Source organism: Phoenix dactylifera, chromosome 12, assembly GCF_051530095.1.
Source record: "Phoenix dactylifera cultivar Ajwa chromosome 12, Ajwa_hap1_PhDact_Kaust_v1.1, whole genome shotgun sequence".
Classification (NCBI taxonomy): Eukaryota; Viridiplantae; Streptophyta; class Magnoliopsida; order Arecales; family Arecaceae; genus Phoenix; species Phoenix dactylifera.
The window spans coordinates 1724106-1865468 of record NC_143201.1 but is presented as its reverse complement, the minus strand read 5'-3'; the positions used below and the strand labels follow the sequence as shown (position 1 = coordinate 1865468).

Here is a 141363-nt window from a genome sequence, read left to right as displayed (position 1 = left end):
ATTGGTATCTGCTCTAATTTCAGCCTTACATAGTTCCAACGTCTGATGAATATAGAACAGTTTTTAAGAAAAGGCACCATCATTCAAATCAAAGAGAGAAGTGGGTATATCCTGAATATTATTGAATGAATAGAAGAAATGTGCACATCCTCAACCTTTTTGAATGAATCCAACGATGTTCAAGGCATTCTACTAACATCTCAAACTCGTCAAGATAGGAATACCGTTTATGTTCTAATGGATCCGAGATGAAAGAGATATGTCCGTTTTTCCTTCTCCCTTGACCATGACGTTAGCAAAAATATTTTTTTGGATGTGGTTTAACACCAAAAAATGGATGTGCTTTGGTAACAAATTTTTTTGGCTCGCTCAATAAATATAATTAAAAACAAATCTTCTCATCACGAAAGAACAAGCCATATCACTTTCCCCTTTGTAAAACATAAACAATCCACTTCTTTCTTGAGAAAAGTTACTCTTTCTTTTTTATCTTTTTTTGGTACTATCGATGTTTACAGCCGGGGATCCGTAAATCGAGGGCGAGATTAGAGCGGCAGAGTTAAGGTTTCTTATGATTTCTTCTCATTTTAATGCCTCAAGATCACATACATCTATTTGTTCTCTTTCTAGTAGAGTTTTCGCTCGCATTACTGTGGATGTTATAAAGTTTCATCTCTAACCTTTCTTCTTTCTTATGTAATTTTATTGTTTAGCTTGAATTATTTCATCTTTAAATGGTGATACCATATTTGCCTTACAAGATACACAAATTAAATGATATATTCAAGGTGGACATGTTTGGATTGCACTTCACAAGATGTTGAGTTCGAACCATAAGAAATTTTTAATGATAAACAAGGAAGAAACGTGTTCTAGGAGTTGCACAAATGGAGGAAAAACAATAGGTGAAATTATGTCAAGTATCTAAGATATGCAAATTCTCGTTACAAAAGAGTAGATCCAAACACCGAAGATATGAATATTTTTCGCTTGAGCATCTTCATTGGAGTACGCTAGTAGTTGTCGTTGCCTTAACAGCTTATAAAGATGGCAAGTATATTTATTAGGCTGGACATTTAGCTATTTCATCCTTTGCAAATATTAGTTTCTTTATTTATTGGAGGGATAAGTACCCTATTAAAGTTTCAATTTTGGATGATGGATGATGTAGATATCCATTTTATAATGGTTACGATGTATATGAGTAGCCTTTTCCTTCTCCCTTGGCTACAAAAGAGAACGAGATGCAGCCTGATGACAAATTCATGAGCACGATAAACCAACTAAGAGGATGAGCATACTCTTCTTTTGGTTGAGCAAATCATACCATTTCCTGTAAACATCTACTTGGACAGCTTATATATACAACATTGCAAGATTGAGAAATCATAATTTTTGTTCTCGAGAGAGCCATGGAGAGGATTATCCTAGATAAGAAAATCATAATATATATGACCTGCTATCCCTTAGCTGTATCACATCTATATCATTTGAGGCAGAATATCGTATCTGTATTACAATATTCATTACCTCTAATTCCTCAGTTCAGAGTCCATAACATTCATTAATTATGAACATCCAACACGGGCAATATGAGATATTACACTCATTGTTATTTATTTTTTTATTATTATTTTTGAGCTTCATCATTGAATCAGTTCTAGGCATAACTACGAAAATCACTGTCATGGTAAAGTATCTATTTGATCAGTGATATAATCAAAATTTATACTAACTTGAAGCAATCTTGCTCAAACCCAACCTAAATAATGTTTCGGTTTAAGAATTTCAGTGTGGGCTATAGGGAACATAAGGGCACAGGGGGCCTCTTCTCAGGCCCTCATTTCATAGGGCCTTATTGCATGGACTCCTCTTGTAGATATGCTTATATGTACACTTTCATCCATTTTGAGTGATCATCACTTTGTCTTTAGGATTTTCAGAGTACCGGCAAACTAAGAGGATTCATATTGGGAGTTCTATATATATATATATATAATGTATGCATGCATGCATATTGATTTTTGTAGTTATGCACTAAGATGCAAGCTTGATGAATGAGGCCCATATTAACCATCGCTGTTATGATTAGTTGGGTGCACGGCTATGTGATGTGGATAGTGTAGGCAATAAGTTCTTCCTTGAATGGGACATGAAGTTGGTGGAATAAAAAAGCAAAAATATTTGCTACTAATCACGTGATATTCAATTTAGAGTTAATCATCTAATGACTTTGTCTTCTCTATAGCGTCAACATTTGTAACCGAACCGACCAACTTTATTTTTTTAAGTTGAACTTATTCCTCCATCCCTAAAAGAATTATAAACAACTCTTTTTTTCTTTTTTTTCTTCCCTAACAGATGACCAACCGATGACTAACATTGTTATTGCAATCACAAATGATAGGTTATGACACTGCTGCTCTTCGCCAGCACGTAACAGGCATTGAAAACTATTGGATTTGACCTAAGAGCCACTGTTGGCAATTCGGCCAACCACTCCTTGGTGCATGCTTTTTTTCTTGCACTTGTGAAGAGTCAGGAAGAAGTGGGGCTCCGGCGTGAAGTCCTCGCTTCCATGAGGCTGTCAAAGTTGGCGGAGGTGGAGACCGAGCAATAGTATCAAGTTGATCTTTTTCATGAAAAAAATCATTTCATAAGACGGGCTGAGAGAAGGGAGGAGCGCTAAGACGGGCTCCTACGAGTTGATTTATTGGATCAGAAAAGAAAGGTATTTACAAAGATCAGAAAACACATAAAGCTAGAAGAAGAAAAGAATAGAACAGCACAGAAAAAAAATGATAGCTTAGGAAACTAAGAAACCTCGAAGCCAATATTCAACGAGGAAACAGACATGGAACTTACTAATTTATATGAGTGTTCCGAACGTTTCAAAGTGTTGGTATTCCAATATGTTTTAATTGCTGCCCAGTTGGAATATAGTCAACAAGAGTTGTTAACATGTGGAATTGAGGATCCAAACGAATCCTTTTTTTTTTTGATGGTGGAAACGGAGGTTGAAAGCAACCATCCTGCAATTTATGAATACTTACAATGGGAGTGTAAAGGTGTAATGCCTCTTGCTTGATGAGAGAGGCCGCGTTGAAACTTTTCACATGGTATCTCCACACCAATCCGGAGGGGAAGTTAGTTTAAGTTCAGATCTCAAGGACCTTTGTGAATTTATTAAAGTCAAACAATAAAGAACATAAAAGTCCATATTCAAGGCTAAAGTAACCATGGACATCCTATATACAGACCAATCTGCATCCCTTGGCATCTTGGAGATCAAGAGAACCCCCGACCTCCATCCCAGTCATTTGTGGTGCCATGAAGGTAAGCATACTTGCACTCTCTTGCCCTGCTCATCTAATTTCCTAAAGACCGATGCTCATTTAACCCAACACATTCTATGCGTTTTATCTCTAACCTTGTCCTTAATTTGGCTTTAAATAAATTGCAGAAGATTGTGCTAAAGATCAGCATCGCATGCCTCAAGTGCAAGGCTTGTGCCATGAAAGCTGTCGCCAAGGTTGAAGGTTAGTTTGCTTGAATCAGAAGGGCTCCAAGTTTAGAGAAGTGGGATATATTTTTCTCCAGCTTCTCAGCCTAATGGCCAAAGAGCTGGCGTTCCTCGAAAACAAAAGCTAAATTAATCAAAATTTTGACAGGGATAAATGAGATAACGATAGACGCAGAGAAGGGTTTGCTGACGGTGATAGGAGATGTTGATCCGGTCATCGTTGTGAAGGAGCTGAGGAAGATCAAGAAGTGGGTGAAAATCGAGAGTGTTGGTCCTTACAAGAAGGAAGAGCCCAAAAAAGAACCACCACCCAAACCCAAGGAGCCAGAACCATGCAAGCCCTTGCCATCATACTGCGACGCATGCCGGCCAGTTGTGGTCGGATACGTAACCTATGATGACCCGGCCATTTGTACCATCCTCTGAAAAGGATCGGATGCATATTGATTTCTTCTAAATTTTGTTGAAATACAATAAGCATCGCAATGGTGGTAGCCATGCATGCATTCGTGATCAAGTAGCCTTTGATCAGCTTTTCTTGTTGATAGATGTAGAAGCTCTGCAACTTGAGCCGGTTTATGCAGCTGAACATATATAGGTTTCAAGCTAGGGCCTGTTTGGATGCCACACAGGATCCCCCGGGAACAAATATTTCTCCGAACCAACTCGAAGAGAAGCAACACCATGAAGAAAGAAATAATATCCCGAGAGAATATAGGGACCACATCACCCATTTCAAAAGGTGATTTTTTATCTTATATATGTAAGAATAAATAAGTTTTTTTACCTTAGTATTTTGTTGGATCTAGGTCCAGATCCAATCTCGAAGATCACGAACTTTAGAGACTTGCAGTCTTGCCAATTATATCATGACTCTTGTATTGATGGAATAAAAAGAAAGAGAAGATCAAGATCAAGGAATAGAGAAGAAGAACTGGATGAAAAAGGAAGTGAGATGGATATGTACAGTCCACTCATTCGACTAAACATTCATGTCAATACGTCATCAAGCTAGCGATCTGCAGGAAGCTTAATTTATAACAGCAAAAATTCCCTCAACTAATGGTCCGGCTCAATATAAGCACATAAAAGAACAGGTCACATAAAAGAACAGGTCTTTCCTAACCAAAGTCTACAAATAGACATTGGACACTCCTCCTGTAGCTGGAGCACAGATGCCACTCATGCCCAGCTTGGAAGACTTGATCTGAAACTTATAGCACCCAAGAGCTTTTGAAAAAAATCTCCCAACTAGTTCTGGGACTTCATTTATGTTGTCATCATAATCTTCTTGGTCATAGCAGTTCACAAATGAAATGATAGTCAACTTCTATGTACTTTCTTCTTTCTATGGAACATTGGATTATTGGCAATGAAAATTGCTATTTTTTTTGTTGCAGAACATCCTCATGGGATGGCTTACATGAGGGCCTAACTCATGTAATAGGTTCTTTATCCATATCAATTCAAATGCAGTATGAGCCATTGCCCTATATTCGGCTTCAGCTCCCGTCCTTGAATTTCTCCAACATATGTGCGACATCCGGTCACAGATCTTCGATCAAAAATTGATTCTACGTACCGAATCTGCAACTAAATACTCATTGCAAACCAATCCTTTTCCAGAAGCACATTTAAGATCATGTACAAATTGACATATAACTTCTTGAAGTTCTAAGAGCCAGCACAGTTTGGCTAACCGCATCCCATCATATATTATACTTACAAGTTACCATGTGATCTCCAAAATTACTCTAACAAGATTATGTTAATGAAAAAAACTAATATAGGTTGACACAAAATCACGCTGATAAAGAAAGTTATCATATGGTGCAGATTGTTACGTGATTCTAAAATTATTCTAACAGTACTTATATCTCATTATAATTTTTATTTTAATTGATCTTTTTATTCTTTTTGATTTTTTGTCGGTCTATAGTTTTCTCAACAAATGGACGGATCCCAAATAACAAAGTCGTGACTAGGAAGGATTCCACTGCCATTCATGGAGGTTCTTGGAGTTTTCCTCTTTCTTTTGCCTTCAACGCGGAAAGCCATTTCTTATGTCTCGTATTCCCGTAATCAGAAAATACAAAATATTACTGCAGAAAAGGCTCTGGTGTACAGCAATATGAGATTTGGAAGGAAGTGGCGAATGCATCCAACGCTTTGGTTCTCGAAATGTCCCAAACCTGGGGTTGTCTACGGACTCTCTATATTTTGGCCCCTTCTCCGATTGGTTCCAAGTGCATGGTGTAAAGAAAGCGTGAAAGGAATGAACCCAGTGAAACAATCCCTTTTTTTTTTATTGGATAGTAAATTAAAAATGGAACAATCCATGAGGTGATGACGAAAAAATACATGTCCTGCACTTTTCAAGTGGGACTGCAGCCAGGGTGTTTGCTTTTTTTTCTTCAAAAAAAAAAGAAAGAAAGTCAAAATTTAGGTAACCGCGTCCAGCTGCATGCACATCTTGTAACTAGCAATCTCTATAGGGAAACGTAGTAAACACTCTTTAATGATCGGAGGCAATGGAATAGAGGGGCAGCTTTTATGTTATGCTCAAGAGTAGCAAAAGCTAGTGCCAGGTGAATTTGTATGGCATTAAGGGTACATTTGGTTCACGATCGGAATAAAAATTAAAATTGATTAGAATGAAAATTAGAAAAATCATATTCCCTGATGCATGTGATTCTTAATTGGAATCAGAATTGAAATTAAATACTACCGGAGAGTCGGGATTAGATTTAGAAGGATTGAGCCAGTCCCATCCCTCTTAAAATCGGAATGAAAATGAAACTTTTTCCAACTAAATAGCTAAAACGAGAGTTGCTCATTTTCATTCTTATTTCAAAGCTCAATATCTCCAAACCAAATATATCGTAATTTCTGTCTCACTCTCTGGAAAATAAAATAATTGGCCTTTGTTCGCAAGGGTTACTCCAAGTGTTTAGTTGGCCTCCGGATATTACAAAGATGTTGAAAAGTTGTTTTTATCAATAGCAGTTATTTCATTTTCACACATCTTTTTGGAAGGAGAATAAGGTAATAGCTGAGAGAGAATTTTATGTTTTTTTTATCATCAAAAATAAAAAAAAAATTTCATTTTTTTTTTAAATATAACGGCGGCTCATGCTACTCTGGCGTGCGCGCAGCCAATATAGTCAAAAGAAAGAAAATAACAGAGTATTGGAGGGCGACCCCCAGCTGTAGCCAGAAGGCCTTTCCGGAGTGCTGGGATGCATATGCGGCGACCCAGTCTGCGACTCTCTTTACTTTCCGGTACACATGCACGGCTCGAAAGGTGCTACAGTCTGCTGCCGGCCATCGGATATCACAGAGCAGAGGATTTCCATCCTCCTCTGCCCCTTACTCCGTATCCAGTCAATCACTATTGCTGAGTCTTCCTTTAGGAGAATGCGTTTAGCTCACAGGACCCGCCTCGCGTATATTTCATGTTTTAGTTTAAAAGACAATTGCATGAAGAGATTGATTCGGGCCCTTTTCTTTAATTTATATTTCGGACGGCTGAGGGCAGCGTTCCTGTCGCGTTGCAGTGAAGGTGTCTCTCTGTATAAATGGGACCTCACTTCTTAGAGACAGGAAGAGATACCACTTTTTTAACCTTTTGATCGTTTAGAGCAGCAAGTCCTTCTGGACAGTATCAGGATAGCTTTTAAAACAAAAATGGGGCCTCTTTCTTGAGAGCAAGAGGTGGTCCATAAAAGAGTGTGAGGGGAGGTGGAAAGCCTTGTCGTCAAAAGGCAAGATGCTCAAAAGGTTACCTTGCTTTGCTTGTTTAGTAAGGCATGTACCATTAAGCTGAGCTGTATATATTGGTGGGTCACACATCATTTGTACAAGCTTATGCCACTATGGCAATGCAGCTTTTAAATGCTAACCATGTGTTCACTGCAGCCAAATGGAAGGAATCTGCCTCATTCCCATCCATACGCTTACATCCATATCCCTAGGAAATTAAGACTATGATATGTGGTTACTAATGGCACACAATTTTGCCATCCTAGCCAACTGGAGGCTCATTTGTGTCATCATCCACTGCCATGGAAGCCATAGTTATCTTGGTAGAATATCCTTAATTAATTAGGAAACTAGTTTTAGAAGCAAAGATATATAGCACTTGTGGTACAAATAGAAAACCATCTAGCTTATTGGTTGCTCGGGCTCTATTAGGATACTAATTACCTTACTTAATAGATGGAAAGGAGAATTGTCCACCGAAGGGGAGGAAAAGAAAGGTATATGTTACTGGTTTGAGCACAAAGCTTGATGAGCTTCTCTCAGGTTGAAGAGTTTGGGTCCTAAGAGATCAGTTGCGTAGGCGCAACCAAAATTGTCGCTCAATATATTGACTCCATTTGTAAAATTTGCACTTATCTTGTACACAATGCATGGGGAATTTTTCATTTTGTAATAGAAATCAAGCCAAGTAGTGGGCTTCTAGTGCATACATAGCATCAAAACTAATTAACCTAACCCTTGTCCTAGGAAAAAGATGCGGATAAGGTACACCTTGATTGGATGTATGATCGCACACCGGTTCCCATCGTGGAAGACCAACTCAACATGTGATTGCCCATATGGGTCCACGCATCATGATCCTGATAAATCAGATGGCAGATGTAAGTGTCTTGGAAGGTTGTTATGTATGTACGTTAACTGGCGCCTTGCCATGGAAGCTCTTTGTATTTAAGAAATTATTAGGCGAATCAGTTCCACCGTAGATCTAGAGTGAAATAAATTCTATTGTATGGAGCCACCAATATTGAGATTTATTAGAGATGTGTGAGTTTCTAGTTGTCCTAAGCAACGGATGCTGCCTTGTATTGCACTCGATCATGTTCCTTTTGTCTCCAAGAATCTCTCTCCATCTCCAGGTCACAAGAAGAGTTACTCTTACTTTGGTATCCAAGTCTCAAATGGAAGAATTCTCTGTAAGTGGATCAAACTCATGAACAATTCAAAGGAAACAAACTAACGACAAAGAAAACCCATATGAAGAAAAAGCAGCTTCCACCCTTGAGATCAAACGCGTGTAAGAGACTTGTGGATCACACCCGTGGCCAAATTTAAAACTAAACCAGCTGATTGCAAGGAAACACCGGTAAATAAAGAAAGGTGTTGGGATGAAACCAATAAGCAAATTTACATGAACATCTTTTTTTCACCATCAAAAGCTTGAGATAGAGGACTGCTTTAGAAGATACGAGCAGTTTGCCTTCTTTGGCTCATACCCATAAGAAAATCACAAATTATAGCTAATAACTAAGAGAATTTTGGATCACATTAATTACTAGGAGAATTTACCTATCATGAGATAATTTACACAGAAAGATGAAAAAAAAGAAACAGCTAATTTGTAGAAATAAAGTACGCTGCCTTCATCAGTGACAAAACCATGAAAAATTTACAGAAAGAAACTAATTAAACCAGGTAGATATAGCGTTATCTCAGTTAGTTCTCTCGGAATCCATTCTCTATAGAAACTAAACAAGGTTGTACAAAAGCATTTTAGTGTAATCCTCCCAATAATCTTTTACGTCATTTCCAGAAAGAAAAATAAAAAATGAAGTCATTTACCATGCACGTGGAAAAGAGTAGAAAAAGAAGGAAATTACAGCGAGACATTATCACGAAACCAAGATTAACCTACTCGGATTCTCTTCTGAGGGGAGCTGGCGAGAGCAAGGAAGACTGAGGTGAGATCGGAGGGCACAGCGTAGAAGGCTCGCGACGGAGGCCCCGATTTCCTCTTCGCCGGCCGGGGCTTCTTCGGTGCCGGCGGACAGGCAAGCACTGGCTTGAGCATGTGCTCTTCCGACTTCGGTGTCACGCACTCCTCCTCCTCCACGCCATTGCTGGCTTCTGGAGGACCTTCGACGGGATCGTCTCGGACCGCAATCGTCCTTATGGGTGCAAGCGAGGGTAATTCCCCTGCGATGATCTCGGAACCCATCGAGACTGGTATTCGCCTCCAAGGCCACGCCGGGTGATCCCAAACAAATGAATGCAGCGAAGTACTTAGGCCACAAGGACCTCGGGAGAGGAAGGAGAAAGCTTGCAGAGGATTGGAATCGTGGTGACGGTGGATCTTTGAGAGGAGAGAGGAAGGAGAAAAGAGAGGAACAGAATTATGAAGAGAAGCAGCGCCAAAGGAGTTAAATAGTGACGGAAGAAAGAGAGGAAGGGGATGAGAGTGATTGTGTGAGGAATGAGAGGAGGAGGAAGGTTCAGAAGGGTACGACTTGTAAAAAGGACAGAAGGCCAGACCCTAAGAGAATAGCTAAATAAGAGCTAAGGCTGCCTTACCTCTGGCCTTAGCTGTTCACGCGGGGAAAGCACCGATTCCCCCGCGTGTTCGGTAAGAAAGCATCGAGACGAGTACTTGATGAATAGAGCCTATAAGAATCAGCAATTGTGATTAAAAGTATGTACGGATACATGATATATAGAATATAATTTTTCATTAGAGAGATAAATCGGTAAGATTTTAACCGTTCAATCGGTGAGCGCAAATTGTGACTGTGGGTCCTTAGGGCCATTTGAATGGAGCGAACAATTTTGTAGAAAACAAAATTGCCAAAGGGTATATTTGTCAATTTGTCAGTAAAACATCTGCGATCCCAAAAGGAAGAATTTTCAATAATAGAGCTGGGAAAAGGACTGCGTTACCTGATAACACTGCACATAGAACAGCCCCTCAATTTTCAGAAAACTACTAAAATGCCACTCTCTTTCGGCAGCTACATGTTCCTTGCCCAGATCTCTCGCCGGGGTGGTAGGCAAAAGCTGCTCGAGCCACATGGCGTTTGCTGGGTTGGAAGGAGTTAGGCTTTCCATTCAGGTTTAGTTTAACTAATACGCCATTTCTTTAATCTATTAAAGGGTGGGGAAAAAGAAGAAGAAAACATGGTAATAGCATCCATATACATCGAATGATTGCGATGTGATGATGTGATGCTCCAAGAGGTGGCCATGGCCATCTGCTTTCCTCAAATGAAAGGATTCACAATCTTCTAAGTTTGCATTAATTGATGTCTGATTTGATCTCCCGACCAAATTAGCCCAGTGGGGTGCAACCTTTCATTCAATTTGGATGCATGGCTTGCTTGCAGGAGGATCATAGATTTCAGGACCACCTGGTGAAGATTGTACGTTACTACTAGCTTTCTCTATCCTTTTCCATCACTGGGTCTTACTAATTCGATGAAATCTGCCATGTGCTGCAACTATTCATGAGGATGTTCCAGTGGAGAGACAGAGGCAGTCCTTAGCAGCTCAATTAATCTCTGCAATGGAAATCTTGTTCTAGTGGTTTTGTTGTGGGACAGGAGCAGTTTTTATGCTAGATTGGGTGTTGGCAATTGGTTTCTGCCCTAGAATAGCCATCACAAAACTTTCAAAGACTCTTTTGATGGTAAATTCCCAAAAAGAAGATATGTTGGGTAGGTGGTCAGTCTGTTGGGGCCTAGCTAGTCCTGTCTTGCTTGGTGAACTATTCAGCTCAGAAAGCTTCCTCCATGGTAGAACTGTTTGTGTGCATCTTCTTTCTTTGGATGCGTCGAAGTATGGCTTCTTTCCAGTTGTGATCAGCACCAAGCAAAAGACAACACAATCGACAATTCCAGTGCAGGGGCATGTTCAAAACCTTTTAGTGATCGATTCCAATCCTCGCAGAAGAACTAATGTCTCCATTATAGTTTGTCATGTTCCAATGATAGCATTCTTGTTCTTCTGCATGGATTTTCACTTTTGTTATACCTTTTTTTTCATCGATTGCTTACTGCTTCCAACTGATTCGTTACTGAGTTTACTTTCTGAAGAAATAAGATACTTCACTATGTCTTATTTGTTGATTGGTGATATTACTTTGGTATCTAAAACATAGGAAGAGATAGAAGCAGGCAGCAGTGGCCAGAAGCCTAATATAGAGCCATTTGCTATACAGCAGTGGATAAAAGCGCAACGAAGGGCTAGGCTTTTCTTGCACAAACAAGATCTTCTGAAATGTTGCGGTAATATAAAAGTGCCATGCATAGAGCGTCCAATCCAATTTTCCTATTCAACATAAATTGCAATATATTCCATGTTGACTTTATTGACTAATTTTATTTAGAATATTTTGTGATGTAGTGGACTAAGGCATGTTCTGAGGAATGCCACTACACTTGGTTTGGTCAGGAAGGTGGGTATAGTAATTATATGAGATAAGGAAGGTTGCTTTAGTAAAACTAATCACGACATAAATAAAATTTGGAGACAAGGAGAGGAATCATTAGAGGAATACACAGCAAGAAAAGAAGCAAGTGGAGGAGACTTAAAAAGAAAGTGCTTCAGATCCGTGAGAGATCGCAAGGTTCACAAGAAACAGTGTAAGTGGCCGAAACGGGCTTTGGGATTATATTATTTTCTTCTTGTGAAAAGCTTTTTGTCCGAAAACAAACACCTTGTGGGCTAGAGGAAAGAAGGAAGAGGGTCCCCTCCCTCTTTTTCTAAGATGCAGCCTAAATACTCTTGGATATTTGTGCGTCCACCTAAGATGGCAGGACTGATAAGGTGAAGCCTCTTCACGTGTTCTAGACGTCACCATGCACAGCAGCACATGGAATGAGGGGAAGAAAAAATTGAAGGAAAGATTCTCCCCCCACGCTTCCAAAAAAAAAAAAAAAAATGGCATTTATTCCCATCACATTATTAACTGTAATTTATTGTTTTAAAATAAATAATAAAAAACATACCTAAAACTTAGCAACTAGGTCCACAAGGGCCACAACCTCGTCCTCCCATGCATGGGCTCCATTAAATGGAGGATTTTTTTCTTGAAAAAAAATTCCCTGCAGGTGCCTGCAGAAATGGAGTGTTAAAGAGAATGTGTTTGTGTGGTATTGTGCATTTTCCCTTGTTTTTATGGTAGTGCAAATTAATTAGGTTTGTTGATCAGTGGAAACTTATCTCAATTAAGGAATCAATGGTAATGTATGGAGAACATGCATGGGCACTTCTAACATGAGTGAGCAAAACTCTATTAATTGCATTTGATCCTATAGAATAGTTTGAGAATAAACATTACTAAAAATCTGTCTGGATGATCAGACTGAAAATTTTGAAGAATTCATCAGTTGGATCAGTACAATTAACAAAATCATAAGATTACAAACTAGATTAGGCCTATATTCATATATATATATATATATATGGGAGTAGCATTGAAGTAGGTCGGCCTGAATTCCATAGAAAGAAAAAACTTTTGGATATTTATGAATATAGGTCTTGTCCAGCATGTAATACTATAATTTTGCTGGTTGTATTGGTCTAATCCATAAATTTCTTAGAATTTTCGACCCAATTATCTGACCAGACTCTAAGATTGCAAAACCTCTCTCACCTGTGCCCTTTGTATCTAAGAGATACATAGAGGGTTTTAGCATACATTTCAATGAGAGTGGCAAGGTTTTGGATTCGCCATAAATATACACACAATAACATGAAAAGGTCTTCTCCGCAGGAGACTAATTGCACATTCTAGGCCAGGGTACAATAGAAACGTAGCTAAATGGACCAGATTTCAGTGTTGTCGAACATATATGAAGTGCTAACCAAGTTTTGCTAATGGGTCTCTCAAATTGTTGAGCCACAAGCACAGATCTAATGACATGATCTAGCATGAGAAGGTACAGTAACAAATATGCATGCAACAAGAAGGAAATGAAAGATGGAGACATCCACTTGGTTGGGACACCCTTGGAGCGTATTGCTTGGCTTGCCACCTGGATTTCTTTCTTTTAATTTCCTACATTCCTTTAACTATGCATGCATATAACCAAAAAAAAAAAAAAGGGTGTGGAAAGCGTAGAAGGAGAGGAAGCTAGGTGACGTGTCACCGATCACATCTGATGAACACAAATATACAGACCGTTTACTTTGGAAATATATAAATTGCGTATAGATTCGTTGCCAATCCCAAGAAGATTACGATGGGATGGTAGATTCCTTTGTCTTCTTGCTCGGGTCCTCTCACGACATGAAATAAAGTAGGGAAAAGGAGCGAGCCCCCTGCCGATTGAATTCGTGGACTGGGGGAATATTTGCATTGGATACCCTTCCATTCCGCCGTGGTGCTAGATCTTGGGGTTAAGCTAATCTCTTGTTTAAATTAATCATTACTGCTCGAACAAGTAGCATCGCCATTAATAATCTACTACTAAGATAAGCTTTCGCTAACTGATATTTCTTCAATGCCGGCACATGCTAAGTATATTTAATTAATTACTTCCTTCAACATAGTTAATTTTATATATATATATATATGTGTGTATAAAAAGATAGTAACATTTGGTTACACTCAAGTGGATCTCCGTTCAAATATAGTGAGATCTATATTAGATAGTGGGATTCTAAATTAAATACTTATACGTCAAAAATTATGTAATTTGAAGATTCCTAACTTATTCTTCAAATAGTTAAAAAATTAGACAATCTAAATAAAATTAAATTATATATTTTTTTATTACTTGATGCATAAGCTAGAGGACTCCAATCATATAATTTTTTGTGAATAAGTAATTTAAAGATAAATCATATCTAATCGCTTAGATCAACGATATTGAACTTTCGTTGTTTAATTTAGACTTGACCAAATTTGAGTGAGATCCACTTGAGTGTAACCAGGTTCAGCTCTCTTTCTCTCTGTATATATACACATATGTATGTATGTGTGTATGTAGATGAGAGAGAGAAAGAGACTTGGATGCTTGTGAGATTATTTGATTCCAAATACTTCTTAGTTAACAATAATAAACGACTTTCAAAATGAAAATCAATATCATTAACCATGATCTAAAAAATATAAAATACTTAGAAATTGATTCTTTTATTTTAAAAAAATGGTGGAAATATAGCTAGTGAACAAAAACATAAAATAAACTATATAATTTGCAATTCAAAATGTTGATTTTAGTTCAAATATTTTAAAATATATACTGATCAAATTTTTACTAATTTAGATATTTCTAAACTATAGATCAAATTGAAACGTGGAGGACAATTTTGTTTTCAGCTGTTGCATGGATAAAAAATATCAAAAATGCATGATTTTGATTTCTAACCAATTTTAATGTTACAAATCATGGTTAATGATTCTAGAGTTCACAATTAATTATACAAATAAATACTTGATTGTTTGCAATGTAGCCACTTTGCACATGTGAAATAATCATACTGTTAGAATAATATGATTGATTAGGACTTTAATTGATTTGTGATTGATTGTGCCAAACTTGATCAGTCTTCTCGTACTATATAAAGGCTGATTCTATACATTGTAAAAGACAGATAGAAATATAATTCTCAACACTTACTCTTTTATTTTCAACTATACCGATGCCTAGAGTTGTTAGTATTTCTTTAATAGCCTGATATATATTTACACTAACAAATTTGGAAAAACGCTCAAATAAATTATTTGGATATAAAATATTGTTGGCAAAGTTAATATGAGACAACCAAATCGATCCCAAACATCAGTCTCTCTGAATGCATCACCCAAGATCTTGCAAACCTAATTTAGAAACGTAGGAGCCACCTTTCATGTAGAAGTAATAAGATTATTACAATCTTCGGATCCTCCCACATGTCTCTTTAGTGATGGCCTCCTGGATTTTTGCCACCCTGCTAAGAGACTCGATGGGTTATCAACATAGTGGGTCACACTGTTATTACTGGTTTCAAGCCAAGCATGCCATGGCGTAAGGGAGCACACAGTGCTTTTGGTTTAGACTCCCAAGAATTTTTTTTTTTTTTTTTTTGGCAAAGATAATAGAGAGATAACAAAGAACTTTGTTTATTCCTTTTGCTTATACAAAGATGACAGAGATATTGGTTGCCAGTAAGTGTCACCTCCTTGCTGCCTGTAACCCACATTATCAGGCAGTCCTCCCACAGTAAGAGTGAGTGATCCGTGCTGTCAGAATATCCAAGGAAGTGACATGAGTGAATTTTCCCTCAAAAAAAATATTTATTTGAGCTTCAGAGTTTTGTTAGTATGAAGGTTAAAATAACTCACAGTATCACTAAAACCAGCAAGACATGGACGAAAGAATTCACGCGAGATTTTGCAGCATAGTTCTACGCATCTACACCCATTATAAAAAAAATCGGACAGTACCGATGCTTTTTATTGCGTATACCGACGCTTTATAAAGCATCGCAAAAGTATTAGCAATGTTAGCATTGTAAAAAAATTTACCGACATTTGGAGAAAGCGTCGCTAACTGCCAACACTACATTTAGAGACGCTTATAAGCACCGCTAATTAGCAACGCTTCTAATAGTAATGCTTTAAGGCATCGTTATAATTATTTTTAAAAAAAAATAATTTAAAAGATGCATGATTAGTATAAACTGTTTACAATTTGGCCAAACTCTCCTCTCCTTCCCCTAAAACCAAACAGCCAGAGGCCCAGACACTGCCTTCAATATGCTATTGCAAAAGACAACACAGTATAAGACAGTTTTACTAAAGGCTATTAAAATCTCCTCTAACCTCGATAAACCATGTATAGAACCTAGCAGCATTATCCGTTGGCTCACCCAAAATTGGTAAATAAAAGAATAATTGTAGGGGAAACTGGAAAGAAAGAATAACATACAAATTACAACTCACATTGCCAAAGAAGAACAACTTCAATATCTTTTTCTTCATCTTCTCCTCGTATCCATCATCAACAGCTGAGTAATCATCCTATGAATAGTGGAGCAAACAAAAACGAGCCAATGATCAAGATCAAACCACAAATAATCAATCAAACGAGTCGGAATTCTCGACTCATCTAATAATATTCCAAGAAAAGACAAGGAAGTAGAAAAAGTCATACAAGATCAACAACTTTGAAGATGACCTTCTCATATCACACCCTTGCCTCCTTAGCGGAGATTGGTCAAGGCATGGATTTTTCAAGTTAGGGAAAAGAAATTGAAAAAAAGAAAATAAAAATAAAAGAAACATTTTTTTGAGAGGGAATAATTTCCAAGATAAAAAGTGCGGCGTAATCAAATCGAAGATCTTGACCTTAGCAAAGCCTTCTGCGGCGCCGGTCTAGGTGCCAAAGAAGATGGTGACCTTCTTTCTCCCACCATCAAGCTCGTACTCTGGCTCCTCCTCGACTGCCAGCGGCCGCGGGGGATTGATTGCCAGGTGGCCTTCTCGCCACCCGACCTCTACCAGAGAAGCAAGAGCACATAGTTGAATCCATCCTTTAAATTTCTCCAGAAACATGTAATAAAAAAGTAAAGGAGCTCTCGAAAGGTTTCTTCACCTGATACAGAGGAGGTGGAGGAGGGTTTCCTCACGAGAATATCCGTCAAGGAGCTCTCGGAAGGAGGCAGAGATTTCAACAATGGCGTGGTCTGCAACGATCCATCGAAGAAGAGAATAAAATGAGAAGCGAACCAGAAAGAGGCTATTTTCTGGAGTTGAGGAAAGAGAGGGGGAGAGAGCTCTTGATCTTAAGGGCTTGGATGCATTCGAGGAGGGGATCGATGCCCTCGATCCTCTCAGAGACGGTGGTGATCTCATCGGTCGGCTTAGAAGAGAAAGGATTTAGCAATAGTAGCAAAATTCACGAGAACAACAGAGAAAAAGAGGCGAAGCAAGAGGAAAGCACTTGTTGTTGTTGTTGCCGTTGTTCTGAGAGAAGGGATTCGGAGGTGCCAGAGAGAAGGTAAAGGGGGCTAGGGTTGGAGAAAGCAGAAAAGTTTGATGGGTTCTTCTAAAAAGGGGTTTGTTGTGTTGGCGTTTTAGGTCCTAGGCTGTTGTGTTGGCGTCTTAGGTCCTAGGCTTTCGTCGACGCTTACGAGTGTCATCTTAGGTCCTAGGCTTCCAACGATGTTTATAAGCATCGTCTTAGGTTAGTGTTTAGGCAGTGTTTAGTAGAAGTTAGTGTTAAAAGGAGGGGGTTAGTGCTTAGGAGTTCGACGACGCTTTTAAGCGCTGTCTGGTGCTTCCCCTCTTGGCCAACGATGACGCTTATAAGTATCGTCTCAAGTTAGTGTTTAAGCGGAGTTTAGTGAAAGTTAGTGTTAAGAGGAGGGGGTTAGTGCATAGGAGTCCGACAACGCTTTTAAGCATCGTCAACTCCTTTCTCTCCCTCCTTAGCCTCTGACGATGCTTATAAGTTTCGTCTAACAATTTGCTTTCCATGACCCCTGCCGATACTACTTAGAAGCGTCAGCAAATTTTGGCGTCGGAGTCAAAATTATCGATATTTCTATCTAGCGTCAGTATGTATATGTCGGCATTTTTTTTTTTGAAGATTGTTTAGGCCACGATGTGCAAATCCTTCAAAAAATAATCATGTCATCAGCTCGGGCTCGGTCCATTATCCCATTATGAGGTCCCCCCATAAACAGATCGGAGGAGCCCATTGGGACCACCTGGGACCTTGGAAATTATATTAAAAAAAAAAAATCCAGCATCCCACTGGTTTGAAAAATGACAAAGAAGAGAAGAAAAATAACAAAATAAGATAGGGTATGTCTAAAATATTGTGTGATTGTTATATCCAGGACTATCTGCGCACTTGGTATCATGAATTAATCTAGAGATCAAAAAAATTGACCTTTTTGCTTACCCTCCAATAATTTTACTAGACATATCAACCATATGCAATAGTTTTCGCAAAAAGTTGCCATGACAAATTTTAAAAAATAATCCAATGTTGCACCGCAATGATTTCAAACATCAGAAGGAGGAGAAGGATATGCCTTTGAAATTATCTCTTTTGTTGGGCAAAATCAGACACTATACTAATCAAGTCGTCCAATTTCTATGAGCCAATTATCGAGATGAGCATATAATAAATGCAGCTTTTAGGAACTAGACAATCTGATTGCCATGGTGCATGAGAGATGTATTTTTTTTTCTTTCGAGGATATATATATATGAAGTTCTATCGAACAAGGGCATAAATGAACTCTTGGCGTTCATGATCAAGTGCGAGATAGTTCTCTCCAATTTCGGGGCTGCAGTTTTAATTCTGGATCACAATCTGCATGTCACATTCGATTTAAAGATCTCTATTGAGTGCTACGCAAATAAGGTTGCCATGCGAACATGTGTTTGGATGCAATGGATACCTTGTGAATTCCACCAATCTCTCATCTGCCGCAGAAAATTCCATCATGCCTTGTGGAATTAATATTATGGCGAGCAATTCCAGGCCGTTCACAGTCCATGGAACTGTCAAGATTGAGTGAGACCTTCCAAAATGTAGTTATTTATAAAACAAATATAACAAATAAATAAATAAATGCTGTCATAATTTTATGGCCCATTATAAGGATCCAGATTCCAGAATTCATAAAATAGCCATTACAGGCTTGGACCAGTAGGAAACGTCACCTGCACCTGGCCCATATTACCCTGGCAACAAGGTCCATTACTTAAGCCCATGTTCCTCACATTTGTCATGACGGTAAGCAATTTGTTTGATGGGCTTAAGTCCAAAGAGACAGAATTCTAGACCCAGTAGCCCATGATACAGTATACTATAGTTCCTACGAATAATAGGGCTAAAAATAAATCGGCTTGGATCGGATATTGATATATCTATATATTTTAATCAATATGGATACAGATACGAATATTAAACGGATATCAAAATTAATATCCATATTTATTTTAAATAGACGTGGATACAAATCGGATGTTAAGCATATCCATATTTATTATAAATGGATACCAAAATGAACTGGATATTGAACATATCCATATTTTTTATTTAAATAGGATATAAATTGGATACTTTTTTGGATATTAATCAAATTTGAGTAAAATTCAATCATGAAAATTAACAATAAAGATATGATCATAAAGAAAATATTCAATTTTAAAAAATATAATTCTAATAAGCATTTATCAATAATAAAAACTGACAATTTATAAAGGATATACCACTAAAGGTTGCTTGTCGCCAAAATAAACCGGATCTATGAAACCTCTAAGGCATCTCATGGTTGTGGCCGGTTGCAATCACTGAGTGGCAACTAGGAAATGGAAAGAACCTTTGAAACTTTAGTTGTTTGAAGATGACGAAGAAGAAAGAAGGATGAAATTAATAGACGAATGAGAGGTTTGAGCCTTTCAAGCATGCGAAGTGATTCAAAGAATTTTATTCAAATCAAGTATTCTGTATTTGGATTATTATTTTAAATGACGATCATCCGATATTTAGATTTTTTTAGTTTACATTTAGTTAATCACTTAATTGGTTCTTTGATTTAACTTAACTTAAACTTCTTCTTTTTACTTACTCTTATTATATAGATATTCAGATCCAGATCCGAATCTGAAAAAATCATATTGTATCCATATCTGAAATTTTTTTGAATAGACTATTCAAATTTGTATCTAGACCCGATCGAACCAAAAAACTAGTATCTGAATCCGATCCAAATTATATAGGGAAACAAATACAGTCAGATATAATCCGACCCACTTTCAGCCCCAACGAATATAGATAGGTATAATATTTTTACAAAAGAAATGCATGACATCTAATAAGAATATTGCTTTATCCTTTATTTTTTTTGTTTGGCATACAAAATCTACTGCAGCTGCTAAGAGTGAAGGAGACCAAGATAGTTTTTGACCCAAAATGTTGGTACCTCTCCTCTATTCAAAAGAATGCATGGATACAATATAGATTTGTTGATAAGGAAATTTTTTAATATTAGTTCATTTTCTAAATGCATAATAAATTTTCATTTCAAAAAATATTGTTTTTGATGCAAGCTTACAAGAGAGTACAATATATCAAACATGTTTGTTAAACGGCATTATCATGAACACTAACAAATGGGGATTTATTCGCTATTAGCTTTACTAATGCAACAAATAGAAACATTGCAACATAAAACTCGAAATCAATAAAATAATTGTGAAAGAGGCAAAGCAGCTATAAAGAAGGCAAAGAATAAATTGTGATATTCTTAAAACCAGAGCAATATTGTAAGCATGGACGAAAGAGAGGGAAAACTAGAAACATCAATATAATCGGGCCTTATGGGCCAATGTGTATGTCAAAGCCCATCCAATAAGCATACGTGGGCGCTTGAACCAGCTAATGCATGCATTCATGCATGCATGCATCCATCCATATATATAATATATATGCGCTTCCACGATTTTCGTCCCCTACAATGACGCCAGTTATCCTCATCACCACGGATGCTAAACGCCACGTGTCTACAATCGCTAGCTCGAGACACACTTTAATTATTCGTATGCTCTCCTTTCCTGGTCAAACTTACCGTTTCGCCTACACCCATCCGGCTAAGCGAGCCGACGGCTGAGATGGCTCACCGTCTACTCCCGGTCACCCAAGCGGTGCCGGTCAGTCAACTGTTTCGCTCCAGAAGCAAATGCCCGGGTCCCCACGTTAGTCAGCAACGGTCTCGGTTTTCCTTTTAATAAGGAGCAAAGCCTGACTTACCCTTCCAGAAAAGAAAACCACGTGCATGCAAAAAACGATACCGGGCCAGAAACCAGCCCATGTCCTTCGCTCTCCAATCAAAGGTTAAAATAACTCAAAATCATTTATCTACAGTATTATACAGTGATAGGCACTGTTTGGTTGGTATTCCCAATTTTTGCCCAATAACTGCACCAACTAGATAAAATAGAATTTTTTATTTAATAAATAGTAATATGGTTATGTGTATTGTGATAATTAATATTTTACTCTTTAATAATTTTTAATTGCACGGAATATGAGCAATGATGTTGGTCATATTTGTTGTATCTATGTAGATAGATGTTGCTGCTGGAATTCGAATTGAAAAATTGAAGTTGGTTGATAATTGAGGTGAAGAGTTGAAGTTTGTAACGAAGCTCCAAGCGTGATACTTGCTGGAGAGTTGGTAGAAGCCGATATTGGTAAATAAACTTGAGCTCAAGTTGAACAATGGCTCGCCGATTTGAAAATAAGAAGAAGAAACAGGTTGGTTGTCGGAGTTTGTCCAACAAGAGATCTTTTGATGATTAACTTAACTGGATTCTAGGGACATAGGAAGAGTTTGAGAGAGAGACAAAAATTTTGAAGAGAAATATTATTTACAAGATGGTCCCCAGGTTGCCTATATATAAAAGAGGGTTCAGTAATGACTACCAAGTCATGCATATGGGTAGAAATTAACTACAGGTTCTAAAAGATTGTAATCATTGCTTGATGGCATTAACAATCCTTAAATAGACTTCAATGAGAGACAAATGACATTTTTCCACTGCTAAGTTCCACCCATCCAACACCTCGTCCAAGACTAAAGGGAAATTTATTTCGGTACTAGCACAGTTAGGATGATGCCGACCTACACACCAAGCTCAGGTCAAATGTTAACCACATCAGTGGACAATATAAAGTTAAATAATAACCATTATTTCTAGTATCTAAATTGTTGTTATTTTATTATTATTATTATTTTTTTTATGAAAACGGCAATTCATATAGCTCTAATGTACATCTTGCTAAGTTAAAAGAAAGTAAAGAGTACAATGGGGACGGGGATGTCCATAAGAACTCTTCGAAATATCGTGCAACATAGAAGGCGATCCAGTCTATAGTCCTGTTCGCTTTCCGAAAAGCATGCGCAACCTGATGCTTGCCCAGTTCAACAACCAGTCTGCATGTATCGCGTATAAGTGGATGACCATCCTCATATTGGTCTGCACCCTATATTCACTCGATCACCGTCGACGAGTCTTTCTTGATGTATATCTGCCCAGTACCGAGCATCCGTTTCGTGTATGATGTCCTCCCTTAGATTGCTCGAAGCTCAACCCCTTTTTCCCTGTACCATGTGATTGATCCCATACGAAAACAGCTATGACGGCCGTTAGTTTGTACCCGCTCTTCGTGGGACCCGAAGCTGCTTAGCATTAGTCTTTTCTTGACGATTTTCTCGCAGTATATTTGGTGCTTTTCTCGTGACTCATCCGTCACCACCGCACAACCACTCAAATAATCTAGAAGTCCACCATCCGCTACGTGTGAGTCCACCACCACCAAAACCACGTTATACTAACCAAACCAAGCCCCTAGTCGCACACCCCCCAAGCGGTCACCTCACCGGCCAATACATCGAGTTCCAGTGTACGAACGGGCGATGATCTTCTTAGAGCAACAAAAAAATCGTGCATTGGATTCCTTCAAGGTACGCATCATTTGATTAATACCTCATCCAGAGGCCTGATTTGATTGATTACTATTATTTTTCCAAATTTTTGCAGGTTGACTCCTGACCAGATGTAGTCCCTATGACCGGAGCGACAAAGTCCACTCATCAGAGGGTGTGGAGGGCCCGATATGCCGAGATTAGAAAATAAGAACATAATCTCGCGATACATGTACCTGGACTACCGCTTTTTTCTAAAATATTTTTTTTCCGAAAGACGCCATTGGTCCAACTTACGACTGAAGCTTCCCTCCACCGGCTCTATGCCCGTATAAAAAGTTTTAATTTTTTTTTTTGTCTTCATAAAATAGAGTTTAGAGGGGGGGGGGAAAAAAACTAAATAAGATCACAGCCGCGTGATGGAAACGCTCCTTTGACTCGTATCTCCGTTTCCCGTTTGGCCCGCTCCACTTTATATAATCCTCTTCCGGCTCCTTTCATTTACTCCTCGTTTCATCCTCCCCCTCCGTTGGCCTGGTACTTTCTTCTCGACGGAGGGAGAGAGATTGAGGTCGGGATCTCTTTATTTTATTTTTTTTACCGGCGACTGCGTTCGCCTCCGATCAAGATGGCTGTTGATATGATGGGCTACTCGAAGATGGATGACCAGATCGCGATCCAGGAGGCGACCGCCGCGGGGCTCCGGAGCCTGGAGCACCTCATCTTCCAGATCTCCCACCGCAAGTCCCAGCAGCTCGACTGCCGCGAGATCACCGATCTCACCGTCTCCAAGTTCAAGAAGGTCATCTCCATCCTCAACCGCACCGGCCACGCCCGCTTCCGCCGTGGCACAACGGCAGCGCCTCCCCCGCCCCCCTCGCCGGCGACTCAGACCCTGACCCTATCCCCGATTCCCCTCCAGGCGCAGCCACCCCAGCCGGCGGTTCCGCCTCCGCCTCCCCAGACCCTGACGCTGGACTTCACCAAGCCGAAGCCGGGCCCGTGCTCCGTCGTCGTTGGAGGCGGCGACATCGCCACCAGCCAGTACACCAAGGAGAGCTTCAGCATCTCGACCCCGATGTCTTCGACGAACTCTTCGTTCTTGTCGTCCATCACCGGCGACGGCAGCGTCTCCAACGGCAAGCAGGGATCGTCCCTCCTCCTCCCCCCAGTCGCCCCCTCTGCCGCCGTCTCCGCCGGCAAGCCGCCCCTCTCGTCCTCCTACAAGAAGAAGTGCCACGAGCACGCCCACCCCGAGCTCGTCTCCGGCAAGTACGCCGTCACCGGCGGCCGCTGCCACTGCTCCAAGAGAAGGTAACCATAAATCAACAAACCCCCCACCCAGCACTTCACAGCTTGGACGCTTTTTATTCTCCTTTTTTTCCACTAAATTAATTTTTAATTAAAAAAATGAAGGAAATCTCGGGTGAAGAAGACGATCAGAGTGCCGGCGATAAGCTCGAAGATGGCCGACATCCCTCCCGACGAGTACTCGTGGCGCAAATACGGGCAGAAGCCCATCAAGGGCTCCCCTTACCCGCGGTAAGCATCCATCTTCTGCCATTCCGTTTGATCGAGATCGAACGGCCTGCAGTCGATCTAATGGGTCTCTCTCTCTCTCAGGGGCTATTACAAGTGCAGCAGCCTGAGGGGTTGCCCTGCGAGGAAGCACGTCGAGCGGGCGCCGGACGACCCTTCGATGCTGATCGTAACGTACGAAGGGGAGCATCGCCACACCCAGAACCCTGTACCCGATCCCACCGATGCTCTCATGTTCGCCTCCTCCCGCGAGATCTGATCCGATCTGATCGAGCGGTTGCTGCGATGTCGTCCGTCCATCCGATGGTCCTTCCAATCTCGTGCGATGTCGGACGCGCTCCATGTTTTTTTTTTTTTTTGTTTAAATCCTTTTTTCGTCTCCGAGTTTAGAACTTCGGAGAGGTTTGATATTATGTAAAAAGGAATCGGGAAGTTTGAAAAGAAAAATCGTGGAAATTTGGCCAAAACGAGCGGATCACTGGAGTGGGAGCAAAGGCCACGGAATTGAAGCCGTTGTCGCGGAGTGCCATTTCCTGAAGCGGATTTGAGAGTGGTTTCGAGTCCGGGGATCGCGTTCCCTTGTCCGGCGTGCCGGGTGGTGGTCAAAAGGCGTGGCTATCCGCCAGGTGGGGCCCATGAGCTGTAAGACTGTAACCGTATTTTGGGTGGGAATCGGTCAATCGGGGTGGTGGGGGCCGTGCGAGTGGTGGTGCTGGTGGTGGGGGCGGTGGTCCCCGCTGTCTCTCTTTTGTCTTCGTTGACTGGCGTCAGCTTTAATGAACTGTGAATAATATGCCGTTTTTCCAAAATTACAATTTGACCCCTCAGCTTTGCCCAAATTCTACAGAGTTATATTATATTTTGTTGATACTCTTTTTTCCCCATGCATGATGCATGTGATGGGTTGGATTCCATGCCATTGTCGCGAACCCTCTGTCCGCTCCCTTTTGTTAATACTCTACCCCCAGGGGAAGAGAGAAGAAGAAAAGAGATCACAACAGTAAACGTTTTTGTGGCGTTGGAGCTTGCTAGTGTTGCCTAATGCAACACTCATACGGTAATGGATATGTCTAAGAAACCGGAAAGGACTACTTGCTGTGTGTGAAAGCCCCATCGGCGAATCCTTAAACAAAAAAAAAAAAAAAAAAAAAAAAGAAAAAGAAGAAAGCCTTATACATGGTCTTATCATTAGATGGACTTACCTTTTATATTTAAACAATTCAAAACCAAATACTTTTTATACTTAAACAATTCAAGATCAAATGAAGGGTACTGTTATCCAGAGTCCTTGTGCTCTGAGATGAAATTTGGTGCTTCGATAAGGATGGCTTTTTCTTGGGTGTTCGATCTCTTCTCTTTGTTCAGCCGTCACGCTTGTCTTTTATTTTTTATTAAAGATATTAAGTGACAATTGCTTATTTAATAACTTATTTAATATATTAAGTAAGTTAATAATTTATTTAATATATTTGGAGGAAATATTTTTTTGATTTATATATATATATAAAATAAGATCAGAAAATAATAAATTTTGAAGAATCCAACAATTTTTTTGCAGTCTTATTTATTTTTTCGAAAATATGTTTGACTTCAAAAACCATCTTGTTGTGCCCATCAACTTTTAATATTTTGAAAGAGTGGCCGAGGAAATGGTTTCTTGAGATGGCAATTGCTTCTAGGGAACGGAGACTCGGAGGAAGCGGTGGGAACTTTTAGAAAAATCCTATTTCCATTGCTTGCCCATAAATTCTGCACACCTTAGGGGAAGATAGAATCCAGGGAAACTAGGTAAGATTTGGCAAATGCAGAATGGAAACTTTACAATATGGAAGGGCACTTGGGTAGAGACTAAAGAATGGTTGGCTTTGTATTAGAATATAGTTGGGTGTACCATCTTCTAGTGACATCTGATTTGACTAATTTGCCGTAGTGGGAGACGTTCGTACCCACCTTCCCCTTTCCATGCGCCACCGAATCTAAACCGAACCAATTGGCTTTGATTTGCTACCCGTTGGAACCTGTTGACTTAAAGCTCGGGCTAATCAACTGACGACACCGGAAAGCGTAGAAAAAGTATTATGCTCCCATTGTTGAAGTTTATCCCATATTTTATCGTACTCTCGTATAATTCGATGTCACTTTCTTGTATGGAGCCATTTATTAATCCTAGTGGGTGGAAGTTAGCAAATATAGTACTAATATGGGGTTAGTGGGATGAGTCAATGCCCACTTTGCATGCCCTTTGGTGGAATATGACAACAAGAACATCAACGGGCATCGTATCTCCCTTAATTAAAGTCTCCCCAATACCGCTATGGCATGTCGATGACCGAATTATTTCCAGATAACCTTTCTAGATTATCATATTTCAAGGATTAAAATATCCAGGTATTAGAATTCTATGCAGCGCACCAGGCGTACAGCAAAGTATCGTGCAGTTCTTCATGACTGCTATCAAAAAATGGATGACCATCAAATATGATGTATACTTATGGATCATTTTACTTGAAAGTCATCCTGTCTTATGTTAGCAATTATTAAGAGCTACATAGCATTCTATGCTGCGGTCATTAAGCTAACCAATACAAACCTCTTGTCAAAACTCATAATTAGGTCGGCCGGCGAACAAAGTTAGCCGGGCTCAATTGACAGCTCAGCCAATAGCAGGTTCGAGCCCGACTAGACCTCAAGCCAAGCTTGGCCATAGTTATGGCAGAACGGCTCATGAGTTGTATGAATTTGCTGTATTGCCGATGCCATAGCAGTGGAATCTGAAGACTTTCAGCCTCTTCTGACCTATAAGCCAAGCCACAAGATTCTACTGCTTGAGCTCGGCTCATGTATTAAACAAATGAGATGGAACGATCACAGGAATACAAGCCAAGCTGCAGTTGTTCATGGATGGCTTGGCTCATTCATGGCCGTAACTATAACCAGCACATATGTCTTTTAGAGCCACTCGACAATTACAAATGGCCATGAAGATAATTTTATAGAGAAGGTTACAATAACAACAGTTCCTACTCATCGCATGGTCAACTAAAGGGGCAAAAAAAAAAAAAACAATAGTCCAGAGAACATAATCTTAGGTCAGGATTGCCTACTTGTCTTCAATTGGGATTCCATGACCGGCAGCAAAGTTAACCATGGTTAGGGGATGTTCGAGGGGGCAAGAGTCCATGAGCCACGGTGACCTCGAGATGTGGGTGGGCCCACCTGGTCATAACTAGCGACAGCATTGCCAGCTAGGCCCTTTGACATAGGTTGTGGCCTTGTGGAGAAAGATCGCACGCCATTAATGTCTTCTGGGTCCCACCACCCACTGCGGTAGGACATGGAACATCTCTCAGTTATAGCTTTCAACGCCGTTGGTTGGGCCTGAGAAGGTCCGCTTCTCTTTCGTCCTTTCCTTTTCCACTTGATGGCAACTCGTTCCTAATTCTAGGTTAAGCGGCGAAGGTTGCCAAGGTCCCAGCCGAGTCATGAAACCCCACAGAAACACTCAGTAATAGCCGGCACGAAAGAAAATTCTATTCTGTGTCCTATTACTTATGTTAGCAAATTTTGATGCCTAAATAGATTTGGTATATTGCCGTTCCAGACACGACAATTTGGCGAGCAGTTTGAAAGATTCTTCGATGTTTAAATCAGATGGCGCTCTAATAAAATAAAATAAAAAATAAAATCTCAAATTAGTCGTACATGATGAATTTTACTTTGCAGCTTTTGACAAACTTTAGCCGTTTGATGGGTCCTTTTCAATAAAAGCCTCGTCCCATATTTTTATCGGACCGGACTAAAATTTCTATAGATTTTATGAATTGAGCCGCTCATTTATTTAAGCATGATGGTATATTAACCAAAAATTAGGATGTGGACTGAGTTTGAATAGATTCTTAAAAAATACAAGTCAGGTCGGATAACAAATTGGATTCACACAAAATTTTTAACCTAATTTGATAGAAATATTCGCATGGTATGTTAGTGTAGTGATTATTAATCATGGCCATTGATTTGATGGACTTTTCTTACATTGGACTTTGGAATTCAACAACATAAGCTAGCGTAAGCAGCTGATTAAGACTTATATGGGAGCCGGGGGAGGAGACAAACGTGAGGTAGAAGAACCTTCGGCTCAAGAATAGTCAAAAAAGCGTGAAAACTTAACATTGACTTGGTGCCGGGAAAGAAAAATAAAAGTCCTACGACTTCATTTAGATCAGGCGTGTAGGGCACCGCTTATACCTTCAAAAAAAAGTCACAAATTACATGGTAGCAGATTTTAACTATGATGAATGCTGATGGTCACGTTCCTTGAAGAGAGAAAAGATCAGCAACCAAGCTTTCAAGCAAGAAAAGGAAAGAGGCTTATAGCTTTTTGCCACGACTCATTGCCTCGGTAATGTCGAACTTGACCTACGACTGATTTGTTCTTACTTTGATTTGGACCCTGCTTTATTTGGATAAAAGTCAAAAGCTTTGGCTCTAGATTTTAGAAACCGGAACTTTGGATAACAGTCCTTTGTAGATTACCAGACCATTGACCAGGTAATAAAAACGTTTTCTTCGGGCTCAAGGGCTTAGTAACTAAAAAATAACCTCGTGGATCGTATAATATCCATTGGAATTAATTTTTATATCAAAATTTAAGGTATGAATAAAAATTTGAACATCCAACTAATATCATACCTATATCCATATCAATTAAAGAAAAATGGAAATGGATGTAAATCGACAACTATTCGATCTGTATTTGAATATCAGATTCCATTTATAATCCTATTTAATTTTATATATCACTAATAATTTTTTTTAAAAAAATAAACGAGTACATTAACATACTATTAACTTGATTTATCAATCATTTAGCATTATCTTTAATTATGTAGTCGTAAAGTTTAATTATTCGATTTATATCCATATTTATATTCATACTTTTGATATCTGATTTATATTTGTTTCCTTCTAAAGCAAATATAGATATGAATTTCTACATCCAATTAATATTCCTATCCGTATGTGTATTCGTCAAATAAAACGAATATGGATATCGATATGCTAGTATTCAATCTGATTTCAGCCTAATATAAGAGAGAACAGATGGAAAATCTCGTAAAACGATATTTCGATTATTTCATGAATGAGGACTTGGATTAATTCACAAATTTGAAAAGACAAAATTACTTCCCGATTGTATTATAAATAAATTGTAATTTAGCATGCACATGTGAGGCAGTTGACAAATTCAGGGGATTGGATTTTGGATTTCTAGTAGGCCATTGTCATCTCTCTCTCTCTCTCTCTCTCTCTCTCTCTCTCTCTCCAATCCTATTTGGTTCAAATTTATTTTCTTGACCATATATATTGTAAAAGTCAAATGTACACGAAAGATCCTGGACAAGTGTGCTACCCTTCAAAATTTGTACCATACTATCATGGAGAGTTGCGAGAAGTTGGTCGATTTGATGAGTGAAAAAACACTATAATTTATCCAAGGATCCACCTATCAATTAGGTTTAGATCATGTGGCATCTCATGGTTGATGTCCCCAACTCCCAACAACGAAATTGCAAGTACCGGAGACATTCTATTTCAACTCACAGGCTCGCAGCCCTGGCTACTTTCAGCTTTTATGTTGCAATTTGAGTGTATGAATGGGTAATCTCTCCAACTTTTCCTGAAGTTCTCAAAGAAACACAAATCTAAGTCTACAAAGTTAAGGAGGCATCGTAATTTTGTTGATATATCTCTTTTCCAAATCAATCTTCCTGATGCATCAAGATCTTAAGGCGTGCATTCGCTTGACTTGATTTTTTTTCAAAAACAAACAAACAAAACTTAAAGATGTATATAAAAAAGTAGCGAGTTGTTACCGTGAAGTCTTATATGATTGAAAACAGAACGAGCAAAAAATATTAGGGAATCACTACTAGTTATTTTCTCTTTTAGAAAGGAAAATAGATAGCTTTAGGACCTTGCTCAGAGGGCAAGCTGCACATGATTTATATACAAGAAAGAAGTATTATGATCACTGACGCACACTTATAGTACATACTGATACTTCTAATTAATATTAAGAGGAAGTGATTTGCTTCCTCTGTTCCACTCATAACACACACACACACACACATATTATATATATATATAGCAAGAAGTTAGGTGTCTAGAATAGAGATTTCGAACATGATGGGATTTCTATTTGTGTTAATATGAGATTATAATTATCAAAATTCAGATGCATGAACATGTATTCTGTATTAATTATTTTAAGTACATATTTATGAGATGAAATTATTTTGAGCTTACAGTCATCATGACATGGCCATGTTTTGATTGCATAGTCAATTAAGTAGATTAAAACTTTGCGCCGATACCATTTATGTGATGCTCTCCATCACTAGGCTTGGCATATGACATGGCTATACCTTTCATAGAGTATTACTCTACGAAACATGCATGGCCTTCTAGATGAACAACAATTTGGAATCAACCCTTGTGTCTCTCCATGGGCTTTCTCCCATGGTCTATATGTACTTCTCCGAGAATTTAAAAAAAAAAAAAACGTTCTACTTTCTAGTATTTTAGACTAAATTTTTTTGCTCTTCGATACTAAATCAAATCCTCTGAAACGAATGAAGAGCTCGTCGCATTTGCCGGGGTTTGAAACATAGTGCAGAACAGGGTGTTAGTGTAAGTTTAAATATTTCCCAGTTCGGCCCAGCAACATTAATTGGGCTTGAACTTGACACGGTCTTCAATGCGCTCGCCTTCATGGGCTATCCTTACATGGGCCGGTCCTTGAAAGTACCGTGCCAGAGTCCCGAGAAACGGCGGGCGGTAGCTCAAAACGGCTCATGGTGCTTTAAATAAAGAAAATGGCCTACTCAGAAACGACCACACCTAAAAATATTACAACCTATGCATTTGTTTATATGATAAGTTGCACGATCCATGGAAAAGAACAAATGCTTTCATAGAAAATGATGGATAGCAGTCTATCTAAGTTATTGCAACATGCAAGAACAAGAAACATCTTTTTGATTTATATTAGTTATACATGTTGACTTGTAGAATTGAAGTGCTTTCTTCAAATTGATAGATGATTCTTGCTCTTTATGCTTATTTTATGTCATAGTTGTAGCTTGTCAATGAATTGACATAACATGGGTTGATGTTCTCCTCATATTTTGATATATGATCATGATGTTTGTTCTTCGTGGATTACTTGATTAATATAATAATTGTCATTCCCTTTCAATATTCGCTAAGCATTCATAAAGTTAGAATGTTTCTAGTTGGTTTGTTCATATCCGACAATTGCTAGCCAGCTGCAGACTGCAGCCGTTGGTAGATTCTGCACTCTTCATTCGCCAATTAGTAGACAGACCTCCATAGACTCCATGAGGAGAGGGAAATGAGAAACATGTACAGGTTATCCGAGCTGGTGCCAAACGCACATAAGCCCGGAGGCCTCTCGGCCCAAAGCTAAGACAATGTTTTGTTTACATAAATAAGAGCAATTCGGTGAACGTCTATTTTTGTATTTTGAATTCATGATATCCAGGTTTCAATGGAGTAATCTTATTATTTTGTCAAGATCCGACTTCATTCTCTTTGTCTATGTAGACGAGAAAAAACTCTACTTCTTTTGTGTCTAGTTAGCCCTATCAATTTAAATCAACAACCACCGTAAATCATGCGCATGCAACATGTGGGCTTTGCTATATGATCACAAGTTTTCAACCATATCCACATGCCAAACTCCTCTAATGATTTTTTCCTTCTCATAATAGAAGAAGGAATGGTTGATAGATTGGCTAAATCCAACAGGCACTATTACCAAGTTGGGAATGTCTTGGCTGGTGGGCTAACCTAGTCTTTGTTATCTTGGAGCCTAACAATGAAGATCTTGGTTTGGGTTTTGATTTGCTCAAGCCTAACTAACAATAAACAATAACAATTCATCTTATTTTTACCTCTTTAGGACCTATTAGGATATTTCCATAAAATTAGGCTGAAAATTCTGCAGAAATCAAGCTTGTTGATCCATCCAATTTACATTTTCTAAGGTCGTACCTAAATCCTAGCTTTTAGGCCATAGGGAAAAAAAAAATCCATGCAAATCTTTTTTTCACTTCTCATAAGATTAAGGCCAAGAAGATGTTTGGTTGATAGAGCCACACTTAAATGGGTGGTCTAATTCAATCTTATAGAAATATCCAAACATCATTATACTTTTGAGTTGAGCTCTGATGCTTGAACGCCATCTAAAGAGAGCATTTTCCTTCCCCTTTCAAAGGGAGCCTCAATAAACCTCGAAATATTTACAAAAGCAAGAGGTCTTGGTCGACAAATTATCTCATCCTTTTTGCCGGTTTACCATATAGGTGGCAGCAACCTTGTACGTAGCATGACACTTCATCAAGGGATTTTAGACATCTACGTTCACGACTAATAAAAATGCTATAGTTACTCCAACAAATATCACCAAGAAAGTCACATAGCTGGTGTGGTGTATTCTTATTGGCTCCCTATTTGGCATCCGCACTAAAATGAAGCGGAGTCTTTAGTGAATTAGACCTGAGTGACTTTTCTGAGTCATTTCCGGAGTCGCCGTAGCATTGCTCTCCTAACTAATATCCCGACTTATATTCATGTCGTAATGTCTCATGTTGGGTTTTTTTTCTTCTTTAATCATATTTGACAGAGCAAACTACTTCGGCATTCCTCTTTTTAAGGCTCCATCACCTGCTCGTAAACGTAGCATGACTTCATAGAGTAAGAAATTGCTTTGGCAAATCTTATCACTAGGTGGACCTGCAAGGCCAAGACAACTTCAACCGCTTATATTATTCCATCTACCATGGATACTTGTAGTACGTTTGTTCCCTGGACAACTTCCATGACTCAGCATGCACAGGATCCAACACTGACATATGTCACATCAAACAGCCAGCTGTCCCTCTGGACAAATCTTGGATTGATATTTTGCAACCCTAACTGCCTTCAAGATGCGACCGGCATTTAGGGACACATATGTTTGAGTGCTAGAAGTTCTACCACGAGGTCATCCCTATTCTCCAATCTCCTAACACTAAGAAGTTGAATCCGAACGAAGAAGTTAAGTTTCGGTCCGAAATCAAGATGGATAGATAAGATCGATTATCTAGGGTTCAAGTTTGAAAATTGAGCTTAAGAGTTGATAAAAATATTTGATGACAACTCGAGCTGAATGGATCACTTGGTACCATTTTGCCGACCTAAATATAGAACAAAAAGTTCATTTGTCGGAATTCATCCGCCCGAAGACCCTCTAACTATTAAGTCAATTGGATTTTAGGAAAACAGCAGAAAGCTTAGAAGTTGTAGAGTTTCGAGATGATTATTGATCCCATAGTTGGGCCAATACTAAGATAAAATTGATTTCGAGTTTTACCGAAATCAGAATGGTATCCATACTAAGGTCAGGATGATAAATATACACCACATCCGACGTCATCTGACGTGTCCCAACCGTGGAATCCCGGTGCCTCACGTGAATTGCATGTGAAATTTCTGGGCCGGCAGAGGTTTTTTAAATAAAAAATCGAGAAACTAACGCTTTTATGGATTTGAGGACGGGAGCCCATTCCTTTCAAGACAAGTTCGTGGGGTCCACGGATCCAACCATTTCGCCTTCGGGGCCTCTCGGAGATCCGACGGTCGCGCTCGACCAAACTGTCCGGATAGAGACGCGAAGCCCGTCTTGGACGGTGCGAGATAAGATATTCCACCGCCTCCCCCTCCTCTTGTCCCTCTCGTCCCAGAGGAACAGCATAAGTGGGATAGCCCCCACGGCTTAAAGACAACGGCTATTTTTGTTACTTTGTATTATTTGAACCATGGCAAATTGGTAAAGGACCAGTCCCCTCTCTTCTACAACTCCTTCCTCTTTTAAACTGCGAGGGAAGTGAAACTGAACACAGAGCCAATTGGGGTTTGCAGTTTATTGGGATTCAGCACTTAGGATCTGGAAGTCCGGATTTCTTGGGAGCTTATCACTAAAATCATGTTAGGCACAAATATGCAACGCACAAGATAAAAAATCATGGTTAATATAATCATATATAAGATGAAACATATTTTAATACACTCTCATCTTTGTTTGGGGAACCTTATCCCCTCGAAACAAAATTTATGTGCAATGTAGCACATAGTTAGTTGTTTCATTATGGCATATTCTATGTAATAGGAATGTCGATTATCATGCAATAGCTTCAAAAGATGATTCAGATAATATTTTTTAAGATACTAGTTTCTATATCAACTAAGAGCATCAAGGCGATGCTCGATCTAGGCATAGAAATGGATAAGATGTTGAATAATTCTTATATTTGCAAAACAATCCCTGGAAAGCAAGTATAGGTGAGAAAGGGCTATAACGATCAAACTTGTTTATGACAAGCATAATTATTTTATTAGAGTAATATTATAAGCTATCTGTAATACAAAAACATCATAGTTTTTCTAGTTATTTATTCACAAATTATATCAAAACAATGTAACTAGAAGAGAAAATTGAAATAAAACTATCTTGAAGAAGTCATTATGCTATTCTCACATAAATGCTTCCAAGGATGAACAGTGCAGATAACGGAAATTATTTTCATTTTAATGATAACTATTGTTCTCATGGGGGATATATCCATTGGGTTTCCATCGTTAATGAAGCCTTGGCATTCATTAGACGTATTCGAGTACTGTTGGAATTGGTAATCCTGTTTATCTTATCTAAAATATCATGTATGGGTGGATAGCCTAACTATGCGGTCCAATCACCGGTCCATTTTTCCCTCCACCTGATGCATGATGCGGATAGTCCAGTTGCTCATAGATCGTGGAATTTTTCTCCTGAATTCTAGCATTGTGTTGTATGATATCATAATCCGGTATAACAGTTAATTCCCCACGCCGCTTATTCCCAAATGCGAAAAGGAGGAAGGGAAAACTTAGACAACCCGCTGCTTCTTACCCGTCCGATTTCGATGGTTTTGCAAGATGCGAAAGCACTGTGGGGCGCATCGCACAGGGGAGGTAGCGGTAGACGAGATCCAGATTCCAATTCCTATACTATTCCATTCTTCTTCGATCATTTAAATGTGTGTTTTCGAGGTGGCAGGAATGGTGCCGATATTTTAATTTCTGAGACAGAGCTGAAGGCAGCTTAGATTAATTTGTGTCTGCTTTGTGTGTGCTACTGGCTGACGCATCCTGTTTGAAAGTAACTTGGCTACTAAAAATGTAGTGGTGATAGCCACCGGTGGCATTGGTAGCTGTTACCTTCTACTTTGGAATATCTAGAGCATAGTAAGCCGTGATATTACCTTCCGGATTAAAGTCTTGTTTGGGAGAGCTGTTAGTAGTAGAGCTTTTGGAAGTAGAACTGTTGGAAGTAGAGCGTTTATAAAAAGCTGTTTGCTATTTGGTAACTACATTTCTAAAGTGCTGTAGCACTTTAACATGTATTTGGTAAACAAACTGAGAAAGTACTTTTGTGTGACAAAATGACCATAAAGGATATTACCAGTATTAGAGAGGGAGAGGAGGCGGCATTGAGAGGAAGAAGAAGATAGAGAGGGAGAGGGAGAGGGAGAGGATGGATGAGAGAGGAAGAGGTGGGATGAGGGTTTTGGAGAAAAAATGAGATTTAAATGGGAGTATTTTGGTCCAAAAAACAGCTTCCCGACAAAGCTCAAAACAACATTTTCGGAAAGCTCCAAATTGTAGCTTCTTCCCAAAAACAGTTTTCAATTTCCTGCAAAAGCTAAAACAATTTTTCGAAAAATTTACCAAACACCTTTTTTTATCTAAAAGTACTTTTGGAGCGCCAGAAAGTACTTTTTGGCCCTCCAAAAGCTCCCCAAACAGGGTCTAAGTTCATCTATAAATAGGCTAATGAAGCTGCGGATTGATGTTTTTTTGTTTTAGCTAATCATTTGGGAAGTTTTCTGAACGGATGAAAAAAAGTTGCTTATAGTGCTCCGTAATTTATTATATTTTAATATTTTTAGATATATTTGTACTAAATACGCATGAGTGTTTAGAAAATAATAAAAAAGGAAGAGAGTTGATGCAGTATCCGTACTGAGACGTCCGAGATTCGGCCGGGTTTGTCAATCGCTTCCGTTATTCCTTGGTGCCAAAGAAATGCCAGCGCGTACTATATCTGACTTCGCCCAGCTGGAAAGTAATAATTCTTTTTTTGAAAGCTGGCATCAATGCAATTACAGGGCGGTTTTGGTCTGCCGCTTGCGTTCCACCTTCTTTATCCGCATAATATTTTTTTTAACAATTTTTTTTTTCGAGTTAATGGACGAGTGGCTCTTCATGGACTGAATTGAAATTAATTCTTTCTTTTCCTTGCATCTTTTGCCTCGTTGCTTCTGAACATTGCTCTATTATTTGACAGTCTTCGAGGATAGAGATTCCTATTTCCACTTGCCATGCATGAGATCTTCTCATCTCTAAAGGTTTTGGCCACACTTATTTTATCATAGGCTGCAAATGGGTCTTGCTGAGATCCAGGAATGAATTGAATTAAATCAACTGCAAAGCCTTATAGATAGGACAACGCTCATCCTTGAAGAAGATATCGTATGTTGGAAATGGAACATCCCCAAAATCTTCTTTTGAGCCATGGAGGAATGACATCGCACTTCGCAACCCTCAACTGGAAGCCCCCGCTCCTAGAAAAAATTAAAATCTTCAGTTGGTAATAAGAAGAAAGTAGGATGGGACTGCGTGTCCTCCACAACGTGTTGGTGTATATGGAAAGAGAGAAACAAAAGGGTTTTTGAATTTCAAGCTATATCTCAGGGACTTCTGAGTTAGAAGGCAATATCTTCGATATATCGGTTTCGGGTGCCGAGCTATGAGCCGTTTATACGGGCTTTCGTCATGCTCGGTGTGTTTTACGAGCCAGTTGAATTCTAAAATTAAATCCGTTTCATTTTTGGAGTCAGGTCTGAATTTTTTGAATTCTGACTCAATCCGACCAAGCCCAATCTATTTAAAATTTGGGCAATTTTGGATTTTCAACCTTACGACACGACCCGACCCGTACCTAATAAACTATTTGGGCTCACAAACCATTTATGTAATTAGACTTTACTCTAAAATTATATTTTTTTTTGCTACTTTAGTTAATTATATATATATATATATATAATGTATATAAGTTTGAATGCAATCTTTTATTTTATCTGTGCAAGAATTTTATACATTTCCCATCCCAACCTTTTAGCGTGGTAACTGATATTGATAAGTCATGCTTCTTCCCTGAGTGATCCTTGTACCTATTCTTTTGACTCCGTCATTTAGGTCCACTTGTTGCTTTAATCATATATAAATAATGAAAAAGACTATTCTGCTATGTTATGTTTAATAATTTGCAAATTATTTAGATAGCAAATTACATCTTTCAACGTGATTCTTGGCCTCCTATCATTTTCAGTGAAGCTTACCAGAGAACCATCAATTTGCATAACAGATAATCAAACATCTAACTAGTAAAAAAATGATCTTTTTTTTCTTTCCGACAGTATGTCTTGGAAGAACTTGCCTATGAGATAGTATTATTTAGTTTCCCTAATTCTCATTACTGTTAGAAGAAAAAGAAGCATAGTCACTCTAATTATCTATTTCATGATATCTATTTCATGAGTTGGGCTTTTTTCTTTTTATGAAAGAATAAGAGGTCAAGCCTTCGAGATGCAATCTATGAGAGTATTATTATTAAAGTGCTTGACCCGGAAGAGTTTCTGACAGCATCAATGCACTTGTCGACGAAGAACAAGGTCCTTGACCTTAAAAATCGGATTGAAGCATCCATTGTAATTTAAAAGAGAAAGATGCACAAGAAGGATGACAAGTCATTTTGAGGTTCCACAGTTAGCTTAGAGAAGAAGGACCAACTTGCAGAGAGAGCAGAAACTTAAACTCATCTCGGATCCAAATTTTTTGCGTTTGGATCGGGTTATACAAAAACTTGCCCCGATCCGACTGACATGTTGAGTTAGATCTGATCCGATCTTCCATTGAGTTAGATCTGGATCCAAGTCCAACATTAGGACTTGAACGAGGAACTGAGTTGGATCAGGATCACTCATGATCCGATCCAACCAGACCCATATGCACTCCTAATTTTAATCTACGGTAATAGATTATATCACACCCAAAAGCAGTAACCAATAATGTAATTCATGCATGTATTATTGACCACATTCTAAATGATGCTATTGAGGAGATGGATTAAAGGTGCACTAAGACACGATTTGGAAGATTCAATTAAAAAATTTAAAATGAAAAAAGGTTTAAAAGATAATTTTTCCTTCAGAAGCTAAACAAAAAAAAAAAATCACAAGAAAGGCACGACCAAACCCGTCCTCGTTGCGGCCAAATCCCCATCCGAACTCGACGGACAACCAAAGCCCCGCAGGACCAGTGGACCACGAAAGAAGCGAACAAAAACCAAAGCCCAAGCTCCTCTGGAACCGGACACCTCCGAGTCATCCCCACGAGATAAAATAAACCCCCCCATCCTTCTCCATCCCCTTCTCACCAACCTCATCATCTCAGAAAGCTCCCTTCCTGTCTCTCACTTTCCACCATAGCTTTCATTTTTCCCTCAACTTTTTTTATAAGTGGATTTATATATCCTTCCCTCAGCAGCCTTAGCTTCAGCTTTCCACCATCCGCCCATCTCCATCCTTCCTTTGTGCAACGTTCAACTCCTCCCCTCTTTCTCCTCTCACAAACCCATCTCCCCTTCTATTTTTCCTACCAAAACCCCTCCTCTGAAGGCACCTGTAAACCACAAAAACACCTCCTATCTCCAATCCGGTCAACATTAGTTTGTCCACCGCGTCTCAACCCCCAAACTCCCCTTCATCAATCCCCATCATCCTAATCTCTTCCAACGTTATAATAAGAATGCCATTCCTTCTCTTCTCCATCCTCTCTCCAGGCTAGACTCGGAGGGTATCAATCGAGTCCAGTTCCACGCGCCGCTTCTCAAGTCCCGGTTGATTTGTAAAGGGTTTCGGGGTGATGATGACGACGGATCCGGCGGATGAGGGGGGCATCGCCAGCCTCGTGGCTGCCCGGCGGTCGCTGCGGGCGAGCCTGGACAAGTCGCAGGCGCTCTCGGCGGCGCTGGCACGCGCTGGACCCCGCCTCGACGAGATCCAGCAGCGCCTCCCCACACTCGAGGCCGCCGTCCGCCCGATCTGCGCCCACCGCGACGCCCTCGCCGCCGTCGGCGGCCACATCGACCGTGCCGTCGGTCCCGCGGCCGCCGTCCTCAAGGTGTTCGACGCCGTCCACGGCCTCGAGCTGCCCCTCCTTTCCGACCCCCAAGCCGACCTTCCCGGCTACCTCTCCGTCCTCAAGCGCCTCGAGGAGGCCCTCCGCTTCCTCTCCGACAACTGCAGCCTCGCCATCCAGTGGCTCGACGACATCGTCGACTACCTCGACGACCACTCGGTGGCCGACCCCCGCTTCTTATCTGCTCTGAAAACCTCCCTCGCAGCCCTCAAGACCTCCTCCTCCCCCCTCGACGGCGGCCTCCTCGACGCCGCCCTCGACAAGCTCGAGGCCGAGTTCCGCCGCCTCCTCGCCGACCATAGCACCCCCCTCCCCATGCCCTCCTCCTCCTCCTCCCCCGCCGATGACGGCGGTGGCGTCGCTATCGCCCCCTCCCCTCTTCCGGTTCCGGTCATCCACAAGCTGCTCGCCATCCTCGAGCGCATGACCGCGAGCAACCGCCTCGACCGCTGCGTCGCCGCGTACATCGACGTCCGGGGCTCCAACGTCCGCGCCAGCCTTCGCGCCCTCAATCTCGACTACCTCGAGATCACCTCCGCCGGATTCGACGACGTCCAGAGCATCGAGCCCTACATCGACCGCTGGGGCCGCCACCTCGAGTTCGCCGTCAAGCACCTCTTTGAGGCCGAGTACAAGCTCTGCGGCGAGGTCTTCGAACGCGCCGGTCCCCCTGAAGTCTGGGCCGCCTGCTTCGCCGAGATCGCCGCCCAGGCCGGCATGCTTGCCTTCCTCCGCTTCGGGAAGACCGTCACCGAGGCCAAGAAGGACCCTATCAAGCTCCTCAAGCTTTTGGACATCTTCAACTCCTTGAACAAGCTGAGGCTGGACTTCAATCGCCTCTTCGGCGGGAAGGCCTGCGTCGAGATCCAGAACCTCACCAGAGATCTCATCAGGCGGGTGATTGATGGAGCCTGCGACATCTTCTGGGAGCTTCTGGTTCAGGTGGAGCTACAGAGGCAGACTCCGCCGCCCTCGGATGGCGCCGTCCCGAGGCTGGTGAGCTTCATCACGGATTATTGCAACAAGCTTCTCGGCGAGGACTACCACCCGGTTCTCACACAGGTTCTGATCATTCATCGGAGTTGGAAGCAGGAGAAGTTCCAGGAGAGGCTTCTGACCGATGCCATTCTCAATATAATCAAGGCCCTGGAGGCAAATTTCGAGACTTGGTCCAAGGGATACGAGGACACGACCCTCTCCTACCTCTTCATGATGAACACGCACTGGCATTTCTACAAGCACTTGAAAGGTACCAAGCTGGGCGAGTTGTTAGGGGATGCATGGCTGAGGGAGCACGAGCAGTACAAAGAGTACTCTGCTGCGATGTTCTTGAAGGAGAGCTGGGGAAAGCTCCCCTCTTTGTTGAGTAGGGAGGGCCTGATTTTGTTTTCCGGGGGAAGGGCCACGGCTCGGGATTTGGTGAAGAAGAGGTTGAAGGCATTCAATGAGACATTCGATGAGATGTATCAGAGGCAGTCAAATTGGGTCATATCGGACAAGGACTTGAGGGAGAAGACTTGCCATCTTGTGGTGCAAGCGATCGTTCCCGTGTATCGCAGCTATATGCAGAACTATGGTCCTCTAGTGGAGCAGGATGCGAGTGCGAGCAAGTATGCCAAGTACACGGCCCCGACATTGGAGAAGATGCTCACATCTCTCTTTCAGCATAAGCCTGGGAAGTCTGCAAGCTTTAGGGTTAGGCACTCCAATGGAAAAGTTAACAGTGTCATGGCCAGCCAATTTTGCTCCGCTTCGGTTGTAATGTGATCAAAGCCTTTTCCATTGGCTAAGTTGAAGGAAAAGGGATATGCTTTTATTTGTTTGCCCATCAGTCCAAAAGTTTAGAAATGGATTGCACGGCAATTGGTGTCTCGGCACTGGTTGTGTTTGTGCATATGCTGATACTTGCAGACGTGGCATGCGTTGGCGGATTTACATGAAATTTTTTCAAATGATTTGTGATAGATTAGCAGGGATGCAAAGACTAGCCACAGTTGAAGTATGAAAAAAACCGGTTCCCTGCATGGCCTGTTTGGTGCTGAGAGCAGTCGCATGACCATAAGCTTCGGAAGAGCAAATTCTGTAGATGGTGATGATGGGATTGGTTCCTCGGCACATTGCTGGTAGAAATTATGATCCTCTCCTTTAAATTCCATGTTTTGACTTCTACTTTCCTCTCTTCATGTAATACTTTTTCCTTAGGTTGTAATCATTCATTTTAGGCATTTAGGATCGGAAGAGCCAATATGTGTAATGCTGCTTGGATATATGTAGAATTCATTAAATTCTGTTGCTTGTAAGGATTTCCTCCATTTTTGTTCTTAAACATCCATCATTGGAAAGCTGCTCTGAATATTGGGAGCTGCCGTACATGCATACACAAGAAGCTAAATAAGTTGGACTTTGAAATGAAAGTTGAATGTGATATCCATATGTAGTTATCATATTTTCTGTTGATTGTGATTGCAATTGCCCTCCTTTTCTCATGATCAAGGTGATGCTACAATCTGGCTGCCGCTTTGCACGTTAAATTATTTGTTTGAAATCTTTTGCACACTCTTTATTCACACTCCTTGCTTGTAGTAGGCTTTGTTTCAAATCAGTGCAAATAAAATGTATTAGAATTTTGCTGTAGTGAAAAGAAATAGATTTCAACATGTTCAACTTCATATTTGGAAAACATGGCTCATGGCATTAAAAAACAATATTTAGTACCCCCCCTAGCAATACAGAGCCCCAGGCTGTGTTAACCTTAGCACCTTTTATAGTTTTCAAAATTATATCACTTGTTCATAGATTCACTGTTCTTATTGCTGTTTGCTTTAGAATTCGATAATTAGAAAAAGCAAAGCCCTGCCTTGCAGGGATTATTCCTGAAATTCCTTGCGAAGTCTTTTTATCACTCTTGATAGGTCTTCATGGTAACTTAAACAAAATATACTTGAATTGAGATGTAGATCATACTTATGGAGTTCAAAAATTCCAACTGCATATGTTGGGATGACATTTTAAGAATTTAGACAAGCAGAAAGTTCCTATCATATCAAAGAGCCTCCCTATCTTGAGCTAAATGAGAGGTTTTCTTTTAGTGCCTTGCCTGTGGATGGCTGTTGGTGCAGATTTACTCTGCCTACTTTTTTCTTTAGTATTCAAAAATAAAAAAACAGACAAAAAGAAATCAAATATGCTTAGACGAAGCCTGATCTCAGACCCACCACATCCCTAGCTCCACCCGTTGTCCGTATCACTGCCCAAAATTTTGAAGGTAGAAGGCCTCTTGACCTTCTTTCATTTTCTATTCACACTACAAGGAGCATATTAATGGAATTAAGAACCAAGGTTTTGAATGCCCTCTGGTCTGGGATGCTCCCAACCTCCCCCTCTTTCCTTGCAAAAAGGGAAAAGAGGCCCTATATTCCGTTCCCAACCCAACTATTTTCAAAGAGGTAGTTGCAGAGTCCAAGACAACAAACTTAAAAGCACCTGATCTTTCTTGGATTTTTTTCGACGAAGGATCTTTCTCGGATTTTTGTCAAGACAAATGGTTGTCTATGCTATTGAGAGAGGCATATTATGAGTTAAGAGGCCTTTTATAAGCTTTTCATTTTGAACATATCTGGTCAGTTATCTATAGAGGCATATGCTTGTTATGTTACCCTTTTAGGATAGGCAATAAAAATATAGCAATCTTTAACTTCCTTAAAACACCATGGTGTATAGGGGACTAAACAATGTGATTGAAAATAGTTAAGACTAAACAATGTGATTTAAAATAGTTAAGTGTTCCATAAGGTGGGGTGGGGGTGGGGGTGGGGGGACACCTGCACAAGCATGACTATGTAAAAAAATTATGTTGGCGTTCTTGATAAAGGAATAGAAAGGACATCCAAGGGTTCTGTTGTGATCTTGAAAGCATTTACTTCTGTATCAAACTATGGGATGAGGATTGTAAAAAATCTAGCTTACCAAGTTATGTAAATGAGAAGGATAACATAAGCCATAAAACATGCTTTTGTATATTAAGGATTAAGATGATGGGTGGACAAATTGAAAGAGGAGGGGAACTGAGGGTTAAGAGAAAAAGGTAGACATGAGGGAAGAAGAGAGAGGGACAAAACTCCATACAGGCTATCGCTTATGTATTGTTTGCAAATTACATTAGTTATTATAACTGAGATTTGGAGCTTTTTTTTTTATAAAAAGAAAATTCTGTTGAAAATCCTGTTTATGTGTATCTATGCATGTGCATTTGTGGACATATGCATGTGTACATACTTGCATTTGTATAGTTGGACTAGCTTCTATTAAGAAGAGAAGGAATCTTCCCTAAATTTCCCCTTTTGATTAAAGAGAAAGGTAGCAGGATCTGTTAGATCTTAGATACTTAAATGATGCACCTTCTTCTCTCTCTTTCTGGTTACCTGACCAAACTATCTCAATCACTCTTCCTCTCATCACTTCCTCTTCTTTTACATGCTTGGAGGTTAGATGAGGGGAGGAGCCGGTGGAGAAATGGGGAACTCCTGGTGTGATGGAGAAGGAAGGGAAACAAGATAAGGAGGGGACAATAGGAGAGGGAGCCATGGATGGGAGGGAGATGAGAGGAATCGAGGAGAGGGATGGTGTGAGGGGAGATGAGAATGGTGGCGACTAGGGGGTGCACCTCGGGGTGCAGAGATAGAGTGAGGACGATGAAAGAAGAGGAGACACTAGGATCGAAGGGTGTTAATTATTTTTCTCAAAATCCTGTGTATAACAGTATAAGAGGGGATTCTCTCACTTGCAAGAAGCTTATGCCAACTCTCTCTCTCTCTCTCTCTCTCTCTCTACATACACATATATGCATACATATTGTGAACATCTACATGCACATGTATATGTAATTTCTTTTGTAATTATTAATATTTTGGCTTTTATACGGTGTTTGTTCTGATTTCTTTCTGAATTGGAGGGCTTAGTTTTTATTCCAAGGTTTTAAGAAATTCTAATCTTTTGTCTGATCTCTGAATAACTTACATAGAGTTTCCAAATGTTACCTTTTGCATTACCCTAGAATTGATGATTTGTCTTAGAGGGTTCATTGTGTTTGATTCATGGAGGCTTAAAATACTCTGAGCCAAGTGATATTGGAGACTGGAGGTGGGACGCATATTAGCAACATTATAGCATGCTCCAAGCCTCCTGTGCATGCATGAGAAGATGAGTTGACTTGCTTTGGAAAAGATTGATACAGCAGCAGCAACAACAGTGATAAGAGGCTTCGAGTTTGTTGAGAGTTTTAAGGATATTTCTTTTAGGATACATCAAGAGGATGGTTAAGAAGACAGGATTGTTAGAACATTTGGTAGGAGTCCAGATTAGAAAATCTAAATAAACTTTAGTGTATGTAACGACCCTGATAGTATTTTTAAGCAATTGGTTGAAATTGGTTCTAGGGAGTCAAATTTAATATTGCTCTGCTCAATATTCATTTGCAGCTCAAATAATTCCTAGATTCTGTTGGAAGAATAGTTTAATTGTTTGAGGGAAATGGAGTTCCTGAAGATAAGAAAGGTTTAGTAGGTTAGTCTGATTTAGAAGGGTGCACCATATTTTGTTGGTTCAGGACAGATAAAAGATCAAAGCATTTTCCTGAGTGGGAAAGTTCACTTGAAAGGTTTTATTTATCAGATTATCTACGAAATCTTTTGCAAAAGCTTCAGTATATGCAAGAAAGAGCTAAGTTGCAGAAATGATAAAAATTAAAGGAATAAATGTTAGCAATTGTTGTTAACAAAAATGACTATGCATAATGAGGAGTTGATGATGACTTGTCATGTGGCCCATTTGCGTTTCCAAATAGCACAAATTGTCACTCCTTTTCAATAATTATTGTTTCTAAATATGCTTGCCATAGTGATTTCGTGTCGAAAAGTCACGTGATTATCTATGAAGTCTTGCAATAGCTTCACCATATGTAATAAAGAACTAATTTGCACAACTGAAAAAGAAAAAAGAAATGGTTTTTGTTGTTGTCAGGACAAAATATTATGCATGATTAAGAGTTGGCAATGTCATACCACGTGGCCCATTTGCATTTCCAATAGAAGAATTTGTTGTGCTTTGTTGATAATTATTGTTTCTAAATATGCTTGCCATAGTGGCTCTGTAATATAAAAGTTAGGTGAATATCTATGAGGTCTTTTGTAAAAGCTTCATTATGTGCAAGAAAGAGCTGTTGCATAAATGGAAGAAAAAGAAATGCTTTCAATTCTTGTTAGCACAAAATATGATGCATGGTGAGGAGTTGACTATGGCCTGCTGTATGGCCCATTTGCATTTCTCAATAGTATAAATTGTTGCTCTTTGTCAATAGTTCATGTTTGCAAGTATGCTCTCCATGGTGATTACATGCAGAAAAGTTAGGCAAACAATTGATATGAGTGTATTTAGATTGTGTGCTTAGAGTTTGTCACAAAGGACCGAATTAAGAGGTAATTATTAATGCCAAAAGAAATGGAGATGAGATACTGTGAGATTTAGCTTCTTTGTCATTCACTTTCAGAATAACCATGCCAATTTGATCGGGAGTCACATCTTGATGGAATGACAAAGAATACAGCTTTACCATCCTAAATAGTACCTTCCACAGGCTGCTGCATTGTCAAAATGACGTTTGTCTTATGAAGAAACGGGGTAAGACTTGAATTGAGAAGCAGAGGGATGTTTTAATGCTGAAAAGCAACAACATAAGGAATTTTTATGAATATCAGATTGCAGATGTTCTTTTGTATGTCTGTAGCCTTCATGTAATTATTTTTGCGATGATGCATTTGTCATTCCTTGACAAGCTCCTGTTTAAGTGTGAGCCTTGTCCAATTCATCTTCTTTTGATACTCAAATTTATGCTTCCCTGCTAGTATTGTTATATCTGGAAAATTCAAGTATTTGGTGGTTGTTTGCTCAAGAATATTGGCTTCCATATCTTTTATTTTCTCATGGCAATATTTTCTTCTGCTTGCAGTTAGAAGGAAAAAGCTTCGGGGCTCCTATTATGCGCGCATGAAAAGTTCATCAGGCTTCAACTGCTGGTTTGGCAAGTCCATGCTTAACCAAACCATGTTGCCAATAAATCCTGTGAGTTGCACTAATTCACTCTTGCTGCATGGCAAGAAAATTGTTCATGCGCACATAATGAGAGCCCCTAGCATTACTTATTGCAGAGTTATAAGCCTTTGTTATTATGCTTCTCAATTTAGGTGGAACATCCCCTTTATTTCTGTTCCATGCAATCAGATTGGTTTGGTTTGGTTTGCTTGTCAATCTTGTTATGCATGTTGCAACAAAAATTATGTAATACATCATCCAAAATGTGAACTAATAGCAGTAAACCTCATCAGCCTCGGATCCTCTTTCCTTGCATGTTCCAGCTTGTAGCCGAGTGTCCGCAACCTACGCCTTCAAAAAATGTTCATCAGCGTTCGGAAAAGTTGATTCAAAAGTAATGTTTTTGTTCAGGTTTCATCTCATCACACGCCGTGGTGGATGGTGTAACCCTGGATGCTGTCCGATGAAACAGCGCCACCATCGGGCGTTTTAGTGCATCTCAAATGAGTCCAGTTTCTTATCAGGTCAGCAATTCTACCATCTTCTCCCAGAAGGGTCTCACTACCTACAACTACATTATAGATTCCAGCTCTCCTTCCGATCATTGAGATCTTCACCCATCAAACGAGTCAAGGCTCCAGATTTTCTGGCTAAATCGATGCTCGCCATTTTATGCCTCAGCTTTGTAGTAGTTTTCTATGTGACCACTCTTTTTCTCAGAAGCTGGTGGGATGAAGAAAGCGTGGAGCCTCTTCTGGCCCTCATGTGTCCTCACCCACCATGGCGGCCAATTCTCATGCTATTGGATTGCAGTATTCTTGATATTGACCCTTATTCAGATGATTCGATGCCGGGTTGGTAAATTATTGGTTGGACCAAATCCACCAGTTCAGCAGTAGACCAATCCAACCAAGGGATACATCTGTATGGCTCTTCTTTCCTTCCATTTCTTTTTCGGATATTATTACCTATACTATATGTACTAACATAACCGTGCATGTCGCTTGTTTCCATGGTGGTCTGCTAAGATATATACTTGATAAATAGGGCCCATAAGAACTAATGACTATTATTGCCTGCATCCATGGCCACATGGTGGACACAGAGTAGGCAATAATTTTTCTTTTCTTTTCGTCCGTGCATAAGTGTGTTCTTTTGTAGTCTAATTGGTCCACTGTTGAGCTGGTGGACCTAGTTCAATCAATAACTACTCCATCTTCCTTTCTCTCATCAATTATATGCCTATGAAGTTCGTAGTTATGGGGACGGTCTCCGGCTGCTGCTGCAGTGGAGACTGAGTAGGGTTCATGCTGCGGCAGATTCAATTTAAATGATGCCTAGATGGATGGTTCTCAATTATTTGGATGCATTTGAGGTGGTCCTTCAGGGACGATCATGATAACCTGACACCACTGGAATTGATCAATTGTTTCTCCCACTGTCCGGGATGTATTGTTATCAGTCATAGTAGTACCGGCTATATAGATCCAATCTGCCTATGCCTTCCAGTGGAACATGTCAAACCAGAGGACTCAGCAGGACTTCTAATGGACGGGTCTGTGAATTTTACCCCATTCCCTTTTTTTTGCCCTTTAAATGTTTCACCTTCACCTAATAAATCCTATGTCACAATTTATCTGGGCCTGCCAGCTTGTAATCTTCTATCACTGGCTTCTTTTCTAAATAGTTTCACGCAATGTTCATTTATGCTACCAAGTCTCTTTGCCATTTTGTCTCCCTCGTACAGTCGTACTGTCGATCTTATCCGTTTTATAATATATATATATTTCAAACAATCTTGTGAACTTTGGACTCCAACACATGTTCCATGGTTACGTAGCACATTAATGTAATAATGTGTTCTCCTTTACCGCCGTGCCTTCTAAGTCCTCAAGCCTATTTGACCCACAGTCCGATCTTTATCCTTCACCAAAAGAATAGCAATCTCTTTTAATACAGAGTAGGCCAGCACAAGTCCGTCTTGCACGTTTGCACCGGACTATGAACTTTCTTTTCTTGCAACTGGTGGGATCATGCCAAGTTCGAACGTTCTTGTATGTAGAATTATTGTAAGGTCCAGTGTTTGATACAATCAAGTCAAGAGAGGAGTCTCTTTTTTTTAGGTAAATTTGATTTTATTATACCACTTTAGAGTAAATATATTCGTGAGAATCAGAAAATAAAGCAAAAGGTTCAACATGCACCTTCCTATCTCCACCACTGGATTAGATCACACCATCGTAGGAAGGTGGCCAAGATATGCCTGGGAGAATGCCGGAAAGAGAACAGAATACCCATGGGAGGATATCTTTATCCATGCAATGGTTAGGGACAATCACGAGAATCCTTGAATAGGAAAGGAAGTATAAACTGAGCAAGCAGAGACATACCATGGATAAGCATTCCGTCCATCCTTTTCCATGCGGAGCCCACTTGCGTGCAACAACTTCCGGACAAAACATCACTCACCTTATCTTTCGTAATCTACAGGGAATATATTAATTTAAATTCTATATACCAACCAACCATCCATCTATTCTTTCCTCCTTGGTAATATCTTCTCCCCTCTCTGTTTTTCTTTTTCTTTTGTGACTAATATAATAGTTGCAGGCCATGTTCCTCAAGCAAAAGATTCTACATATCTTTCCCCACTTCTATGGAAGTGGGAGGCAGTTCAATTTCATGCATTGAAAATACCCTATTGCTTCGTAAGATATATGAAAATCTCATGCAACGGATGGTTCATAACTTTTTCACAAGATAGGAGATAAGGTGGGGGACAAATGGTGGAACATTTAAGATGGTAATGATGATGGGGATCTTATTTGGTCCAAACCCAACCAACCTCCAAGCAATTTGGTTGTCTAGTGTCCATTGACCACATCTTCCCTCCCCTCTCCCCCTACTTCCTCAACTTTATAATAACCTTGCTTAGAATATCTGTCTCCCGGTACCCATTTAAGTCCTCTCGCATCTAAAAACCCAACCACAGAATATAATGATACTGTCCCTGGGCCTTTTTTGCCAAAGCAATATGCCCATAGTGTTGGAAATTATCTAAATGCCCATGCTGATAAACAAGGATTAGTTGAAATGGTTGTTCTTTGATGAGGTATTATTGATAAAGCTCTCTTCATGCGAGGTTCATCCTTATCAACCCGAAGAGTTCCAGCACATATGTTTAACTGCAGAAATTTCATAACCATTTTTCATGCGAACATCAACTATCACCACAATTGAAGGGGCAATCCTCTTTTTTTTTAATGAGCAAATCTCTTCTCAACAGGAGCTAAAGCCAACTCAAATTTTCCATGAAGCTATACAACCACAAGAATTAACTTTGACCTGTTTATTTAAAGTTCCTCCTTTAATGAATAGCAATAGATAAACTTAAAATGTAACAGTCCTACTCATAGGCCTAATTAAAACAGCTTATGTGTGTTTCAGGAAATCTGGTGCTGTTCTTGTTTAGGGCATAATCCTTTATCAGAAACAAAATCTTTATTGAAATTAGTGCACATGCGCATACTATGGTCGTTTAGACTAAAAACAATGAACAAAATAAAAAGGCATAGCGAGAGAGATTAGAGGAATGGATAAATTTTGGAGATTAGGTGCTGAATAATATGACCAAGACTAGAGAGAAATCACGCTAGATAAACAATGGAGAGAAACCTAAATGGATAAGGATTGGTAGTTGCAAATAGGTTGAGCATATCCCAAGGGCATCGCTATCAATCATTTATATGATATTAGGTCATTGCAGAATTGGTTTCTTACTATTGTTCATGAAAGAAACACAGTGATATTTTATGAAGTAACACAATGAAAAACTTAGAAATTGTGCATTTGTGATATAAATACAGTGAAAGTATGAAGCAGCTAAAAAAATCTTTGAAATAAATGCTAATAAACGCTATAACATTCAAGTTAAAATTAAGTTTAAAAATTAAAATAATAATTTCAGCATGTAACTTCCTACTATAGAGGTGGTCATGGAAGCAACCAGAACTCAAATTGGGCTAAACTCTCTTATTTTCAAGTTTTTTAAGCTTAAGCCTAAAATTGGATTGAAGTTCAACCTCATGCCCTTACATTTAAAGTTCAAAAAAAATATTCTTATATCTAGCTTGGCCCCTTGACATCCTCTTGTATGTACACTTAAGAGCGCATGGGTATATTTGTGCTTATAGTATAATAAAAATATTTTATATGGCAGCACGCAAGAGGGAGTCACCATGGGTATCTTTTCTTTTTTATAAAGTTCTGTTTTACTTAGAATATATCATTTTCTAACTAAGCCAATTAAAGTTAATCTTGTGCATAAAAGTTTATCAACAACTGTAAATTGAGATATATCATAGATTTACCGATGTTTACTTATAATTTTATCGACATTGTGACATAATCTCTTATCCATAACTCCATTATAATTTTGCGAAAAACTACGCTGCAAATTTTTGACCACATCTAGAATTGTGATTTATAAATCTATTTTTGGATGAGCACCATGTGGCTGGTGGTGCTGTTATAGCTTTCATGGCATATAAGAAACTATGCTCAAGTTGAACTATTATCACGTAGAAATACCTACACGTGGAGTGTCTAGTATCTAGTGCCAGAATGATGATGTATGGGTAGCCACAAATTTTATGCCAAGTGGATGCTAAGTGTAGGTTCCATGTAGTTCTTAAATAATAATGGTGTCTCGAGGTTACTACAGAAAAAATAGAAATTTTCGACTGTGATCTGCCAATGCTAGAAAGAAGCAACGGTAATTTGGTTATCGCGCCAAAATTTGCCGATGCTTTTTACTAACGTCGGTATATTATGACACTTAAAAACGTCGGGAGTTGAGGAAGTGGTTATCCCGATGCTTTTTAGTAAGCGTTGTTGGAAGCCAATAATTAGATGACGCACATAAGCATCGGGGATGATTTACTGACACTTTTCTACAAGCATCATCGGGAGCAAATAATAAGACGATGCGAATAAGCATTGTTGAAAGCCAATAACAAGATGACGCTTATAAGCATCGTTGGGTTCGATATATTTTCCCAATTTCATCAACTGACCCACCATTGATCAGTCCCCTTTTCTCTCTAATCTAGAGTAACACTGCCACCGCTGAGCTCCGCCTTTGCCTCTCTATCGGTCTCCTTCTCCTCCTTTCCCTCTTTGCCGGTCTCCTTCTCCTCCTTTCCCTCTTTGTTGGTCTCAACGCTTATAGTAAGTTTATGCTCCCTCTAGAGAGCCATGATTGGTCACTAAAGTCTCTCAACCGCAAATGAAAAGAATATAAAGAGAAGTTGAAGATGGACTACAAGGGCGATAGTATAATAGAGGAGGAGTCATAATTGTCCTCCTGATGTATACTATCATCAATGGAGGAAGCTTTTTCATTACTGATTTTCTGATAGAGGACAGATTATGTATACTCTTTGAATATCTTATATTGTATTTATTATTAATATAGATTGCAAATATATACATCGAATATATTATATTATTTACTTTTTTTGGCAGACATATTTCGATATTGGTAGAGCTATACAGGCATCTCAGGTGGTTCCTCACACATCAGGCTCCAAGAGTTATGTGAGGCATAGAGATAAATTCGTATATATTTTTTAAGTTTTTTTGTCATATTTCAAACTACTCAATGAATACTTATATTGAAACTCTTCTCACATGATTGCCTTTTGTTTTATATTGAAACACTTATGCTTCTTAATGAAACTATGTAACATGTATCATGTACAATGTATCATGATACTTATGAGTATTATTAAAACTTTTTGACTTCTTTAATTCAAACTGAAACTTTATTCTTCATATTGAACTATGTATCAAGTATCGTATATCGTGTATCATATAATGTATATCATGAATCATATAATGTGTTTCATGAACCGTGTACCTTTTATCATATATTACGTATTATGGATAATGTAGTTTATAATATATACTTTTTGTTGTAGGTGGAAGAGCATAGGCGAGAGTCTAGTAAGATGCAGTTCTATAGGATGACTCATACCCACCGAAATTACAGCTTTGTCCGGAAGGAGTCGAGAGAGATAGTTGTGTATATTGATAATCGATTTGTGCAACGATTTGTAGCTTTATTTTTTTAATAATTAATATGTGACTTTTTTTTCTAAAATATATGACGAGGCTACATTCTTTATTGCAGAACGTGTCGGAAAATCATCGTCATCTGCTAAGACCAGTCAATCGAAGCTCATGTGTTCGCTGAATTGATGGGACTGAAGTGTTATGGTCGAGTGAAGAATTATGGTATTGAAGTTGCCCCCACTCAGTTGTTTGCGGTAAACAGATATACCTAGAATGCTAGACATAATAGCAGCACTGCAAAGGTTTATAGTGTGAAGGCAGAGATGGAGGAGAACAGGCAGAGCTATCAAACAGAGATGAGGTAGAGCCATCAGACGGAGATGAGGCAGAGTTATCAGATAGAGATACAATATTTGAGGGTTCAACTTGACCAAATTGCATCTTTGTTGTATAGGTTTGTCCCTCGTCAGATATATAACTACATCAATTTAAATATTTTACATAATTATCATGCATTTTTGTACGAGTTTAATAATTTGTAATACTTTGAGATTTTTGTATTCTTAACTTTTAAAATTTTTATCTTTTCTTTGTAGATTTCTGATACTTTCTATAGTCGTAAAGATGATGATAATGCTACCATCGACCCCATGTAGCCCTTAGACTATTTTTTTAGAAATTTTATGTATATATTTTTTATGTTTTTCGAAGCACATTGAGTAGTAAATTGATTTTCAATCGTGTTTGACAACGTAAATGTAATTATATTTGACAATATAAATATTTGCTATTTCTATATATATTACATGTATTATTATATGACTTCTGTTATGTATGTGTTTGGTGTATATATTTATATACAGAGTTTTAAAATTTTTTAAATATTTTTTAAAAAAATAATTTACTCTTGCAACGCTTTAAAGCTTCATTAAAATATACATTAACGATGCTTTAGCATCATGTGTTATAACTCATGGTAGCATTGTCGACGCTTTTGCAATGCTTTAGAAAGCGTCGAAAATCTGACTCACGACACCTTTTCGTATAGGCAATTCCATTAAAAAGCATTGGCAATGCCAAATGTTCTTGTAGTGGGTGTTATACATTTGTCATTATAAAAGATTCTTTTTTTCTAAATTCTCTTTAATGGATAAAAAAAAGCATTGCTTCATTTATTAGATTCAAAGCATCATTAGAGATCTTTGTCATCAACTTTTGCTCTCCAGCAATGTTCCTTAAAAATTTGATGTCAAACATTACTAGCATTCTTATTATTTTCCTTCCCCTTTCTTATATATCAATGGTTTATGTATTAAAATATTAATTGGAATATGCCATTGCAACTCCTTTTCAGCGAGCCTCATGCCATGATAAGTTGGTAATGATCTAGATATACATTGTATGAATTTTTGAGCATTTTGCTATTTGCAAGGTTTAATATGTTTAAATGAGTGAAACCTACATCTAAATCGCTCCCTTGCATGTCACCTAAAATTAACAATATTGTTGTATTATGTTACATAAGGGTTCGATCAAAACCCTACCCAGTAAACATGTAATACTTACCTAAATTTAAGATATTTTCTATATCTAAGGTTTTAGGCTATCCATGTCTTTTTCTACTTGTCTTGTTGATTTTGATGGCTTGTTGTCTTTTTTGGTCACAAAAGGCATTACATTGTTCTTTAGATCCGACAAATAGGAGATCATCGACAACTCTATTCTCTTACACAATTTCTTGTCTGATTGATTTAGAGGCAATCGAGAAGATCAATCAGAACACACCATTACATTTTCTTTTATTATGAATGTGGTGCAATGAAGAATTGATGATATCATATTACATGTATTCACTAAACATGTTGAATCTTGAATGAGAATTACATATGATCTATAAACACCCAAATCTAAAAGAATATCAAGCAAAATATATCTTGCATTTTCTCAAATCTAGTTGATCTTGGCATGTTTTTGATGGTGCAATTTGTATTCTATATAGCTTAAGCTGCAGGAATTTCTAACATTTTCATCATGTTCAAGTGCTAGCAGCCTGAAATGGGAACATGTACATGCATTTGGCTCTCTCTATCTCACCATTTAAAAACAGCAATCCCACCATATCAGGTTGATAAATCTAATCCCGGCTCGATAGAGTGGACGCGTATCCCATCGTGCATTTCTATGCGTCTGGGTCGTTGTAAACCCCCGGAGCCCGGAGAAAGAGAGAGAGAAAGAGGGAGAGGGTGCGGTTTTATGAGGGCTGCGTCACTGTCGCAAAGGGAGACGCGTTTGAGAGCCCGCAGGAACGTGTCAAAGCCCGTCGCTACGGCCCCTCTGCTTCTATTTCCCTTGGTCCCTTCTCTTTCTCTCTCTCTCTCTCATTTCGTTCTCTACCCCTATCTGACTTGAAGAAAGAAAGAAAAATATTAAGTCCGGTTGAGGCGAGAGAGAGAGACTGAGAGAGAGAGCAGAGGGCATGGCCATTACCCCGCGCTAAGTTGGGCCCCAGGAGCAGCCGCCGCCCCCTTATCCTGTCCCCTCCGCCGCCGCCAGCCGTCCGATTGATGACTAGGGAGCTGAGGCGGAGGACGGGAGGAACGAGGGGTAGAGGAGGAGGGGGATGTCTCTGGTTTTCGCCGGCGTCGAGGTGGCCGGGGGGGGCACGGTGGGGATGAAGGACCACGTCAGCCTCCCGGCGTACCTGCAGCAACAGCAGCACGGAGACAACGGCAGCAGCAAAGGGGACGAACAGCAGCAGGAGGAGGAGGAGGAGGAGGAGAGGAATCGGTTCTTTATAGAGGAGAAGGTGAAGGAGGACTCCTCCGAGACCTCTTCCATCGGATTCCAGTCGTCGGATTCGTCGTCGGTGAAGGACGGCGACGATGAGGAAGTTCAGAGCAAGGCAAAGGATGGGGCTCTCGGTTCCTTGGATTCCTTAGAGGAGTCCCTTCCCATCAAGTGAGCAACAATTCCTTTCTTCCTTTTCTACTTTTTCTTTAAAAAGAAAAAATAATTAATTTGTCATGAGATCTTTGTGGCTTTCATATCACTTAGAATTTTTGCTGGATGTATATTATTTTGTTTCTACGATTTTTTTTCTTTTGTTTAATCTCTCGAAGTCGATCGATCTTGGACAAACATAGTAATCTTCTTTAAGAAAAATTACGTTCTTCTGTGTTTCGATCTTTGCAGGCGAGGGCTGTCGAATTTCTTCTCCGGGAAATCAAAATCGTTTGCGAGCCTGGCGGATGTGGCCGCCGCGACCGCGAGAGACCTCACGAAGCCAGAAAATCCCTTCAACAAGAGGCGGCGGCTGCTGATGGCTTCCAAACCAAGAAGAGCTTCCTACGCCTCACTCGCTCCACCTCTGCCGCCTCTTCGCATCGCAGAGGAGGAGGAGGAGGAGGAGGAGGAAGAGGACGCCGAAGGCGACCAGAGGAGCAGTGGAGAAGCATCCACATTGGCTCCCCTTCCACCCCATGGCACCAAAGGAAGAAAGATCAAGAAGGCTTTTAGATCCCCTAGGTCCTTCTCCCTCTCTGATCTCCAGAACGTTTAGTTCTTCCCTTATTAGCTTCATCATGGCGACATTATATGTAGTCTTGCCTTAATATAACTAGTAATATAAGTTTCTTATGTTTCCTGATCTCTCTTTGCTTTATATATAGAGAGACTAGAGAGAGAATGGTAATAATATGGTGAGTTCTTGGTATAGACAATTGCAACCTGACATGAAAAGAAGAAGTCTTTCTTGCTTGATTTGTGTTCCAAATTCTGGATCATGGAGTTTCCATGGCTTTGCAAGGAGAGGACAAGGGAAGACATGGGGGGCTTAAGCTTTGAAATCTTTTGGGGATCCTCTGCTTTACCATCTGTCTCGTTGTTCTTTGGCGGTGTGGTAAATTATTGGATGAGGGATAAGGTTTAAAAGGGTCCGAGGGACCACTGAAATGTACATGTATGTCGTGGTGATCTTATCCTTTTGCACCCGACCACTAAGATATGCTTGAATCGTACGCTTACCTGTTTGTCTTTCTTTATTTAACCTTAAATAAATCGGCCTACTTGCCTTTCCAAGGTCCAATGAGAAGGGTAGAAGGATGGAATTCAGATCCGACAACGGAAGAGGGTTAAAGATAAGCACTAAAATAAAATGAAATTAAAAAAAAATTGGCATATGACCCCATGACAAGACTCGAATTTGAGAAATAGCCGTTTCGCATAGAATTGCTCCTGCCTGGTGATGTCATGAAAAGAATTATGCAAGAGAGAAGTTTTTGGATGCTAGCTTGGATTACCAATCAGTTTTTTTTATTAAATTAATTATGATCTATATTTATTTACCATAAATTTAGACTTTCGATTCATTTAGTCTGCAGCCTCATAAATGTGGACCAATTTTGGTTGGAGCAACTGGCAGAAGTTAAAAGTACACCCAATTTCTTATTTTCCACTGTGCTTCTTTCCTTATTTTCTAAGAATCACAGTATTAGGCAATAGGGAAATCGCATCTTATCTGCCAAAAATATTAAATTATTTTATCAATCTGACCCAGAAAACCGCAAAAGCTTTCCATTATGCAGACACATAACCATCGCCCTATATACATAACAGCCAACCATCCCTAAAAATCAGTATTTTTTTCATTGATACACTCCGAACCGATCATAGTTGATATGGCAGTCTACCCTATGAAAGCTCGCCACGTGATCGGAATAAAAGCATGCGGAGATATTTAAATTTCGAATTCTCTTCAATTGGTGTCTATTACAACTTGCTCCTAGGTTGTGCATGGTTAATCCACACGGGAGAGACATACGAGAACAAAGCTCATATGAGATGTACAGGTTGTTACCGAATCATTAGCATGCATGCTCAATTTACTCCACGGCGAGCATGAAGGACCTTCAGGTACGTTCTCTCGACTCCACCGTTTTGTTGCCATTTTGCCACTCCAAACCTCCTTTGTTTCTTTGGGATCACCGTCTGATTTAGATATCGGAAGATCCCTACAGGATAAACTCTGACAAGTATACTTCATTTTTTTGTTCAGATAGGATATTGTGCAAGAGCTCTTGTCCAAGCAGCATCACTGCCATCCAACCCTTGCTTCTCAACTTGAGGACTGGCAGCAAGCCCTAGGTCAACCTTGCCGACTAGAGTAGAACCTTTGCCAATCTCTCCAGCAACTCGTTGGTTTGGTGCCCAAGGTCGGACTAGATTTCAACAACAACATTTTCTATTTGTGTTTTATTCTTTATGTGTTTTACAATTATATTATCCTTAAAATTTGATGAAAAACTTATATTCTTCATTTAGAAGGATAATATAATTAAATAAAAACAATGAGCGATCGAATTAATACCTGGAAAAATACATGATTGTGTCAAGTGTCATTTTCATCAAATCAACGGTCGCAATAGTTACTTTCATAAAAGCCAGGGGACTGGTCATTATTTTGAAGCCTCCCCTGGGGTTATATGCCAAAACGAAAGGTCCAAGTCTCGAGTTCGAGAAGAGGTCGTTTCGGAGAAATTATCAGTTGCTGCTATCCGGCATTTCTCGCTCCGGATAGGGTGTCGTAGGGGATACTTCTTTTATTTTCTTTCTTAAAAAAAAAAAAAAAAACTTGGTGGGCTGTAGTGGAAAAAATAGCTTCTAGAAAGCTGGTGCTGCAGGCCCGGAAGGTCATCTAAGCCGTCCAACTGGCTTGATCTTTTGGGTCGGCAAGGGGGGTGATGTTGGAGTAGGTGGCCTTGGGGCCCCACAACCTTTGAGGTGGGTTAAAACTGTTATTCTAAGTTAAAGAGACCTAGTCTTGTCTCCCTTATCCAGGGACTGGATTGGGTGGCTGTTTGGACCGTCCAGCTAATTGGGATAACGTCTTGGACAAGCAAAGGGAAACCATCGAACTTTGCTTTAGCGCCGGTGGCGATGACAAAGTTCCCTGGCCAGTCGGATGTTTCTATCAGGAGCTGTAGAAGCTCAGGTCGGATATATGCAATATTTGGATGGGATGTCACTCACCTAAACGTAATAGTGTTTTGCTGCGCTAGTCGTAACATCCGCAGCAAAATTAGCTGGACTAGAGGTGGAATAGTTGATTAGGAGGGTTCAAAATGTCAAACTACAATGATAAGATGATGGTTTTCTATGTGAGTTGCTCATTTTGGTGTCCATTTTCAACTCTCCAGAAGCAATCTATGGTATGTCAGCAGGCAACATCAGCAGGAATCCAATTTATAGTGGCATGAGCCTATTGCCCACATATTAGCTTGAAAATAAGGATGTAAGTGGACCAAATAATAATTCGTTCTTGCATCCGAATCTATCCAAATATAAATACAAATTTGAGTATTTGACTAAAATCAGTTATCTATATCCGTCAAAAAAAATAAATAGATGCAGATATAGATAGCTATCCAAGCCATATCGAAATATTTGGTTTTATTTATAATTCTATGTAATTTTATATAGCGTTTTTAAACTTTTAAAATAAAGAACCGTATTAGCATGTTATAGAATTAATTTACTTTCTATTTAGTAATATCTTTAATTTAATTAATGGCCATAAAGTTTAACTATTTGACTTATATTTATTTTTAATATCCATACTTTTAATACTTGATATATACCTATATTTATTTAAAAAAGTGTACATAAATATTCTGTATCTGGTTAATATTTATATCAGTTTCGTTTTCAGCCTTATCTGAACTGTTCAGGCTGTTGGACATTCTCCAGACATTATGAAGCAACCTGAGGGATATTTGAAAATAGTATAGAAGTCTCCCTCAGGCCATAATTGAATATCTGGGGATCCAAGTAAATTATTTCACAGCTCATAATAATTGTCACATAATATAGTCAATCAAAATAACTTGCATTACCGACACGTGGAGTGCTTGTAATCTCGCCATCTGTTAATATTCTCTTCTATATAAAATGGTTAATCTATGCCGTCCGTGATTTAATGCGACATCATAGAATTACTATGGCTTGAATCGCTATTTTCGCATATAGGCTGTGCAATGGTGGTTGACCATTGCAGTCTTTTAGCTGGTTATTAAGCAATGTTATGGGTGCATGCTTGCATATTACCTTGTCATATGCGACCTTGTGCTCCCCGGGTTCGGGCTGTATCGATCTTTCGGGCGAAAGAATAGATCTCTTCTTTCTTTCACGATATCAGCCATTGGATCATGCAAGAACCGCTTCGAGATCTTTGCCAGCAGATAGAAGAGAGAGATTGGATTGCTTTAAAATTTACACAAGATGCGATCTAACGGTTGGCATCGTGAAAGATACAACCCGAACCCGGGCTCCGCTTGTTTTACTATGGCAGTCAGTACAAAAGTTGTAGTGCATGTGAATATACATATGTAGATCTACTGAATATACTTGTATGAGAAGAATCTCTTCAACCACCCCTGTACACAGAACAATGCCAACGTCCAAATCACTCCATGGCAGAACGTAGCTCGCTTACTAAAGATGAGGCCCTTTCTTATCCATGTAAGCCCAAGTCGCCCGACCAGAGCCCATAATTTGCCTGCGTATCTCTGGTACGTGGGCCGGCCCTCTCGGCCCGGCAAAAGTTCAGAAGAGCTGCCTTGAGTGTACGGACCTTTCATTAGTAATATTCTAACAAAAAACCAAAGTTCGGCTTCAGCGTCGATCGGAACTCGGCTCTTCCTCGTTGCTTTTCTCTCTGGCTTTCTCTCTCGATCTAGGGTTTGCAGGCAATGGCGGGTGAAGAAAACCAAACGGCAATCAAACGGCCTCATCTCCCACTACCTGGATTCTCGTCTTCGTCCCCAGGGCTGCATCATAGAGGCCATAGGAAAGCTGAAGCAGGTCCGATCCTCACCGATTTTTTGATTCCTTTACCTTAGGGCTTGGTTTGTGGGGAGAATTTTACTATGATAACTATAAGAGTAATTTTTGCATACTCGTTTCAAAGAATTTCTTCTTTCACCGAAATATTTTTTCTGAAAAGCTGATTATATAATGCTTGAAAAAATAATTTTTACATATTTCGTTAATCATAGAAAAATAGCAGATTTCATAGCAGTTTAGTTAAGTGTTTATTTTTCTAGAAAAGACGTCTTAATAAAGGGCAAGATCTTATTCCATTTTATAAAACTTAAAATACTTTTAAAGAAAAAAAATCTCAATTCCTATCAGTGGAATTGGATTTTCTGATATTCTTTTTTATAAAATATGAAAAAGTTGTTGTCATAATTCCAACCAAATACAAAATATTTTTTTATTTTTCTGTTGACTACACTTTTTTTTCTCTTCTTCCAGCAAATCAACCGGATTTTTAGTATTTCTTTAGTGCGCGATTATTCTCTTGACAAATGAAAGTTTTTTTTCCTACTTTTCCCGAGTAGTAATATGATTGTATATGGAGATGGGCAAGTTGGTTTTTCTTTTTGCTACTGCCTATTTAAAATTATAAGAACAGATTCTAATGTTGACTCTATAAGTGCTTTGGGTGGCCTTATTTGATTAGAGATTTCAAACTGGAATGCTGTGGCTTCCTAATAACTTTTCTTCCCTGTCGATCTGTTACTTGACATGGTAGCATCCAATCCATATAAATTTTGCTCAATTATATTTCTTGTGTTCCAACAGACACGGTTTTCTTTTGCTGAAATCGATTTGCTTTTAGAGATCTGGGTGGGATCTGACACTGGACCCCTCTCTCCAAAGCCATACACACATTCATCATCATGTCACACTCAAAACAACATTGCGCTCTTTTTTCTGGTTCACATTTTTTTTTTTTTTGTCTTAAGTAGTAAAACATTCTGTATCGGTTAGTGCCTGTGCTTCATGCTGCAAGTGCAACTGATTGAAATCCAACCATCTCATTTTGCTAACCTTGGAAAACAGGAAGCTTCCCTTTTCACTTGTCGAGTAGATCCTCATTGTCAAAAATAAAAAATAAAAAATAAGGTTAAAGTCTACTGCTTTCAATTATTAAACCGTTGTTCCATCTTTAGTCTTTTTTTTTTTTTGGTGGATCCATGACAACAAAAAAGTAGAGGTAAAAATAATAGCTGATGCCAGTTTCCAAATGCATGTGTTACTTCAATTATCCATACAGTTTATTGCTAGGTCTGTTATATCATATGCACAATATCAACAACATAAACACCACGATCAGCCTGTGATCAACTCAATGGATCCGTGCTGTAGTGTCCCTTAATCCACATAAATTATGGGTCGGGTTCGCTCTGATATCATTTGTAACAACTCAGGACCTCACCTAAAATAACTAGCCAAAAGATATTCTTTGGGTTCTTTGATCGTATATAAATACCCAAGATCTATTCAACGAATAATCCATGTAAGACTAAACACGCAACCCATATAGATCCTAACAGTAGTAGACTTAAAATTTGTGTTCACCACTTCATTTTAGATGGCCATTCCTTAAATACATTCTTTAGCCGCGTTGATAACTTGCTCATACATCTGTCATGAAATTATAAGGTTATTATTATGTGGGAATAGCAAAAATGGTTCTTGGCTCAATTTAAAAGGAAATGAATGTTAGAAATGTGGATTTATGACACCTATGGTGCCTAAGTGAAAAGGATATATACCACTTAAAGAGTTACTTTGCTGATTTTGGCCGATAGACTATGCTAATGCTTTTTGACTGGATTTGAGAGCATAACTGGAGGTTTGGGCCGTACTTCGATGGCAAGCCAAGGCAAAGGGGCCAAGCCATGCCACTTTCAACTAAGCTAGTTGGTAGACGAGGCCAAGTTATGTTAGGCTAGCCAATGGGTTGGACCTTCCTAAAAAAAAGTTGTCCTCAAAATCCTTATCTGAGTCTTCAAAAATAGTTGGAGGTACAGCCCCATTTCATTTTGTTTTTGACTAGATTCAAAATAACTCAACTTGCCATACCTTCGCCGTGCAACTCTGAACTAAATCCTTTGGTTTATTAAATTATTTCTAACCTAAATAGTACGTTGCATTGTAACGTGAAAAGTACCAAAAATATAAAGAGTTTTTCTTGTTTAGAAATCCTCGAGTAAGACATCTCAACTCTTCCAATTCATCTAATTTACATATTTTATTCATAATTTTTCTTAATTTTCTGATATTATGAAACTTGTTCTTAGCCCGCATATTAAGTAATTTCTTCTTAATGAACACAAATTTGCAACTCCTGTCACATCTTGGTTTGCAAAATAACTTAATAACTAAGGGACACATAAATACGGTATAATATAACCTACTTGTTAGCAAACATGCATGTAACCCTAGTTACACTCATCCTAGGCCTAGCATTAGTAATCTTAATCAAAAGGTCTAATTGTATATGTTTATAAACACATCTTAAGTCAAATCCTAGGAATTGTTCCCTTTGTGTTTGCTAAGGAGTACAAGTGTCATGCAGACATTGTTAGCACTTCGTAAGTTGATGTTTTAAATTTTCATATCCACATAAAAATAATATGGCATCTTGTTGCTTGTATCCTTTCTTACAACTTATTGTTGTCTCAGGGTTGTGTTCGGGATGCTTATTGGTCTACCAGTAACATTTGTCTACTATTTTCTTCTTGGACTGTAGAGGATGAACACAAGTTGGACTCACCTGTAAAGCTCGATTTTCCATTCTGTAGTGATTTCACCACAATAGCCTACAATGTAACCCATACCTGAATACATATTCTTTCAGATGAATTTGTTGCTATTCTTTTAGCTGGAAACGTTCAAGCCTGTGTTTTAAGGATTTTTTTTTTTTTTTTTTTTTGTTAAGTCTAGCGAGATCGTAAACCTAAAATTGAGTCATGAATCAAGGAAAGTCCCAGCAAGAAAAATTGACAAGATTCCCTGATATCATCTTAGTTCTATGCTAAGGCATGCCATGGTACAAGCAGGTATTGCAGGAGAGTAAACAATGAAGGCAATGAACAGAAACAGGGTAAAGACTCTGAACCATCATCAATTTGTGGCCCCTCATGATAGGTTAACTGCCCTCCAGCTGCTGAACAGGATTAATTATAAGAAGTTGCAATGCCTTACTTTCTAGTTATTTTTATTGCTTACAGCAGGGAAAGGCAGTAATGCTTGAACTTGGAGAAAAGTGGTGGTAGGCTGGCAAAAGCCTACTACCAGCAAATCTAATGAGGATCGTCCAAAAGAAACAGAATGCATGGGATGAGTGAAGTCAGAAGCGGTGGAGGAGGAAATAAAAAGAGGGTTAGAAGATATCCATTCTAAAGAAGACTGATTAAAACATGAACCTCCTCGAAAGACCTTTTTTTTTTTTGTAATAATGATTAGAACAGAAGGAAGCTGGACGAAGCAAAGACAAGGCTTAGAAGATATCCAATATCCAACGATTTCACCAATTAAACCAGTTGGCACCCTTCGGACGATTTCTGTGGAACAACACTTGTAGCATCAAAGTGGGGAAATAAAATTAAAACAATAGCAAGTCTGACAGCAATGTGAGATGATGATCACGAGCATGATGACTCTGAAGAATCTAGTGTCAGGCACAGAAAGGACTACCATTGGTGTAACCAGGAGATCAGGAAACCCGGGAGACATACAGAACATTCTGCGTCTTCAGCAATTTTTCATGATCTGCACCTTTGACTTCTATTGTTCTTTCTAATTTTGTGATGTTTGTTTGTCCCACAACTATCAGAGCAGCTGATATAATATGTTGGTGTTTCATTTTCAGCTACTCTTCCACGCATGGAACTAAGTAGATTGGAATGGTTGAACTACAAGATTTGTGGTGGTAAAGAGAGAGACACCAAGAAAGTCATGATGTGTAATCATAACTGATGGATTTGGGGGCTCCACAGCAAGGACAAGTGCTTAAGATATATCCTCGTATATGATTTAAAACATACTACATTAATACAATTTTAAAAAAATATTTGATATAAAGTTCGCAGGTGGCACACATACTGAAATGATGATAGGAAGCAACCTTTAACTGAAAAGATTACAAGTCCAACCTTGCAACTGCAATAATTACGTATGAGCAACAGACATCATTCATAGGGAAAATTTTGTCAATTCTCTAACTCATTATAGAACATGACAACTGGTCATGTGTTTTCATCAATATGTCAAGAAATTAAGCAAGAATAAAATCACATATAGATGGGAAGCATATGGATAAAGGGAATTAATTGAAGTAATTCTTTTTCTGCAAGAAAACTGCTAGAGTTAATTTTGTATGCGTACAACTTTACAATAAGTATCCAGGAACGATATAATCCTGGTATGCGATACATTTATGGTAGTGCAGAGCATATGGATGAGTATAATTTGATCAAACTGGGGTGACCCAGACTGAAAATTAAATTGTCAGAAAGAAGAGAAGAAACAGTAGGAGAAAAGCAAACCAAAACTTGAACTGGTTACTTCCTCTTTCTTATGATTTACACTTTCTGTATAATCCTAATCTCTACACTCTAGGTGGATCCCCAAGATAGAACGCTGAAGTGTCCCCACAGTTGATTCTGCCCTTTAGACAGTTTCAGTAGTACAATTTCCATCATGGGGATCGCTACCTTCCTTGCTAAGCTTAGATTTTATTGAAGAAAAATATGATTGCCAAGGAGATGCTTTAGCTTGTTGTTGATGAGAGCCTAGCATGTTGAGGTATGTGTACAAGGACATCCCTGCAAGAGCTGTGATAGCTCCACAGATACTTGACAGACCTGGGTTAGAATTGAAAAGAAGGTACCCTCCAAGAAGGATAACACATGTTTTGAACTGTCCGAGAACAACATGAGAAGTTGCAGATGTTGCCCTGTGAAAAATAAGCAAGAGATAATTTGTTCAGGATCAAGAAATGTTAAACTGCAACTTAAGCAAATCAACAGGGTGTCATCCCAGCCCAAAAGTTTCGGCAGGTCTTCCAAAATGGGAATAAACGTCTCATAGAAATGCTCTTAGACAAAAAAATTCCTCACCCAAGAGCCAAAGCCCCTGACCACTGGAGCAGAAAACCGAAGACAGCTGACGTGAAAATAGCTGATGCATTGGAAAAGTTCCAGCGAAAGGAGAGAACACCAGGGGGGTCGAGCCAAGGCATCAAGGCAACCAAAAAGAAAAGCGTGATTGGTGTTGTCTTCCACATTAAACTGTTGGATGACTTGCATTAGGAAATGATGTAAGGATGCTAGCTAAATGAGGTATTGATATAAATGAAAATGAGTTCCATATCAGGGGACTACGTACGCTAAGGCAGTCCAGTTATCCTGCTGCTGTAGATTGGACCATAGAATCTTATTAACTGCACTAGGTATAATCCATGCCAATGCTATACAAGCACCAAAGAAGTTGAATTCAAGGTCTGTAACTGTTGCAACAGCAACACCAATAGATACTATAGTTAGCGCAATCACCTGCAAGACCCAGAAACATGCATCCCAAACAAAGTAACTGAAACTGAGCTCGTCCATAAAACTATAAATTTTGATATGATGAGTTGTTACCTTCTGGCAAGAGACTGCCTTCCTAAACAGCATAAATTCGGCAAGAACAATCGTCGGAGTAACAGCAATCTTTGCCATCTGATAGAATCCCACACTGAAAAGCAAAATAGTTTAGCCTCAGTCACTAATTTAAAGTTTCATGAGGCTTCAGACAAAAATGCTTTACCTTACCTATTATACTTCAAGCTAACATTAGCAAGGCCATTAGATAGTGACATGACAATGCCAAGGACTAGCAGAGAAGAAAAAGGGGTCGACTTGGCAGGAGGCGAGGCTGGAAGGAGTGAGAAGGCATTCAATATAGCCATTAAACCCCAGCTCAGGATGTAATGAATAAAGGTTAGAAAGATTGGGTAATTGAACCCCACTCCCCCAAGCACCTGAAGAAAAAATCAGCACTTTGAAGTTTCCATTCTTGAACAACAGATCATCAAACATAAAAACTGGCAGACAGTAGAGGAAAGCGCACCAATTTGTTCATCATAATTATACCAACAGAAACTAGGAAATTGAAAGACAAAGCAACTGTTGGACCACAAATCCGTTGCTGCAAATGCTTGGCACCCTCACATGTGCAGAGCTCACTAAAAAGGGAAGCACGCAGATCCTCAAGAGCCCTACCTGGTTTTACAGAGAAAACAGGAAGTACTTTGGTTGAGAGAATTAAAAAAAAAAAAAAAACAATGAAAGTAGAAAAGGAGTAAATGTTACACTATTGAGCCTTCTAATTGTTTTCCTCGACAGTGCCGGTGTCACTTGCAGTCATATGACCATCAATGTTGTGCCAGCGAAACAAAGCAAACTACTAATCTCGTACTAGATGCTGGCAATTAATGTTGAACACTAAAAAAAATTCAAGTAAATCATCTATGAATGAGTGGCTTAAGTTCTAAAATGTCAAACAATTTGAGCCAATCACTATATTTCAAGTAATTACGACCCTTTTTTGTCACAAATTCTTGAAAATAATTAAAAAAAGAAATAGACTGTAAGCAGCCGGCATGAACATCTAATCCCTCCCCCTTCTAAGTAAAAATCATCTACCTGATAAATCTCAATACAAGTAGAAAACACAGTATCGATCAGAAGAGAAATGTCTTCTAAAACATTCAAATGATTGTGAACAGTATCGATCTAAAGTAGAGCTCTACATTGTTCTCCATGTACAGTTCAAGCAACAGACTAACATTTAAGAATGAGCTCCATCTTACCCTTTCCGAAGCTAATGTTACAGCTATCTGATTCCAAAAACTCAAACGGAAGTGATGACGCCCCTTCCCTTGCAAATACTTCAGTCTTAGAGAGTGGGAAATAGACGATGGGCACCAGAAACAAAGCATCAAAGCCTTCGTTTCCCAAGTAAAAATCGCAGACATTTATCGAATTCTTCGAGCCAAAAATGAAAACGCGAACAGAACCATATCATGTTTCATTAAAATGCAGCCAATAGAATTGGTTCGAAAGAATAATATATACAAAACAAGCGAGCTAAGACCACCAAAAACGGACCTTTTTTACTCGAAAAAAAAAGAACGTTAAAATGTGTCCGATTAAAGAGTGTAAGGAATCCAAATAGACCCTAAGATCCCTGGAACCAACCAAGGAAGGAGGAGGGGAGAAGCGACCTCTTTCGCCGGCGTCGCTGTCCTTGCGCTTGAGGAACTTCCTCACATCCTTCTTCCAGAAGAAGCTCATCACCCTCCGACCGCAGAGCATCCTCCCGAAACCTCCTTCGGAATCCCTCCACACCCAACTGAGCCAGAGAAGCAGAGCAGAGGAGAGGCCACGAAGAACTCGACGGAGAAAGAGAAAGAAGAGAGTATAAAGGGGGTGGAGTGGAGAGAGAGAGAGAGAGAGAGAGAGAGAGAGAGCGAGAGGTGGACTGGTACCGGACTACACGTGGGGAGGTGATGAGCAGGTGAGAGGAGAGGGAGGTGACCAGACCGTGGGAGACTGACCGTTGCGTGGGATCGCGAGAGGACGGGGCGATTGAGCGGAACCCCGCAAGCCTTGCTCCCACCGACGGGAGCGAAGGGCACATCTAAAGCGATGGGAACCGATCGTTGTGACCTGACGGTGGGACCCAGCTTGATGGGAGCCGGAGAAGGATGGCGAGCGATGGGTGTGAAATAATTGCGGCTTCGCTAAGTTTAGGGTCTGATGATGGGTGTTTTCAGTCTTTGACATCTCGCCAGCCTAATCATCATTCCCTATTTCCTAATTCCTTATGGCTTAAGGAGACCTTGTTCCGTTTTTAAGCAACCATGTACGGACCAAAGCAGCAATCAACCTAGCGGAGCCGCATAGCTAGAGTAGCCAGTGGTTTGAGCTTCGCTCAATTAAAAAAAAATGGTCGAAACTGATTTGAGATGGATCAAATTTTAATATCCAACTCGAGCTTCATCAAAAATAAATAATATTCAATATCAACTCGTTCCGATTCAAATATTAACTAAGTTATACTTGAACTCGACGTCGAACGTTGATCATAATTAAAAAATATTGTTAAAACAAAATATAGCATTATATTATATTTTAAATTATTATAGTAATAATATATATTATAAATATAATATAATATTATTAAAAATATATATTCAATCAGGTTTACGAGCCTTTAAGTCGAGTATTTTGCTATTCAAGTTCGACTCAAAAAAGTATTCGAGTTATTCAAGCTCGAAATAAGCTCAGAAATAATTGAGTTGAGCCAAGTCAAATTTGGACTCAAGCCAAACTCGAGCAACTTGCAAGCTATTTGGCTTATTTGCGCCTTTAGTAGCAAAATAAGTCTAAAATTGGATGACGAAATGTAACTTATAAGAGACCAACTGTGCATATTGAGACCGAATCTATGATGAAGTGTAACTCATAAAAGAGTAAGACCAACCACACGTATCCAGACCGAATCTAGCCATATTTTGCCACCATTTTGATCGGCCCACACTAAATCAAACTTGGCTTGGTCCAAGCCTACCAAACACGAGTAGATTACGCTGGGACGTATAAGTCAAGCCTACCTAATAAACCTAACGATGTATGACATTTGATAGAGGTTTGGATTAGGAAATGATAACGCCATCGTTCTTTTTATTTATTTTTATTTTTAGTTTGACTTCTATTAGCTTCTAAGCACCACCGAGGGACATGGCATCGGAAAATAGGCATTTGGTATCTTCGAGCATTTGGTTGGAAAGGTACAGGTACCAGTAAAATAGGCATTGGGGCTCAAAAGAGCACCCCATCAATCATTTACCCCAATGCTTCTTCTGCACTTGTGCAGCTTCTCTTGGGGTCCTAGTGGAATGCAGTGTCTACGGTAAATACTCATAAAATGACGCACCCCACTTTCCATGATGGATTTTGCAAAAGAAAATTCACTTCATAATTGATTGTACCAAAAAAAATAATATACATACATACGTACGTACATACATATATATATATATATATATATATATGTGTGTGTGTGTGTGTACGTGTATGTGCGTGTGTGTATGTACGTGTATGTGTGTGTGTATATATATATATATGTATGTGTGTATGTATGTATGTATGTATGAGATCAAATTGCTTGTCGTATGTATGTATGTTTGTATGTAGGTAAAAAATAAGAGTCCATGAGGTGTGGGAGGCAAGGGGGAAAAAATAATATATATATATATATATATATATATATATATATATATATATATATATATATATATATACATACATACAACAAGCAAAAAAATCAGAAAAAAAGATATCTTGGAGTGCCAAAGGCACCTCCCCACTTTCCATGATGAATTTTGCAAAAGAAAATTCACTTCATAATCGATTTTGCCAAACAAATAATATACATACATACATACATATATATATATGTGTGTGTGTGTGTGTGTGTGTGTGTGTGTGTGTGTGTGTGTGTGTGTGTGAGAGAGAGAGAGAGAGAGAGAGTATGTATGTATGTATGAGATTAAATTGCTTGCCGTATGTATGTATGTATGTATGTAGGTAAAAAATAAGAGTCCATATGAGGTGTGGGAGGCAAGGGGGAAAAGTAGCGGCAACATCATCAATGAAGTGAAGGTGGGGCTCATGGAAAAGGATGACATCAGAAATGGTAGTAAAGAAGGAGGCAGGTAATAAAAATGAGGTGCACCCGATGAGAAAATGAGGAAGAGAGGCACGAAGAAAATGACGACGTCTATGAGGCGGCACATGAGGCAGGGTAGGCATAGTTGGTGGTGAATTTTGGAGGACATGCCATCAGCCTTTGCTATATATTTATTCTCTGATATACACTTTTTTTTCTTTTTTTTTTTTTTTTTTGGTAAAACTATCATTTCATATAGCTCTTAAATGGGTACAGCTAGAAAAGTCAAAAGCAAGAAAATGATATAAGGAAGACAGAATCTCTGCGGTCGTGGTCTAGATAAATTCTCTGAAGTGCCGAGCAACGAAGGAGGCAACTCAATCTGCAGCTCTGTTTGCCTTTCGAAATACATATGCTGTATGGAAGGACTCTATCTCCCTGATCAGTCTGCGAGTCTTACTGAGCAATGGGTGATCATCCCTGTAACGGTCCACTCTCCATATCCAATCGATCACCATAGGAGAATCTCCCTCGAGGTGGACCTTATATGCTTCAAGAATTTTCCTCGCAAAGGAGATGCCCTCGCAAGCGGCTTGAAGCTCCACCTCAATGGCGATCAGGGCGAGGGTGCGCCAACCCCCCGCCGCTATCATCATACCATAGTGGTCTCTAATATACACCTTTTAGCAGACGACACATATAATAATATTGTGATGCATGCATGCCTTTCTATGAACATATTTTTTCTACCCTTTTATCTACCAAAAGACTGATATAAGCACTTGCGTCCACTCCCTATTGAAGTAGGGAAGGAGAGGACGAGGTGGACATGAGGACGAGGCGAAGATTTGAGAAGAGCAAGGTGATTGTTTGCAAGGGGCCGCATATGGTAATAGTCGAGGTAGTAGAAGAAAATGATATGAAGGTGGTGGTGAGTCTTGAAAGACATGGTAGAAAGTTTTTTTTGCACTCATCTAGACTAATAGTGAATTTTGGAAGAAGATGAACTACTTCTTTAGCACCTTGGTATATCCGATACTCAATTTGATATACTCAGAGTATTGTACCAAATCTACGACAAATAAATTAGTATATCAAATTGAGTAATGCATGTATTGCCTAGAAACAAAGTTATAGGTATTTATTAGTAGATGGAGGGTAAAGAAACACATCAAAAAGGCCCTTCTCGTGTTAAGCCCGACCTCAATTCTACCATCATCTAGGATGTTATCCTTTCTCTTGGTACATATAATTTGGCTATTGTATCAAGTAAATATATCATTAGATATACAATGGATAATTTGATCCACGATAAAGTGTTTAATATGTCATTAGAATTGCCCTTCATTTTTCGTATATATAATTTCTTTTACAATCGATGAAGTGTTTTTTTTCTTCTATAAAACACTCCTTTGCTTTCATTTAATTCACGCGGATCCATTCTAGCCGGTAACACCGGTCAGGCTAGGCTTATTTCGCTTCCTTTCGGCATCAACTATGCCGACAAGGACCGCACACCTTTTTCAAGCCGTGTATTCGTATTCTGGAGAAGGTCGCCATGATAAAATTAGATATGTTTGCCGTATGGAACTGGAGGTCGCCGGTAATCCCGCAACCGACGCTGTTTGCTTCCGAGGACAGGAAAAGCAATGGCCGCACTCCGTCGCTAATGCTGTCTTGAGGCTCCCGCAATCCTGGCCGTCGGCGTCCCCGTGATTCAGGCCCTGCACAAAGAAGGAATCGCCACGCCACGGGCCCTCACCCCTTAGCTTTTTTTCGGGATAAACTTTGACAATAGTGTTGACGAGAAAGAAAGTAGTGGAAGTGTAAAATTTGTTATCAGAGACCATGACGTCAGTTTGTGGCAGTCGAAGGACGGTGGATCTTTAACATGTCTGTCGTCAGTGCCGAGCTCAAAGCTGCATGAGAAGACATTATCCATGACATGCTTATGTTGGGTGCGAACCGCATTTTTTTTAAAGGGATTCAGCCACGATAATCGAGTAGAATCGAGGTCCAAAATGCGCTACTGGCGGAAGGCCGCCTCTCCACGACATCTGTATACTTCTAGGAGAGTGTATCTCCGATCAGACCGCACATTCTACATGAAAGCGAAAGGTGCTGCTGACTGGATTGCATCTTATGCGGCTCACCATTCTGGAGGCTATCCGGAAAAACCATGTGTCTGTATCTGATCCCTTGTGTAATCTTTTTTTTTTATAATTTTATTGATTGTACTCACACCCACAGAATGTGAGCCGCAATTGCACCAAAAACAATAAAAAAAAGTCAAACTAAAACTTAGTTTTTGAAAAAAGCAGAAAAAAAAACTAAAAACTCACCTGTACACGCAACTCGTCATGCATGCCCTCCAAAGAATAATTCCTTTGCAATTACTTCTCTTACACTCGTCTTGCATGCCCTCCAGTTTACTCGGTTAAACAATCCCATTAATCAAACATTCCCCACCTTAAGCCACCAACAATAGAGATCTTAGAACTAAAGAAAACAAGTAAACAAGCATAGTTAAGCTGATTAAGTTATACATCTAATAACTTAATCCAATCATATCAAAACCCCTATAAAACCAAACCATCTCCATCTCCATCGCCATCAAAACCCATTTCATATTCCCTTAGGTAAGTGGCACACAAGCTAGCCAAACGAATAGAGACAAATGGCTTCCTGTTCTTGGTCCCCCCGCCTCCTTCCACTCCTCCTGCTACCAATATTCATCCTCTCCATCTCCACCGCCACCTTTGGCCTTCCTTCAGCAACCAACGGTGCGTCCACAGACAACGCCAGCCTCGAGAGAATCTCGCCGGCGGCGACCGTGTCCCAGTTCGTGGCAGCCCACAATGCTGCGAGGCGGCAGGTGGGCGTGCCGCCGCTGTCGTGGGACCCGAAGCTCGCCAAAGTCGCCAAGGCCTACGCGGCCCGGCGCCGCCGGGACTGCCGGCTGGTTCACTCCCCGGGGTTTGCCTACGGGGAGAACATCTTCTGGGGGGCCGGGCGGCGGTGGAGCACGACGGACGTGGTGGCGGCCTGGGTGGGGGAGAAGCAGTGGTACGACTACAAGACCAATTCCTGCTCCGGGCCGGACTGCACCCACTACACCCAGGTGGTGTGGCGCACCACGGAGCGGCTCGGGTGCGCCAGGATCCTGTGCGACACCGGGGACACCTTCGCCGCCTGCGAGTATCACCCGCCCGGCAACTACGTTGGGGTCCGGCCATATTAGATTAATTAATTATAATACTCCTCAAGCTGTTTCTTTTCGCTTCTTTCATCCGTGAAGATTGTAAATTGTTCATTTAAAGCACTGTAAATTAAGTTAAGTGAAGGAAAAATCTGTCATTAAATTTCATAATAAAAAGGCGCACATTAAATTTATTATCTTCTGATGATTCAGTATATTGAAAACTAAATCTGACCGGAACAACTGATTTTCTAGGCTTTGTGAATTTACTAATTTTGCCGAAACAAATTTTATCGAAAATATACGTCCGAACAACTATTTTTGCCGAACCTATTAATTTTAAATTTTATATAAACTTATTTTAGTAAAACTTATCAATCAAACAGTCTCATAATGCAAACAAACACCCATATAGATGGATACATAGTAACATACAAATATCGTATGTGCCCATCATTTAGAATTCGAAAGAAAAAGGAAAAGAAAAAAGACAACAGCAATAGGAGAGGAATCCACGGCAGTCCTACGTGCCCCCAGGAGCTGAACTGGAAGGACTTTTCTTGCACTCGACCTTATCCATTGACCGACCGTTGGCGTCATTGTGCTAGTCCGCTGTCTTGTTTGCATTCTAAACAATCCGTCCCATAAGTGCATGAAACGTTCCAAAGGAATGAGATCAAACACTCCATACCTCAAGCCACCAATGAAGAACTTGGAACAAAAGAAAGCAGACGTAAACTAATTAAGCTGCATACATGATTACTTAGTACTCCAAACAGATCTAAAGCAAACCCATATTCCTCCTCCTCTTCAATCTCTATATTCTTCTTGTAGCTAACTGGCTAACCAGCAAACCAAACTTAAGAGATACAAATGGCTTCCTCTATTTCTTCCCTCCGCCTCCTACTACTATTACCAGCCATTCTTTCCTTCTCCAGCTCCACCATGGAGAGAAGCTCTCCGGAGTTCGTGGAGGCCCACAATGCTAGCGGCAGGCGGGCGTGCCACTTATATTTCTCTTCTTCATTATTGATGCATTCATATATCTCTCTTCTTCATAAAAAAAAAAAAAGAAGCAGGTACAAGAGGCAAGGACAATGGAAGATAGTACAAACAGCATCATCAAGAATAACAAACAGCATCCTTAATTTGCAGTCCTCAAGTATTTTGTAAATATATTGCATATGACACGTGAACGAATCATAAAATTTGTGAATAGCACATTTTTTTTTTAATAATTCAGTGAGTGTTTTCACTATAATCTGACCTCTGGATTGTAAGAGACATGTTCAGGAGCAAATTGGGTGAAATGGTTGGCGAAAGTATGGCCGAACGAGTGGCAAAACCCGGTCCAATCTCGTATGGCATCATCTATGCATTTGAGGAGAGCCCAACCTAATACAAATCAGTTTATAAGTACAAGAAGCAGAATGCCTAGATTTACGACAGCCGAAAATACCTTGAATCTCATCCAAAATGGGGGTCAGGGACACAGGGTCATGCACCGTAAGGACATGAAAACATAAACAGATCACCTTTGTCAGAAAGCATTAATTCATCAATATCGGATCTACCTAGCTCTTTGGCCTCGTGCCCCCATCAGAATTTGCTCCCTTGGCCTGCCCTAGACCACTCATGAATTGACGCCCAATTCCTGGTGACGCCCATAGCTTATTAGCTATACGTGTAGCTTTTCAAGCTAATGTAGAGATCATCAATCTACAAAATTGTTTGACAATGAAAGAAGACGTGATCCAAAGACATGTGAGTGATCAAAAATTCCTAGTTATAAAATTTCATAGACGCAATTCATATAAATGAATAGGTCCCCCAACGTATACAGGCCGCCTTCAACATAATGGCTGATTTGGTCCGATTTGTGCTCGCAGACTTTCAAAAAAGAAACCTCCTTGAGCTAAACAGACATAGAATTATGTTCCCATATACATGTACTACAAGCAAAGCTAAGCGAGAGACAAATGCTGGCCCTCATGATACTATTACTAACCCATAAGCATACAAAGGCAGCATAGGGTGGTGGGAAGATTACTGAATGTGAAAACCGGCAAAAACTTAAAAATAAAAATGCAGTACGAGAGGATGATTAAAAAGAGATTTGACGGATGAGATTTCTCAGCTAACTGCTTCCCTTCTGTTTGAGTGTGATCTTGTCCCCTAAACTGAGGGCAATACCTTGCGTCTTGCTTCTTATCCTAATGTAACCACTAAGCTTCCCATCTGCCTGTTTCTCAACACTGACATTCACCAAAGCATCCTCTCCAAAGACACTCTTTGCATACAAATTAGCTGCAAGAAAGCCACATTCCCCCTCCAATGCAGAACTGCAAACAATGGCATTGAAAATGCAAACAAGAATAATATTAGTTCGGATATGGAGAAAACCATACCTAAAAGGAGAAACACCAAGTAATTCATCGCATTATAATTTGATTTCATTTTCTATTTTATACATATATGTATATATGTACATGTAACATGTTGATGGATTCAGAACTTACGGTGGAGTAAGACACTTCATGTTTGTTGACTTGATGATGTGATTCAAAAATTCCTTTTCACCCTGAATTACAGTGTTCACTGCCACCTGAAATGCAAACCAGAACAATACCATTCATTAATTATTCATTCGCAAGAACAGAAGATGTTTCGCAGTGCAATTAAATGCTATTAAAGATAAGGGGCACTGGCTATAAAGCAAAATATAATTCACATAAGTTAAATGGAGATTTGAGGCAAAATGAGGAGCAGTCAGCTAGAAGAAATATGGGTTTCCTCACTATTCTTTGTTTATATAAATTGTGACTGTAGCCTTCTTGAATTAGGAAACGAGAATCATAAAACAAAATCAGGTCATAATATATGTATGCAAAAAGGCTCTCATGTGTATTAACACAAATAAATTCACACACATACAGAGATACATAGGTAGATACACATAGGATCTACTTATTTGAAATTGGAAGAACCTCCTCCATGCCATTTGGTTGAGATAATATATTATTAAGGCACTGTGAAGGTAACGATTTTCCTGCATTAGAAACAGAGAAAAACCATCATCTGAAACTGAACAAAGCTGTCCTCGCTCAGTCAAGATATTAAACAATGAGAACAGAATACAGGCCCAGGCCAAAAGAAATGAAGAGACTGCAGAAGGATTTCCCATGAAGAGGTTACTCAGCTCCCACACCCCTTTGCAAGAAGTCCACATTTTTCTTAGTCACCACTAAGAGTTGAAAATGAAATCCACCATGTCCTCCAATGCATCATTTCCAAATCTTAAGAGTAAATGCACATATGCAGCCCGCAGTCATATACCAACTATGCACTTAAAATCTACATAACATTTTGGGAAGATGGGAAAATATTAAGCATGTCGAATATGTTAGTAAACATAAACTGTGTAATAACAATGTAAATCCAATCCAGAAACTGATACTAGGTGTTCCTTGGGTAAAATTCAAAAGAAAGTCCGAATATACAAGAAAAGGCTCCAAATACATTTGAAAATCCTGAATAATTAAAATACACATTACTATTACATAACATAAATGATTATACTAATGCTCTGCATTGCTTCATATAATTTCCAGATAACATAGCTATGGTCTGATATAAAGCTAGCATCCATATGAATCAAAATTTGAGAAGACATATGACATACCTTGTTTTCCCATTCAAATTCTGCCCACATACTTCTAAATGCCACATCAGCACAGGTAGCAGGAGATATGTAGTCCATGATGTCAACGTGAATGTCATTTAGGACAACAACAGTTCGCTCGAGCACATTTGAAGTCTCATAAACAATGTTACCAAATATAACTCCTGTTTCTGTTGATGAGACCTTGATATTGGCTCGAATTTGCTTGCTTGACTCTGGTGCTAGTGTATAGTTCTGTGGGCGGTCTACAAGTTTGAGGTCCCCCATGGTTGCCAATTCCAAACACAAATTCTGAAGAGTCTCTTTTGTTCGGTTAATGACTGTAACATCAAGAACAATGTCGTAATGATGGACAGTCACATATGCTTCAGCATACACAGGATCACTAAATCCTGTGAGTTGCAGAATACGATTCAATCTGTTTGCATCATTTCCATCCTTCATAAACATTCCAGTCGCACGTTTTAAATCATCTTGAACCTCATCCTCTAATTCAAGCTGGCTCATACCCTGTAAACAGAAGGTGCCAAAAGCACAAAATATGAAAAGAAATCCTTCACAGTGCAGTTGTAGTTGGTTCCAGTAAACAAATAATAGCACGAAAGTGGCACAGCTAAAGTCTTATAAGTGGAAAAATTAACATTTTGTACAATCATTTAAATAAAAAGAATATTACAGTATTTTTTCCTTTTTTGAGAGGGAGAAAGACCCACACACACTATAATTACCCAAGTCTGGATCTTTATGGATGCACCACCCAAAAGTCTTACAGTATAATCAATAGTCAGTTACCATATTACAGATTTTGAAATAAAGTAAGAGATTCATGAATTAGAGTATTAAACTTTCTTTTATCATCTTAAAGAACATAGTATTGTCATAGACTTACCTCAGACAAGCAAATAAAAAAGGGTAGCTTTTAAGTACATTGTAACATATTAAAGTGATTGTGAATCAACTTCAAACCAAGAAAGAAAATTAGTTAACTTATTGCAGTATACCCCAGATTATATTTTCTATCTAATTGATATGTACTATCAGACAAGCCAAATAGTGTTCTTCACATACATAAGACAAAATTCTAGTTGATGAGTTGTTCCCATTTCCCTACATGCAACTTTCGACATGTACCAAGATCAATGGTCTATATTTTATATTGTTTCTGGTGGCCCCTTGTGCCAGGTCTATCAAATATTTACAATACACAATGCAATCTCAATGCAGAAACCATGTCTTTTCCCTAAGTGCAATCTATCCTTCAAAAATTTCATGATAATAGCCCTGAGATATAAAATACTTCACAGAAATGAGCCAGACAACTTTCTTGATATATGGAGAACCATGTGTAAAACAGTATTACAATGCAAATATAACAAGCACCGCAAAGCTTCACAATGGATTAATAGACTCAATTGCCCCCAGCTCAGCACCTTCATCACTCTAAACTAATTCACGTATCCTGCAAATGTTTATGTGGCACCCTCCAGCATCAAACACATACTAGCATTGAAGTGGTTATCACTTTAAAGAACCTCATGATGTTCGACTCACCAGCCAACCAATTTTTAAGTGGGAATTCAGCAGCCTTTCACCAAGTTGTCAAAGATAATGCCTTTAAGACTAAAACTAGAAATTCTTGTAAAACTATTTCCACTTTAGATATTCCATTTCTTTCCTTTAAGACTAAAACTAGCAATTCTTGAAAAACTATTTCCACTTTAGATATTCCTTTCCTTTCACCACATTGAAAAGAATAGTGTCTTTCAGGTAGTTTTAGCTTTTAATGGAACAGACATAATAACAGCCAAAGTAAAACTAGTCTCCTTAAAATTTTAAAAATGTAGAACCTCTGATTAGGAATTAGTTGATAGTTGGAATAAATTCAAAAACCAGGTCAGCTGATCCACTTTAAAACGGTTCTAGCTATTCCTTTCCTAGTCTTTCTATGTCACAAGTTTGAAACCAAGAATTTTTTTTTTTAATTTTCCTGATGTTTCCGAACATTTTCAATAAAACATTCTCATAGAAGTATTTTAACAATGTTTTTGGTGATATTCGTAGATGCCATTGGAACCGCTCCCCTTTTTTATTCGTGTCAGCATTTCTTATAGAAGTTATTATATCAGCAATAGTGTACCTACCCATAACAAACTATAAATTTTTGTGCCTCCTAACTTTAATATAATCAACATGTTCCCTTTTTTTCTTTTTCTTCTTTTGAATTATTAAATTTTAAAAAGGATATGCATGAGACACAATCTATTAATTTGATCTATTTCAGATAGCCTACTATATCATAGTGTCATCTACTAGTATTTATAATACTTCAGGAATTAATGAGACTATTTTAGTGATCCTTAATAACCAAATACCTAAAAAAAATACTCTTTATTTTCTTTTTCTACCTAGAGTCCACTTAATAACTATAGCATATAGAAGAAACATAAAAATATCGGATTTTAACTTGAAAGGCATATATGATCTTAACTTAGGTCTATATGGATTTATATTTTGATGAATCCAGATATGTTTCTTTTGTGGGTCATAGAACAACAGCTTAATAATGACAAATTCTTTATGGCCTAAAGATAGTGTTAAAATTAATGCATACATAAAAAGAGAAGCAATGATGTTCATACAACCAAATCCATTTAGTCTTGCTCTTGGACACTTTCTCAGGATCAAATAGTTTTGCACCCCATATCTATGCCTAACACCAAAGCTCATACATTATTATAGCAAAATAGCCTGCTTAAATCAATTACACATCCTTGAACATATCCATTTAAGTACATTATGTATGGAACAAGGACTCTCCTTCCGGCAACTTCCAAAACTAAGAACTCCTATTACACGGTTTGATCATGCTTTTAAGTTGAGTGAAATATTCTGTTTCCAAATAGGCGAATTTGAAAACTGAAATGTAATTCCTTTGATTAAATCACACTAGATTTCACTTTAAGAGAGTTCTTCTCTTCATGATTCGAATCGTATCCTTGTCTAATAAATACATCATCTCATTTCATCCTACAAATCTTCATAAGTAATCTATGTCTAACATGCATCTCAAACAACAAAATCTTCTTCTGGGTCATACCCTCTCCTAACTCTGCAATGTATAGCTATTCAATGAAGATCATTGGATTCTAGAAACAAATTTACAGAGAAAGGGATGATTACCAGCTCCAAGTTACTTACAGTGAAATGTGGATGCATGATCCAATCTTAAGGTGTCAAATATTAAATAACACAAAAAATGTTGTTATTCTCACATTCATAATAGAGAGGGACTTTTATAAAGAAAATTGAAACCAAGGTTCGCCGTCTTGGTACCGGACCCCGTACCGGTGCCACACTAGTTAATGTCGGTACGGTATGGTAACGCAGTTTTTTTTGGTACAGTACGGTACGTTCGGTTCGGTTCGATACGGTACGGCATACTATGCTAGAAACTTATTCCCATTGCAGAAATTAAGAGATTTTTTTTTTATGCTCTTGACTATTTTTGTTCAAGATTCTTTAGCAGGCTGCTAGAACAGACCCCAAGTTTACATGTTCCTGTTGCTTTCTTGTTTTCAATAAGTTTACTACCTACCCAAAAATAAACAAATTACAAGGGTCTCATTGTCATACTGAACTTTCTGTATTAGATCATATATCAATTCCACTTTTATTAGTTAATGTTTAAGTTCTTTACAAATTCCAAAGCCACCTTCAAGTAATTGTCAGTTGGATGTCTCAGAGTTGATAAATAGCTATACCAAGAAATGTAACAATATAAGTGCATATGTGATTTAAGAAATGTGAAAGAGTTCATATTCCCTTACCTTTCTACTCTTCAAATGGTAGAAATCAATAAGATCATCAGGCTGTGTGTGAGATATTTGGGCCACTGCTTTAATCTCCTCTGTTTCTCGGAACTGCTTTTCTGCAAGCATCTTTGCAAAACTCTGGCGACATGATTGCAGCCAAATCTTCCTAACCTCGTCACCAGTATTGCAGAGCAGCCTTATGCAGAGCATGATTCTGTCATAAGAATCATTATCAATTGGGTGGGGTACAGATGAAGACTGCCCCAACTGCAGCATGGAGACCATGATCAACAAGGTGCTGGTGCAAGCTTTGTTGGCCTCAGCCTTTGATGGCTGGACCTCCTCCAATCTTAAAACAAGCTTAGTCAGAGTGCAAGAAACAACTGCCCCTAAGAAGAAGTCACCCGAAAGAATTAAAGACCTCAAATTTCCAGTTGAAGCCAAGGAACCAGGAACAATTGTGGGGGCAGAAAAAGAAGTCTCAGAAGCAGCACTTTGCGTTGCATATGTCCCATCTGCCAGAATCACTGGTCTTCTCGAAGAAATAGTAACGAAGGAGTTCACCTGTTGGGGCAGCTTCAACGCATCAGTCGCCTCCCCCTCCTCATTGATGGTGTAGAATGGGAGATCTCCAAGGCACTGCTTAATTGTTGCGATCCCACTCTCCACTTCAGACAATGAGAGGCAGTATTCCCCAATGATCCAAAGGGCGCATGAGCAGACACGTCCAGCCCTAATCTGGTAGAACGTATCGAGCAACCTCGTGATTATAGAAACTCTGAGCTTCGGGTTGGTCTCGATTATCTCTCGCACAAAGAGAACCACATCTATGGCAGATGCAACATTGGCGTCTCCAAGGAAATCCATCAGGAGATGGACGACGGTGCTTGCGACCTCCGGGAACTTGACTGCGCATGTGTGGATGGCTTGAACCAGCATCTGTCTGTACTCTCCATTCTTCTCAAGCTCTCCACTTTGGGTCTTGACGACCTCCTTCTTCAGAGTGAGCACCACCTCGTCAATGTTCCTCGGGGTAATCAGCTCCAATGCAATGTTCAAGGTCTTGCGGCGGATGTCAAGATTCGGACTTGATAGGGCTCTGAGCACATCCATGATGACTTCCACCATGATGTCCCTGTGGGAGGACTTGAGCTCATTGAGCCGGTCGAGGACAATAAGCTTCACATTGTTGTCGCTCTGAGAGAGGAGGAGCTGGCAGTAGGTGTTGGCGGCGGCACGGATAGCAGTGGGTGCGGATGACAGGGAGACAAGTGTCCCAGCGCACTCATATATGACCGCAGTGGAGGGGGAGTTCAAAAGGGAGATGATGATCTTGATGTACTTCCCCTTCTCGGCTCGGTTGGAGCGGCAGACCTTGCGGATGAGGTCGAGGACGGCCATCTGGAGGAGGTCACCCCACGCGGGGACCTGATCAGCGTGGGAGAGGAGGTAGCTCACGGCACGGTCCTGGGCGCAGGTGATGAGCATGAGGAAGGCGTTGCGGCGGGCCGACAGGTCCTGCTCGGTGGAGAGGGCCTTCTCGACCAGATCGGGTGCGTCGGGGAGGAGATGCTCGCCCTGGGGGAGGCGGTAGATGGCGGAGATGGCGAGGAGGGCGTGGCGGCGGATGAAAGGGTGGCGGTGCTCGAGGTTAGTGAGGATGGAGGGGATGAGGGGCTCCAAAATCTCGGCTTCGGAGAGGCGGCAGAGGAAGCGGAGGGTGACGCCGCGGATGTACTCGTTGGGGTGCTGGAGGTTGTTGCGGAGGTTCTGGCAGATGAGGATCATCTCCGGGAGGACGCGGCCGCGGGCGTCGGTCTTGTCGATGATCTCCAGGTAGTGCAAGAGGAGCTTTTGGATGGTGTGATCCTCGGAGGGGAGGACGTAGCGGACGATGGTGATGAAGAGCTGGGGGAGGGTCTCGCCGTTGAGGAGGAGCATGATGGCGTTCTTCATGGCGTCGACCTTGGCCGAGACGTCGTTTCCCTCCATGGCCTCCTTGATCTCGTTCGCAAGGGCCGGGGAGCCCTTTTCGAAGTGGATCAGAAGCGTGCAAGATTTCTCCATTGCTTCTGCTCCAACCCTAACCCTTGATCGCTCTGCCGCTGCAGCTGTTGCTAACCCTAACCCTAGAAGAGGGCCAACAGGGGGGCAGATCTGGATTAGATCGCTTCGGATCTTGGTGAATTACGGGGGCAAGATCACAAACCTAGAAGATTCAACAATTTGATTCGAATCGAGAAGAAGTAATTAGAGAGATAATGGATCTGGCGATTACCTCGAAGGAGGTGGAGATCGGATCGGAGATGACGATTCTAAGCACGGATCGGGAGCGCCGGAGACAAGATTTGGCAAACCGAATAGAGTTTTCCAATGGGGATTGAGGGGAATTTCAAGGGACTGAATTTTTTTTTACCTCCAAGAACCGGAGACGGGAAGAGAAGCCCAACGGAGGGCGGAGGAGAGGGGTCGGGGGCCAGGAAGAAGCAAATGCGTCAGGTAGCCTCCAGGACGGTTGAGTGTTAGTGGCTGGGCTCCAGTCGGAACTGGGCCACCTCCGGCCCAAGCCCAGCTTTGCCTCCAGAGCCTCGTCGCCTTGGGTTCGCAAGACAGGATGGTAGGGTGAAAAATATATCTACCTAAACTCGATCTATTTCTTGAGTAGATCAAACTTTCAGTTCTATTAACAGATAATCAGACCCAACTCGCACAACCCATTATGTGAATAGGTCAAATTAGATTAAATAAATTAAGTGAATCTCGAACAGATTAAATAAGTTTTAAATATTTGAAGCAAAACGAATAGACTACGTAACAGATTAAAACTAATTAAATAGGTTGGTGATAAAAAGTTGAACCAGTATTTAATAAACAGGTTTGAAAAAGTTGACCTTATCTCAAATGTGAACTTACTTAAAACAAGTTGGTCGTTGGCAAATTGGGTTATAAATTGCCACATTTATTTTTAATCTAAAGTTTAGGTTAAGAAGTGCCTATGTAGCCCATGGCTATGTTCGTTGCAATGGAATTATATTTAAATTTCAACTATCCTAAGGTAATTTAGGGATCATCTAATATGATTATGTATATTTTGCCATTTTTTATTTTTTAATGAAAGAGAGGAAAATCCACTTGTTTTACTAAGATAAAAGGTATGTGGCCTCCGTAAAATTGAGTTAATTCCGGATTAATTATTTCAAAAATTTTGGAAAAACTTGAAATCATTTTTGGTTAGTAAGACCACTCCAATCTTAGAAAACGAAATAAGTGAGTGCAATAGCAAGCTTGAGGTAATAAACTTTTGAAAATAAAAATCATATGGGGCGGGCATCATAGAATATCTTATGGAGCGGAACTCTTGTTAATTTTGTCGTGTTTCCTCTAGCGCCCATCTTAAAGAGGAAACTGAAAAATCAAATAAGGCTAATACTCGTACTATCAACAGAGTCCGTCAATCTCATAACTTTAAAAATAATTAATACGAAATGATTAATTGCTTGGCATGTATCATTTAATCATGTAGTGTGTGCTAACAAAAAGCATATTTTGAAAACTATATATCAAGTATGTATTGGATCATTACTAAGTGTGTATTAAAAAAGCTTTCAGTATGTATTAGAAAGTCGACGAGTGTGTATCACCGGCCATGTAGTGTGCATTAGTAAATATGATATTCTAGAAACTATATATTAATTTGTTTGGAAGTGTGTATTAAATTGCTAGAAATTATATATCAATTTACTTGGATATGTGTATTGACTTGCTAAATAACTAATTTACTTGGTGTGTATTTTTGGCCATATCGTATGTACTATAATTTTTTTTTTAATTATGGAACTGATAATTATGTTAGTAGAAAGAATCTCTTATTTTTAGATTTGTTTTCTTTAAGATGCATGCTAGAGAAAACTAAGCCATATGATTTTGGCTGCGGCTTTCCAAGAAAAAAAATGTGCATTCCTCATTTTCCACATGGTCGAAAAGATCACTGCAAGCAAGAGAAGTCAAAACTAATTTCACTCATGTTTTTTCACCAATATGCCGAGATATTAGGTAAGAAGGGAGGCAAAGATGGTGGCAGATCAAGGGCAGCGCCCTAGGGGTGGCAAAAAATGACCCGACCCGCCAACCCGACCCGTATTCGACCCACCATAAACAGGTTTGGGTTTGGCCTAAACGGGTTCGGGTCGTAAACGGGTCGACCCATTTAACCTGTTTAGTAATTGGGTCAGATACGGGTTTTAGATGTCTGACCCGTTTAACCCGTATAACCTGTTTAATTTTTGGACTGATAGGTAAGGAAATAAAGACCACATGCCCATATTCCACAAGGCCTACAGGCTACCGCTCGGCCCAACTCACCGCTCGGCCCAGCTCCCCGCGTCGGTCCAGCTCCCCGCGTCTGCCTAATTTCACGAATCACGAATCACGATTCAGTTATTCATGACTCCCAGACTCCATCACTCCACATTCTCTTTAGGGTTAGGGTTAGCTCTAGCGCTACCGCCGCCCGAGTTCTTTGCCTGTCCCTCTTCCCCCCTCCTCCGGACCTCCGCCCTCTCCTCCCCCGTGCCGGCTACTTCCGCCTCCCCGTGCAGTGCAGGCCTCCTCGGCTCCTCCTCCTCGCAGTAGTATCTCCGCAGAGTAGTCGGAAGAAAGGGGCGACGAGAGCACCGCCACTTCCGCCCCGCACAAGTACTCCGTCAAGATTCTCTTCGGCAACTGCCATGTGAGCGCTCCGCTACCTCCTTCTCGTCTCGCTCTTCCTTTGCTCTTTCCTTTTGTTCTTTTCTCCTCTTCCTTAGGGCCTTTTTTTGGATTTTTTTAACCTTGGGGAAGGAGATCTGGGGATGGATGGACTTACTTTTGGTCCGCCGAGCAAAAATCTTTCTTTGTTTCTCTTATTTTAACCGTGCTGTAACTCCTGTTTTGCTTCTGCCTTGGGATTTTGTGAACAGGTGGTGCAGTTGTTGCCTCTTTCCATAGGATTTAATATCATACAAATTAATCTTGTTCATATATTTGTTTTTCCTCTTTGCTCAATTAAATTTTGTACTTCTATATGGATACCATAATTTTTTTTCTTTTCAGTCAATCAATCTTTTTCCTGGCTCGTTTATGATTAATAGCGCTGCCTCATTTTCATTGTTTGAGATGCTTTGACTTGAAGTTGTTTGTGTTTGAGGACCAAGATAGTTTCTTCTCCCAGTACCTAGATGCTCGTATGTTTCATTGTGTATTTGTGTGCTATAGCGAAATCCAAATGCTGGCTTGTCAGTCACGTGGTTCATGTCGGAGTTAGTAATTTGCAATTAACTGTTAATGTTTTAAGAAAATCTTTCTTATTTGTTTATAAGATGCAATATCAAAACTGTTTTCTGTTTTCTTTCTCTACCTTTGATAAATATCAACCGTCTACTCTGATTCATGTGGAATCATGACTTCAGACTCTGTACATAACTACTTATAGTTGTTTTGAAGATTCATTCTACTGCTAAAGAAACATTTTCATGTTAGATAGAGTAACATTTTATGATTCTAATAGAAGAGTGAATTATATTTTTTTTTCTTTTAGCTAATCATTTTATTTCTAAATTGGTATTCTGATATAATTTTAAATTATATGATATAGATGGAGTTAGAGAGTGTTGATGATAGGGCAAATGAATCGACGCCTTTAGGTTCTAATACAGTTGTACGTGACTCCACACTTGGCAAACGTAAAAGAAAGTTGACCTCTTCTGTTTATCAATATTTTCATATAAATGAAGCAACTGCAAAATGCAAGTGTATAAAATGTGGTGCAGAATATTCATTTGGTGGTAAGGTTGGGACCGGAAATCTAAAACGTCATTTAGAGAATTGCAGAAAGAACCGTGACATAGGACAGATGATCTTATCACAATCTCAAGGGGCCATATCAATGTGTTCTACTAAGTTTAATCCCGACAAATTTCGTGAATTGCTAACACTTGCAATTATTAAGCATGATCTGCCATTTCAATTTGTTGAGTATGAAGGCATTAGATCTTGTTTTGCTTATGTTTGTGAGGAGGCCAAGTTAGTATCAAGGAATACTGTAAAGGCTGATTTGTTGAAATTATATAAAAAAGAGAAGGAAAAATTAGCATTGTGGCTACATTCAATTCCTTCTAGGATAAGTTTAAGTTCGAATTTGTGGACCTCCATTACTACCGACGGGTATTTATGTTTAACTGCCCATTTTATTGATGAAGAATGGGTGTTACAAAAGAAAGTTCTTAATTTTCGCTTCATGCCTCCTCCACATAATGGCATATCTTTATGCGAAATAATTCATTCTTTGTTGATTGATTGGGGGATTGAAAAGAAATTATATTGCATGACTTTGGATAATGCATCGGTAAATGATGTTTTTGTTGACATGCTAAAGAACCAACTTAATTTGAATAATGCACTGTACTCAGATGGTGAGTTTTTTCATGTCCGATGTTGTGCTCATATTCTTAACTTAATTGTACAAGAGGGATTAAAGGAGATAGATGAACCCATCTTCAAAGTTCGTGAAAGTATTAAATATGTGAGAGGTTCACAAGTTCGGAAACAAAAATTTTTGGAATGTGTTAAACAAGTTTCTTTGGAAAGTAAAAAAGGCTTAAAGCAAGATGTTCCTACAAGATGGAATTCAACTTTTCTGATGCTAGAGAGTGCTCTCTTTTACCGTCGTGCCTTTCTTCATTTGAAATTAAGTGAGTCTAATTACAAGCATTGTCCATCTGAAGAGGAGTGGGGTAAAGTTGAGAAGATTAGCAAGTTGTTGTGTGTATTCTATGATGCTACTTTATTATTCTCTGGAGCTAAATATCCTACATTAAACATGTATTTTCCTCAAGTTTTCTTGATTGAGCTTACTTTAAGGCAAGAGATGCAGAGTACAGATGCTTTCATACAAAGAATGACACGGCATATGTATGGAAAATTTGAAAAGTATTGGTCAGATCATAGCTTAATCTTGGCCATGGCAGTTATTTTGGATCCTCGATACAAATTTCAGTTTGTGGAGTATTGTTATAAGAAGTTGAATGGGTATGATTCTACTGAGAGCATGCGCATCCGTGATTGTATGTTTTCTCTCTTTAATCAGTATATGCTTGCTTCTTCTAAAACTCATTCTACTAGCACATCAACTCATGGAGATATGGAGATTGGTACTTCATCTGAAACTTCTGTGGCATGTAGAAAAGCATATGCTTTTAAGGTAATATAAAACTTTTTTTTTCTAAATTAAATATATTGTACTTGTATATGATATTGTTTCTTATAAATAACTCATTCCATTTTTTTCAATAATGTAGGATTTTGATACATTTGAAAGCTTTGATTTTGTGACTACTGCACAGAAGTCTCAATTGGAATTATATTTGGATGAGCCTAGAGTTGATAGGAGGTCCAATTTGGATATTCTTGACTTTTGGAAAACCAAGCAGTCTCATTATCCTCAACTTTCTCTTATGGCACGTGATATTCTAACTATTCCAATATCTACGGTCGCCTCTGAATCTGCTTTTAGTATTGGTGGGCGAGTACTTGATAAGTATCGTAGTGCACTTAAACCGGATATTGCCGAGGCCTTGATTTGTACTCGAGATTGGGTGTTTGAAAAAAAAGGTATATATTTTATTAATTATATTTTTATTATTTTTTGAATGAATTTATTATTAATTACTGTAATATTTCAATGTAGATATTGAGGAGGCCGAGCTAGATGAGATTGTAGAAGATGTCATAAACTCAAGTTCCTACAATGAAATTCAATCAACTCAATGCTCGGCCAATGTTGAATCCTATTCATAGTGAGGCTACCAAGCTTGGTTTGTTTCGATTGAATTGCTAACATGTCTAATAGTGCTTAGCCCTTATTCTAAAAATATCTATTGTCGCATGATGTCATACACGACTATTCGTACAGTAGATACTTCTATTTCTTTCCATTTCCCTTCCAAACAGCATTGAAACATGTCGTTTTGTTTTTCTTTTTAACAGGATGATAGCAGAGAAGCAATTGCAATCACTTAGCAATTGCAATCACTTAGCTCTTTGGATAATCATGTAGACAGTTTATATGCTGAATATTTTTTGTTTGTTTGCTGCTGCATATGGAAAGGGTCTTAGAAGAAAGAATATAAAGCAGTCTGAGAAGTGAGAAGTGCCTTGTTTTCCAAAGCAGCTTCTATGACCAAGACACTAACAACTTTGTTTTGGAAATGGAAATGAGGAGCACGGAGCACCCACATTGATATTGATTTGACTCGTGGGTAGCTTGTGTATGTTCCAGTGCTTCTGACATTGGGTGGCTCTGTGGCTTTTGCCTTACTCCTGTCCTGTGAATTGTGATCACATTTTGGACTCACATATTTTATTATTTTTGCAACTAGAAAACCATCAGATTGCAATTAGTAAAATTGTGTTCTGTTATTACATGAATGAGCATATCTGCAGCTTTGTCGGTGTTAATCAGCCCTTTTTTCAGCTTTAGTGATCGCCGAGCAACCATTTTTTTTAACTTATTTTCTTTCCATTTCCCTTCCAAACAGCATTGAAACATGTCGTTTTGTTTTTCTTTTTAACAGGATGATAGCAGAAAAGCAATTGCAATCACTTAGCTATTTCCAACCATGCATCTATCTCTTTGGATAATCATGTAGACAGTTTATAAGCTGAATATTTTTTGTTTGTTTACTACTGCATATGGAAAGGGTCTTAGAAGAAAGAATATAAAGCAGTCTGAGAAGTGAGCAGTGCCCTGTTTTCCAAAGCAGCTTCTATGACCAAGACGCTAACAACTTTGTTTTGGAAATGGAAATGAGGAGCACGGAGCACCCACATTGATATTGAGTTGACTCGTGGGTAGCTTGTGTATGTTCCAGACTCCAGTGCTTCTGACATTGGGTGGCTCTGTGGCTTTTGCCTTACTCCTGTCCTGTGAATTGTGATCACATTTTGGACTCACATATTTTAATATTTTTGCAACTAGAAAACCATCAGATTGCAATTAGTAAAATTATGTTCTGTTATTATATGAATGAGCATATCTGCAGCTTTGTGGGTGTTAATCAGCCCCTTTTTCAGCTTTAGTGATCGCCGAGCAACCATTTTTTTAACTTATTTTCTTAATTACCGATAGCTTTAGACAAACAGGTTAAACAGGTCGGATCGGGTTGGATAAACAGGTTAAACAGGTCAGATCAGCATGGGTTAGACTAAACAGGTTAAACGGGTCGGGTCAGGTTGGGCAAACAGGTGACCTGTTTATTAAACAGGTTAAATGGGTCGGGTCGGGTTACCTGTTTATTAAACAGGTCAGGTTCAGGTTGCAATTTCTGACCTGTTTAATAAACAGGTCAGGTTCAGGTTTATGATTTTCTGATCCGACCTATATATGACCCGACCCGTTTATGTCCGACCCGACCTGATTGCCACCCCTACAGCGCCCTCCCAGAGACCTTTAGAAACGCCGCAATGCAACAATAAATGACTAATGGATTCTTCAAGCCGTTTGCGAAAACCAAATCTTCCTGAGTTAATTAGTACCCATCTTCTTGAAGAATGTTGCATGCTTCGATCTTTAGTGTTTTTGTAATCAAGCCACTGAAGTTTTCTTATATACCTCAAGCGGAGCTGGCACTTAAGCTCTCCTTTTAAATCTTGTAGGGAGATTTCGAAGAAAGTATTGAGGAATATCTATCCTTTTCAGGAGAATCGTGTCATGATTGGTCGATCTGCAAGGGAGAGCAAATCCAATATGGATTCAAGTCAACCAGCTTTGAACCCCAAAAGAGTAACTGTTGGACCTTCGAGAGTTTTTTCTAACCTCCCCTCCAGAAAATAGTAATGGTGAGCTCCAAACAAGTACATCTTTTCCATTTCCAAGTTTGTATCTTGTTGGAAGTTAAAGAGGCGGAAACGAGTCTATACGATATTCCTTTCCATATTGGAGAGAGACTTTGAACCTTGGTTAGAAAGGATCTATGTTTCAGCCTTCGATAGCAAGTGCTTCTTCCAAAGGGCTTTGTGATTGCTTAGAAATATCTATGACCATGTTTAAGTAGTGAAATGTTGAAGTCATCCAAATCCTCAACTCCGATGCCGCTTTCTTCTTTATGCTAGCTTGCAGACCATTTTCCAGTTTTCTAAACTAGATCATGTCATCGAGGTTTCTTTCTAGAAAACATGACCTAGATATGATAGATCATAACGATTTGTTTCTTTATCCACATCGTCGATTTATAGATCGACATGTAATAAAACTGAAGTCTTTTAACTAGAATTTCACTCGACTGTCCTCCCACAAGAATCTACGTACATATATATATATACTTCAACGAGCAAATGTAAAACCAACATCGATCATTCTCTCACCATATCTTAATACCAAACACGTACACAAGCCATGCAATTCTACAGCTTTAGAGACCGAGACTTTCGTGATGAGAAGAGTCGGCGGGGTGAGAACGTTCCCACATGCTTGGGAGTTGCAAATCCCTGGACCAAGCGGTAGTCCGGCGGCAAGAACTCCTCCCTCTCCCCGTTTAGCCCAGCGCTTGATATCCTCCGACCGCTGAACGTCGTGCACTTCACCAACTTTCCGATGAACGACGTCTTGGTCGATGCATGGCCGTCTTTTTTCCCCGTCTCATTCATCCTTGCACTTAGGTACTCACGCATGGCGTTTACTCCTCGACTGACAACGTCCATGGGAGGGCTGACGAGGGGGTTGCCCTCAACATGGAGGGTGCGGAGCTTGGTGAGGCAGCCAAGGGAGTTGGGGAGGGCGGCGAGGTTGTTGTAGCTGACGTCGAGGTCGGTGAGAGAGACGAGAAGGCCGAGGGAGAAGGGAAGGGAACAGAGGTGGTGGAAATTCTGGCTGAGGTCGAGGGACTGGAGGCGGATGAGGTTCTCGAGGCCGTCGGGGAGGGAGGTGAGGCAGTTGAGACGGGCGTCGAGGGAGCGCAGAGAGGTCAGGTGGGAGGTGGAGGATGGGAGGAAGGCCAGCTTGTTGGAGTTGACTGAGAGAATCCGGAGGTTGGTCAGCTCGTAACCTATGGTGTCAGGGAGTCTTGTCAGCTGGTTAAAGTTGGCACTCAGCTCCTCTAAAGCGCTGCTTAGAGAGATTAATCATCAGATAGAGAAACACTATAAGGGAGAACAAATTAATTTAATGTGAATGAACTCTAAGATACATGAAACTCGAGCTATTACTTTGACGAGGTCTAGGAGCGTTGCGTAAGGATAAAGTTAGAGGCATGGTGATTACCTACAATGCTCGATGGTCTTGGGAAGGGACACAATAAGGTTGCTCGAGACATTGAGGACCTTGAGCTTCATAAGACAACCGATAGAGTTCGGCAGCACCTTCAGCTGGTTTGAATGCACGTCCAACACCTCCAAATTCAAAAGCCTTGCTATAAGCGACTCTGGAATGCTCTGTTACCATAGATTACAAGAGAGTGTCATAAAAAATAAGCAAATAATTTGTTACTAAACTGAAAAGGTATGGAGTCCAACAATTGCTAGCTAATTAATCTGGTTGGCACCCGGCCCCTCTCCTAAGGTCTTGCTCTGCATGATTAGGAACTCCTTCACAAAATATTTTTTTTTATGCACGTAGACATGAAAAGAAAGTTTGTAGATAAGTTAATGAGGGAGCTTTGGTGCAAGAGTAAGACTGGTTCATCAGATCATAGGTTCAAAATATCGAAACAGCCTCTTTTTTATATACGCAATCTTTGGCTTTTGTTGATAAGCATCCAGTGGCTAATTGCTTACATGCATAGAAAAGCGTGGACTGAGTAAGCAAGAACCTACCAAACCCCTGTGGCCTTAAAAATATCTAAATATATAAACACTCAAATGGATTCTCACCTTTCAATACGATGATGATGTTTATCCTGCGGAGCAATATTATCCAGATCAAGAAAATAATGAAATATAATTGAAAAAAAAATGAAAGGCATCTCCCTCTTTGTGCGCCTGCATCTGCTTTCGCAGGGCTTGTGGCGATAATTTGAGGTATAAACGTACAGACAGCTTTAAAATCGTTTTATCACCTTCTACTTCCGAAACCATATAAAATTAAATGAAGTTCTTCTAAGAAAATGATAAGGGAAACCTTATGGAGTTAATAAAGACAGTTCAAAAATGCCATCATTTCACTTACCTCAAGGTGGTTGTTGGAGAGGTCGAGCTTGGTGATGCAGAACAATTCGGTAGTAGGGTTTGGCAGGGTATTCAAGCTCATCCCACTGAGATCCACCTTCTGCGCCTTGTCCTTCTCCACCTTCTGTGTCTTGTCCTTCTCCACCTGTGCCCTCTTCTCCATCCTCATCTCCCTTGACATCAAACCAAGCGGGACAATCGACAGAAATAAATGCCGGAGCCCAAAAGCCAAAACCCAAAGTAGACGAAAGAAGACGTACTACTAAGATCTCGAGGCTTACCTCTTATCTGGTTCTCTTGCTTAAGAATTAAAAGAAGACGGGAGGGGAAGGCAAGGGGGCGGAGGTTGGCGGCGCAGTTGTTTTGCCTCTTAAATGGGAAATATTATCTCTGAATGAAGCTATTAATATAGAGGATGCGGATCCCAAGGGGGGCTGCTTCTAGCGTACGTACGGATGTACTCTCATGGTGTCGTGACACGTGTCTGCAGCTCGCATCGTGGCAAGGTTTCGCGTGGGAGAGTCAACTCTGACGTCACTCCGCTCGCCACCGCCCAGGGCGGCTTCGGGAGGCGGAGCAGCCGCCCGCTGATGCAGGGGCGAGGCCGAGCATCGAGCCGCCAATTAGGACCCGCCGCGTCATGGGATAGCAAAAGATGCTGTGGGGAATGTAACAGCAAACAGCTAGGAAGTTCTCTTCATATCCACGGTGCCTTTGATGCTTCTCTTCAAATATAGAAGGTCAACTTGCTGCTCCTCATCATCTCTCTCTGTCTTCTGCTCGGAACTCTCGTTGAGCTTCCATGCAAGCATCGGTTACTTCATATTGATGTAGCTGAAATTTCAAGGTTCAAAATGCTCCTGCAATTAATCCATAGTGGCTCTTTTTAGTTTCTCTCTTGTGGACAATCTTCTTTATTTGTATATTTCTCCTATTGAATAAATATTTGATGGCAATTGCCTCCTTTACCTTCCAAAAGTTGGGAAAAAAAAAGCTGGGAAGTTCTCTTAAAATGAGTTAAGGGCCTCTCTGGAGAACTAAAAGATCTTCTAGTTGAAGCTGACACTTGGGATGAAAAGCTGACTTACATGATGGGTATCCAAGCACCTGCCAATAAAAACTCTTATTGTAAGAGGTAAGTTTGGTTGGCATCAGCCTGTTATTCTAAAGGTAGCCATGCAGCAAGTGGACATTTGATGCTAAAGCATCTCTCATGTGGTTGTGAATCATTTCACTTGTCACTTATGTTACACTCAACCTGTTCTTATTTGTCCTCCTCATTATTCAATAGAATGGTGTTGCATGATTGCATCTTTTCTTCTGATTATATGTAGATATTATAAATATATTTAAACTAGCATGGGTGGAGACCTAGCTGAGAATCAAAGTGAGAGGGCATGCATAGATTGGGCATATGAAAATTATGTCTACATACTGAAGCTGTGTATGTATGCATAAGGTTGTCGGTATCCAGCCCTCGTCTATATATAATTTAACTAGTATAAGCCTACAATTTAGACTAGTTCCAAAATAACCAATATTGGACCTAGTAGTTAGGTGATATTAAACATATATACACTATAAGATCCATTTCGCAATCTAGAATTAGCATGGTAGGTTGCGGTTGCGGATGGGTCAATCGCTCATCTTGAAATAAAATAATTTTTTTCCTACCATCCAATCTAGACCTTATAATCCTAGAATAACTAGGCTTATCTAACCTTCGCAGCCATTTTTGGCCGCTGCTTATGATACTCACCTCTATCATTTGATTTTAGTAGATTCAATGACTAACATTCGTGAGCCTTGTTTTTTCTAAGAAAATTTTGATCCTGAAGTCATCCAGGGATTGGATGGTAGAAATTGTGGCTTTTGTTTTCTATTTGCCTATCACCTTCCTAAGCCTCCATTCATGCAAACGTTGACCTTCTACGAACGTGGCCGTGATATTTGACTCTCTTTTGGTGCAGACCGGGGCGGTTGACATGTTCAAATGAGTTCGAATCTTTGGTACGGTCGATTTTGACAATGGATTTTCTACATTCATGTAATTCCTTCTACATGATTGGTTTTATCATATCAAAGTTAGCTGATGAATTCATTTAAACAAAATTTTAAACTTTTTGTCTCAATTTCATGAATCATAGTCCGTATATGTTCCAACTAGTAAAAGCCTTCCATGAGTCCATATTTGCAGGGAACTTTAATTTAAGTAGATATTTTGTCACCTATATTTTGTCCCCAAAAAGCTTAATATCCCCAAAAACTGATGATCTTTTATGAATCATCAAAGGCAAAGTCGGAATCTGGATCCCTAATAAACAAGTTATCTATTGTATTTGGCACCACAAAACCAGATTTACATTAGTTCCAAGAGCATTATTGGATGAACATAGCTCGGTCGATTTCATCCACGTCATTGACAAATGTTTTGTATATAAGCAATCAGATCAGATCAGCTCTCAAAATATAACCCACTCTCCAACCATCCTATCTTACTCGCTGCTATCATGCATGAACCACGTGGCGATCAATTGCGATCTCTTTTTTTTTCCCATTTCTTTTTTCTTTAAGTATCGTGGTCTCATTTGATCAATTAATGTAGACACTACATGATTCGTTAAAATATTATATGCATGAAGCATTAGTCGCCACAAAAATTCACAAGGAAAAGGTTGACATTATAAAATAAATGAATCAATGACATAATCAGTACGCTATCATATAAGAGCAATCCTTTAGATATAGATTACAAATTAATGTTACATTTAACCGGTGATTTTGGGCGTTGTCATGGATAAAAAATGATTCATATGAGAGGAGGCTGTCCTGATTTCTTGCATGGTTATCACCTTGACATCACCTTATGGGATTGATAAATTGGCACGGTATTCTAGCTACGATTCTTAATTCTTTTCTGATGACAGGAATTGGGACTGGGACAAGATGATGCCCCCATGATATATAAGAGGCGCATAAGGTTGTGGATTACTCTATTTTTTTTTGTAGTGGGTCTAACTCACGTAATGTAGATAGCTTAGGCGAGGCTTCAAAGAACGCAGCCAGGGGAATTTTTAAATCCACTAATGGTGGGCTGTTGTTAGCAGCACGGCTTCGCTACCCACAATTTTTCTTTTAAAATAAAAAAAGAATTTTCTAAATCATACTACAAAAAACATGTTGGGATCCATTGAATATCTTCATTTCACATTTAATCAATTAAGATAGAACACATGCCTCATCTAAATGGAGAGGGGTCGGGTTGTTGTCATCATAGTCATCATCACCATTATCATCTTCTCCTACTTTATTTAATTTTTAAAATATAAAAATTTAAATATAATATAAAACAAGAATTAACTCTTTTTTCCTACCAAAAAAAAAGAAGAAGAAAACCATGTTCATATAGCCTAACATCAAAGGGTTAAAATCGGCTAATAGAATTGACATCTTTTTTCACTCATCTCCCTTGTAGATAGATATGCCTTATGTGGTCCTCTTCTCCAACATTAATCTGCTTCAGCCTTGTGCCTCGGCTTTCCAATTTAAATGCTCAAACTCAGATTATTTATGTTCATATCCAATGGCAAGATTGCAATGATGAACTCAGAGAGAGAGAGAGAGAGAATAAGCAAACGAAGAACAGAAGTCAACATAGCTTCCAATTAGTCGTTTCTCATTACCCTTTTTATTTAAGGAAAAAAAACCTTAATCAAGAAAAAGAAAAGAAAAATATGGAAGTTAGAGTGAAGAGACCTAAAAACCTTAAAGAGGAAAAAGAAGGAAAAAAAAAATTCAATGGCCCAAATTTGGCCAAGGCCTTATTCGTTTAGCCCCCAACGTGGCCAAGCTTGATGGATCCAGTCTATATCTAGACATGCCGTGCTACGTTTGGAGGCTACCACCGTGGGCCTAGTTCGACTTTACGGCCTCAATTCAAGCACAGAACCAGGCTTTCAGGTCCAGTTCTTGGAGGCAACATATTGATAGCCCTAATGGGGATCAAACAACCAGGACTCATTGAGAGCACGGAAAATTACTTCTAGCCCCTGATTTGATTATTTACAATTTAGTCCCTCAACAAGTTTCACGTATCTTTTAACCTCTTGGGTATAGTTATACACTTTTACACACATTCTATTCATAGCTACACATATTTTATACATATTCATGCCTGTTTTTTACACATGCTTGCATCTCATGCTGTACATAGCTTAGTAGATAAAAGTTAAATGGCCATCAGAAAAATGGACCAAAAAGTAAATTTTGATCAACAAGTTCTTATCATGTAGATAGCCAAAAACAAGCAAGGGATGAAAGTAATTTTGATCAACAATTACATGAGCTATCGCATGCTACGGTCTAGTAGCTAAAAATTTGGGTCATGGCCTCTTGCATCCCCGTCCAAATTCCAAGAGGAATGGATGGGCCAGGTCTGATCTTGGTTTGAGTTTTATACCAGAAGTAGCTTTTTTTTTTTTTTTGGTGCATCAGCAGCTCATATTAGTCTCACATGAGCATTGTCTACAGAATCAAAAGCCAAAACGCTCTACAATAATGGAGGAATAGGTACACCTGAGGTCCAAAGAAAATTTTTAGAATGATGAGCAATAAAAGAGGTGGCTCAGTTCGTAAAGCTATTCGTCTTTCGAAATACATGCACAATCTGAACGCACTTCTGCAGTAAGTAGTGGCCCCTGAGGCAACCCAGCCCACTTACTGGATGCCGCGGTCTAAGGAGGGATCTTTTCTCTGGTCCTTGCAGTATATCAAACCTTGCAACCCGGGCCACCGTACAGCCATTCAGCCGCCTCAATTTGCGCCTGGGTTTGAAGACACAAGACAGTTGAACTTGACGTCTCTCCTCTGCTTCAGAATAACTTTTTGTTGGGATCTGCTCTGGACTTTTCAAAAGTCAATACTTTTCAGGCAAAAATTGTCGGCACACGGCGTACGGTATAGCCTTATATGCATGCATCGAGAAAATGGCATATGATTCAGGAGAAAGTTTGATCAAAAGTGGCATTTAAGGGTAGATATCAAACCCAAATAACTAATATTCTACATCTAATGACTTCACCAACTTGCTTAGTTTTATCTATGAATTTGAGGGAGTTTAGTCTAGTCTTGGCGAGTCAAATGCATCCAGCTTATGTTGCTGATCCAGATCCCAACTAAATACATATGCAGCAGCATAGGATCTCATTCAGAAAACACTCATTAGAAAATATTATTTATTTTTTTCTCTATATAATATTTTAGATTTATATAGTGCACAACTAATATAGAACTAAATACAAGCCGACATGTATCCTCATAATATATTTAACTATTTATATATGCACGGGTCAAAATACTTTACTAAGTGCATAGTAGAAAGAAATAAATTATCATTGGATACGTATTGCAGTAACGGCGTAGATATTTTCTACGCCTTTTAAAATTAGACTCTTCTAGAAAAAAAAATTTTAATTGCTTTAACATCAATAAAAATATAGTTAATTCAAAATTTCTACAAGTACCGTAATCGCAACTATTTGTCGTGCATACTATGTGGCTCGTGGCGCAGCATACAATAGCTACGTGTGAATTAGCAAAGCGCAATTGTTGTGCATAGCACCAGATGTCGGTTAACCGGAGTCATAAACACTGCTTCACGAGCCACGTAGCGTGCATCTTTTGTGCGATTATGGTAGCCAGCTAAGTCGTAAACTGGAATACCTCAGTTGTTGCACGCAGTACCAAATACTGTTGAACTGAAACCATTGTCTATCTTCTATTTGCCACTTAGCACACATCATCGATGGTTGCAGTTGAGCAAGAATTGGCATTATAAACGTCATCCTAAAGTCGGTTCGTCCGATACGAAATTTACCAAAATCTTTCAACTAGCGCTGCATGGTAGTATTCCACTCTCATCTTTGATCTAATTAGCTAATAAATTCTTACTCTTCTCGCCGAGCTCGTTGTCGGATAAAGTTCGGCTCGACTAATTACTAGTACTAATCATTTCCCTAAATCTACATTCAATGAACACTTTCCAGGTATAGCATATCTTAAATTTCAATTAGAAAGCTTGAGTTATGACCTAATCCGAACTCACATAAATAGGTCTGGAAGCTGGCCCAACGGCCAGCAGGCGAGGCAACAACCAGGCATGATTATTTCACGACCTAAATCAACCCTTACGTCCGAAGATACCACCTCCAAAAGCAACCATCACTCAGAACCTCTCAACTTAACTCCAAACCCCAAACCACAAACTCCAAAACACCACGCCGAAGTCTTCAGTCTCGATTCTCACTGCAAGTTGAGCAGTCCGCTTTCATGGTCCATCTGATTACCGTTTTTTTAAACTCTCCACAACCTACTCTCCTTCTTTCCAAATGCAAACAGAGTAAACAAAAAAAAAAAAAAACAACCAAAGAAAAGGTGGAAGCGAGCAGAAAAGATAAGAGAAAAAGCCTCAATGACCGGTAGTCAAATCAGGGATTCCGCTGGTCTCTCTCTCTCTCTCTCTTCGAGTGTCGGCACTCGGAATCTCCGATCCTTTCTCGCTTTTAACAAGCCTTAGGCGTCGCATTCACCGCCGGGCGCCCCTCGTGTCGCTCCCCGTCGCATCCTCGGCGAAAGCTGGGGGCTTGCGGGACTCCTCACTCTCTCTTTCTCTCTCTGAGCTGTCGCTCCCTTGGCCGGATCCCAGTAAAAGCTCTCGGCCCTTTCCTCCGCCCTCCGCCTCTTGCCTTTAAATTGATCCCATTGCGGATCTCTGAGGCTCATACCAACTCTTTCACTCTGGTTCTCTCCTTGCTCCTCCTCTCTTTTCCCTCTTCTTGGGGTGTTTCCTGTGGCCTTCTTCGAGACGGGCAATGGCGGTGGATCCGAGACAGGTGCTGGCGGCGTTCTTGACGCTCTCCATGTTTGCGATGCTCGGGAATATGATCAAGAAGGACCATTTCGATAATGTGGAGGTGATCGATATCTCGATCTGATCTCTTTTTTTTTTTCTGGTTCTGCTTGCTTTGATTGTCGGTGAGATGAAGTGTTCTGTGTGATGGAAACTCGGTCGAAATTGGGGTACTTTTATCGAGTTTTCTTGTCAGGATGTATGGAAATTTGATTTCGTTTAGCGGTTTGATGGTAATGTTCAGATTTGGTAGTGGATACTGTTCTCTCTGTTTCCTGGCTTGGATAAGAACAGAGCCTTAACGATTCTGTTTGTATCTTTTGGGGTTAATTCAGGGATCTCAGTCTCTTTCCAGATGGTGGAGAAGTTGCAGCGTGGTTTTTGCTACATGCATGTTAGTTTATTGCTTATATCTGACGCTAATTAAATTGGTCGCTGTGCTTGTCCATGTCGTGAAAGATGGTGACCGGTTAATTCGTCCTCATGTTTGTGGTGCCTGATTAAGGATCTTCATTGTTTTTTTTTCTTTTCATTTTTCTTTCTTTACAATGTTTTACCATCCGTCCATGGAGAGAAAGTAGTATAATTTCATGTGATGCTTATATGGTATATGTTGAATACATACTAAATATGAGATTGAGTTGTTCTTTTTTCCCTACCAAAATATGACATTGATTGTTCTGTTTTCTCATTTACATTTGATGTAGGCAAGGCCGTGTTTGTAATCTTGGAAGAAGTTTATTTGTTTACCCTACTGTCCCCCATGATTTGCAATGCCCAATGGAGTTCATAAAAAATCATCCTAGTTTTTGCATGCTGAAATCAGTTTAAATATTGATGGTTAACTAAGCATAGATTGTTTTGCGTGCGTGTAGGTGAGTCTTCCCATGTTATCGTCGCAGTCAGATTCTAAATTTAGTGTAATGAGAGTTGAAGATTTGGAGGGGCGCAAACATTCAAAAGTGAAAGAAGGGCCTTGGAGTGAGAATGGCCAAGAACTAAAAACTTGTTGGAATAGACCTGCTAAAAGTAAGTTGTAAAGTTTGTTTAGAACTTCATTATATCATAAGCATAGGGGAATCTCTCTAAGAATCTAAATAACATTGTTTGATGATTTCTCTTTCCAAACTTGCATTCACAGTGGAGGCAGAGCAAACAAAAGGTTTCATTACATTCTCTTTGACGGGTGGTCCTGAGTACCATGTCTCACAGGTATCCTGGTCTCACCATGTTTCTTGTTGGTTGCCTCTTATGCCTCTTTGCAGTCTATTTCAGTTATGCAAGGCAATTGATTTAATGTATGTATTTCTGGTGATTAGCTTGATTTTTTGAACAATATGCTTATATAGCAAATTTACTTTAATTACTTTAAAACTTCTAATCGCACTTTGTTTCTTGTTGTATATGCTTATTCCACTTTGTATTTTAATTTACATAAATATGGTAATTCTTTTAGTGTGCTTGTGGTGATTATCTTTTGGGAAAAATATGCTTACAACAATTTTTCTTTACTTACTTGAATGCTTTGTGATTCTAAGAACTTTATAGTGTTGGCATTTTTCGACACCGGGATATGGGATGACATTTTCTGGCACTCCGAAAACTAAGTGTCTTGTCAAATGGCACTTTATTCCTAGTGATGATGCTATGGACATCATCATTCTAGATGCCATACATATTTCTCTTCTCTCTCTAATCTTAGATGGCGTGAATGAGAGTTTTTTCGACAAAAAAAAAATCATTAGCTAGTTAACTTAGTTTAGTTGTCAATATATTCTGGTTTATCTATAGGTACACTTTTATGTTCATATATTTAGATAGTGCAAAAATGCCCTAGATCTGTTGCTTTTCAGAGGTTAAAATGTTATGTGCTTTAAGAAACTTGGATTCTTAGTAATGTGTCAAGAATTTAGGTAATATCATGGTTTAGTGGCGGCAATAGGTCGGTCGGGTTGGGTTTGGGTTCGGTCCATGTCCTATTTTAAGTTCATATAGGCCAAACTTAAACCTAACATGGCACACCAGCAGGTCAACCATGATGATTCCAGATCCTACTTGAGATTAACCTAGCTAACACAAATATGACCCCTTTACTTGCTGAATAGTAATAGCTGGTGGCATGATTAAAGTGGTCGGATCAGACGGTGGGAAAGCCAGACATGCATCAAGTTGGCTAGATCTAGTGATAGGACGATAGAATCTATGTTGGGGTGGTTGGATCCAATGGTAGACAAGCTGGATGTATTTTGGGGTGGCTGTATTTGGCAATCAGGTAGTCAGGTCTATGTTAGAGTGGTTGGATATGCTAGAGCAATTGACATTGTGACAGGGTGGCCAGGTTCAGCAGTGGACAAACTAGATTTGCATTGAGGCACTCAGATCTATGTTAGATAGCCAAATCTGGTGATATGGTGGCCAAAGCTAGTCGGGTTGCTAGAATTGGTGATGGGGCTGTTGGATCAAGTGAGGGTGGCAGGATTTGATGATGGGACAACCCATATTTGTGTTGGGATGGTTGGAATTGGTCATGTGGTGGTTGGGTTTACATTGAGTTGGCCGGATCTGGTAGTGATAACCGAGTATGAGTTGGCATCACCAGGTTTGTTAGTGGGGCAGCTGGAGAAGTGGAAAAAAAGAGGAGGTGGCAATAGAGTGAGTTGAATAGGAATGGCCATAACCAGTTAGAGAGAGAGATTGTTGGTGAGGGAAGTGGAAGGAGGGCAGGCCTCATTGGTGGCAAGGAGGCTTCATTAGGTAAAGAAGAGGAGGCCAACGTTGGTACCGATAGGATACTTGGCTAAGAGGTGGGAGGAATGAGAGGAGAGGGCAGGGTTGGAGGCAACTAGTAGATTCATATAAGAATTTGGAGTTAGTGTCTTCCTAGGGTATGAAATTCTCTAAAACTATAGCCTATGGCTGTTGAATTAGTATCTCTAGTTTATATTACCCTAATGTTTCTAATGTTTATGTTATGTATTTAATAGTTTGGCTTTGAGTTAATGGCTTGAGACCTTTTGACCTAAACCTGATCTGACAACCTAGTGGGTTGGGAATGTCTGAATTGTATTGGACCCATGAATGCAATGGGTTAACTTAGATGTGTTGGGTATAGGTTAGGTTGGGTCAGGTAAATAGCTATAGTTCATAGCTGCCATCCCACTTTATGGATGATGATGAGTCGGGTTGGTTTGTGTCTGGTTTGGTTCATGCTAGGTTGAGATGCACCTACCCTAAGAAAGGTTATCAATCGAAACCTGACATGTTTAATTGACGACAATCTCAAAACCAAAGATGACCTACTTATTAAATGAGGAAATGACATGACAAGGGTGGCCTATTTAATAAAAGCTCAGGTCAGATCATGTTGGAACAATTTACTTCTTATATTGACATGGTCAATTGGATTGACCCTAACCTAACACACTTAACTTGACTTCATGTATAACAGACAAAAATAGAGGAGATGATGGAGGAAAGGGGCTTATTATCTTGACCTGATCAACCCATCTTGGCATGGTTAACCCTACTTGATCTATAACATGCATAAAGTTAGGACAAATTGAAAGAAGGGGTTGGAAATGTGTGAATCACCGTACTAGAAGAGGAGAGGATCATTCTTTCCCTTCTAAGCCCCTCTTTCCCTATAGTCTCCTCTCTTGTATTGGAAAGAGTACTCCCTCTATCTAAGCTCTTCTTTGATAGGCTCGCTTCTAAATGAAAACAAAAGGAAAATTATTAAATAAAGCAAACCTCCTTTGTCCCTATCATCTCTTATTTAGCAACCATTACAAAAAATAAAAAAAATTAAAAGGATTAATGGAGATATATGGCTTTCAGTAGTAAGTGCTTGAACGCTTGATCTTTGCATTGGAAGGACATGAAATTTGGGGCATGTGGCATTTTGGCAGGCTGGAGATGGGTGTCGATGGAGTAGAGATCATCTAGTAACCGATAGGTTTATAAATAGCAAAAATGGAAAAGTGGGAGAGAGATGAAGAGGAGGAATCGGGACCTCTCTCTCCTCTCTTAGATATTTATCTCCCCACCTAAAGTACTATAAATTTCCTTTCATGGTATTTAGCTGGGTTAAATAAGTTAATTGTGTCTTGGTCATAATCATGCCAACCCGACCTAAAAAGGGTTAACCGCCTAAACTTGTTTGCTGGGTTGACCAGTTCATGATGCAAATCCATTGATATCATGACCTGAACTATGGCATAAGGTTTGGTTGTTCTATTCTCGTATCTGGAAACAAAACACCCTACATCAAATTTGTCAGATGTATCCATTTTGTTACGCTTCTTGATTTTATCATTCATAGTCAGTATTAATTAGTTCCCTCTCTTCTCTTCTTTGACCAAAATGCTACCCATATGATTAAAATGTAATATGTCAGGGGAAAATTTCTATTAATCTGTATGCATTTGCATTTATCAGATTACAGATGCGGTGGTCATCGCAAGGTACCTGGGTGCTACACTGGTGCTGCCTGACATTAGAGGAAGTGAATTGGGTCAAAAGAAGTAAGTGCTTCAATTGTAAGCACATGCTAAAGGTCTCTTTTTCCGTTTTACCTTTATCCAGTTACTCAGTTACCTAATATTCTGCATCCTCAGACATGACCAAAAGCTTAAGAATTTTGTTTCTCTTGTGTAAAACCAACGAGAAAAACTGAATTCAAAGATTGACTATCTTTTTAAATGTAGTAAAAAATCAACTGAACTTTGAAATTAAGGACTAAATATATTGTCATAACATTTTCAGATGCTCAGATACTAAGAAATTAATTGCTAGATGGAATTGCAATAGCCTCTTTTTCTCTCCTTAGGCCTAAACTGTTTAGTCAATTGCTTCTAGAGTGAATTCCTTATCCTAAGATATGAAAAATAATTTGTAATCTCTCTTATTACCTATTTACCTCCAATACTATTTTTTGGTTGCCAAGAATGAGATAAAAATTAAGTCACGTTCACTGTTGCTTGCGGATTTGATAGCTTCTAATCCATTTGGGGATTTAAAATTCTCAATGCATTTGCAGGAATTTCGAAGACTTGTATGATTCAGATAAATTCATGAGGAGCATGGATGGTGTGATAAAGATAGTTAAGGAGGTCCCTGCTGAGGTGGCAACTGAAAAGCCAGCAGTTGTCAGAGTCCCTAATAGGGCGTCGGAAGACTTTATTGCAGCGAATATTGAACCAGTATTCCGAACGAAGAATTACTTAAGGCTTGCAACTTTCTTCCCTTCCATAAATATGAAAGTGAGGGAAAAGCGGAACGGTGACTTGGATTCAACTGCTTGCTTAGCAATGTTTGGTAGCCTTGAACTGAAACCTGAAATTTATGAAGTGGCTGAACGAATGGTGGAGAGGCTGAGAACAATTAGCCGCAAATCAGATGGCCATTTCCTTGCAGTTGACCTGAGGGTTGATATTCTAGAGAAAAAGAGCTGCAAAGAGAGTAGAGATACAGGAAGAAAAAGTTGTTACAGTGCACAGGAGATTGGAGACTTTTTGAGGAAAATTGGCTTTGATGGAGATACCACTATTTATCTGACTCAGACTTGGTGGCATGAAAGTCTTAATCCTTTGAAGGAGATCTTCCCAAAAACCTACACCAAGGTGAGTAACGTCTTTTTTCCACTTACTGTTTAACCCCTACTTCAGCAAGAAATGTCACTGATTTTTCGTTATATAGCATTTAGGATATAAATAAAAGTTTGACTTATAAAAGCAATCTTCCATTTATTAAGCAGGCCTGAGTAAGTTATCCTTATGATACTATTGGAAGCTTTTCTTCTTTTCCCATTCATTGTCATCAAATTAGTGAGCTGATATTTTATGCTGCATGGCTGAGTTGTAAGTTATATTATGAATAGGGCTTTCACATATCAGCTTTCTTTCCATTCATTGCTTAAGCTTAAAACATCGTCAGTGATTTTTCGTTTTAGGGCATTCAGGTCTACACTACTCTTACTCAAAGTTATAAAACCATTCCTTACATTCAAAAAGAGGCTTCTTTTGGCAACTTGAGGCTTTAAAATAAATGTTTGGTATTATGACAAATGTGGAAACTTTTTCTCTTCTCCTGCATTGCCATGAGAAGGGCTATATTATGCATGCTGATAGTCAAGTTTAATACATAAACTTGTTTTGCATGGTGTAACTCATCTTCTAAAAGAACTTATAATACAGTATTCATGTGCTTGTTCACAAAGAATCAATCAAGGAAACAAGGAGGCACAGCCCAAAGACCACACTTGCATGTTGTTTTCTGTGAAAATCTGTTGGTTGATATAATGTGCCAAACACTTGATGAACTTGTCAATGATACTGCTTCTTGTCGCTCGCTCTGCGGTCTGGGTCATGGCTTTGACATTTTCACACTAGGTAGCACCAATGCTATGCTGTGATGCCTTACTATGCTGTGCTTGTTAGGTATTACCTGCTTATCTTTTGGTACTGTTGCAGGATGATATCATACCTGTAGACAAGAAAGGTGAATTCCTCCGGTCAGAAAGTTCTGAATTAGAGAGAGCTCTTGACTTCCACATTTGCTCCCGCAGCGATGTGTTTGTGCCTGCAATTTCTGGCCTGTTCTATGGAAATGTTGCTGGGAAGAGAATAGCTTCTGGGCGGACCCAAATCCTTGTCCCCTCCCAAGTGCCTGCTTCCTCAGCCCGACCTCCTGATTTCATCTCAGGCTATGTCACCAAGAAGAACCATCTGGCATACTCATGCTATTGCTAAACGTGTGCTGGATAAAATATAGAAGCCAAATAAGCCCTACCCCTGTTCGTGGAATCACCTCTGCAATCTTGTGTTGAGTTTCATTTCTCTGTTTCTGCTTTTCCAGTGGTGTAGTGAACCTTCAAAGTGTACTGAAGTAAGCAAGTGAATAAAGGCAACTTTATTTATCATATCGACATGCGTGATGAGCTGCAGAGCTGCACTGGCCGGATCATTGATCCCAATTTGTTGAAGGGAACAAAAGTCACAAGGAAGTGTTTAGTACATCCCAATTTAATTATATTTTCCATTTATTTCCACACCAGAATTCTGTTCATATAGTGCCTTTTTGGATATATATGACGCTTTTGGTAGAAATATACACAGAAAATACATACTATATAAATATTTTTTAAATATATAATATATTACAGAACATTGTCATCATATTGTCAAACAATCCATTTCATATTATAGGATGATAGGCTTTGGAAAGGCAGACTTGTCTAATTTCTGAAAGGTCATCTTTATCTAAAGTTAATATCTGAAATTACATAATACGTTAGACTATACCCAACTATGCCTATCTTATCATCTAAAGATAATATCTAAAGTTACATATACGGCCCTGAAGCATATCATATTGACATATAAAACATTTAAAACATCATTATTCAAAATCTATAGAATTAGAGTGTTTTTCTTCACCCACACACACACACACATATATATATTCTTGAAAATATAATTTATTATATATTTTTTCTAAAATTGTTATTTGTTTATATACATATTAAATTATCATTTTTTTTCAACAAGCCTCTCTAATTATTTTTTTGGCCGCGTTAATAAATAATTATTTTAGATATTAAATAGCTTTATTATTCTTTTGCATCAATACATATTTATAAAAGATATAATTCCTTACTATATAAATCTAGTTTACCCTATGTCGAAATGAGATTGGATAAAGGTTGATGAGGGTCTTGTATAGTTCTATCCCATCAAAAAATTTCGAACTTAGGGATGGTGGCAACTATATGAGAAGGCCATTTGTTGGATTTCTATCTCAATCCATTTTAATTTCTAAATACACCCTTGTAACAATAATATTACAATAATCATATAAAAATCTTTCCCCTAAAAAAAATAAAAAAAATATATAAGCGTCGTTAACCCCTTATATTAACCTTCTGACGGCGTTAGAGCCTCTTCAGAATCCAGAGAAGCTGGCATTAACTTAAAAAATTCAGTTGCTGGAAGACGCCCGACGCTCCCGAACGATCGCTTCCTTCTCTCGGCCAGCCATGGCGATTGGAGAAGCCCTAGCTGCACTCTGCTCAAGCAAAACCCTAATTCCTCGATCCTTTTCATCTTCCTCATCCGCTTCCGCCCGTCCGCGTGGCGTCAGGCTCGCTTGCAGCTCATGGTCTCTGCCGTCTCCTTCGCCGGAGATCGGGATCTCCGACACCCACGCTCTGCGCCGCATGGTGGAGGCTTTCGAACCCAGGATCCCTCTGGCCGAGGCCCTGACCCCGCCCAGCTCCTGGTACACCGACCCCTCCTTCTTCGCCTTCGAATTCGAACGCGTCTTCCTGCGAGGATGGCAGGCCGTAGGTAATTGAGATTCCCCCCATCCGCTCCCTCCTCTTTCCTTCACTTTTATCGTCCTGTTGGATAATTATCTGTACAGTTCCTAATCTTGTATTCGGCAAGCATTGATTGAATTCAAAACATTTGATATTTATTTGCCCAAAAGATTCTATCTTTATGCAAGAAAAGATCAGAAATTTTTGGCCTTCCGCTAATCTACACGGCTCGTAATCATCGTCACCACCATCATCATTTTACAAGTTGGCGTATAATACCAGTCACCAAGTGGTCTTCTAAACTACTTAACTGGCGATTAATTTGGTATGGGAAAGGACAAAACTTTGAGTCATCCTATTCCTATCAGATGGTTAGGTAGGCCGATCGCTGTACTGGTTTAGGAAAAATAGGCAAAAGTCTGAGTCATTTGGAATAAACTAAAATATCTGGAAATTTCCATCTGATAGCATAGTTTCTTTGTCAATCAAGATATTGGATTGTCATGCTTTCTGGCTCCCCGTGGTATGACGCATACAAAGTATCAGCTTTTATTATGTACGCAGATATAAACTGGCAGTCTGTAACTATATCAAACAAGCTTTATCAACAAAGGTTTTCTAATGTCCTGGAGCTTTGCAGAGCTGGAAAATGATCTCTAGATTCTATAGACAATCTGTCGAATTCTTTATGAACAAGTCATCATTATGTAGGAATAATGGAGTTTCTCATATACTGATTTTCAGGTTACACTGAACAAATCAAGAATCCTCATGATTTCTTTACTGGAAGGTAATGTTATATCTCTTTTTTTTCTGTATGTTAGGTTGAATTTCTTATCTCAAGGTTGTGCCATCTTCCTGCTTTTTGTATTCTTCCCCTTCAAAGGCAAAAGGGTGTAAACTAGCGTGTGCTTTTGGGTGTTTTGTCAGTGCAAATTCAAGTTAATAGTGAATGCCAAATCTTGCTTTTTTGCTCTGACAGAACACCCAAAGTAATATGTGCTTTTGGTATTCACCCACATATGGGCATGGACATAGTTATAAAGAGAAAAGTGGCATTCATTATTGCTTTGGGTGTTTTGTCAGTGCAAATTCAAATTCTTATATCAATAGTTAATGCTTTATAAAACCTATATTATGTATAACACACAACTACAGAAGCACATATATCAGTACTTATCACATGTATCTTGTATTTATTGTTGTAGACAATTTGAAAGTTGTACTATTCTCATGCAAGAATGTTCATTACAATTTGAGATGAATACGTTGATTTTTAAAAAATAATGTTCTTGAAAGCAATTATTATCCAAGAAAGTACGTAACCATGCACTAATTTCTTTAACTACTCAATTGCAAAGTAAGAGAAGTAGACAAGCTGGAGGTTGGTCAAATTCATAGATCAAAACCTAAAGGAATGTAGGATCCGTATTGCTTGCACCGATTAAGTAATTGAGTTCTGAACATCGAGTTGGCATTGATCATTATAGATCAGATAAGCATGAGATGCAGCACAAAACCTTGACTAGTATAAAATGGGCATACAGGACCATTGAAAGGTCTAGTTTCTTGATTTTAGTTTTAATTGTATTTCATTAGGGATCTTAGAATCATCTGGTACCTGCACTGGAGGGCCTAATAGACATGTGGTTATTTTTTTGGGCTAATTTATATGTGGAATAAGTGAAGATCGCAGCCCATACATATTTAGGCTTTTTAATGAAAAAGTGGTGGCAATGGAAAAATGATAGGAAGCATTATGGCCTTTTGTTAATTCTTTTTTTGGTCAATTCAGTTGGAATATACCATTGCATGAAATTTAGAATATGCCACTGTTTTAACTTCTTAGCCTTGAGTCTTAAAAGCAAGCATGATATCTTGGAGGTTTATATCTTGAGAATTATATCGGCAGAAAGGTTTAGGAGTTAAAGTGATGGTATATATCCACATACATGATTTTTTCTTTTATTATATGACAATTGTAAGACCATAATTTGCTGTTTACTGGTTCACTCTAATTACTTGGCCTGAATTCCCATATTCTTTGCATACTTTTTATGCATACCATATTTGTAAGATATGATTTAACATAGCGGCGGCTGACCTTTAATGGTCTGAACATGTGTAATCATTAAATTTCCAGTTATGATTCATACCTTAGAGATTCAACTGGATGTCTTGCAAATAGCTAAATAACCAAGCTTCTTGGAGAACCATTTTCTTTGTCTAGGTGCTTAGATTGCCTTCGTGGTCCAGATCTCCCAATTGTTTTTGATGGAGTAAAGAAGTGCAAAAAAGGCAGACTTAACTGGAATATCCTACATATCTGTATCTATTGTGAATCCTCTTTATGTAGCATATTTTCTGTATTCATCATCAGGTTTGATTGCTCAAAATTAAGATTAATTGAAAGCATTGCTGATACATCTTAATGAAAGGAATTTATTAGCTACCTTTTTCTTTTATTCTATTATCCTGGAGAGCTAGTTTGATGATCTGGGAACCCCACAAGCAACATTTAACCATAGTCTAGTTATTTTTCTTGGAATAGTTGATTTTTATTTCACCAGGCAACCACCTGAGATTGATTGGTTAGGAATTGGAGCTACTGATGAATTCTCCTTTTTTTTTCATTTCTTTAGTTGAATAGAACTTAAGCAATTGTAATTCTTGTATATCTAATTAGATGAAACAACAGATTGGGAAATGTAGAGTTTGTCATCTGTCGAGATGCAAATGGAGACCTTCGTGCTTTTCACAATGTGTGTCGCCACCATGCCTCTCTCCTTGCCTCAGGAAGTGGGCAAAAATCTTGCTTTGTATGCCCTTATCATGTGAGTTTCTACCCAAATGAATGGCCTCTTTTTGGCAAATTTGAAGATATGTTTCTACAGGGATATGCATAACCTATTAGAGCTTTGTGGATTTTGTTCTTGATAATCTTTGCAATCACTCTGACATTTCATGTCATGGATACACCACTGTCCTAACCAGTTGCACAATTTTAAGTAATGTTTCTAGTTTTTTTTGGGCTGGTCAGCTGCTTTGGCAAATGGAACCTTTGGTTGTCATAATTTTAGCATATGATCTATCCATATAGAATAGCAATTTGGAAGTCTTAATAGATTTTGTGGTCATGGTGTTTATGCTGAAATAAAAAATAAGTCCACCCCCATCACACACACACGCGAAAGGAAAGAAAAGCAAAGGAAGCACAGAGATCATCTTTTATACATGTTCTGATAGAGCTGTTTATTTTTGTCTTATCTAGTACCTGTTCCACTAGATTCTATTTGTCATCATGTTCTACTGTAACACCTATATATATTATTGCTTATTCATATGTTGTTTAATCTGCATGTTCACAGATACGACAGTAACTTGCCTCCTTGTTTTCTTCACTATAATTTTCGTTCAGTAACTTGCTTTCTTGTTTTCTTCACTATAATTTTCGTTCCTTTATATGAATATTTATGCTGATAAAAATGTGCTTGTGAATGTTCAATTGATGATGAGTGTAATTTCTTGGGTTATATCCTCTAGTCTGATTTCTTGTGTTCTCAGGGCTGGACTTATGGGTTAGATGGTGCACTCCTGAAGGCAACTCGAATTACTGGAATCAAGAACTTCAATAAAGATGTATGCAGAGTTATTGCTTTAATATCCTTTATTATTGGTTCATCACCTGATTTAAAGCTAACAAGGATGCTTGGTTCTGTCAATGGAGGACAGGAGTTCGGTCTTATGCCATTGAGTGTGGCTACTTGGGGACCCTTTGTACTAATAAATTTGGACAAAGATGCTGTACCTCAAAAAAATTTTGCAAATGATTTGGTGCACAATGAATGGCTTGGGAGTGCTTCAGATATACTTAGTAATGATGGGATTGATTCTTCACTGAAACATGTTTGTAGGCGTGAATATACTATTCGATGCAATTGGAAGGTTTGGTTTTCTGTAAACAGCCTACTTCATTTGTAATTCATATTTATCTTTGCTCTAGTTAAGATGAAGCAGTGCCTATTAGTTAAATTAAATGATATCATGCAAAGTACTTTCTGAAATATCTATCATCATATCATGCAGGTGTTCTGTGACAACTACTTGGATGGTGGCTATCATGTTCCATATGCACATGGAGGCCTTGCATCCGGTCTTAAGCTTGACTCCTACTCTACCCTTGTATGGACATTTCTTAATATGATTTTTTTATGTCTGTTACATATTCTCTATGCATTGTTCTTGCTATAAATTTTCAACTTGGCATTGCAATGTTGCAGTGGATAATCATCATCCTGTTTTTTCATTCCATGTTTCTATTGTTTCTCAATCCTGAATGCTACGATGGGGAAACATACACATTTGTTGTAAGATTTGGCTCTCTTTCCAAACCATGCTGTTCATCTTGCTTTGAAATCTTACTTTGGTTCCACCTTCCTCCCAAATTATGTGGATCCATATTTCACCACCAGCTTTGCTACCATATTCCATATTCCATATTCCCATCATAAGTATTTTAAAGTGATGTCATGCTTCTTAGCATATTTTATCCCTTACTTTTCTTCACTGCATTTTCATGAGATGGAAGCTACAATACCTTTTTAGGACAAAATTTTCTTTTTCATTCTTTATGATGCTGCCATGTAGATTTTTGAGAAGGTAAGTATTCAAAGATGTGAAGGCGCTTCTGTAGATGAAGATGACTTTGATAGACTGGGATCAAAAGCAGTGTATGCTTTCATTTATCCAAACTTCATGATCAACAGGTGTGCTATTATCCAGACCATAATTTCTCCTAATTAGGATCTGATTTTATTCAATGAGTTATGGTAATTGATAGCTCAGAGGTCTGAGTTTTTCAAATGTTTACAGGTATGGTCCATGGTTGGACACTAATCTAGTTATCCCATTGGGCTCAACCAATTGTCAAGTGATTTTTGATTACTTTCTTGACCATTCACTGTTGGTAAGTAATTATTATTATTTCAATTGTAAGCACATATTTATGGTTTATTTAGATAGTGCATGAGTCGATGTGCTAAATTATTCAGGATGACAAGGTGTTCATTGAGAGAAGTTTAAAAGAGAGTGAAAGAGTGCAGGTAAATAAGCATAATCTACCTTTTTTATTATCTAGTCTAAAAGTTGCCAATTGCTTAAATAACATTTGGCATCTAATAAAAAATGTGCAATTTGAACTGCAGGTGGAAGATATTGCACTGTGTGAAGGAGTCCAAAGGGGCCTAGAATCACCAGCTTATTGTAGTGGCAGATATGCACCATCCGTCGAGATGGCCATGCACCACTTCCATTGTCTTCTGCATGCGTGCCTTAATGATCTCTGATCATATCATGTACTCACCACCTGCAAAGCTGTTGTCCCACCCTTATCTTACCTGATTGATAATCAGAGCAGTAGGCACTCCTTTATTTACCATTGGAGTGAAAAAGAAGACCCGATACAAGCTTGTTAATATGCTTATTTATGAAAATTTGCTCTAGTGTTGTGCGCTGTTGGCCTTGAATCAGTAGCAGTATTTGTCGAACATTAAAATTTGGGCCAGGTCCCCATCAGCTTGTCAATTTTCTTTCCACGAACAGGGTATCCGTATGCAGGAAGTTCACTAATGGCCCCCTGTTCACGTCGGGGGACGTAATGTCATCGCCACATTAGTCCAATGATGCAAAGGTCCACAAATGTGACAGGTTGAGATCTGAAGAATTGCAACCATATCAAATGATCGATAGCATTCTGTCGGTAGAGTGGTCCCTTTGATTTCCTTGGCGAGCTTTCGAGCTGATAGCCACCCTTGATTTCTAAAACATTGATGCATTGGCGTGTGAAGGTGCTATGCTTTTGCTTCCATTTGGATTGGGCGTAAGCACAAATCCTTAAGACATGGTGCATCATAAGGTGTGTGGCCATATTGTTTGCTTGTTTGCTTGCTTCTTAAAGCAGCGGTCAGGAGTCATAACTGATTGTTATTATAGCAAATATATATAAATATTAGCAGTTTAAAATGGTTTTTTTTTTAGATAAATAATGGCAATTATGGTAGCTATAGTGGAAAATAGCAATTTCAGTGGGGTCTATTATAATAATAATATTACACATTATTTAAAACCTTATGTACAATATCCGATCTCGACCAGTGTCCTAATTCTTTTTATCCACTTTTGTTTTATGAATCTGATAATAAAAATATTGGGGCGTCAAAGATTTAAAAGTTGTGGTTTGAGAAGAGAGTACCGTACCATACCACCAATAGATTCATGGAAGAAGTCTCGCCTAATATTTGATGCTAAAATTGCAGCTCACTGTTGCAGGTCTTCACTTTAGAATATCGGTCAATATGCGGATTTTTTTCCTTTTTTCTAGATTTCTTTATTTAACCTCCATCATCAGTAGTGAAAACGATGCAAAAACATATTTTCTTTTTTTTCCCATTTACTATTTAATGAAACTTGAAAACGGAAAGACGACTCTAACCGGGAAGTCTCCGAGCATTCCTTCTACTCCTTTCACTCGAATTCTACTAGCCGTTTGAGTTTCCTTCTAAAACCTTGCTCTTTCAATGATTCTCTATATGTATCAAAGGCAACGGCTAGAAAAAATAAGAAAAACAAAAAAACGAAAACGAAGAGAGAAAAAATCTCCTGCAAGGCAAAGATCTTCGAGGATCCTCCAAAATCTCTTACGAAATCCAGCTCTCGGATAGCCTAAAATCTATAGAAGATCCTATCCAACCAATCATGTCGAGTTCCAACTCCACTGTCTCCTCCAGCGACTCCAATCCCAGAAGGTGTGCAGCATGCAGGTATCTTAGGAGGAGATGCGCTGGGGATTGCATCCTCTCCCCCTACTTCCCTGCATCCAATCCTCAAAGATTCGCTTGCGTCCACAAAATATTTGGGGCCAGCAACGTCGCTAGGATGCTCCAGGTATCTCTCTTCCCCATCTAACCATACCATTTCACTTACACCTGCTATATCTAAAATATTACAAATAGAAGTATATAATATTGTATACTGTATACCATCGATTCATAGGAACATGTCATTAATCATCATCTAACTATCGTTCATGGATATTACGTTGGACTTCTACTGAACCATGCTACTTTAATAGATATAGATCTTTTCAGTAATTTGAAAAGCAAACTTCATAGTGTGTTAAATGCTATTAAAGGTAACGAACAAATACTATCTGTGCATAAATCTGGTCAGTCCAGATACTAGGATGCATGGAGCTGCGAACTAAGCAGAACCTCAGCATCGCCGAGATTATATGCCTGCAAAGCGCCCATGTTTCCCACCTTGGAGGTTCCTCCTCCTCCAAGGGGATCGGCAAGCAGTTAGAAACCATTACTCTTTCCATGATGATATCCTTTTGCGTGCTGCTTCTTCCATGCAGAGTTATCGTCTTATAATTATTTTCTCTGGGCATGCAGCAACTGCCGGTCCATCAGCGGGCGCGGGCGGCCGATGCCATCTCAATGGAGGCTTACTGGCGGGTGCAAGACCCGGTCTATGGGAGCGTTGGGATCATCAACCTCCTTCAACACGAGATCTACATGAACCAGCACGAGCTTGCGAGGACCCAAGCTCAGATTGCCATGCACACAGCTCAGCAGCAGCAGCAGGAGGAGGAGGAAGAGGAGGCCCAGCAGGCCAGCCAACCAGTTGAGGCCCCAGACATGCATCCCCAACAACAGGATCCTTTTGCTCCAGACAGAACCTATCTCGACCTCAGCCATTTTCCGGACTTTTTCTGAGGCTTGCCACGGTGAATGAATGAAACAAGATGGAACAAGAGTTTGTGCGTGCATATTCGCCGTCTTGCCAAAAAGATTGGAGCAAGCTGAATTGTCTTGGTTGGGAGAAGTTGCAATAAAATTGCATGCGCTTTAGTTTTTTCGTCACTTCCACGTTCCAATGGAATCTCCGATTGGAGCTTGGGTGTTGCAATTAAGATTGGAGCTTATGTTAAATGCAGCATGCTGCTTAAACTTCCACCTTCTTCTCATCAAACACTCTCCACTTCATCATAGCACGAGATCCGATCTTCCGACCTTGTCCTGATAGTAGTAGTATAATTGGAAAACAAAGCCCACCCAACAGAGGAGGCGTGTACTCGGACCAGGCGAATCATTTCGTTAGCATTGCTTTCCGACCATGCTAGCTTCAACTATTTTATCCAGTTATTTTATCCCTTTCCTACCGCATCTCCTGGGGCTGGCAGCCCCTAACTGGCCGCCAAAAAATGCCTTGACCAGGAATTCATTCAATATATGTATCTTCAAGATGCATCCATCTCCTAAGATTTTTCAATGTGACTTCCTAGTGTTTTATCTTATGATAATTTAACCAATAGCTTGTGTATGAGATGAATAATACTAGCTAGAAAAAGACCATGCCTGTGAAAACGTATGAGGGGAGAACCAATAGTTAGTTACTTTTGACCTTACGTAACTAGGTTTCTATGCAAGCAAAAGAAAATTTTGCTACAAATATTATATATTAGATCTTGCTGTATAAATAGAGTTCCGCTCACTTAAGAGCCAAACGAAACTTCAATCAATATACTTATTATAAATAGGGTTATATACTCTTTACAATATGATTCACGAATGTGGCAACCAGGTAGTTCATCAAAATATCCGCCCATAATCAGCAGCAGCTGCATATCAAATCTGGTTATCTCCCCGCCTCTCAGCCCTTTCATCTGCAAGAGGAAGAAAGATAGATAAGCCCGGTGCAGTCTTTTTTATGAAAAAGATAAGCTGTACAAGGTCTTAATTTGTTGATTAATATATTAAAATTATGCTACATCACCCAGCCATATCAGGAATCATGAAACAGGACCTTGTTGATTCCTCCGGTATCTGAAAATATAGTCCCTGAAAGGAACCTGAGGAACTGGAATGAACTTTCCAAGAAGAGCCAGAGGCCAGCTGAGAAAAATAAAAAGAGATGCAGAATGCCGTGAGTAATTGTTTAAAGAAAAACAGAAATATTAATGTACCATGTCTGCTTAGTGACAGCCAATGGGTAAACACTGTTGAGGGCCATGTTTTTATATATTTAGAATGTTCATTAGAATATCCATGCGCCTTGACACTATATATTCATTATATGTTCTATAATAAGAGCAGGCAAGCCATAATTTTAGCAGGGCTAATGCAATGGCACTCCACTAGATTGTAATTTATGGTCCCTATCGTCACTGTACAAATATCTTAAGTCATTCGCTAAAGACCATGGCCACGGGATTGACTGAAAAGGTACTGTTAGAAATCTTACATAAAGGACTAGAGAAAAGGGAGGCATTGATGGCAATTTCTTTCAAGATCACCAAGCTGCTGAAAGAACAGAACGGCATACCTTACAAAAGCTATAGCAATTGAAAACAGCCACAACTTCCAATTGAGTCTGACCGTAGAAGTAAAATGTCCAAGGAACTCGATAATCAAAACCTGCAGCAAGTTATAGCTACTTAATTGGTTGGAAGCGGGTACAAAAGAAGATGCTGCAGCAAGCTTAAATAATACTTTCATTAGTTCTTACCTGAAGTAGAACCGTTATTCCTATAATCCCCATGAAGAGGCGGTTCTTTGTGACTCCACGGAAAACATTCTTTTCATCTGGTTTTCGAGCATTGAACTCGTTGAATATCTGATAGGAAAGGTTATAATAATATTATTAAACCTTCAAGAAACAGTGACACAAGATCTTAGTCCTAAGAAAAAACAGACACCAAGATACTGATTTTACAAATATAATCCTATTCTTGACTATAGTAACAACTGATTAGACAAGTTTACATTAGCCATGATTGGCAGTTAGAGCAGGATTATAGTGCTACAAAACAATAGATACTGGAGAACATTCCATAAGACATTGAAATAATTAAACCTAGTTAAAATGCTTATCCTCAGTTGTTTGTTCAACTCTAAAAGGAAAACATTCAGCCTTACCTGGCATAGGACAAATGTATTAAATATAAAGGTATTCTTCACTTTTTCTGCATGTTCTAGAGTATCGTCCTTCATATGCAGGATGCTTCTGCCACCAAAGTTGAAAGCGAGGAGGATAGCAACTTGATAAAGAGCCTGCACTTACTCTCATTCAACCAATCAGTAAAACAAAATTGGTCCGGCAAACATAAAATTCAACCAAAAGAGTGAAGGATGCACAGTTATATTACAAAAAAAAAGAAGGAAAAGTATACCTGCATTATTAAATTTCTCCACATTGTATTCGTAATGAGAGACTCCCTGAGGAAATAGATTATTATCAGAACTAGGACTTACATATCTAAAAGAAATTAAATTTATTTCCCCTGAAATGAGTTCCGAGGCAACCTTTTCTCTAATCAAAGAAAATGAGAATTTATCATAACTTGCATCAAAATCAAAAACAGTATGGCTTGGTAATATAGCTAGCTAGGGACTGCAAAAGCGAAAATCAGATCACCATGTATAATCAGAACTGTGAAGGACATGTCTTAAAAAAAATCAACTATACTTCCTCCTGAAATGATTTCAGAGGCAACTTACTCTCTGGTCAAAGCAACAAGAAGTCATTAGTCATCAATAACTACATCAGAATCTAAAACTGATATGGCAAGATTTATTATCATAAGCTTGCAAGTTTTTTTGTGTAGAAAATGCATAAGAGAAAATTCAAACAGTTCTTTTTGTATATATTTCAAAATTCTGTAATGTAGATAATGTTAGAAAATTCCAAATAAAGCAAAAGGAGCAACCCTCAAATCACACGATCCTCACACTTTTAAGCTATTTCACCCAAACAAAGAGCAAACAGCAACAAAGGTTTACCTCCGAAAAATAAGCTACTCTGTGCAGCTTTATAACTGTCTCCCGTATTGTTTGCTGACATAATTCATCACCTGCTACCCCTATATCAGAGGCTAATATCATCTTTTCCGATAGGAACTTTTGTTTGACATCGTCTAAAAACTTAAACATTCAAATGTTTGGTAGGAGGTGTATGCGTGTCTTGTCCCTTAAAAAAGATTATACGATTTTTTTTAATGTTATAAATACAAAGCATCACATTGTTCTGGTGAGTACTTAATGTGTTGATGTAGAATTTTCTTTGCACAACCTACAATATCTTTCCCCACCTGAACTGTCCCTTAAAAGGGAATACATGCAAAGAGATTAAGACAGACTTGCACACAGAACAAAAGCATTAGTGTAAAATTATTACAGCACTACTATCATATGGTCCATTATATCACCATGTATAGAAAGCATATTTATCACATTATATCGAACATGGATTCTTCTAACCTCCGACCAACAGGATGTCTGTTCATAAGTCGGTTTGTTGGTGGTTCAGTTGCCAATGCAAGTGCTCCAAGTGTGTCCATGATGAGGTTGACCCAGAGAAGCTGTCATAGACAAGAAAAGTGAGGCTCAGGACATAACTAGAGAAGAAACGTTTTTGCCAGAACTAACCTATTAATTAATCTAACCACACAAGATGTGTCCAAGCAACATAGAAGAGAAGTTAAGAGTACAACTCAGTTAGCTTGTGTTTCAGGCAGGACAATGGCTACGCTGTGTACAGCACTCAGGCAAGACAAAAAATTTGAACTAGGCCAAGTTGTTTTTGTTTTGACCTGTTCCTTTATCCTGAAACCAAAAAAAAAAGGCAAAGATTTTATAGTCAACCTGTACAGCATTTAAAGGTACGTCGCCAGATGACACTGCTGCAACCACATTTATTACGAGCGCTGAAACATTAACTGTTAGCTGGAACTGGATGAATTTCTGAATGTTTGCATAGACAGAACGGCCCCAGCGGACAACCTGAAACAAAGACAAAATCATACATCTACTCATCTCATATAACAGTTTGAATCCAAATGAGTGCATTTAGCCATAAGATCTGCTTCCAACCTTCACTACTGATGCAAAATTATCGTCCAAAATAATGATGTCTGAGCTTTCTTTTGCAACTTCTGTCCCTTGAATTCCCATTGCAAGACCTATATCTGCCTAAAAAAACAAAATATACTACTTGAATATGTTATCTGCCTAAGAAAAGAAAACAGAACATACAATTTGAATATGTTACATACACAGAATGGTATTCTTAGCACTAAGCAAAGATAATTATAGGTTAAATAAAAAGATACAGATAGACAACCAAACCTCGTGCAATGCAGGAGCATCATTTGTGCCATCTCCAGTTACAGCAACTATGTGACCTTTTCTTCTTAATGCTTGGACGAGCAAAAGCTTGTCATTGGGAGAAGACCTGCCCATTACCTATACATAAATTTTCACAAGTTAATGGATTGCTTTCATCATCATCCAGGAGGACTTGATATCGCTGCATCTTTCAGAAAATGTGACCTTAAATAGAGCCGGGTGGAGGAAAAAGATTCATGTAAACGACCTCAACTAGATTGGGATTAAGGCATGGTTGAGTTGACTTGAGTTGCTTTCACAATCTTCCAAATACATAATATTCATCTTTATTTTTCTTGCTGAACGTATGCGATTTATTTGCATGAAATAAATGCATCAGAGGCAATATACAAAAGCATTGGTGCATGCAGATATGAGAACAGGTCACCTTCTTCATAATAGAGAACATAAAGGGTTAGCAAAGAATGTTTCATTAAGCAGGGCCCACAAAATAAGGCTCAATAGTTATCGTTTTGTAAATCTTTAATTCTTAAGCCATATTCATCCATATGGGGTTTGGTTATATGAAAATTCATCATCATCCTAAACACTTTATAACTGACTCTCGAGTTAAGTTAATCATCCAAGAGCTATGCCAAATACCATGCATATTTGGATGTTGCAAAGCCTCCCATGGTACCATAATGATTTGTTGGCTCAGCAAAATGTCCAGTTTATTGGTTGCCCTTGTGCATTATATGCAACAGAACCAGTCAATCATGCTCCAAAGATTCACTTGAAGCTTTTGAGGGAGTTTAAAGTAAGGAAGAAAGAAGACAAGGTTTGTTACAAAGAACTACATCATTGAAGCACCAATTTGAGCCAGAGCACCAGAACTGGCATGCATTAAACTGCAAAAATTTTAATTAAAGTTAACTAATGGATTTTGGCCAGATTTGAGGGCCTAAGGACTTCAATTTATTCTCTCTCTATCTTGTTAAGCAACTAAAATAGGTAGTATGGTGGTTTATGGTTTCAGATGGCTTGCAACAATACTAAATTTACCAAAACCTAGCAAACTATGAAACTAGCTCTAGATGGCATGCAAAACAAAGATGCATGGAGTACCTTTTAAGAAAATTAAATTAACTATGGAGCTGGAAGTTTTTAGATTCTGCATCAATAATGCTAGAAAGTTTGGAGCATGCACCAAGAGAAGTTACGAGAAGTTTGAACCAAGCAAACTACATAAGATTGAGCATTTGCAGAGACCGATTATGCTCCATCGAACTGAAGAGAAACATAAACTTTTTAAAACAAGTTATCTTTTGAGTATTTATATATAATCATGATGTAAAGCTTTTCTTAAAGCATGTGCCCAAATACTTAATGATGCATGGCGTAGTTATTATTTTCAGTCTGTAAAAATGGTAGCCAAAACAAAACAGTTATGCACAAAAAACACTCTTAATAGGTCCCGTTCTTAAACTTACAGTTATCCTCTCGGCAATTGCTTCTCTTGCTGTTTCAGACAATGCACGGAAGTCTTTTCCTTCTATAACAGTTGGGTCAGTGGCATTGGCTTCTGAATCAAGTATCCCACATTCCAAGGCTATGGCTTTTGCTGTTTGAATATTGTCTCCAGTAACCATGCGTACCTATTAATCCATAAGCAATCCTTCTAGCATCAAATTGACCAATGGTATAAACCATAGATGTAAACCAAACAACTGAGAATCAATCAGATCTAAGGTCTCCAGACGAATGAAAACGATTATTACCAAACAATATGGAAATCAAAAAATTTCTAGCACAAATCTAGCATGAAGAAATGACCATTAGGAAAGATTATAATCCCATTGATATAGAAAACTACCATAAATCCATAACAAAGTCTTCCTAGTAAGCACAGACTGCAACCCTTTTCTACATCTGAAACTTAATTAACAGCTGCTGAAGACATGCAACTTCCTCCTCACGTGCAAGCAATATGGACATGTGAGCTTGTGCGATTTATCATAGACAAACTCTTGTTAGTAGAATGCATATTTACAACACATTCTAAGAATACATGTACAAAAGGATAATGGATTTAATCCTTTTTTCCAACTACATAGTTTTGTCATTTCATTTTTTACCACATTGTGAACTTATGTACATTTCCCCTCATCCACTACAAAATTTTGATAGAAATTCATGCATTCTTTCCAGCCTTACTTTCAGACAAGACAGTATAGGTTAAAATACATCGCAGTTGTTGTGTTGTATATCTTCTTTTGCTGTCTTTTTTGGCTGAATGCTAATTCAAGTGATGCAGGGTGACAAGAACAGTTTAAACGAGCATGATTATAGCAAACCAGATTTTGTGTGCAAGTTATTGTATTTTGTCAGATTTAAACGAAATATCAAAAGGATACCTTGACACCTGCTTTAGTGCATAATTTCACAGCATCCTTCACCCCTGGACGACAAGGATCCTACAAGTAAAAACACTTGTTTAGCAAAAGAGATGATATGTGAAACCACTCATTGATTATAGCAATATAAAGGATCTTAAGCAATGAAATCTCTACTAGCTCCTGGAACTTAGGCATTTTTGGTGCAATTGCTGAGAGTGGATCAAGAAGCATCATCTGGTTGCACAGATAATATATTAATAAATTTCTATTATTGTGTACATGTCCTGAAGGCAATACAACAATATAGTTTAACACCACCAAAAGACAGTACTGCATCATCCCATTGATAAAGAACATTACTGCTTTTCTAATAACAAAATCATAAAGATGTAATATTTTTAACACTCCAACCACAGGTTTCAGGCCCGATAATTTGCAGCTCTCATCAATGGCCATCAATGAACTTTCATTATAAGAAAAAATAGTTCACCTCATTATGCGATCAGCTAATACAGTTCACATAATTTTCTGAAAGACTTTTTTATAGATTGAAAAAATGTCACTAGATCATCAGCAATGATCGCCAAATAAACAAAACCAGCTTTATTTGTATGCATGCCAAACTAGAAATTGATTAATTTTTGCTGTTATATAGAATGAGATAAAGTTTCTAGAATTTTTGTATTTACTCTGATGTTTTTCCTATCATCAGTATTTTCTCCCAAATAGATATTTGTAGGAGTTTTAAGTCCCATAAAATTTTCTGATTAGTGTCCAGCAATTTTATTGTAAGGTTTCCAATTTCCGTTTAAGCTAAAACCACTCAGTTTTCTTTTTGGCGCCTTGGTATGAAAACCAATAACAAACAAATACTTTCAAAGAATGTGCTTTAATATTAAAAAAGAGACCTACACCAGAGGTTGTCATGGAGTAAATACAATAAGGACTACCTCAAGAAAACTACAAAATCATCCAGGACATTTTTAATTAAATTTCTCAGAACAAACCTTTATCCCCACTATACCAAGCAAAATCAATTCATCCTCAGGCAGCTCCCAGGTGTCTCTCTGTTCCTCATTTGGAACTTTTTCCGGATCATACAATCTATATGCAAGCGCAACGCAGCGTAGGCTAACTGCTGCCATGTCCTCAATTGACTTCTTAAATTCATTCATCTGCAATTGTTTTTGAGAACTCAGAAACAAACTTACTACAGAAGGGGCATAAAATTAAATTGAATGATTTTCCACCTTGTTTGAGGTCATTGGTTGAAGTGAACCATCTGGAGCAAGCCAGTTTGAACAACAGGCTAAAACTAATTCAGCAGCCCCCTTCCAATGGACGTGAACCCTAGAGTCTGGCTGCAATTACAAACAAACGAAAGGAGATTTACACAATTAATATTGAATGTTGGATCACATCAACATACTCAACAACAGCCAATTCTATACACGAATACACATGATAACAAACAAAAGGAAATGTTTACCAAGAAAAAGATAAACAAAAGGAAATAAAATACTAGCATCAAATGTCAAAGACATGAGCACATCAGGACTTGGGAGTATGATGGGCAAAGTGTATGCATGACTAAGTGTTTTTTTTAAACTTGACAGCTGATTGATGGCATTTTCAGTATCGCTTAAAAGAGCAAGCATCATATAACACCTCATGATCTACATTTATTCACTAGACGTTACAGCAGGATAGTGTAGTCAATCATTCACTACATTATCTATAGCTAGTTTTGGCACAGTTGAGCTTTTGGAATAGGTTAAGAAGTAGAAGCAGGAAGCAGTGAATGAAGCTTGTTAAGAAGATACTCATAACATTGCAGTACTGCAAGCATTAATGAATAATGCTACAACCTACAAGCTTCTAGTTATGTTACTTTGAATTGCATATAATGTACTTTTGGTCCACATTTCAAGCAGAGACTACAAAAATATAAGACACGGAATAATACCTCACTGAACTAATATACACAATTAAAATCACATATCATAACCACAACCAACATGCTCCACTCTATCTATTCCAGTGTAGCCATATCAATCATGCTTTGCCACCCATTTCAATGTAGGTTCACATCCAAACCATGAGGATGCACCTTAGGTCTTTTGCCATCACTGCTATTGAAGTCTTCCTATGTTTTGTCATCCTTGTTCAAGGCATGTTTTCCTAAATCAGAGCCCCTCTCACTTTGGGTGACCTAACAAGCCTTCACTGCTGTACATTATTGTTTCTTCTTTGGAACTCATCCAATATTAGTAGCATAAGCCAAATATGGAGATGAGTTTGCATCGATAACTCGACATCCTCATCTCTGGTATTCCTGATTCTGAAATGAGAGCTTAGAAGGCAACAAATTGGAATTGTTAGGCTAGAACAAAAAAATAGATAGGCAAAAACTACCAAGAAGGTTATGGAGTTTTATATGTTGCATAAACTGTAATTGTTTAAGTTATTTCAGAAGCAACTAGTGTGTCATCATCGGCCAAGTAAGTCATTTGTCAAGTTACAATGAATTGCTCTTGTTTTCTTTTACATTCAGTTATAGTCATGCCATACATAAGTTAAATAGGCATTATGATGCCCTTGACTAACATGTTCAATATGAACTCATATGTGATGTAGGATAGTCGAGGAAAGGGAATCCAGAAGGGTTTAGGATGGGTTTGGAACCTAAAAGGTACTGGAATTTCAATTGCAGATCTTAGTTTTCAATAAAACTGAACTAGAAAGATAATATTGGAAGAGCATAGGTAATAGATAGCTAACGTAACCTAGGATTTAGGATTCCAGACCTTTAATTGAGATTTTAAGAGTATTCTATTAAATATCTTAAATCAAGTCTTGCTAGCATATGCTGAAAGAATATCTAATATATTTATGATCAAAAAAATCCTACTGGAAGCAAAGCTCAAAAGAAAAATCAAATAAGAGATGAATAGGAGACAAGTTAGCAAGACCAAATAAGTCTCTACAGGTCAAACACAAAAAAATAAAAATAAAGGGAAGGGAAAAGATAATACCGCAATCACTCCAAAACCTAGGAATCATATCTAGGGTTTGAAGGCCTCACACCTTGATTGAACCAAAGATTTCATTATTTCATTCATAATTTGCATAAAGTCTGATACATCAAACTCTAAAAGTGCCTTTTATAACAAAACAGAAACCCTAATACAACTCTGTTTTGCAATCCCACAACTACCTCTAATAAGGCACGGTCACTGTAGCGTGAACAGTGCCATGAATACCGCTACAGTAAATAGGTCTCATCAAGTTAACAATTAAAATATGAGATATTTTAATCTCAGCCTTTGATTTTAAAAGACCTACTAAAAACCAAAAATAACTAGAAATAAACAGAAAAAAAGAAAATCAATAAATATAATTAAATCTAAAAAAAGTCCATGTTGCAGCCACAAGAGCAAAGAAAACCAAAGTGTCCATTATTTCCATTATTTCATTCATAATGTGCATGAAGTCTGATCATATCAAATCCTAAGAGTCCCTTTTTATAACAAAATAGAAACCCTAATTGACTCTATTTTAAAAAATCCTCAAACGACCCCTAATAATGCATGGTTACTGTTCACTAGCATTGTAGTATGAACAGTGCTGCTACACTACGTGGACCTCATCAAGCTAATAATTAAAACCTGAGATATTTTAGTCCCAACCTTTGTTTTAAAAGATCTAGAAACTAAAAATAACTGATAATAAACCAAAAAAGAAAAACAGTAACTATAATTTAAGAAAAATTTCATGTTCCAGCCCTTTAACGCACCATGACATGTTCTCGATCTTCATCAATGTGTAATTGTGGTTGCAGATATAAGATCCCTTGACCATAAGATGGAAGCATTCAGCAGAAAAATTCCTCCTCGATAGTATAGAACAAGCAACTTGGAAAAAAAACGAGGAAAAGGAGGAAGAGGTCGGAGCAGAAGTCGGAACTCTAGCTCAATATAAGCTCATAAATGATATTCAGGGATTCGCTAGTGGCAAAACTACTTCCTTGTAATTACTTTATAGACAATAAGTGGCCTTTAATCTTTTTGACCTATATCTTAAGGAGGCTCTTTATCTTAGGCTGAGAAACGACACTATTTGTCCTTGTTGCATATGAGATGCAAGAATAAAGGCTCAAGTTTCTCTAAGAGACTTGCAAGAGCTTTTGCCTTCACTTTGCTCAAAGTCCTCATATTTCCATAAACACCAACACTGTGCGTCCATCATGGTCCTAATCCCCCCCACCGAACACGAAAGGGCTAATATTATCAAATGAGCTCCTACAGAAGTTGACCTCATGGGAAGGGCTTCCACCTTGGCTAAGGTTCTGTCTGGCATTGCTTCTGCTCCTTAAGAATCATTCTTAAGAAACACTTTCATTTAAGTTCTTAATAAAAACCATCTCTTGTATATTTGATGTTTGGTAAGTATGTATTATAAAAAAACTTATTATGATATTTCGTATTTGAAATATAATGAGCAAGGTCATAGGAACAGAAGCTAAAAGTTAGTCTTTCTAGCTTCTCCTAAAATCCACTTTTAGGCTTCTACTTCTTTGAGATGCACTTCTTGAATGTTGTTACCAAACAACTACCTTTTCAGAATGCACTTTTTTTTTACTTTACAAGTCGCAACAAGACCTTTTTTAAGCAACACCGAACACGCCTTAACAATAAAAGAACCATGTTTTAATCCCAACAATTGGGTTTAGAAATATTGGATGCTGAATGTTTGAGAGAAATACTTCTGTGAAATCAATGCATTGAATCCAAAAGGAAAACTTCTAAAGATAGAAATACTTTATCTCAGAATAACATCCCTCGAGAGAAACAGTTTATCTCAGAATAACATCTCTAGTAATATTTTCACCCTAAATAAAATGTCAAGACAAAATGAAAAGGTTGACCATGTAAGAAATAATGTAGATAAAATTTTATTTGTTATCAAAAGAAATTACAGAACCAATGTATCTATTAGAATTTATATGAGATGTCATTACCAGCTGTATTGCAACACCACCACGCTTTTTCTCTGAGTTGAAAGGAAACACATGAAGAATTGAGGATTTTGATCTCACATCATTGAACTTCATTCCCAGCTATAAAGGTATGATGCCAATCACAATCAGCATTGATAGCCAGAAAAAAGTAATAATGAGAAAAGCAACATGAATTGCATAAATTTGTACCTTGACCCCCCAAGAAAGGATGGCCTTTTCAGTGGGTGAGCCATTAACCTCAATAGCACCACCATCCTATTTCAGAAAAATATATTCAATTAGATGCTTCACATACTACACAATAACCATTTGACCAGAAGGTCTAGGACAGAAAGGTTACAGCAAAAAATAGGAGTTGGACAGAATTTTTAAGTCCAGAACAAGATACAGGAAATAAATAAACTCACCTACATAAAATGGTATGACTTACAAAGGCATTTATATAAATCAGATGTATAACAATCAAGAGAGCTTTACAACTATATAATCAACAGCGAAATAGTTAACCGCCAAAAGAAGTAGAAAACAGGATTTATTGAAATCTCAAAAACATCCGAACAAGCATTCTGTAGTATAGCATGCAAAATCAACAACAGTAGCAAAGCTACCGTTAACAAACACTGAATCTGGAGTCTTATTCTAGCCAGTGTTCTAGACATTGTTCTGTAAAACCCAATGGCTTTTACAGATCTGCTCTGGAAGACATGCACTAAGTGTGTGCCAGAAGTACTGATTTAGTAGATGCAAAACACAAAAACATTTATATTGCATCCAGAATATCACTTCCATTAATTGGTAAAAACTTGCTGTCTCTGCCTTCTACTAGAAAAAGCATTATCTAAGAAGTTTAATCAACACAGGAGAGCCCATAATTTTTGTTAGGCAATAGGTTGGATTAGTTTAAGTTCATCCTGCCCATCTGAATAGCAATCCAAGTTGTAAGAGTAAACATTTAAACCAGATAAAAGAGAGGTGTACCTCAGGCTCAAACACATCACCAGTTGTATTCTGTGCGATGCCTTCGAACAACAGAGGAGATATATTATACAACTCCTTAACATCATCTGGAGTATCTAACTTCATCCCACCAACATATGCTTCCACAACAGTCATCTATAACAAAAGAGTAATCCTTGTAGAGTTTAAAAGGCAAGCATATTGAGCTTTCTTCAACTCCACATGTCGAAAAAAATTCTTCATCTCATAATCAAATATTTTAGCAATTAAACTTTTTGAACAAAATGTATAATTATCATCAGACAGAAAAACAGAACCTATGAAAGTACAAAATTGATATACCTGATTCAGGGTCAGAGTTCCAGTCTTGTCACTGCAGATTGTTGTTGCTGAACCCATAGTTTCACAAGCCGAAAGCCTTCGCACCTGTGACATGAATACTTTAAAGCTTGTTCAATTTTATAAATCTAAAAATATAACTGTTATTAATAATTTTGCAAAATACATACCAGGGCCTTGTCTGCCATCATCTTTCGCATTGAGTATGCAAGGCTGACAAAATGAAAATAAAATTAAAGATTTGCAAAGAGGAAAAATAGGAAAGTTTACTTTAAATTTAAGGAGACAGTGGATTTTCAGTATAACATAAATATATAGCACATCCTTACGTCAAGGTTACAGCCAATGGAAGCCCTTCCGGCACCGCAACAACCACAATCGTAACCTGTCACAAATGAGAGAAACATAAGCCCCTATAATCAAAATATTATGCATTATAAAATACTACATCTACCAATACATACTGCAACTGTCAAGATCTTAATGGCTCCATTTAGTGCATCCCTTACACCTGTCTGTCCCCTTACGAATTGAACAGTTCCATCAGGATTGTTGGTATGCCCAGTGAAATATCTGAAAATTAAACAAAAAATGTAAAAATAACATGAATAGTTTCTAAATTAATTACTCAAAACTTGCATTTACCTAACCAAGAGGACTACAAGAACTGCAGAAGCAACAGTCAGGCCAATTATGCCAATGAAAGTAGCAACACCATTCAAGCGCACCTATTTCAGCAAAATATCCATGTAAAGCTAAGGCATGCTCTACTAAGCTTTTCACACAACTCAGACGATATCATACAGCAAAAGAAAAAAAAAAACAAAAAGAACACATTCTACCAAAAAGAAAAAAAAAGAAAAGAAAACCTGCAATGGAGTTTCTTCACCATTATCCTCGGATATGGTGGCCATCAATAGACCCCATTCTGTATTGATTCCAACAGATGTTACCTGGATATAGTTCAAAAAGGAACAAAAGACTGAAGTGAATAGCATAGTACAAGACATACCAAAAAAAAAAGATAATGATTTTACTATATATTAATAGTGGAATCTAAAATCTTGTCAAAGCATTTACATCAAAGTTCCCTCATGGCAAAGTAACAAACCTTGCCCCAACCATATGGATCAGCATTATACATCCAACTTCCAACTTCACCATTGGTCTATAACTAAATCCATTTCCTTTGAAATGGAAACTGCATATTTTTTCTACTAAGTGAAAGCAATAGGATATATGGCAAAACGTCAGCATATTTTCACATTTGCTTACCAACATGGTACCATAACCATCAGCAACCTTGCAACCTGACATAAAAAATGGGGTCTTTTGATCTTTGTGAACCTGAAGCAAAGCATCATATTTGTACACCATCGATCAATTTATTCATGAAATAAAGATCAAGAGAGGAAAAAGAATACACAAACTTACAATCTTCGCTTCTCCAGTCATACTAGATTCATCAATGGCAAGAGAATGACCAGAAATTAAAATGCCATCAGCAGGAACCTGAAAAAGAAATTTAAGCAGCCCCAGTTTGAAAATACAAGATGTCGAGGAAGACCTTAATCCAACTAAAATTACTTTCATTACCTACCTGATCACCAATTTTAAGAGGAACAACGTCACCAACTACAAGATCAAATATTGAAACTTCAAATCTTCTACCACCTCTGATTACCTAGGTATTCCCACAGAATAGATATTTGAACAGTTCCACTCAGCAAGACCCCATATTAAGAAAACAAAAGGCAAGTTAGAGAAAAGAAACTCATGATGATGCTCACCTCCAAGTGTATATTTTGCTTCTCCTGGTTCAGATTTTGGAATTGAAGATTTTGTTTATAGTCACTGATAGCTACAGCAGGAGGAATAAAAACAAGATAAAAAGGTTGAAGTGGGCGGATGTAAATTAAAGCTGCATGATTTACATGCACCAATTCCAAGCCAAACATAAACTGAGTTCGAGTATCAATTGTAAATTGAATCCTATCTTTGAAATAAGAAAGAAGTAAATAAAGAAAGAAAGAGAGAAAAAGGAACATCACAATCCAAAAGCTACTGCTAAGCCTAACAATTTTGTTTCGGTCCACCGGCAAAACATAATATTCCATCCATAATATTACCCTACGGTAATCTATTTACATCATTAGCAAAGAATTTAGAAGTAGCCTCAAAGATTAAACAAATCTAGGCTGCAAAGGATATGTTCACCTTGTTTGAGATGATAGAGGTGGCTTGAGACTTGACAGTAACTAGAAAACCGACATAGCTTGAAAGAAGCATAAGAGTGATTTTACATACATCCAGTCCATCACACAATGAAGCATAGGATGACCATCTATTTTCTAAGATTTGAAAATACAATAGAAAAGGGATGAGAACATCTCATCCAAACTGATCTAATACACTTTCTCATATGCCAGGATAAGCATAAAAGGCATTACTCCATAACACGGGCAATTGGCTTTTCTCCCATAGTTATGACATATGAACCAGACAGGCTGGTCCGACCAGAAACCCAGTGCCCGGACCTATGTCTGATTCAATTCAATATTTGAATCAGAACTGCAATCAACGCAGGTTTCAACCACTGAAACCCACCAAAACCAGCCAGGTTTTGCTCGACCTGGCAGTTTACAATGACCTGCATGATCCTTATCTTAAGGAATCCTGAGTAAATCAGACCCCTGACCTGGGGTAAATAGGATAACTCTCGTAACCAGTGAGATTGCATTGCTGAGTTGTGTCATGATCCTTATTCTCAAGATATCTATATCAATTTTAATTAATTTTTTAATATGTATTTTGCCTAATAGATTGACCTGGCAGTTGGACTGGGGGCCCAGCCCCTTGGCTAGATCAATTTTGGTTCGTTCTGATCACGGTATGGTTTTTCAGTGTCCAAGTGTCTGAAAGAGTCAGACATGGGATCTAAAAAAATATACAGGGACTTGTCCATATTATATGGATACGTTTATAAATATGTACATAAGCATGTATAGATGAATAGTTTGTTAGACAAGCTGCTGCTTTTTTTTTTTTGGAGAGAATAGACCAATTACATCATTATTTAATAGAATTCATAGAACCTCTGCTAAAGATTATGTTAGACTTGAAAATTTCTAGATATGAGTGTCAAAAGTTGAGATGCAACCATGATGATATTATGGTTTGCTGATTTGAAGTGTCAAGAAATATTATTCAGTGTCCAGGTTTCAAGCATCTACAAACGTCTGGGTAACATTGCTTTTCTCATTTTAATTTTGTTGTTAATGGTTTCCAACCAAAAATTAAAGTTTGCAATACCTTAACAAATAATAAAATATACAACATAAAATCAATAAAATGGTATCCTGACAAAATAAGTTACATCGTACCCAGTGTAATGGCTAATCTTTTTCATGAGGTATGAGAATAGGAAATCTCAATGCAAAGTTGCAAACAAACAAAAATGAACAAAACAAGAATTTTGGGTAGGGGGGAGTTCAAGGCCATACCTGTAACAAGTATAACAAGAATAACAGCAAAGGCAATGCTACCACCGTCATACCATCCTTCACTTAATCCCTAAGATGATAGATAGAAGTACATGAAACTTGAGAAAGAAAAGAAAAATCTAAAATCAACATATGTCAAGGAGTCATTCACTCAGACCCTCTTCAAATGCAAAAGTGTTAATAAGAAATATCTGTCATATAGAAAGCACTCATCATTTTATAATGGTCCATATATTCAAGTTTTTGATACAAATAATTTCAGTTAGGTTCCTTGAAAGTTCTGCGAAGCAAAGAAGTAAAAAAATAGAATTTGGTTGTTTAGTAAAACAGTATAGAGCAGAATGGATGCCATTAATCCTTCATTAAGGATACAGAGATAAAATCCAGCAAGGAACACCTTGAAAAGTAAAAGAAAAAGTGAAAGATCTCAACATCACCAAAATAATCATCAAGAATCAATAATCCTTGAAGAGATGCCTAGCATAATAATTCCCAAATGGAGGGATCCAAAATGATAATTTTCTTGCTTTACAAATGATGAAATCACATTTGTAATAAAAGATATCCGTCGAAAACTTAAAATATTGAAAGCACAACTTTGCAATTTAAACAATGTTATACAGAATACTTAGTTTGATTAAAGAATGAAGCCAGAAGGAAAAGGCACATAAATCTATTGTCTTGGCCAAAAAAGCATGCCTTATGGTGACTAGAAGAGAACTGTCAAAGAAATGATCTTGGAATAAGAAGAAAACAAGTATTAGTTCAAAGAAATCTAGTATTTCCAAGAGAATAAAACCGGTTGTAGGGTCCAAAATTCCAACAAAACCTGACAAGCCACTTAGTCCGGCATATTTTAAGCCAGTTAATAAAAATCTCCGAAATGTTTGAAATCTAATTAGGCATAACCTATATAACAATTTTGTGCACGCAACAAAACAAAAAGGAAAAAACAAAGGTGACCTAAATGGACTTTTCTTTATGCATAAAACAAGCATTTGATATTGTGTTGAAGTCAAAAGCTCAATGAGATAGAAGGCTACAAGAACAAAAATATAAACAAGGAACATGATGAACATGTGGAAACATAGTTATAGAATAAACAAACACCAACCTAGCAAATCGAAATTATTGCTGTTGCATATATAGGTTAGCAAGACAAATCTTCATTATGAAATATACAGTCAAACTTACCTCTGTCTGTATGCCCAATGCAAGAGATATAACTGCAGCTACCATCAAGATGACAAGGGTTAAATCTTGGCAGGCTTCCCATATGAAAATCTACAAGCATCAAAAAGCAGGAAATTAAGTTCAATCTTAAATATGAATCCTCAGCAAGGAGGGATGTTCAGAAAATAAAATAATGACTATGACTGAAATACTAGGTTAGAACATACCAAAAAATGTCTTCCTTTCTTTGGAGGATATGTGTTAGCCCCAAATATATTCCTTCTATGCAATGCTTCTGCATCATCTCCGCTAATTCCCTTATCAATATTAGTCTTCAGCATATCTGACAGCCCTTTAACCTGAGCATATACAAATTTATGCACATCATCTTTATAATTAATGGAAAACAAGATAAAGAGTAAACAGTGAAAATGTAAAATCTGAAAGAAGTACTTGCCCCCCCATATTCTTGTAGAGCAGAAAAATTATGATCCCTATTCATCGCAGTGAGCTGCTCCACACCAATTTGAAAACCACCAGCAGGAGCTATTGGCTTTCCTCCCACAGTGTCTGTTTAAGTCATGCAAAGAACGACATGAATCAAAATAAAGAGATCAGCTTAATGCCGCATGAGCATTATATACCATAAATAGAAAAAAGAGACAAATGTGAAATTTAGACAAGTATAAAACAAGCAAATTTCATGAAATTTGAATCCTTTGAGGTCCTATAATGGAAGTTATTAGGCTAAGTTACAAAAGTAATAGCACTACCAGCAGATCCATAACTCAAACCTTGAGGCTCGATTAAATAATTATGCTCCAAAACAGTCCAATATCACCATATCATGAGAATAAAACATTATCAAATATAATCAACTCAACAATTCCTTTACAATGGAATAAGAAATTTTTAGTAAAAGAAAGTTCAGCAAGTACACTCGAATAATTTCAAAATACATATAGAAAGTCCAGGACAAGGACATGATATAGGTAATTAAATTTCTCAAATTCATGGCAAAGCAAATTTCAACTTTTACCGAAAAGAACATCAAACCATTAATGAAGCAAAAGAACTCTAGAATGGAATACCTGGTGGCCCTCTTTCCCCTGCCTCCTTAAAGAGATATGCTGCCTGAAAAGGTCAAATTTAGGATGAATCTGCACTATCCTCCTTATGCAAAATGTCAGGCCTATTTGTAGATTTGAAAATAATACCCGTATGACTTGGGCATGCGCCCGAATCTTCCTCCTTATTTGCTCTTTTTGTTCCTCCTTTTTTAGATCCAGCGTGTATCGAAATCGACGAGAAGCATTCAAAACGAGGGCGGCTTGCTGCCAAAAACAGAAAATGATAATATAACGAATTATCATAATCCACAGGACATCTCATCCATTTGAGGCTTTAATAATGCAATTAATTAAAAAGAATTAAAAGGCAATACTTATGGTAGACTTACATATCATATATCGGGAAAATAGAAAGAACCGAACATAAAGAAGTTTGCCTATTGATGCGAAGATGAGAAAAACAAATCTATATATTTGTAAGGTTGAAGCCTACATTATTAGATGGATTAAGTATATTGTACTCGAATAGCATAATAAGCATGAAAGCAAGTAATATATTAGGTTACACAAATTCTTCCCCCACCATGCTGGGGGTGCAAGGGACGAATTATCAAGAATACAGTGACATAGAAACAGAAGTTCATGTGCATAGTAATGTAATCCTACCTAACATCTTACTGGAGTAACAACTAAATTCATGCAAAGATGCATAATTAGAAGCAGGCTTCTTGCATGACTAGAAATAGGCCTATAATCCAGCTTAGGTAGGACTTGCTTTGAGCTTTACAGTAGAGACTAGCAGACTAGATGTACCTATGACATTAGGCGATGCCCACAATAACTCAAGTTGTTGACTCTGCCGATTACAGCAGAAGGTGGACCAATTAAGCAGTACACAGCATGCAGTGTCTTCCTATGAAATGGATAAGACCACACATATTCAAATCCTGTAACCATAAACTCTAACCAAAATATGCTTATCCCATATTCTTGAGTTTGGTATTTTTTATTCCATTCTCAAACATTCTTTCCTGCCAAGCCTACTAACAGAACTCCCCATCTTAGTGAAGAAATGTTCAATAATTCCCAATATTTTTCACAAAGAACATTTTCTCAACTTTATATTACCTCGATTACAATAAAATAAAATGGTTTATGAAGTTATTAAAAACTTCAACAAGTAATTATTGATTTCCCATACTATTTTGCAAAATATTCTTTCTACGATCTTGCCTCAGAATCCAAATGTTTCCCATTTTAATCAATTTTAATAATCTTCGATATTATAGGCTTCTCTTTCTTTTCCCTTTAACTACTGCTACACTACAATTTCTCCCCTGGGAGATAGTCCAACATTCAGAATTTGTTACTATCGACATCGTTTATTTAACCAGTTCAGTAGCTATTTCCATCCAACTTCTATCAACATTTTCTAAGGCCTAACCTATCATTACTCTATTCCCAGCCCATATGCACAGTTCAAGCTCTCTGAACATAAGGCCATTCTCAATCTCAAGGTTTCGCGCTATCATTGTGAAGAACCTTCATGGAGCCAATCGAAGCAACGCACTCGCTATGTCCTCATCTGCTACAAATGACGATCTTCATTCTAAAGATCAAAGAAAAAAATTGCTCCCTCTCTCGGTAGCCACCATTTTGTTCTCATGCTAACCAGTCCTTGGCATCTATTTTGTTCTCGTTATTGAAGCATAAGATATGCCACACAAATAAACCCTTTCCTAGCGTCTATTTTGTTAGCACGTATGCCTACTCGCCCGCTCAGCAGCAATCATGATGCATTATGTTAGAATAATTTTAGGGATCACGTAACAACCTGCATCCCTCAATATACATTTTTTTTATCAGCATGATTCTGTGTCGATCTATATTAGTTTCCTTTCTTAGCATAATTTTGTTAGAGTGATTTTAGGGATCATATGACAACCTGTATCGCCTATAATATTTTTCATTGTTAGTGAGATCCTATATCAGCCTATATTATTTTTCGTCGTCGCTCGCAGATCCTCTGTTTCTCCTACCTCGTTGAGGGGGAGGGGGGGTAGCCGGGGCTCCGGCCCCAGCGGCTTTTAAGACCTTCTTATTCAAATCTGAGAGAAATCTAGCCTTTTCTTTTTCTACATTCCGACCCTGACCTACGTAAGCACTGCAGTCGTCCCTACTGGCGACACCGTCGCCTAGAATGACTCTCTTCCCGTGCCAGGACCATTTCTCGACGGCGCTGCGACGGCCGCAAGGGCCGCGGCCCTGCGACGGCGGCGGCCCTCGAACACATCTCCCTCTGGTCACCCGACCTCTCTGCTGCCCTCTACAAAATCGACAGCTGGGGCGCCCGTACCAGGGCGTCTACTCGGACCGCTTCATCATCGAGGGCGTCGTCGGGTTCGACGCCCCTTTCTGCTTCGGCCTCGAGGCCGGATCCAAGCCAGAGCCCCTCCTCGCCATGAGCTACCTGTCGCAAGGCAGCCCCGATGCCTTCCTCATCTGCAACGGCTACAAGGACGAGGAGTACGTCGCCCTGGCCCTCCTCACGTGGACCCTGGAACGTGGTTATTGTTCTTGAACAGGAGGAGGAGCTCGACACGGTGGTGGAGACCAGCCGGAGGTGCCTCCGGGCGAAGCTACGGACACGGCACTCAACTGCAGCAACGTCTCCATCCACGGCAACATCGGCCAGGTGAAGATAGAGTACCTGGGGCTAGCGGCGATCGTGGGAAAGAGCCCCGCGGCGCACTCGATCCTTGGGACGCCGGAGTTCATGCCGCCGGAGCTGTACGAGGAGGAGTACACGGAGCTGGTGGACATCTACTCGTTCGGGATGTGTGTGCTCGAGATGGTAACGCTGGAGATACCCTACAGCGAGTGCGACAGCGTCGCCAAGATCTACCGCAAGGTTACGGCCGAAGTGCGCCCGGCGGCCATAGGCAAGGTCCGCGACCCGGAGGTCCGGGCCTTTATCGAGCGCTGCCTCCTCAAGGACCCTTTCTTCAGTGGTATCGATGATGATGAAAACCCGCCTCCCCCGAGCCTGGCCGCCACCAAGGACTGCATCCCGCCGTCTGCGCCGGACATGTCCGGCCTTCGGCTGGATTGAAGGGAATGCATTCAATTCCTTATCGGTTCTTTTTCATCAAACTCCTTTTGAGTTATTTTCGATCATCAAGAAAAAGTCTCCACCATCAAGATGCAATTCCCAGCAAGCAAGAAGCATCGAGGTACGGAAAAAATCTCCAAATTTATCAAGAATCCTCACATTGCAATCAAATAGATACGGCGAAGAACGGGCACGAAAGATGATGTCAAAAACTCGCAAAATTGCGGGGAAATCTATATACATTGGATGCAACCACATCAACCAATATGTCGGCGAAGGGAAGAGAAGAAAATAACGTACCCTCCACCGGCGGAGGCGCTCGACGGGGGCATTCTTGGCCGGGATATCGAAAGCATCACTCGAGGAGCAGATCTCCTCGCCACCGCGATCTCCGCCGCACTCCTCGTCGTACTGCTGCAAGTGCCGGTCCGGCGATCGGAGTTCCATCTTGTCCTCGTGTCCCAGGAGAGATGACACCACGCCCGCCGAATCTGGCCCACCGAATCACCATCACACGCTCCTCTCAAATCCCCCAAGAAACCAAGAAATAGAGAGAGCCCAAAAAAAAGAAAAGAAAAGAAATACATATATATATATATAGAGAGAGAGAGAGAGAGAGAGAGAGACTCGCCGTGAGGGGTTGAGGGGGTGGGAAGCGGAGGCGAGGGTGGGCGGGGGAAACGCCTTCCTTCTGGTCTCCTTCCTCCCTGCTTCGTTCGTCTCTTCTAAAACCTATCGCTTCTGGTGAGGATGTCTTCTTCTTCCTCCCTTAATTCTCTCTCTCTCTCTTTTCACGGGGTCTTCGGAGTGGGCGACGACGACGAGAGGTGAGGGAAGTTTCGCTGCAACTTCTTCCCACCAACAATAGGAGGTACAACCGTTTTATCCCTTAAAAAAATAAAAAAAAGGTTTTTTCAATAAATATCACCTCAAAATTTAAATTTATGGTGTGTACTCTTTTAAAATTTATATTTATCTTTTATCTATATAAAATACTATTTTTTTACATAAATCTTTAATATAAATATTTTTCTAATATAGTTAATAAAAATTATATTTATTTTAATTAAAGATAAATTAAAATTTTTAAATTAATTTTTTATTTTCTATTGTAATTGTTTTATAATTATATTTTTTATATTTACTGATTAAAAATATTTTAGTCATTTTAATTTGAAATCTTTAGTTTTTTTTATGATGGTACAATATATATAAATAAAATTAAATAATAAAATACTAAAATAAATATTTTAAATATATATATATATATTAATTTAAAATAAATATTTAGAAGGGTATTTATATAGGTGGAATCTCTGAGGTGCCCCGTTAAAGAAGCCCAGTGCCGAAATCTTCGTCAGTCGGGCGTTCTTTAGATAGACGGTCAGATTGAGATCTGGCATAATGAATACGCGCATTCTTGTTGTGGGGGGAAATTAAAATTAGCGGTGTAAATGTGAGCGGGCTGGGGCGGGGGTCCCGCCCTTGAGTTGCGCGGCGGAGCGAACGTCGCGAGTTTTAAATTGGACGGATCTGATCTCACTCCGAGCTAACGTTCGTTTTTCGTTTAAATGGGTTGGATGTGGGTCCCTAAGAGTCTTGAATCCAAGTCCACAGCGACTGAAACGTCACTTGCGGCTGACATCAAGGGGTCGCATCCGAATTGATTTCCAGCTCACGGAAGAGCCCCGCACGATGACTCGCTTGATTTGCGGAGAACAAGAAAAACAAAAAAAAAATAGAGAGATAGCTTATATTTAATTTAATTGAAGACTTTAAATAATAATAATAATAATAAAATAATAAAGCTTTTGTATTTTATAAAAAATTATATGAGATATAAAAAGTTTAATTTATATCAACCAAAAATTTGGATAAATTTTTAAAAAATATTTTTAAATTTTTAGAGAGAATTAAAAATATATTAGATATTTTACAGAAATTTTTTAAAAAATAGATATTTAACTAATTATAAGTTATTCTGTAACCTATCTTTTTTAAATAAACAATCAAATATATCAAAATTATTTTTTAGATATTATATATCTAAATATTGGTTTTTCAAAAAAATATTTTAGTCAAAAAAAATGTTTTATGAAATACGACATTAACCTGCACTCACCTCACATTAATAGCTGTAACTGTCTAATACCACTGATTTAGGTTCCCTCATCTTGATTTCTAGCTATCTTTAACTCTAATTCATAGAAGAAGATATCACTCCATGCGACCAAAAGGTCTTCCCATTTGGATCAATAAAAACTGGTGGTTGTGCTTTGACCTACATAGTTTCTGGACAATGCCACTTCCTGTACTTAATCCAAATTCCACCTTTAGCCTATGAAAGGTGTGATCATTGCCTACTCTCCTCTTTACTTGGTACATTTCTATCCTCTTTATCTCTCCCTTTTCAGGTACATACCTACATATACATACGTATGTGTGTGGATATATATATATATATATGTGTGCGTTTGTATCTCTGAGGGTCGAAGAGTCATAGGATCGTCGTATCTCAGAGAAGGATTATTGGGAGACCTGTACGTGGAGACATACTTTTTTAGGACAGCGTCTACGCGCTTCGACCTACCTTCAATCAGGCTATTTTCTCTAACTTATATTTTTAATTTAATATTAGTAGATCTGTAGGATTTACAATTTTGTGATTTAATTTTATTAAATGAATAGATTTATTTTGTGCTACAATAGATTTTTTTGTATTAAAATAAAATTATTTTTAATTTAATATATATTATTCTCTGTAAAAATTTTCCATTAATCGTTATTTTAGATTCATTTGTTTATTTAGATAATATATTTCTAACAATCCAAAGAAGTGTTTGTTTATTTCTTCGTTAGTAATATATAATTCAGTAAATCATTCTAAAAAGGTAATAATTTATTTAATCTCCAAAAGGTTTATCATACCTCCATTTGGACTCCTCAAAGAATAATTTTTAGATACAATTCAAACGAAAAATTTGAAAATTGGTTAATACATAATAATTAATTCATTAAATTAACTTATTAGATCTCAATCAATTATTCTAATAAGATAATAAATCTTATAATTCATTGAATTGACATTTTAGATCGAAATTACAATAATTAATTTGCTAGCACAAAATTAGTAATCAATTATTCTAATAAGATAATAAATCTTATAGTTTAT

At 38.8% G+C, this 141363-nt stretch overlaps 12 protein-coding genes and 2 long non-coding RNA genes across 25 annotated transcripts; 8 read left to right on the top strand and 6 right to left on the bottom strand.

The window, feature by feature from the left end:
• Nucleotides 1-3129: 3129 nt before the first annotated feature.
• Nucleotides 3130-4036, top strand: LOC103715621 (heavy metal-associated isoprenylated plant protein 43-like). Its single transcript, XM_008803303.6, has 3 exons — nucleotides 3130-3336; nucleotides 3464-3539; nucleotides 3672-4036. Exons 1-3 carry the CDS (start codon nucleotides 3331-3333, stop codon nucleotides 3947-3949), a joined length of 360 nt encoding a protein of 119 aa, XP_008801525.3. The 5' UTR covers nucleotides 3130-3330; the 3' UTR covers nucleotides 3950-4036.
• Nucleotides 4037-8965: 4929 nt separating this feature from the next.
• LOC148700333 (uncharacterized) lies at nucleotides 8966-10354 on the bottom strand. Its single transcript, XR_015971969.2, has 2 exons — nucleotides 10040-10354; nucleotides 8966-9943 (listed from the first exon to the last, which is right to left on the bottom strand). It is a non-coding gene; the product is annotated as an uncharacterized LOC148700333 (long non-coding RNA).
• Nucleotides 10355-15350: 4996 nt separating this feature from the next.
• On the bottom strand, nucleotides 15351-17015 carry LOC149751498 (uncharacterized). Its single transcript, XR_016398121.1, has 4 exons — nucleotides 16858-17015; nucleotides 16611-16759; nucleotides 16206-16283; nucleotides 15351-15503 (listed from the first exon to the last, which is right to left on the bottom strand). It is a non-coding gene; the product is annotated as an uncharacterized LOC149751498 (long non-coding RNA).
• Nucleotides 17016-23202: 6187 nt separating this feature from the next.
• LOC103715618 (putative WRKY transcription factor 17) lies at nucleotides 23203-25059 on the top strand. Its single transcript, XM_008803302.6, has 3 exons — nucleotides 23203-24025; nucleotides 24128-24253; nucleotides 24335-25059. Exons 1-3 carry the CDS (start codon nucleotides 23340-23342, stop codon nucleotides 24507-24509), a joined length of 987 nt encoding a protein of 328 aa, XP_008801524.5. The 5' UTR covers nucleotides 23203-23339; the 3' UTR covers nucleotides 24510-25059.
• A 13609-nt stretch (nucleotides 25060-38668) lies between these two features.
• Nucleotides 38669-48333, top strand: LOC103715617 (exocyst complex component EXO70A1-like). 5 transcript variants are annotated; one of them, XM_039129851.3, is made up of 4 exons: nucleotides 38671-41736; nucleotides 46617-46729; nucleotides 47111-47223; nucleotides 47420-48333. In XM_039129851.3, exon 1 carries the CDS (start codon nucleotides 39338-39340, stop codon nucleotides 41378-41380), a length of 2043 nt encoding a protein of 680 aa, XP_038985779.3. In that variant the 5' UTR covers nucleotides 38671-39337; the 3' UTR covers nucleotides 41381-41736; nucleotides 46617-46729; nucleotides 47111-47223; nucleotides 47420-48333. The 5 variants fall into 5 exon arrangements, with proteins under 5 accessions (XP_038985777.3, XP_088564385.2, XP_038985779.3 ...); XM_039129849.3 differs by having other exon boundaries at nucleotides 38669-41736; nucleotides 47111-48333; XM_088708258.2 differs by lacking the exon at nucleotides 46617-46729.
• A 6367-nt stretch (nucleotides 48334-54700) lies between these two features.
• Nucleotides 54701-56530, top strand: LOC103715616 (uncharacterized). The gene is made up of 2 exons (XM_008803301.6): nucleotides 54701-55732; nucleotides 55967-56530. Exons 1-2 carry the CDS (start codon nucleotides 55395-55397, stop codon nucleotides 56331-56333), a joined length of 705 nt encoding a protein of 234 aa, XP_008801523.4. The 5' UTR covers nucleotides 54701-55394; the 3' UTR covers nucleotides 56334-56530.
• An 8406-nt stretch (nucleotides 56531-64936) lies between these two features.
• On the bottom strand, nucleotides 64937-68280 carry LOC103715614 (nucleotide-sugar uncharacterized transporter 2-like). Of its 3 annotated transcripts, XM_008803299.6 has the most exons (8): nucleotides 67893-68280; nucleotides 66979-67110; nucleotides 66737-66888; nucleotides 66439-66647; nucleotides 66268-66361; nucleotides 66011-66177; nucleotides 65743-65913; nucleotides 64937-65579 (listed from the first exon to the last, which is right to left on the bottom strand). In XM_008803299.6, the coding sequence occupies exons 3-8, from the start codon at nucleotides 66749-66751 to the stop codon at nucleotides 65294-65296; spliced, it is 942 nt and encodes a 313-aa protein (XP_008801521.1). In that variant the 5' UTR covers nucleotides 66752-66888; nucleotides 66979-67110; nucleotides 67893-68280; the 3' UTR covers nucleotides 64937-65293. The 3 variants fall into 3 exon arrangements, with proteins under 3 accessions (XP_008801521.1, XP_008801520.1, XP_038985776.1); XM_008803298.6 differs by lacking the exon at nucleotides 66979-67110 and having other exon boundaries at nucleotides 67893-68274; XM_039129848.3 differs by having other exon boundaries at nucleotides 66981-68170.
• A 4514-nt stretch (nucleotides 68281-72794) lies between these two features.
• Nucleotides 72795-73735, top strand: LOC103715613 (pathogenesis-related protein PRMS-like). Its single transcript, XM_008803296.6, has one exon. The coding sequence runs from the start codon at nucleotides 73020-73022 to the stop codon at nucleotides 73581-73583; it is 564 nt and encodes a 187-aa protein (XP_008801518.1). The 5' UTR covers nucleotides 72795-73019; the 3' UTR covers nucleotides 73584-73735.
• Nucleotides 73736-75310: 1575 nt separating this feature from the next.
• On the bottom strand, nucleotides 75311-83731 carry LOC103715612 (coatomer subunit beta-1-like). 4 transcript variants are annotated; one of them, XR_005513241.3, is made up of 6 exons: nucleotides 83314-83540; nucleotides 81051-83244; nucleotides 77224-77733; nucleotides 76476-76590; nucleotides 76061-76146; nucleotides 75311-75883 (listed from the first exon to the last, which is right to left on the bottom strand). XR_005513241.3 is itself a non-coding variant. In XM_039129845.3 (5 exons), exons 2-5 carry the CDS (start codon nucleotides 83100-83102, stop codon nucleotides 75679-75681), a joined length of 2853 nt encoding a protein of 950 aa, XP_038985773.3. In that variant the 5' UTR covers nucleotides 83103-83244; nucleotides 83314-83731; the 3' UTR covers nucleotides 75311-75678. The 4 variants fall into 4 exon arrangements, 3 of the variants coding, with proteins under 3 accessions (XP_038985773.3, XP_038985775.3, XP_038985774.3); XM_039129845.3 differs by lacking the exon at nucleotides 76476-76590 and having other exon boundaries at nucleotides 83314-83731; XM_039129847.3 differs by lacking the exon at nucleotides 76476-76590 and having other exon boundaries at nucleotides 81051-83213; nucleotides 83314-83638.
• A 7626-nt stretch (nucleotides 83732-91357) lies between these two features.
• Nucleotides 91358-94131, bottom strand: LOC103715611 (plant intracellular Ras-group-related LRR protein 1). 2 transcript variants are annotated; one of them, XM_008803294.6, is made up of 4 exons: nucleotides 93512-94131; nucleotides 93232-93403; nucleotides 92329-92498; nucleotides 91358-92172 (listed from the first exon to the last, which is right to left on the bottom strand). In XM_008803294.6, the coding sequence occupies exons 2-4, from the start codon at nucleotides 93397-93399 to the stop codon at nucleotides 91473-91475; spliced, it is 1038 nt and encodes a 345-aa protein (XP_008801516.3). In that variant the 5' UTR covers nucleotides 93400-93403; nucleotides 93512-94131; the 3' UTR covers nucleotides 91358-91472. The 2 variants fall into 2 exon arrangements, with proteins under 2 accessions (XP_008801516.3, XP_088565251.2); XM_088709125.2 differs by lacking the exon at nucleotides 93512-94131 and having other exon boundaries at nucleotides 93232-93505.
• A 5339-nt stretch (nucleotides 94132-99470) lies between these two features.
• On the top strand, nucleotides 99471-107056 carry LOC103715609 (protein MANNAN SYNTHESIS-RELATED 1-like). Its single transcript, XM_008803293.6, has 6 exons — nucleotides 99471-100201; nucleotides 101013-101166; nucleotides 101279-101349; nucleotides 104575-104660; nucleotides 105176-105758; nucleotides 106608-107056. Exons 1-6 carry the CDS (start codon nucleotides 100100-100102, stop codon nucleotides 106884-106886), a joined length of 1275 nt encoding a protein of 424 aa, XP_008801515.1. The 5' UTR covers nucleotides 99471-100099; the 3' UTR covers nucleotides 106887-107056.
• Nucleotides 107057-108075: 1019 nt separating this feature from the next.
• Nucleotides 108076-113983, top strand: LOC103715608 (choline monooxygenase, putative (CMO-like)). Its single transcript, XM_008803292.6, has 10 exons — nucleotides 108076-108482; nucleotides 109199-109244; nucleotides 111153-111288; nucleotides 112019-112093; nucleotides 112187-112399; nucleotides 112541-112636; nucleotides 113102-113220; nucleotides 113327-113420; nucleotides 113506-113556; nucleotides 113659-113983. Exons 1-10 carry the CDS (start codon nucleotides 108173-108175, stop codon nucleotides 113797-113799), a joined length of 1281 nt encoding a protein of 426 aa, XP_008801514.3. The 5' UTR covers nucleotides 108076-108172; the 3' UTR covers nucleotides 113800-113983.
• Nucleotides 113984-115082: 1099 nt separating this feature from the next.
• On the top strand, nucleotides 115083-116349 carry LOC103715651 (LOB domain-containing protein 23-like). Its single transcript, XM_008803354.5, has 2 exons — nucleotides 115083-115396; nucleotides 115906-116349. Exons 1-2 carry the CDS (start codon nucleotides 115208-115210, stop codon nucleotides 116227-116229), a joined length of 513 nt encoding a protein of 170 aa, XP_008801576.4. The 5' UTR covers nucleotides 115083-115207; the 3' UTR covers nucleotides 116230-116349.
• Nucleotides 116350-116953: 604 nt separating this feature from the next.
• LOC103715607 (calcium-transporting ATPase 5, plasma membrane-type) lies at nucleotides 116954-139107 on the bottom strand. Of its 2 annotated transcripts, none has more exons than XM_039129843.3 (35): nucleotides 138823-139107; nucleotides 138492-138682; nucleotides 135227-135343; nucleotides 135101-135143; nucleotides 134467-134579; nucleotides 134237-134368; nucleotides 134031-134120; nucleotides 132837-132906; nucleotides 131124-131194; nucleotides 130934-131017; nucleotides 130768-130845; nucleotides 130609-130680; nucleotides 130203-130286; nucleotides 129979-130061; nucleotides 129798-129906; nucleotides 129663-129718; nucleotides 129504-129546; nucleotides 129337-129420; nucleotides 129016-129150; nucleotides 128227-128292; nucleotides 128038-128136; nucleotides 124268-124378; nucleotides 124025-124192; nucleotides 123036-123095; nucleotides 122112-122276; nucleotides 120640-120756; nucleotides 120385-120483; nucleotides 120157-120294; nucleotides 119773-119873; nucleotides 118686-118731; nucleotides 118432-118566; nucleotides 118022-118129; nucleotides 117839-117930; nucleotides 117320-117408; nucleotides 116954-117179 (listed from the first exon to the last, which is right to left on the bottom strand). In XM_039129843.3, the coding sequence occupies exons 2-35, from the start codon at nucleotides 138636-138638 to the stop codon at nucleotides 117142-117144; spliced, it is 3243 nt and encodes a 1080-aa protein (XP_038985771.3). In that variant the 5' UTR covers nucleotides 138639-138682; nucleotides 138823-139107; the 3' UTR covers nucleotides 116954-117141. The 2 variants fall into 2 exon arrangements, with proteins under 2 accessions (XP_038985771.3, XP_038985772.3); XM_039129844.3 differs by having other exon boundaries at nucleotides 138819-139049.
• Between the last annotated feature and the right edge of the window lie 2256 nt (nucleotides 139108-141363).

Bases quoted from the DNA above. Each gene is read 5' to 3' on its own strand.
- LOC103715621 (XM_008803303.6), top strand. The intron at 3,540-3,671 runs GTTAGTTTGCTT...AAATTTTGACAG, and splicing joins AGCTGTCGCCAAGGTTGAAG to GGATAAATGAGATAACGATA.
- LOC103715618 (XM_008803302.6), top strand. From the start codon at position 23,340: ATGGCTGTTGATATGATGGGCTACTCGAAGATGGATGACCAGATCGCG. The intron at 24,026-24,127 runs GTAACCATAAAT...AAAAAAATGAAG, and splicing joins TGCCACTGCTCCAAGAGAAG to GAAATCTCGGGTGAAGAAGA. The intron at 24,254-24,334 runs GTAAGCATCCAT...TCTCTCTCTCAG, and splicing joins AAGGGCTCCCCTTACCCGCG to GGGCTATTACAAGTGCAGCA.
- LOC103715617 (XM_039129849.3), top strand. From the start codon at position 39,338: ATGATGACGACGGATCCGGCGGATGAGGGGGGCATCGCCAGCCTCGTG.
- LOC103715616 (XM_008803301.6), top strand. From the start codon at position 55,395: ATGTCTCTGGTTTTCGCCGGCGTCGAGGTGGCCGGGGGGGGCACGGTG. The intron at 55,733-55,966 runs GTGAGCAACAAT...CGATCTTTGCAG, and splicing joins GAGGAGTCCCTTCCCATCAA to GCGAGGGCTGTCGAATTTCT.
- LOC103715614 (XM_008803298.6), bottom strand. From the start codon at position 67,983: ATGCTCTGCGGTCGGAGGGTGATGAGCTTCTTCTGGAAGAAGGATGTG. The intron at 66,362-66,438 runs GTAAGGTAAAGC...TTTGCTTTTCAG, and splicing joins GTTAGCTTGAAGTATAATAG to TGTGGGATTCTATCAGATGG. The intron at 65,580-65,742 runs GTGAGGAATTTT...TATTTTTCACAG, and splicing joins TCAGGGGCTTTGGCTCTTGG to GGCAACATCTGCAACTTCTC.
- LOC103715613 (XM_008803296.6), top strand. From the start codon at position 73,020: ATGGCTTCCTGTTCTTGGTCCCCCCGCCTCCTTCCACTCCTCCTGCTA.
- LOC103715612 (XM_039129845.3), bottom strand. From the start codon at position 83,102: ATGGAGAAATCTTGCACGCTTCTGATCCACTTCGAAAAGGGCTCCCCG. The intron at 77,734-81,050 runs GTAAGGGAATAT...TTCTGTTTACAG, and splicing joins ACCATTTGAAGAGTAGAAAG to GGTATGAGCCAGCTTGAATT. The intron at 75,884-76,060 runs GTAAGTTCTGAA...CATTGTTTGCAG, and splicing joins ATGAAGTGTCTTACTCCACC to TTCTGCATTGGAGGGGGAAT.
- LOC103715611 (XM_088709125.2), bottom strand. From the start codon at position 93,411: ATGTCAAGGGAGATGAGGATGGAGAAGAGGGCACAGGTGGAGAAGGAC. The intron at 92,499-93,231 runs GTAAGTGAAATG...CTATGGTAACAG, and splicing joins TCTCCAACAACCACCTTGAG to AGCATTCCAGAGTCGCTTAT. The intron at 92,173-92,328 runs GTAATCACCATG...CTCTCTAAGCAG, and splicing joins AAGACCATCGAGCATTGTAG to CGCTTTAGAGGAGCTGAGTG.
- LOC103715609 (XM_008803293.6), top strand. From the start codon at position 100,100: ATGGCGGTGGATCCGAGACAGGTGCTGGCGGCGTTCTTGACGCTCTCC. The intron at 101,167-101,278 runs GTAAGTTGTAAA...TTGCATTCACAG, and splicing joins TTGGAATAGACCTGCTAAAA to TGGAGGCAGAGCAAACAAAA. The intron at 104,661-105,175 runs GTAAGTGCTTCA...ATGCATTTGCAG, and splicing joins AGTGAATTGGGTCAAAAGAA to GAATTTCGAAGACTTGTATG.
- LOC103715608 (XM_008803292.6), top strand. From the start codon at position 108,173: ATGGCGATTGGAGAAGCCCTAGCTGCACTCTGCTCAAGCAAAACCCTA. The intron at 109,245-111,152 runs GTAATGTTATAT...ATGAAACAACAG, and splicing joins CATGATTTCTTTACTGGAAG to ATTGGGAAATGTAGAGTTTG. The intron at 113,421-113,505 runs GTAAGTAATTAT...TAAATTATTCAG, and splicing joins TTCTTGACCATTCACTGTTG to GATGACAAGGTGTTCATTGA.
- LOC103715651 (XM_008803354.5), top strand. From the start codon at position 115,208: ATGTCGAGTTCCAACTCCACTGTCTCCTCCAGCGACTCCAATCCCAGA. The intron at 115,397-115,905 runs GTATCTCTCTTC...CTGGGCATGCAG, and splicing joins ACGTCGCTAGGATGCTCCAG to CAACTGCCGGTCCATCAGCG.
- LOC103715607 (XM_039129843.3), bottom strand. From the start codon at position 138,638: ATGGAACTCCGATCGCCGGACCGGCACTTGCAGCAGTACGACGAGGAG. The intron at 129,547-129,662 runs GTAAGGATGTGC...TCATTTTGTCAG, and splicing joins CCATTGGCTGTAACCTTGAC to CCTTGCATACTCAATGCGAA. The intron at 117,180-117,319 runs GTCCTGTTTCAT...TTCCTCTTGCAG, and splicing joins ATACCGGAGGAATCAACAAG to ATGAAAGGGCTGAGAGGCGG.